Below are 144,179 nucleotides of genomic sequence, written 5' to 3'. Positions count from 1 at the left end.
GAAACGTCTGTCTCAGGTGTCCACAAGCTGTGTTGACACCAGGGAGAAGGAACCTGAATTAAGTAATTCTGAAACATTATCGGGCAGCACCGAAAATTTGGGAGAAAAAGTAGATGGTGAGACTAAAGATGATGGTGAGCTCATTAGTGAGCCGCCACCTTCACTACCTGCTGAGACCGAGCGGAATGGGAATGTCGCTCTTGTGGTGGCGGCTCCTCTTTACCAATGCAAGATCTAAATCATGACACTGGTTCGTCAACTGAGCCAATGAACATCTCCCCACAGGAGGGTGAAGCCGAGATTTCAGCTCCTGCTGAATGTCCTGGGTACCAGAGTGAAGATGACTCTACAATAGAACATTCCAGCAAATCTTCGGACTTGGCTGGAATCAAAATGGGGACTGCGCAGACTGATCCTGTCTACCTGTCTACGGAAACTCATCACGTGATTGACACGTTCATCCTTACAGCCCAAAGAGAGCATTATTAATGGGGACACACATTGACCATATTGCTGCAGCGCTGCAAGGATGGTATCGCTATCCAGGAATGGTGGTACATTCAAAATAACCACTTTCTGAGCAGGAGTATCCAAGGCATAAACCATAACAAAGTGTCCGGAGTCGAGGGACAAACCTTGTTGTACGACGAGAGCAACGTGCTCTACATCGGACACAAACACGATAACCCGTTTGTTCATACGCGATGCAGCACGTACCTTATCAAACCCGACCATGTTCCCGATCGCGAGAACAATAGCTTCTTCTGTAACACCCTCGGGTGGAGAACAAGCAATGCCATGCTCGCGTGATAATTGCTCAAACACTGCATATCGCTGCGAGTGAGCAGCCGCCATGTTTGGACACACGAGGCTCGACCTCGTCCTCCCAGCTCGGGAAGAGGAAGTTAGTAATGCACTCCCACTTTCCCAGCTTAGGGAAAGGGAGTGTTAAAAAAAAAACTAAGGAAATATAAGTGAGAAAAAAAGGTTTGAAGTGAAGAAAATAAGTCGGGGGAAAAAACAACAGGGAACCGCCCAAAAACGATGATTAACTTAACCTGCACGATAAGTGTGCTCTATGGCTCTCTCTCTCTCATCTCAACATAGAAGGGGAAACACAGGGAAGCTTTACAAATAGAAACAAGGACAAGAAGGAGCGAAATGTGGGGGATGGGGGTATGAGGGATGGGGGTTATGGCAAACAACCAAGACAGGGCACTCACGATATGAAGCGGGAAGCCGCCATGACACCACACCCAACTGACCAACAGCCAACATGTGGCGACAGAGAGAGAGAGAGAGAGAGAGAGAGAGAGAGAGACTGACTGACTGTTTCTTCCTTTTATTACAAGAGTACAAAAAATCAGTTATGTTCAGTCACAAAGAAACAAAACACAATAAAATGGTCTCAAGGAAAGGTTATTTTCAAGTCATCATCATCAAGTGTGCATATGACATCATTAAAAACCCACTTTTCTTTAAAACATGTTAAATTCTTGTTCATTTTAAAAAACCGGTACTCTAGCTTTAGTCTTGCATTTACAAGAGCCTTAAGGGTGAGCAGTACATCACATGACGAGTCAGAAGCGTTTCCCATTTTTTTCTTCCTGGATTTATAAATTGCAAACTTGGCCTGGCCAATTAAAAAATTCATTAAAACCACATTCCTAAGGGAAGACGGTCCTAAAACACCATAAATAAAAACATTGTGATTGAAGAGGGAACCAAGCTTCACAAAGCGTTCCTGAAGGAATGTAAAAAGAGGTTGCAATCGTTCACACTCCAGGTATATATGCGGTAGGGTTTCAATGGATGCACAGAAAGGGCATAGATTAGAGTTAGCAGTAGAAAACCGGTTCAGTAAAACATTATAAGGTAAAATCCAGTGTACAAGTTTCCATTGAATATCTCCAACATACTTTGGAGTAGGCAAGAGATAAAAACTTCGCCAATTGGGGCAATTGGGTGGTATTGGGGGTAAAACATCCCGCCATCGAAGCCTCGGGTGCTCAGAAAATGTTTTTGCGTATAAAATTTTAACGTACGCGTTGTACAGAGTTTTCTTTGGAAAGGCGGGAAGGGATAATGCAGTATCATCAGGGCTGTTCAGGCCAGGGGACAGATTAAGTGGCGGGCTGAAGACTAGGAGTTTGGGGAAGTCACCCGCTGTTTCCTCGGGGGAAGGGCCAAGTTCCTCGCAGGTATTACGATACGTTGTGGATATCCCTTGAAGGAACCGAGAGATGATCCTGACAGATTTTATTCCGATTTTTTGTGCCACAGCGGCAGCACTCAGCCGGCAGCTCCCAGACTCTGTCATGAGGTCTTTCACTCGCAGCAGCTTGGCATCAACAAAACGTTGAACGAGTCCCCTATTATTCAAGCTGTTTTCCAGGAAGGGGTTGTAGCATAGGGGCTCGTTCAACAACATTTCCATGTTGTATGTTGCCATTTCATGGGAAAAGGACAGGGCTTGCCAGGCGTTCATCACCCTTTGGTAAAAGGTGGGCAGCAAGGATGAATCGATTTGATGAGGGTTCATCAAGAAAAGTTCTCGGTCGTAACCCAGCTTGCATGTGAGCTGTAATATGCAGTTAGCCAGAGGCCTCCAGAGTAGGGCTTCATCTCCATATACAAGTTGGCGCACGATATGAAGCCGGAAGACCATAATCCGGCTGCGGATATCAATAAGACCTTGGCCACCTTCAGCGAGTGGCAAGTATGCCACGGGGGGTTGGAGCCAGTGTTTCCCGCTCCAGAAAAAGTCGACAATGCTCTTTTGCAGTGTAATACTTCCGGGTTCGGTTGCGAGAGGACGCTGGCGTTGCATATTCGCCGCTTCTCCGACTGGATGGATGTACAGGGTCTGCTTCTACCTTTCTGACCTGACATCTCACACCTGTCCTGCCTTTTCACACCCGCACGTGCCGCGTGTTCTCCGGCTGGATAACGGAATCTGCTTTTGATGGTACGGAATACGGAATTCGAAAGGCCCGCTCCCGTTGATTGTGGCCGTGGCCTTGTTTGCCGGTGGCCTTGTGGCCTTGTTTGCCGCTGTGGTCTTGATTAGCGGCTGCAGTCGTTTGCCGCTGCGTTTGCCGCTGCGTTTGCCGCTTTGCCTCCTCGACCTTGGCCTCGTACTCGTCCCTTCGCTCCTGCCTGGCATGGCTCTGAAGTACTCCGCCGCAAGGCTTCTTCTGCTCAATACCCGCTCCACCCCATCATGCATCTCTGCCATCAAATCAAATGGACTCCTCCGACGACCCAGGTACATTCACCGTGGCTCCGGTCGCAAGTTTGTTTATTTGCAATCAGGTCACTCCATCCCCGTCCTCTGGTCGGCTCAGCGCACTCTCACTCTTCATCCCAGCGCACCTGGTCACAGCAACCCACACGATCGCACCTCTTGCCTACGAACCCTGGCTAAATCACCTGAATTCATCCCTGCTGTTCAAAACAACATCAAGCTCACCCTGTTCAACACCCGGTCCCTCAACAATAAATGCCTCATCCTGAACGAATACATCCTGGATAACAAACTGGACTTTCTCTGTCTCACCGAAACCTGGCAACAACCTCTGGACTACTACACACTCAACCTCACCACACCCAATGGATATTCCTACGTCAATAAACCACGCTCGGAGGGCCGAGGTGGTGGAATTGCCGTTATCCACCGTCAAGACATCAAGACCAACCTCATCTCCATCTCATCTGCTCCATCATTTGAACACCTGGCTTTAAAACTCTCTGGTCACACGCAGTCAGTCATGGCTGTCGTCTACCGCCCTCCCAAACCACACCCATCATTCCTGTCTGACTTCTCCTACTTTCTGACCCAGCTATGTTCCCTCTCCCCCTCAATCCTCCTCCTTGGTGATTTCAATATCCACATGGACTCCACTGACTCCACAATAACCACTGACTTCACTGATTTACTCACCTGCTTTAACCTCACTCAACATGTCGACTTTCCTACCCATATCCGTGGTCACATTTTGGACCTTGTCTGCTCCACTGGATTAAATTTGCACCATCTCTATGGCTCCGACCTCACCCTCTCTGACCACTTAGCCATCACTCTGACCATCAACATCCCCGCCCCAACACCAAGGCATTATCGCACAATCAACTTCCGTAAGCTAAACGCTCTTTCACCTACCTCATTCTCATCCACCCTCTCTGAAAAAATGTCCACTTCTCCCTTCATTGACCTCCACACCCCTTCCGACCTCACTGACTACTACAACCACACTCTCTCCTCCTGCCTTGACCAGCTTGCGCCTGTAAAAACCAAAACAGTTTCTTTCACCCATTCTGCTCCCTGGTTTACCCCTGAACTCCACCTGATGAAAACTCGTGCTCGCCAACTTGAAAGACTCCGCAATAAAACGGGTCTCACAGTTCACTCCCAAGCCTACAAGGACCACATACAACACTACAAAGATGCCCTCTCCCGCGCCCGCTCTGCCTACTACTCTCAAATTATCCACTCTGGCTCCGGAAACCCAAAAGCACTCTTCTCGACAATAAACAAACTCCTCCGCCCCCTGAACACCACCACCCAGTCATTCACAGTAGACAACTGCATCTCCTTCCTCTCTTTCTTCCAACGCAAAATTGACAACATCTACAACAGCTTGACCACCGCCGCACCCGCTCCCCCTCCAACCACCTGCCCCCCCTTGTCCTGCCATCCCCTGTCTCGGTTCTCCCCAATCTCTCCTACTGACCTCTCTGAACTCCTCATAGGAATGAAAACTGCCACCTGCACTCTTGACCCCATCCCCTCCAGCTTTGTCAAAGCCTCCCTCCCTGCTCTCTCTCCACTTATCATTGCAACAATAAACTCCTCCCTGTCTACAGGCATCGTCCCACCTTCCCTCAAAATTGCTGCTGTTACCCCCATTCTAAAAAAACCTGGTCTAAACCCTGACACCCTAAACAACTTCAGACCCATCTCCAACCTACCCTTTCTGTCAAAAGTTTTGGAACGCGCTGTAGCCACTCAACTCAAACATCATCTCTCTGCCAATAACTTGTATGAAACATTCCAATCCGGATTCCGCTCCAACCACAGTACTGAAACTGCTCTCCTCAAAATCACCAACGACCTTCTCCTCTCCTCTGACGCTGGCAACCTCAACATTCTCGTCCTCCTCGACCTCAGCGCTGCCTTTGACACCATCGATCACACTATCCTCCTCACCCGACTTGAATCCACCTTTAACGTCACCGGCACTGCCCTCTCTTGGATTAAATCATACCTCTCTGACAGATGCCAGTTCATCTCCATCAATAACTGCAAATCCCCCACTGCTCCCCTCCCCCAAGGTGTCCCCCAAGGTTCAGTTCTTGGCCCCCTCCTCTTCATCCTTTACCTGTCCCCGCTCGGTCACTTAATCCGCCGTCATGGTCTCCAATTCCACTGCTTCGCCGATGACATCCAGCTTTTCATCTCCACCAAGTCCGTCTCCACCGACACCCACTCTATCCTGACAAACTGCATCACTGAAATAAAATCCTGGCTTCAAATCAACTTCCTCAAGCTTAACTGTGATAAATCTGAAATAATCATCATTGGCCCAAAAACGCTCACAAAATCCACCCATAACTTTGCCCTCAACATCGACGGTATCCCAGTATCCACCTCCCCTCACATCCGGAATCTTGGCGTCATCTTTGACCAAACCCTTTCCTTCGACAAATACACTAAACAGATCACAAAGTCAGCCTTCTTTCACCTGAAAAACTTTGCCCGTCTCCGCTCATCCCTCTCCTCCACGGCTGCAGAAACCCTCATCCACGCCTTCATCACCTCCCGTCTGGACTACTGCAATAGCCTCCTCTATGGTTCACCCTCAAAAATCACCAATAAACTCCAATACATTCAGAACTCCGCTGCCCGTCTACTCACTCATTCCCGGACCCGTGACCACATCACCCCCGTCCTTTACAAGCTTCACTGGCTCCCCATCCCCCAGAGAATCCAGTACAAAATCCTCCTCTTGACATACAAAGCCCTCCATAACCTGGCCCCATCCTACCTGGCTGACCTCCTCTCCAGACACACTCCCACCCGCAACCTCCGCTCTGCTGGTACCAACCTCCTGACCCCCTCCATCCGGACCAAATTCAGATCCTGGGGGGACAGGGCCTTCTCCATCGCTGCTCCCACCCTCTGGAACTCACTACCTCACACCATCAGAGACTCCTCCTCACTCACCACATTCAAAACATCACTAAAGACCCACCTGTTCAACGCTGCATTCAACATTCAACCCACAGCATTTAACCCCTGACTATCTCTTCTCCTTCTCCCTCCTTTTGCTTTAAATATTTCCCTATTGATTCTTGTCTTGTCTTTTTGATTCTTGTCTTATATATATGCCGTATATCGCTGCTGTTTGTTTTCTTGATTCTTGTCTTTTTGCAATTGTTGTTTTCATGTATTGTTATGCATTATGTTTTCCACTCTGTCAAAGCGCCTTTGGGCTTCTGGAAAAGCGCTATACAAAATAAATGAATTATTATTATTATTATTATTAATAAGAAGGCTCCCAGGCGGTTGTAGGCATATCATCTTATGCCATAGCATAGAGGCGACAAGATTGTTAATGACGAGAGTTCTTCCGCGGTACGAAAGTTGGAAAAGAAGTCCTTTCCAGCGGGCCAGTTTTGCCATTACCTTGTCTGGTAATCCCACCCAGTTCTGCTGCTCAAAGGTGTTGTCTCCGAGGAAAATACCGAGGTATTTAATGCCACTTTTCTGCCAGTTCACTCCTCCTGGTAGGACAATTGGCGGGCAATCTCCAGGTCCTATCCAAAGGGCTTCACTCTTCTTCCAGTTTACCTGGCCTGAACAAGCCTGACAATATGTTTTTAGTGCCTGAGCCACCGCAGTGACGTCAGTACTATTTTTTATATAAATACAGACATCATCTGCATAGGCAGAGACTTTTAGCGGTGTGGTAAGAATTGATCCAGTGAAGCCAGAAATGTGCGTACGTAATTGGAGCAGAAGAGGTTCGATGGCAAGAGAGTATAAAAGTCCAGATAGCGGGCAACCTTGCCGTACTCCCCGTTGTACAGCAATGGGGCTACACAATACTTGATTAATTTTAAGAACACTGGATATATTACAATACAAAAGTTTAACGTACGAGATAAAAATAGGTCCAAACCCAAAATTCTCTAAAACTCTAAAAAGGTACATGTGGTCAATACAGTCAAAGGCTTTTCCTTGGTCAATAAAAAACAGACCAACATTCATATTAAAATTGTTACAAAACCGAATGGTATCACGGATAAGAAAGATATTATTAAAAATAGTACGTCCAGGAATACAAAAGGATTGATGTTCTCCTATTAGTACATTCATAAAAGGTTTCATTCGATTAGACAAGGCTTTGGCTAAAATTTTATAATCCGTACATAAAACAGAAATAGGACGCCAGTTCTCTATAAGTTGAGTGTCCGCTTTCTTAGGAATTAAGGTGGTGACTGCTCTCCGGCAACTCCACGGCAGTTGTCCATCCTCTAAACATTCATTCAATACCCGCAGTAGGTGAGGTCCAATGGTGTCCCAAAAAAACTGGAAAAATTCACTTGTCAGCCCATCCAGTCCAGGGGCTTTATCAGGTTCCAAGGCCTTCAAGGCAGCGGTGAGCTCAGGTAACCTAAGAGGATCCTCCAACTGCTGCTTCTGATCCTCCGCCAATGTTGGAAGGTTAGAAACAAGTTCCGATATTGCATCCTGGTTAATGTCATGCCGCATAAACCGTTGTTTAAAATGTTTCCGGGCACATTCCCTGATTCTGCCATCTTCATAAAGGAGTTCCCCATCATGGAGGAAGCGTGTAATCATTGACGAAGAGGCCCCCCTTTTAAGGCTGAAGAAGAATTTGGTTGGAGCATCAAGGTCGTGTATGTACCTCATCTTCAGGCGCAATAAAGCATTTTGTGCTCGCCTTTCGGATATGGAATTCAGTAAGGCCGTTTTTCCATGGATTTGTTGCCTCATTCCCTGGTAGCTCACACTTGCGGTTCCCTGAAGCTGTTCCTGTAATTCCAGGATTTCATCTTCAAGTAAGGTTGTGGTTTTTCTTTCCTCTTGAACACCATACGCACGATATTGTTGGCAGAACAGTCTGATGTGCGTTTTGGCATTATCCCACCATTGTCTGAGGTTTGAGAAATTCCCTTGGGAGGCAACCAGAATATTCCAAATTTCCGGAAAAATGTCCTTAAAGGTACTATCATCAAGTAAGTTGTTATTAAATTTCCAAAAAGCACTCTTGTGTTTCGGGCAGGGGGCAGAAATTTTGAGAAATGTTGCGCTGTGGTCCGAGAATCCTGATGGGCAAATTTTGGATGACAGAACGAGGCGTTCAAGTGGAGGATTAATATAAAACTTGTCCAAGCGAGCAAGTACAATATTACCCTGAATACATCGACACCATGTGTATTGCCTGATTGATGGGTGCTGTACCCGCCATATATCTGTCAAATTCATTTGTTTTAAAAATTTGGTGAGAGGGATTGTGGAGGCAGGATGGGGCTCTGCACTGTTCCTGTCGAGTTGGGGTTGGAGGGTGCAGTTAAAATCTCCACCAATACAAACATGATTGTCTTGAGTTTTTTAGGGCGTTTTGACTGTCGAGGGACGTTAGGTGTGTCCCAAGGTCATTAAAAAAAACTCGCCGAGCTACAGGCGTACTTGGGGCATAGATATTAAAAATAGTATAGAATTTTCCATAGTAGTGGAATTCTAGGGATGCTAGGGATCCCTTGTGTATTTCGTCGAATTTAAGCGATGAAGGCGAAAAGGAGGGGCTAAGAATTATTGCGACACCGCCTTTGCGGGAGTCACCGTTACTAAAGAAGGACAGGCCGGGGAAGAGCCTACACCACTCTGCGACACAGCAGTCGTTGGCATGGGTCTCTTGTAAGAGGGCAATGTCAACTTTCTTCTGCAATAAAAAATCCCTTACTTGAACTTTACGGACAGAGCTACATCCTCCGTTAATATTCAGGCTACAAATGGAAAAACTCATTACAGCTATAAGGAGGAGTGACCACCACTCAATTTTTTGATAGCAGTTCATTCTTAGCTTTTTGCAACCACTTCTTTAAACGGTGACGTTGGGAGGAATTGAAATTAAAAACGTGGGGCCGTTTTACCATCAGTTTAGCGGAATGTATAAAATCAGGTAGCTCCGGAAAAAAGGTTTCTATTACAACATTCCTTTTTCGGAATGTGTCCTTAAGAAACCTTTTTATCTCGGAGGGAGGGATTGGAGGGATTTATTCTTCCTTAAGGCTACCACATTCACTAACAGAGTCATCTATATCAGATGGCTCAGATGGTGTGTCACACTGGTTTTCATCATTTATCTCCTCACCGTCATCACATCCCTCCACGTTATCGGATGGGGCATAGTCCATAGAGGGGGGGGGGGGACGGGGAGGGAGAGAAATGAGCCATCTTCAGGGGAAGGGGGGAGGGGGGGGTACTAATTTTTGTGGTTCAACCATATCAATTTCTAGGTCAGTAGACAAGGGTGAGGATTCATCCACATCTATGTCCTCCAATACCGAGAAACGATTTTCTGTGACGAGGGACAAATCTAGGCCAGAGAGGAGGGCCTGTCGGTTTCCAGTTGTAGGTTTTTTAAAGAGGTGACCGTTTTCATCTGTTGTTTGCAGATGTCTTTTTCCTTTTGGGCAGACTAATTGAAACTCGTCCTGGTTAGTGGGAAGAGATTGCAAGGGTTTGGGGGGAGGGGGGGGAGGGAGGACGTGATCATCGGGAGGGGGGTCCCATCGGCTACCACGGCGTGAGAGGTAGGATCAGTTATAGCAGGCAACAAGCTGTGATTGGACGATGTCGCCTGGGGGGTGAGATCTATAGTTAACAGGAGATGGCTGCAATTAGATCCTTCAGTAGAGGGAGGGGCCCCTGTTTCAAGGGGAGGGGAGGGGGGTACGGCGGGGGGGTTTGGATTGGTGGTAAGAGGGCTTGGGTCGGTGGTGGACAGATTGGGATCAGTGGTGGTAAGGCTTGGGTCGATGGTGGGAAGGTTCGGGTCGGTGGTGGGAGGGCTTGGTTCGGCGGCGGGAGGGCTTGGTTCGGTGGTGGGAAGGTTTGGTTCGGTGGTGGGAAGGCTTGGGTCGGTGGTGGGAGGGCTTGGGTCAGTGGTGGGAGGGTTTGGACCGGTGGTGGGAAGGTGGGGGGGTTGCTTATTCCCGGTTCGGAGGGGAGGTTGCACTTGTGGAGAATTCTCTTTTCGGGGGCAGTCATGCTTAACATGCCCAAATTGTCCGCAGCCAAAACATTTTAGAACGTTGGTGGACACGTACACTGTATATTCGTTCTGTTGATGTTTTAATTTTATTATAAGGTTTAAATCCTTCTGGGAATTTTTTAAAATCATAAACACTTGCCGCCGGAATGAAACCACGTGCCTTAAATCGTTGTTTCGTGACCCGAAGGGAATCATGGAGATACGAGACACGATGGTACCGTATCGGGACAACTCTTTAATTAGTACATCGTCGGATACAAATGGGGGGCAATTTGATATCACGACTTTTATCGCTGGGCTATCTAGTGGGGAAATCATTACAAATAAATCTGGATCGATTGTCAAACCCTGTTCGACAATTTGTGGGACACAATCCACGTCAGACAAAAAAATAACGATCCGCTTGTTCATCCGCGAAGCGGCAACAACCTTGTCGATCCCGACAACACGACCGGTTGCGAGGACAACGTCCTCGACACTAACCTCACGTTCCGGAGGTACACAAAAGAACCCGTGCTTACGGGTCAGGCTCTGAAAGGCCGTAAATCGAGATAGTGCAGCTGCCATGCTGGAACAGCTGCACTTACAACCCCTCCCCAACTCGGGGAGGGTGAATATATAATACAATCTTCCCTACCCGAACTCCGGGAATGGGAAGCAATCAGACCTCTCCGATTTCCCTAACTTCGGAAAAGGGAGGCAACAAAACAAACTGAAGGAAGGATAAACGAAAGGAAAAAAGGAAATAGAGGTTTAAGATGGAGGAGCAAACACCGATCGGGCGACGCCCAAAAACGGCGAACCCTTACCAGCGATCACCCTGTGCTCTCCGGCTCTCTCTCCCGTCTCAACGTATATGGGAATCACCAGGAAGACTCCACGAACAGGTACAAGGACACAGAGGGGGGAAAACGGGGGGGGGGGGAAACGGAGCAACAACACAGAGCACTCACAGGCCTCCACAAGCAGACGCCATGACAGTACAACCAGCATGCAAACGACCAGCAGGGGGCGAGAGAGAGAGAGAGAGAGAGAGACAGACACGCAGAGAGAGAGAGAGCGACAGAGACAGACAAACACAGAGAGAGAGACATACAAAGAGAGACAGACAGAGAGAGGAGAAACAGACAGAGAGAGAGAGAGACGGAGAGAGACAGACACAAAGAGACAGACACAGAGACAGAGAGACAGACACAGAAACAGAGAGACAGAGACAGAGAGAGAGACAGAGACAGACAGAGACAGAGACAGACAGAGACAGAGAGAGAGAGACAGACAGAGACAGAGACAGAGAGAGAGAGAGAGAGAGATTTTTTATTACAAAAATATAAAAATAAAAGCCAGTCAGTGAAGATACTATTCAATACAAGCACAATAATCGAAAACACAGAAGAAGAAAAAAAGATAATAACAGGAAAGGAATTCACGACAGTACAATGAACTAGAAAATAAAGACAACAACAGAAAAACCGACCACACACTGATTCAATCCAAACAAACCTACAAATATATCATTAATTCATTCTCCTGCACCATGCAGATCCCATCAAAACACCAAATGTTCATAAACTCATTAATACTTTCCTTTATTTCAGAAACACAAAATTCAAGTTTGAGTCTTGCAGATATCAAGGCATTAAAAAAGAACAAGACATCACATTGCCCAATCGGCTTTCCTTCCAGTTTTTCCTTCCTCGATAAATAAATTGCCATTTTCGCAGTGGCCACTAAAAACAAAAACAACATATGTACATGTTCTTTCATATTGTCGCATGGACCCTTCGGTTAAAACCAGGGCTCGCGGATGGACCAAACGGATTTAATTGGAGGCGACGACCAAACACGGATTTTACTATCAAACGTGGGAGGAAGAAGGAAAATGGGAGCTGCGATAAAAGCGCGTACCTGTGGAAGGCGAACGAACTCAAACGGACACAGGTTTAACAAGGAATGAAAAATAATACAAGGATAAAAGGATAAAGGTTTATTTAATCAAAAGTCGGGACAGGGGAACGTGACGATAAACCTAATTTCTAAATTGGGATCGCACACACCAGACTTCATAAACAAACAAGGGATGAATTAACGAAAAGAACACATCGTGTATTTGTGGGTGTGGTGCATCTTAACTCATCTGTCGTCTTGCGTCCGTCGACGTCCCACGCGGCCCCCTCCGTCCGCCTCCGAGCAACACCAGGCCTCGCTCCAAGCACCATGCATCCAACGCAGGCTGGCGAGCTCCACACACGGTCGATCTCCAACACGAGGCACAAACTCAGAACGAAGAAATTGCAGGAGGAGAGAACGCAAGTGCGACTGCACACTATCAGCCAAGTCCAAGTGAGCTCTCTCAAGAGTTGGACGTGCCAGAGAGACAAAGGGACGTGCAAGCGAGGGAGGGACGTGCCAGGGTCAGAGCCGGATGTGCAACTCGGACGTGCAACTCCAGAGAACTCCCAAGACAAGAGAACCAGGGGTCGAGCAAGAGCGCCACCACAAGAGCGCCACTACAATGACATAAATTCTGTCTAACCTGGCTAGAGTGTGTATCTGAGACGTACATCTCGACCAAGTAAACTGCCGTTGCATAGGGTGTTGAATACGCCAGACATCTATTAATCCCGTCGTCTTGATGATTTTCTCCAAGGGTTTGGCAGATCTAGGATGTGGCTCCACACTGTTTCTATCTAAAGCAGGGTCAAGAGTGCAGTTGAAGTCGCCACTCATTATAAAAGAGCAATTTAAGTCAATTGCACTCAGAAAATCCTCCAGCTTTAGAAAGAAGTTGTGCCTTTCAGCATTCTTACTGGGAGCATAAATGTTTACAAAAACAAAGATTTGATTATTGGCAGTGAATTGAAGACAAGCCAGATGTCTGGGAATTATTTCATTATATTGAACTTGTGAGTGTGTTAATGAGGAGGAGACAAAGAAAGCAATTCCAGCAGTGAGACAATTGATATCACTGAAGAACCACTGGCCCTTCATTAGCCTTCTCCACTGGGCTTGGCCATTCAGATTTCCATGCGTTTCTTGTAGTCAGGGGGTCAAATGCATATTTTGGCCTGACCTGAAAAGTGGTTCTAAAGTTTTTTTCTCAGTGTTTTCATGTTATATAGGTATTGTACTCTATGAAACTGCATGATGGCATTCTCCCATCATTGAGCATTTTCATATAACAGGCTTTATCCAATTGCGGTTATCGGGACGCAAAACACTGGCTTTAGAGGGGTGGGGAAAAAAGAAATACCCTTATATCTTTGCAAGCATTCAAGCTAGGGTCTTTGATTTTTTGCATATGGGTGTATCTTGACCATACCTATTCGTGGGTCAAAGGTAAAAGTCATAGGTCAAGGTCAAAGGTCAAATATCTGGGTCAAACGTGTACAACTCAGCATTGTTTATACACTGTGATATATTTCTCATTAATTATACTGAACCTGTATCCATTGTTATAACGTCTAATGTCTTGTTATAAGGTCTCATGAGCTCAATACTGAATGAAGAAATGCTAGACTACATAATATTTATTGAGTTCTTTATGATTTTATGTTCAAAGATTACATCAAATCTGGTTACATAAATGATCTGTATATGGTGTAACACAACTCCCACAACATGTTCTACAGCATTTCACCAAAGGGGACCACGTTGTGAGGCACATTGATGGCATATGGAATGGAATCTGGTCTGATATGCTCATCGAGACCACGTTCATGAGATATGGCAAAGGCAAGCACGGCATAATAGGCATCACACTTAACCCCAAAGCTTTGAAATCTTGGGCATTGAGCCTACATGTCTGCGGTCAGATAGCTACCGATGTAGCTGAAATGCGAGGTGATGAGAGTGCAACCAGGCAGGCAAGCGTGCACAAAGAAGAAAGCAAATCTAGGATAAAATCTGATGCAAAGGATTGACAGGACATAAGAGTGAAGATGGCCCAGTGCATACCACCACTTGACCACTAGCAGCACCCAGAGGGATCAATTGTGAACATAGTTACTGGAAGGGTACAATCATCTTCAACAGTTAATGTTCACAAATCAATTGAAATCAGGAGCAAACAATCCGGGGAATTTACAGAGGCTTTACCTCGAGGCTTTCATCACAAGATTGAAAGAAGGATAACTTCAATGGCAGACACGAAGAAGTCTGTAAATATCGGCACACAGAAGGTTTTTGATACAAACCTAATCTACAGTCGTGTCATATGTCTGCAGGCCAGTAATATGGATATAGACATTGACCATCTGATGTCCCATGAATTGGCTCCACTGCCAACGGCTCTTTTTGTACACTCTGGTGACATGCGGATATCCACATCTAAATCCATCTTGAAAACAGATATGAAATTTGAGGTGTCATCAAGAGTAGCCCATGAAGAAATAGAAGTCACTGTCGTTGATGGGTGTGCCCTTCTCTGGATACCTGGTTGGCCTGCTGTTGGAAATGTGCAGACTTACATTGATGCCTTCAAGCACAAAATAGCAGAGAAGCTCTCCAAATGTGATGTCTATCTAGTCTTTGATAGATACAATGAATTCAGCACCAAAGATTCAACACGATTAGCCAGGGGTACTGGCAGGGTGTATCAGTTGACACCCTCAACACCAATCCCCGCACAGAAAGCAGTATTGACTGTTACAGGCAATAAGAAGCAGCTCATCAAACTGATATGCGAGGACTTGCAAAGAGATGAAGACTTTGTTCAGAACCATACACAGGAGCACACACTTTTGATAACAGGACAGGAGGAAACTATCGAGATTAGCGAGGGCATTGTCATAGAAAGACGAGATCTGTATACCAGTCATGAGGAAGCTGACAATATTATAGTGCAGCAGGCATTTATGGCAGCTTCAGAAGGGGCATCTGGTGTAGTTGTGGTGGCTGACGATACAGATGTGTGGGCCCTTCTGTTGCACCACTATCTGGAGCAGAATCTTGACATCCCAATTATAATGCAATCTCCTATACATGGAAGAAGTGTCATAGACGCAACCGCTGCCCAATATGCAGACCTCATTCCAAACCTTCTTGCAGGACACGCCTTATCTGGATGTGACACTGTAGCAGGATGTTTTGGCATCGGGAAGAAGACGATGTTGAACACTATAAAACAGCACTCACTGAGTCTTCTTGGAAAAATTGATGCATCCTGGCCTGATATAGTGAAGCAGGCAACTCAATTCGCTGTTGCTACTTATGGTCAGAAAAACTGCCATACACTTTGTGAGGCTAGAGCAAAGGTATGGACGACCAGAATAGGCAAGGGGAGCAGCACAATGCCAAAACTCTGTTCACTGCCCCCAACTGATGCTGCTTTCCAGGAAAATCTGAAAAGAGCACACCTACAAACCTTTTTGTGGAAGAATGCTTTGAGGCTTGAGCTTCAGAAGTTAGACCCGTTAGAGTATGGATGGAACAAAGATGGGGATATGCTGTGCCCAACCACAGTTCCATCAGGATATAAACTGGTCCCTGAGTACATCCAAAAGATCATCAGTTGTGGTTGCTCCAGTGACACCCCATGTGAAAGTGTTCGATGTGGATGCAACAAAGCAGGAATGACTTGCTCAGTCTTCTGTGCCTGTCAGCAACAGGATGCAGTATTAGTATGTCACAACAGGCTGAATACTATATCACATGAGAGTGATGATGAAACAAGTGGTGAAGAAGAAGATGATGATTACAATAACTCTGATAATTGATGATGTTTATATGATCTAAGAAAGATTTAAAAACCATATACATAATATGTACAAGTTTCGTAACCTATGAATATGTATACCATATAAAAATCATTCATGTGGCCTGATTCGATGTGATTTTTGAACAAGAAATCATAAAGAACTCAATAAATATTATGTATTCTAGCATTTCTTTATTCAATATTGAGCTCAGAAGACATATTGAGCTAACAACACATCAGACATTATAACAATGGATACAGGTTCATTATAATGAGAAATATATCACATTGTAATACAATGCTGGATTGTACAAGTTTGACCCAGATATTTGACCTTTGACCTTGAACTATGACTTTGACCTTTGACCCACAAATAGGTATGGTCAAGATACACCCATATGCAAATATGCAAGACCCTAGCTTGAATATTTACGAAAATATAAAGGTATTTCTATTTTCCCCAACCCTGCTAAAACCAGTGTTTTGCGTCCTTATAGCCGTGATTTTATAAAACCTGTTATATGAAAATGCTCAATGATGGGAGAATGCCATCAGGCAGTTTCATACAGTACAATACCCATATAACATGAATACACTGAGAAAAAAACTTTAGAACCACTTTCCAGGTTCAGCTCCTGGCCCCCTGACTATTGCAGTAGCAAGACATCCAGGTGCAAACGCCGGGTCAGATCTTTTACCTGAACTTTGCGTTCTAACCTAGCACCACCATTAATGTTTAGACTGCCAAAACTAACACTCATTCTTTCGGAAAAGGAAAGAAGATAAATAACTAAATAGATCAAAAAACCCATATGGACCTCATTTACGAAGTTCCTGCCGAGCTTTCTGGATCATTTTTCTTAACCTGTGCTTCTGAGCATCAGTGAAATTTGGAGTGTCAGGGTTATGCACAATTTCCTTCAATTTAAAAATCAACACCTGAAGATCGGGGAAATGATCTTTCAGTTCAATGTTCCTTTTCCGATAGGAATCTTTCAAAAAGTCCCGAAGCTCGTCATCCGAAGGGTTCCGGGATTTACAGCCTTTAGAATCTGAGAGGACTCCTCTTGACCCTCACCATCAGATTCCTCATATGGGGAATCAATTGGTGTTTCAGCTTCCTGGCGCACATCACATGATTGCTCAGTTTCAATAAAAGAAACTTCTTCAGTAACGTTTTGTGCCGGCCTCACATTTGAAGCTTCTTCGGGATGCGAGGTGGGGGACTCCAAGCCTGTTTGTGACATGACCACGATGCTCGGTTCATGGATGTCACTCTCCTTCAGTGGATTTAAATTATCCTCTTTTATTCTCTCTGTGCCCTTATTTTCCTCATTTATTCCTTTTTTAGGGGGAGATTTTAGGTGCTTTTCCTCCTCTTGCGATTGACAGGAGGTAGCTACGCAATGAACATCCTCGTGTGAGATGACACTGTCTGATGGATCAGGAACACTCACTGGGATTGGAAAATTAGAACCACTTTTTCCTTGATAATGTTTGTACTATTGGAGGTATCCTTTTCCTCTAATAAGGCAAACCTGTTATCACATTGAGTTCCAGTGATGGAGTTTTCACTGATTTGCCTTTTCCCAGAAGGTGACGCACTTCTTACAGCCGATTTACGTATTTTTTACTTTGAAAACGGTAACAAACCCCTCATTTGCGCTGTCCATTGGTTCAACAGGAGGGGGCGTGCCCACTTCTTTACCTGGTTTATCCTGCACACTTGTCGAGCAGGAAACGTTAACATTACTCTGAGTCATTTGTCACCACAATGGGATCTTCTTCCATCTCCTCACTGCACGTAGCATCTGCGACAACAGGTGGGTTTTCCGGGATTATTTCATTATTTACCAAATCAGTGGTGGTGTCGTTTTCACCAACACGAACAGGAGTATTATCCCTACTCCTCGTGTTCGAGGGAGCGGCGGTAGGAACCGTTCGGGTATTTCGATTTACCTTGTTTTATCCGTTAGAGACCGGGGTGTTATCTCTTTTACAATCAGCGTCACTATGACCTGCTTCACCGCACCTTACACATGATACCTCCGGACAAAACCTTTTCACATGGCCAAAAGCTCCGCAATGAAAACATGTTAATGAGGCCGATGACGCATACATCTGGTAAACTGGTAAAAAAAAAAAACCATCTTGTAAAAAAAAACAAAAAACAAAAAACATCTGGTAGAAAAAAAAAATCATGGTTGTTCACCTTTACCTTGAACGTGATGTTTAACCCCGTGTCATCGCCTCGATCCGGAAGCACCATATACACCTGCCGTCGAAAGCTCATCACGTGTTTAACACGTTCATCGTGAGACCGGAGCGGAATCATTGTGATTTTCGACACCACTGTTCCATATCGGGACAAAACGGACATCAGCTGATCGCAGGTTATAAATGGAGGTACATTAGATATAACGACCCTCATTGACGGAGTGTCCATAGGTGACGCCAAAACAAAGAGACCTGTCTCTGTGGTTAAGCCCACACTAATAACATCATGAACGAATTTTTCCTCGGGCACAAATACAACAACTTCTTGATTCATTCTCGACGCTGCTCGTACATTCTCACAACCGATTATTTTCCCCACCGACAAAACAATGTCCTCGGTGGAAGTTCCTTCAGGTGGAACACACACAAATGCGTGCTTCCTTGTTAAGTTGTCGAACGCCTCTAACCGAGAGCGTGTATTCACCATCCCAGCGAATTAGCACCCCCCACTTGTCCGAACCGGACAAGAAGGTACCAAACCGAAATAAATCGCACTAAAATAAACAAGCATTCTGAGTATTGCGCTGCAATACATGTCCCCTACCGGCAGTCTGTCATCCGGAAAACTGTTGGGGAAATTACCAAAGTTCAAAGTGCCATAACTTTGTCAAAAATGATCGAAACGTCATGAAGTTCGAACTTGATCTGTAACTTATCATTAGGAAACCATGTACCAAGTTTGAAATCATTAGCATTAAGAGTTTAGAAAACAAAGTCCGGAAAACTGTTCTTTGTGTGATGGACTGACAGACGGACAGACTGACAGACGGACAGACTGACAGACTGACAGACAGAGGGACGGAGTGCAAACCTATAGTCCCCTCTGGTGTACACCGGTAGGGGACTAATAACAAATGTGCATTATAAGCACAAAAAGGCTTACAAAGCGTCGTCGAAGCCGGGAGGCCGCACCCAAAATGGGTCCGCCCTCAATCCTCTCTCTCTCGAAGACAAAGGTGTAGAACGGATGAAAACAAAACGCCAAAGCACACATGATGGAAAAGGAGAGGGAGGGGAGGGCAGGAGAGGAGAAAATCACACAAAGGACTCACCACAACACAGAGCAGTTGCTTACAGCCGCCATGACGCGACACCCAAAACGCAACAGCCGGCAGGGGGCGGCAGGGGGCGACAGAGAGAGACAGAGAGAGAGAGGGAGAGAGGGAGAGAGAGAGAGAGAGAGAGAGAGAGAGAGAGAGAGAGAGAGAGAGAGAAAGAGAGAGAAAGAGAGAGAGAGAGACTTGACTTTTGTGTGCTTTTATTATAAAAGTATCAAAGCACACACGGAAAAACACCACAAATTTCTACAAGAAAAGGAAGGTTGTACAAGCAAAAAGGATGCATATACATGTATATGTGGACAATGAGCATAAGTAAAATTTACAAAAACAAACTCAACACCTCATCTGTAAAAAAAATCGTCGTTCACACTGCCGAAAATTATCCGGGCCGACACTATTCCTTCAAAGAAAAAGAGCACATTTTCATCTCTGCCACCCAGTTTGATCTTCCTAGTTTTATAAATTGCAAGTTTAGCAATTCCACACAGAAAATTCAAGAAAGGGACCACTGTCTTGCTCTTGGTGCTCCTTTCAATGCCATACACAAAAATTGCAACAGAAAAAACAAACTTAAATTTATAAAATAACTGTTGGAGGAAACAAAAAAGGGGTACCAATCTCCTACATTTCACGAAAGCATGGGTCACATTTTCAGCCTCTTCACAAAAAGGACAAACATTCTGTACAGAGGGATCAAACTTATTAAGTAAGTATTTGGTGACCAGGGCCTGATGAACTAATCTCCAATTTAAGTCTCCAGTTCGACCTAAAGTTGGAGACCTATACATCTCTTTCCACACTGGAGATAGGAACGAATTAGCCGGAATGATCTCCCTCCACCGATTTTTTTAAAGGTTTTGTGAAACCCGGTATAAGCAACTCTTGGCATATCCCATAAATAACTTTTTTCCCCATCACATGAAACACACCACAATCATATGAATTTGAGAAGACACACTGTTGTTTTTTTGAGGTGATTTGGAGCTAGGGGAAATAGAGACGAGAGTCCACCACTTCATCTGCCCCAGTCCACCCGATATTTAATTCCGTGAAAGTTTTAATCACAACTCTCAAAACTTTGTCCACCATTCTAGATGACCGAACCCCCACTTTTGATGTGAGAGAACCAGCGGATAACCATCCATTTAGGGAAGGCTTCATCAGGTCTCACACTCTGTTTATTCCATTACTGGTGAAGCAATGCATAAATGACCTGGAGGTTGAAATTTCAGGGAATAAGGGATTCAAAACCAAATGGCTCATTCATATATTTTTTGGCATCGTAGGACACCTCTAATCGTTGTATTCCAAGGACTTGCCAGGCATTCAAAAGGCTCTGATGAAACTCGGGGACCAGAGTCGTGTTGACATGCTGCAGGTCCATGAGGAAGAGCTCTCGGTCATACTTCAACCCATCTGCTTCCTGCAGCCTGCAGCCAAGCATTTGTGAGAGACCGCCACGGGACACACTCACCATACAATAAACGCTTTATCGTCCACATGCGGAAAGCCATTATCCGACTCGGAACATGTATCAAGCTTTGGCCACCTGCATTTCGGGGTCTGCACACCGTGTCTGGTCCAAGCCAATGGTGGCCTCCCCAGAAAAACTGAGTTAGAACCCTCTGAATGCCTGTGACCAAGTATCTCGGAGGTTGGAGGGGGATAACTTTATGCCAAATAAAAGGAACCACCAGGTTATTTATTATTGTCACCCTTGCCTTAAGCGATAGAAGGTGGTGCAACCGTTTCCATCTAGCCAGTTTCTGCTTAATTCTTTCCATAAACCCTCCCAATTTTTTTGTTCATATGCTTGGACTCCGAGAAATAACCCTAAATATTTAAACCCCTCTTTGTTCCACTGCATTCCTCCTGGTAACACAGGCAGAGCTGAGGAAGGTGGACTGGGGCCCACCCATAAGGCAACACTTTTGTTCCAATTTACTTTTGCTGTGGAGGCGAGCTCAAACTGGGACAGACATCGAAAGACCTCACCCACATCATTTTGGCTGGAAACAGCAACACAAATGTCATCCGCATAAGCTGAAGTAACCATTTTGTGGTTTTTTGTTAAGGAGACTCCTTCCACTGAGTTTCGGAGCAAAGCTAGTAAAGGTTCGACCGAGAGACTGTATAGCATTCCTGAAAGCGGGCAGCCCTGACGGATGCCTCGCTGAAAGGGAAAAGGGCAACAAAAGCTGTTGTTTACCTTCAACAGACAGGATGCATTTTCATACAACAACTTAACATAGGAAACAAAATTTTGTCCAAAACCAGCTCTGTGTAGTACAGCAAACAAAAAAGAATGGTCAACACTGTCAAAAGCTTTTTCTTGATCTAAAAGAACCAAACCAAAACCATGAGATGTAGTACGACCGAGACTGATCAAGTCTCTCACCAAAAAAATGTTATCGTAAATAGAACGCTCAGGAACACAATAAGACTGATCAATATCAATCAAAAGGGGGATGACTTCCTTTAGACGTATCGCGAGCGCCTTCGACAATATTTTATAGTCCGTATTTAGGAGTGACACAGGCCGCCAATTTGTGGCGTCTTGCAAGTTCCCTTTTTTTGGAAGGAGACACAAAACTGACCTCCGGCAACTTAGTGGCAATTCACCTTGTTCAAGGCTATCATGAAAGATGTCAAGTAGAGTAGGGCCTAGAATGTCCCAAAAGGCCTTGTAAAATTCAACTGGGAGGCCGTCAAGTCCAGGGGCTTTCCCATCTTGAATTCCTTTAAGAGCAACAGTAAGTTCTCCGAGAGAGATGCCAGGCTCCAGTTGTTGTCGCTGGTCTTCAGACAAAGATGGGAGCAGTTCAAACATGTCGTTTCTGTTTTCCTGGTTCACAGTTCTCAAGGCAAACAGCTTTGAATAAAAGTTTCGTAATTCATCTTTGATGTCACTTTGAGAAGACAGAAGCGCACCGGCAGAAGAGCGCAAAGCGTGAATTTGTTGAGCGGTCTTGGCTGTCTTTTCCAGGTTGAAAAAGTCTTTGTTTGGTTTGTCAAGTTGGATATTGTCCATTCGCAGTCGGACGAAAGCACCAGATGCACGCTCTCTCACCATTTCAGCCAGTAGTGTTCTTTTCTCTGACAACTGCTGGACATTTTCGTTGGACATTCCAGATTTCTGCTCACAATAAAGTATATCGTTTTTTAAGGCAGTTATCACACCGAGTGTGTTACAGGTATTATAACGACAGTATTGCTGGCAAAAACACTTAATTTGGGATTTTGTGCAATCCCACCATTGCCTTAAATTTAGGTAGGAAAACTTTTGCATTTCACATTCCTTCCATACCATTCTGAATGCTTCTTTGAAATGCTCACTTTGTAAAAGTTTGACATTGAAAGTCCAATATGCACTTCTACACACGTGATGAGGTAGGCCACATACAACAACAACCATGTGATGATCAGAAAAACCAGATGGCCTTATATATGAATTATTGACAAGATTTACCTTATCATGGTTAACATAAATTCTATCCAAACGAGCCATTGTCAAAAGATTTATTGTGGCACAAACCCACGTGTACTGCCGGATATTAGGGTTCTGTACCCGCCACACATCCACAAGTTGAATTTTTTAATGAGCTGTGCCAAAGGCCTTGCACTCGGTGGATGAGGCTCAGGAGTGGTTCTATCAAGTTGTGGGTTGAGGGTACAGTTGTAGTCTCCCCCCAAGCAAACCAACATGGACAGGTCAATAGTGCTTAAAAAACCTGCTAACTTGTGAAGAAAAGCACTTCTTGCAGAGTTCGCACTAGGGCAGTATACATTAGTCGTGCAAATCTTTTGGTTACCGCTGACAAACTCCACAGATAGTAAATGGCCCTTGCAAATTTCTCTACATCTGATCTCCAACGGCTGGAGTCTCGGATGTAAGACTACTGCAACACCAGCCTTGGCATCAACAAAAGCACTGGAGAAAAAGTGACAACCTTTAAAGATATTACGCCACTCAACCTCAGAAGACTGATTTGCATGCGTCTCTTGTAACATCAGCACATCAATTTTTTCATTCTGAAACATTTGAAACACCTGGAGGCGACGCACACAACTGCGACCACCGTTGATGTTTAAGGATGCTACTTTTATCTCCACTCTGTTAACTATTCATAAAGTTCCTTGCCCGCTCGAGTTACACATTTTCTTAGCCTCTGGAATTGAGGTTCTGACATGTTAACCTGATACGGTTCACGAATCATGTTCTTTGCAGTCAAAATAAAATCATGCAGATTCGGAAAGTAGTCTTTGATTTTTACATGTCTTTTCCTGAACGTTTCTTCAAGGAACTTGATAACATTTTCTTGAGAAACCATGGTGATGGTATTGTCATCACACGCCTCACTCTCTTGAGCACTTGAAGCACTAAAGAGTGGAGTAGAAGAGGTTTCATCAGAATCAAGTGCTTCATCTTGATCTGCATCTTTTCCTCCTATTTGCTGAACACTTAGTTTTGGAAACAGCAATTCTACAGGGTCAAGGACCTCCGCACTCTTTGCAGACCCTTCCAAATTTACCATATCCTCTGTGGCTATAAGTATGTCCCCCACCTCATCATCCCTTTCATTTTTATCTGTCAGGGAAGGGTTAACGTTATCCTCACAGTCGCAAGGACTTTCCCCTTTATCTATTTTTTCCTCACTAGCAGATCCAGCTGCTAACTCGTCTGAGCGAGTTTAGTTATCAGAACAAGGACTTACCACATCCTGAGAGGATCGACTATTTTCCGGGTCATACTCAATCTCAGCAAGTGGTGCCAGCGAATCTTCCTCATGTACACACACTTCCTGTACCATCTCCATTACCGCCAAGGAGTTTCCGGTGTAGGCCTCACCCTGGAGGTCCTGCGAACCTGACACGATCTGAATCTTATTTTGTTTTTCTTCGGAATCACAGGATTCATCACTTGAACGCTTCTGACCTTTTTTCCTGGTGTCCACTACGGATACTTCCATGGTATCGTCCGCACTGTCGTGTACCGTGGACGAAATGAGAGAGGGTTCAACCACTTTTATTCCCACCTTAAGTGGAGGGGCAGGGTTAGTCACCTCACGTTCAAAGTCTATCACTCCCTCCCCCACCCCCCCGGTCGGGGGGGACGGGTCTGGCGCTTCACTCACCGCAGTCGGTGCGGTGGGTGGATTAACCACTCGATCCGCCTCCTCCCCTTCATGGTGCGGTGAAGAGGAGTCGCTCCTCACCAATCCTCCGCGTTCCTGCGGTTTAACCGCATTGGGACAGGCACTCCTCACATGCCCGTAAGCCCCACACCTGAAACACGTCATAGCCTCCGAGGAGGCATACATTTTGTATTCAAAGCCGTTGATTTTCACACTCAACACGACATTGAGCGTTTTTACATTTGCAGGCAGTATCATGTACACCACTCTCTTGAAGGACATGACATGTTTGAATCGATCGCAAACATTTCGCATCGGCACCATCGAAATCCTCGATACGACCTTACCGAACTTGTTTAATTGTTCACGTAACTCCTCATTTCTAATAAATGGCGGGATATTACTGATGTTAATCTTTACCGTCGGGGCTTGTAAAGCGAACACAGAGAGGAACGTGTTCGGTTCAATGAACAAGCCTTGTTCGACTACACTCGCTACCATGTGCTCCTCGGACAAAAATACGACGAATTTCTTATTCATACGAGAGGCAGCGCGAATACTGTGTGCACCAACGATGTTTCCAATGGCGGAAAGCACATCGTTAATTTCCACCTCGTTGGGAGGAACACAAGCTTGCCCGTGTTTACGAGTTAGCGATTCGTACGTATCAATGCGGAAACGTTCGCCCGCCATTCTAACTCGACCAAAGAAAAGTTCGTAGCCAAGAACCGAGAGAACCCAATGTTTGTCGAACACCAACAAACAGATCAAATTCCCCCCCCCCCCCCCCTTGTCCGGACCGGACAAGAAGGTATTAAACCTAAATAATCGAGCTAAAGTAAATAAAAAACGTGCGTTCTAAGCACAAAAATGGCTTACAAAGCGCCGTCAAAGCCAGTAGGCCGCACCCAACAAAGGCCCGCTCTCAATCCTCTCTCTCTCGAAGACAAGGGTGCAGAACGGATGAAAACACAATGCCGAAGCACACAGGATGGAGAAGGAGAGGGAGGGGGGGGGGCAGGGAAAACGCAACGGGCTCACCAAAGCACAGAGCAGTTGCTCACAGCCGCCATGACGCCACACCCAACGCACCCACAGCGATAGGTGGAGAGAGGGAGAGAGAGAGAGAGAGAGAGAGAGAGAGAGAGAGAGAAAAAAGAGGTGGAGAATTGAGTTGCAGTTGCATAATTTTCAAACAACACAAAATAAAGTGCAGTTCAAAAAAAAAGTGCATATCATTCTCATAACAAGGAAATTCTACAGTAAGGGAACAAAAAGGGGTCAATTTCACTTTTTTGTGAAAGCAAAAGAGCTGGCACAGAAAGCTGGAAGAGCCGAGGATTAATCCCAGCACTACAAAATTGTGATTTGTCTCCATTGAAACGTATCCTTTTATGGCTACATTTGTTCCACAGAATTGCAGGTACCAGCATGATTTCAAAGAAAAGAGCTTGTTTGGCGCATGTTGGATCCATTTCAATTTGGATGCCGACCAACCAAGTTCAATAACCCAAAAGTTATTCATGGCAGACACCGCGAGGGCACATTACCAAAAGCAAAATAGCCACGCACAATGGGGATAAAAGGCTCTTTGGCAGAACCGCAACTAAATGACATGGTGGAATACATCGACACTCGTGTATTTAATTGAAAAGTCATGTACAGCAATCTAAAACATTCACAAAGTGCTGCCTTCACCAGTGCAGTTAATCTCAATCTTTGTTTTCCAATCCGATGATGCACAGATTTCACCTCTCACCAGAAGATGTGAAAGGCAACAAGATGCTTTTGCTAATTAGACTAATTACCAAAATGCTATTATGACTGTTATTCGTTTACTTCTCGCATTCCTCCAGCATGCTCAGACTAGAGATGCAACCATCATTTCAAGAAGATGGTGTCAGGGATGGCAGCAGGGCCTCGCCGAAAGCCATTCGACATTTGTAATAGCTCTTGCTGACATCAGCAGTGATTATTTACTGTTGGCAATACCTATTTGAACTGGCCATACATCAAACTGCACCACTGCGGTATGTGATAAATATTCATGTCGCTTTCTGTGTGACACCAGAGTTTGCATGCCGTGAATCACTCATTCGAAGATTCTTGATGCCCCCCTTAATGGTGTAAAAGACAAAGGAAGATGGTTCTGACCTTAGAATGCTATTCGCAGAAGAAATGTGCGAAGGAAAGTATGTCCCTTTCCAGAGCCTGTATTGCTTTAGCATTGCCTTCACTGCTGGAGATACATGATTTTGAGGAGCAGCAACAGAGCTATCCTGAGCCATCCCATCCGCTTTCAAGGGCACTTTCATTGGCGGCACGATGGAGTCTTTCCATCACTGCGACCGCGCACAAGGCGCCTCTAAAGGACGAATAACTCACAGCAGCGGGAATGACCTGGGGTGCCTGATCACAGGCGTCAGACTCACAACGACAGCAGTTTGTTTGATTGTGTGCTGCACAGCTGGAAGATCTCAGGCTTCTGGGCCTCCTCACCTTTGAATGAAGCAAGGCTACTGGTACAACACAAGTGTATAACCTTTTTGCCAATAATGTAACATCTTGCTTTTTTCAATTATATTTAAAAATGAGAAAAGCTGCGAAAGCTGATATTGGATTTCACATATTAAACTAGATGGTATTCATAGAATACTTCCCCTGCACAGTCAAGTTGTTGCGAGCCAACTCTTCTGTTTTTGAACAATTTTTTTTCTTTGATCCAATATGGCTGCCAGACCACGTGAGCGATGACATCATAAATTTATATTCTCTAATATAATTGTTGCATAGATCACGCTCAATACATTTCAAACTGATCAGACTAAGCGTTGTCCCTGTCGAATTATGACGTCATAATTATGGCACCAATGACGTCATCGTTAACAACACCTATTCCCCATAAGGAGTTCTTTACAATGAGCCACGTTAAAAAATTTCCATGCAGCAGTTTTGAAGATATGGAGGTGCAACATTTTTCGGTTTTTCCAAGATGGTGCCTGTACCACATGACCTATGATGTCATGATTATCATTACAATATTCCACATGAGGAGGCGTTCCTATGGTGAAAATTTTGTGGCCATCAGAGCAACAGTTGCTGAGAAAAAAAATTCACAATGATCGGATAAGTGTTGTACTTGTCGAATTATGACGTCATAACGAAGGCACCGATGACATGATCATTAACATATCTTATTCCCCAAGGGGAGCACTTGACAATGAGCCATGTTTCAATTTTTTCCATGGAGCTGTTTCGGAGATATAGAGGTGCAACCTTTTTCGATTTTTTCCAAGATGACGTCTGTACCACGTGACCTATGACGTTATAATTATCATCAAACAATTCTACAGGAGCCGCACATATCCTGAAAATTTCGTGTCCATCGGTCTAACAGTTGCAGTGAAATTTTTGTTTTATTCATACTGATCAGATTAAGCGTTGTACTTGTCGAATTATGACGTCATAATTAAGGCACCAATGACATCACCATCAACATATCTTATTCCCCATAATGAGTACTTGACAATGAGCCATGTTGCAATTTTTACCATTCAGCGGTTTGGGAGATATAGAGGTGTAACGTTTTTCCAAGATGGCGTCCGTACCACGTGACCTATTACGTCATAATTATGAATAAAACTATTCTCCCGGCGGAGGCGCTTCTAAGGTAAACTTTCGTGTCAATCGGACCAATGGTTGCCGAGAAAATGATTTTTTTTAATGCAGACACGTAATGCACTCACAAGTACGGCACACACACATATGGCACACGGCACACGTACGCACCTGAATGCTTAACCCTGTTTTCGCTTTGCTGGCGCAGGGTAATGAGTCATAAAAATATTTTAAACTAGAACGGGCACTCGGTAGAGCGCATACCTTCGCCGCAGCTACTGTTCTGTACTTGGCATGGGAGTGTAGGGAACAGAACAGTGAACAGTTTGGTGCTGATTTCATGCAAATCGGATAAGAATTGACCGAGTTATGACAAAAAACGCACATTTTGCAAGGTCGTGACCCCCCTGACCTTTGACCCCCAACCGCTAACAAGGGTAATGTCTTCACTGGGTCATGTCGTATATCACAAGATCGGGCATTGAATTCTGAACATTTTGGCATTAGTTGCATGCCAATTGGATAAAAATTGACCGCGCTATGGTAAAAATACGATTTTGACCTTTTCGTGACCTTGACCTTGACCTTTGACCCGATTGCTCCCAAAATCTAATCAAATGTGTCCCGTATAATAACCAATCATCCCACCAAATTTCATGCAATTCGGTTGAATACTTTTTGAGTTATGCGAATAACATACACACACACACACACACAGACATACAAATAAATACACAGCGATCAAAACATAACCTTCCGCTTTTGCGAAGGTAACTAGCACGGCACTCGAATTGTGGAGAGCATACCTCTGCCAGGTGAACAGGTTATACAGTTTTGTATCCCACTGATCGGCTCGATCTGATTCCAGACCTGAACTGAAATCTCATCAGCTTGTTCTTGTCACCTACCCAAATCATCCACCAAGTTTTGTCATAACTCGTCCACAACTTATTAAAATATCGTGCTATATATCGTTTTTGGCCTCTCTCTCAAAGGTGAAGAATCTCTTTATAAATGAAAAAAAAAAAATTCTCGTATCCGGATCCGGATCTTCTCCAAAATTGAAGTAATTCATATTTGTCACACAACCAATCTGTCCAGGAAGTTTTGGCCGAATCTGTCCACAACTTTTTGAGATACCATGTTCACGGACAGACAAACAGATAGAGGCGAAAACACCAAAGGTGGCGGGTATAAAAATGCAAATGGGTGTAGGTTGACATAAAACCGTACGCATTTTGTGTATAAAAAGGCCAGGACTTTGAAAGTGCCCTTGAAAGTGTCTTAGAAAGTGGGTGGGACCACGCAGAATGGCTCTGTTGGTGCTTCTCAAAATTATATGTCCATAAAATACATACGTTTGAAATGTGATTTTACACAATAAAACCGAAAAGGTCTGTTTGTCCGCTGTATGAACATAAACCATCATCGTCAATGCATCGTCTACACGCCACACAAACACACTAGTATCCTGGCGAGTGTCCACAATGTCTGATTGCTCTTTCTAGTTAGTCTCGTCCCAAAGGTGATAATTGCAATGCCCCTGTCTGTCTGTCTTTGTGTCTCCGTCAATATAGTTTCGCTTTAAAAATTGTTTTCTCTCCAACTGCTTGTCCGATCGATGCAAAACTATAAGCATAGGAGGAACTGTCTATGGAGAATATTTTATTGCTAACTCTGACATCATAGGTCGCACGGTATGGCCGTATGGCAGCCATATTAGATTAAAGAAAACATTTGGACATCATTTTCTCCAAAACCGCTCATATCCTGGCATACCACACAAATCCACACAAAACAAATCCTGGCGAGTGTCCACAATGTCTGATTGCTCTTTCTAGTTAGTCTCGTCCCAAAGGTGATAATTGCAATGCCCCTGTCTGTCTGTCTTTGTGTCTCCGTCAATATAGTTTCGCTTTAAAAATTGTTTTCTCTCCAACTGCTTGTCCGATCGATGCAAAACTATAAGCATAGGAGGAACTGTCTATGGAGAATATTTTATTGCTAACTCTGACATCATAGGTCGCACGGTATGGCCGTATGGCAGCCATATTAGATTAAAGAAAACATTTGGACATCATTTTCTCCAAAACCGCTCATTGAAAAAAAATGAAACTGGGCAGATGTCATCAACTCCCGTTGGGGTATGTACGGTGATAAAGGTGACATCATTGGTGAAGTGGTATTCCAGACATAATTGGTTGCATTTATATCTTTATCCAAAAATATCTGTAACTTCATATTGTTACGGAACCCAACGTCGGCCTATGGTTCCCCTTTGAGGGGGGATTAGTCCCCTCGTTTGTTACTGACTGACGTGGTCCCTGAAGCTGCACCGCGACCTCTGGAAAGGCCGGTGCACAGCCCCGTTTGTGACCGCGGATAAGATGTTAATTTGCTGAGCGGATGGCAGCTGCGGCCCGAACTGTTAACAAAGACGAGACCCGAATCTCAAACGTTGGCCAAATCGTGCCACAGGTATTCAATGAGGAAAAGACAACAACGACGGATGTAGAGGAAAGAAAGGCAAAGGGTAAGAAATACAAATATGATTTATTACTATTTACACAATTGAAAGCAACCAAGGAGGAGGAAGAATAATAAAATAAAAACAGAAGAGGAAGAAGCGGACACAGTGAAAATGCTAGCTTATCTATTACAGTCTTAATTAACCCAGGGACAGCACAAACAAAGACAGACTCACATGGGGAATTGCAGAGTGGATTGGCTGGAAGGAGGAATGGGAAGGCCCAGGCCACTTTAGGCATCGAGGTCCGGCTCCAGGAGTCGACTCGCGTTATTGGCGGGAAAACTTGGTGTCCAGCGGCGCGTATCGTTCACCGCGAGCGGATGGGCGCTTCGTGCTGGACTCCGGGCTCCTCGGCTCCACTTCAGCGCCACTTCACGCCACACTCAACGTCCTCCCCCTACACAACTCAGCAACTCTCCAGCGCAACTTTCCTTCTTCAGCCACTCCTGAACCCTCTCACTCAACTCTTAGAACTCTCAAAAGGCTTGCTGTCTCTTCTTTCAGCCACCAACAACCAACTCCTCACCACCGACAACCACCGTTCTGATGCATGCACACGCGTTTTATAGCGTGCCTCGCCCTCTCCCCGCGAGCTCTCTCGGCACGCCTACCGGGTCGCTTACTGCCGTGCCGGTTGGCTCGCACGGCCTCCTTTGGCTCCGCCCTTGATGACGAGGGGCGGCCAACGCCCTGGATTCGGCGGCTCCTCCCCCCTCTTCTCTGAGCCCACCTCGTGGCTAATGGAGTCGCGGTGAAAACCACCCAGCATCTGCGGTGAAAACCGCCCAGCATCTGCGGCGAAAACCCAAGCCCGAAGAAACAGCGGACTGCAGCAAACCGCGCAGAGGAATTTGTAATGCCGCTGCCAAAAGGGGCTTCCCATGAAGGTTCTGAGGAAATTGAAAGGGGATACTACCTATTTGAATTCGGTGCAATGGAGTAATAATTAATGGAAGACAAAGCCTTAACCTAATACACAGAATAAGGAAATAACTACTGAACAGGGAGATCTATGATTTGGCTACGTGATTGCATATGACCTAACTAAGGGACGCCCTTTGACCTTTATACACAACAACTGGAGGAAGGAGGGTGATATTTTTTACAACAATAAAAAAACACGATTCTCATTTCCACAACAATATATCTGATATATATATCATATATATATATATATATTGTAACGATTTTGAGAAGTGTAACGGGTTTTGAGAAGTGTAACGGGTTTTGAGGAGTGTAACAATTTTGGAGGAAGGGTAACGGATGTGAAGAGTATGGTTTTGGTATGGTAACATCCTGGTAATGTAAATAATGGTCGCAGCCGTCCTCCTAATTAATTTCATAGAACATACACGCAGGTCACGATATATCTTTTAAATAGTGTATTTCCTTATTCCATGTAGGCTAAGTATGTGTTTTCCACTAGATTGACTTTGCATTGTATCAAACAAAATAAGCGTAGGCCCTTCCAATTTCCCCAAAACCTCCCTTCCATTTGCCTTCCGCATTTTGGTCGGTTTTTCTCTTCAACCACCATTGGCCACGAGGTAAGGTTGGAGAAGAAAGGCGTGTCTCCACCTCGTCAGAAGAGGGCAGGAGTGAACCGGCCCTAACAGCCAATCAACACCGCGGTGAGTGACCCAGTAGGCGTGCCCTCGGAGCCGGCGGCTTAATTCCGCCGGAGGTGATAAAAGCGAATGTAAGGGACTGCTTTGGGAGATGACTGGAGATGACTGGAGATGAGCTGGAGAGGAGCAACGAGGCTGCACCAAGAGAGGCCTTGAGAGATACGCTGGGGGATGACCTGGAAGAGGAGCGCAATCCACCGCAAGCCCTACCTACCTGCCTGCAATATCCCCTGTCGTTGGAGAGACGCGCTGAACGGAGGGAGACGGCTCCACCCCAGGAAGAGGAGCAGGTGTGCCGAGCCAGCGCGTGACGGCCGCGGATACGCGACGGAGGTTTTCCCGCCAAAACCGCGAGGGGTTGAAAGCTGCTGCCTCCGACCTTGCCTTCCTCTCAAGCAATCAACCTCGAGCCATTACCTGCCTGCAATATCCACCGTGTGAGTGTGAACGTCCTGTCCTACTCGTTTGTCTTGGGGATTAAGTAAATGAAATAGAATAAGTTAACAATGCACTGTGTGACTGCTCTTTTCCATCTATTGCTGTAAATAATATTGGTCGCTCTAAAATATTGCTTGTGTGTGTATAATAAATCTGTTCTTCCTCCAAACTCTGTCTTTCTTCTCTCTTCTTCTCTTTCGGTCGCTTTAGAGGTTTCCCAATTGAATATCTGTAGCGCGATTAGTCAACGTTCGGGTGGAATCGGGTTCTAATCGGGGAGTAACTGTTCGGACGCGGTTAAATACACCACCGCTCGGTAAAATAACATCCAAAAGCCGCGTCTGTAACATTTGGTGTCTGGGAGTGAGATTCGGGGCCCGAACCAAATTTTTAAAAAACATCTAGAAAAAATTTGGTCAAAATTTGGAGCGGCCGAAATTTGTTTTGTTTTATAAAACCCGAATTTTGAGATCGCGCCATGGACAATCAAGGCGATCGGATGTCGGTGGGGGAGATAGACGGGTTAGGGGTAACCCAGGAACCAGGGGAAATGTATGTGGAAGAAAGGGAGGAGGAGAGCAATGAGGAGGCGGTTGAGGGTGTATCAGGTGCACAAGATGGCGTCCTCGCGCACATGGTTGTTGCGGCACCAAATTTAGCCACGCCCATGGTCGCGGTAGCCGAACCCGAGATGCCAATGAATTGGAACCTGTTTATGAAACAGATGATGGCCTTTATGGTAAAAACAGACGATAATTTCAAAGGGATGGAAAACAGGATGGGAAACCAAATGGGGGTAATGGGAAACCAAATGGGGGTAATGATGAACACGGGTGGTGGTGAACAATGCCAGTTGTTGGATCAATGTTCGATTGAACCTTTCCACCATCCCGTCAGGATGACTGGGACGAACATCTCCCGTACCTGTTGATGGCCTACCGAACTAGCCAGCACGGGGCCACCGCATGCAGTCCAGCGTTGCTTATGTATGGGCGGGAGTTACGGGCTCCCGCCGACTTGCTATGCGGTCCCGTGCCAGACACCACGGATACACCGCCGAGGGAGGGGTACGCACGTCACCTGGAGGAAGGCATGGAGCGGGTCCATGCCTTCGCCCGCCGCCAGCTCCATCTGGCGGGGGCCAAGATGAAGCGCAGGTACGACGACCGGAGCCAGGGGAGTCAATACGCTCCGGGGATGAAGATTTGGTTCTTTAATCCCCGGAGGCGGAAGGGAAGGTGCCCAAAACTCACCTCCCCCTGGCAAGGCCCAGGAGTCGTCCTGTCGCAAATCTGTGACGTGGTCATTAAGATCAAAATGGGGCCACGGACCCCCCCTCGGATCGTCCATGCCGACCGGATAAGACCTTATGCCGGCAAGCAGGCGCCCTCATGGATCGCCTCGGCTCTAGATGCCGAGGCAGGACCCAGTACCTCTTGCGACGGGGGCTCGTAGCGTCAGAGGACTGGGGGGATGGTAGTAGGAGATGCCCCGCTGTGGGGGGGATGGCAACTCTGTCATCCCTCACCAGTGGGGCAAATGCGCTATAGATTATGGGGTTTATGGCAGTGAAAACGAGCCAGGGAGGGCTTGGATAATGATAGGGATCTAGCGAAGATGACCTTAGGTAACGATAAGGTTAGTTAGTGACTGATACCTGTAGTGGGGACGCAGGTAGGTTAGTGTGGTTGATAATGACGTGGGAGCGCAATAGTTTAAAGGGACGACTGGGAAGCGCAAGTTTCAGAGGGGAGGAGTTAGCTGAGATGATGCCGTGTGTGGGAGTGATTGAACAGGTGTGATTGCACAGGTGTGCAACTGAACAGGTGGATGGAGCAGTGTATGAGTGAGTGATGGTGATTGTGTATTGTGATGACCAAGTGGTCCAGGAAGAAAGGAGGGTGCAGGTGGCACCAGGTGAGATTGCACAGGTGTGCAACGACAGGTGAATGGAGGGCAGGTGTATGGAATAAATGGTATGGAGTATTGGAATGGATGGTCGTGGAGTGAGTATGGTGGAAATTGTGGAGTGGAGTGGATGGTGCGAAGGTGTGAATGGGGGAAGAGTGGACCCCCATCACGGATACCCGGGGCGGGTAGTGTAAGTGTTAGGTAGAGGGTATAGGTAAATTGTAGTTGGATATTGGCATCTGTGGTGCGGGTGACAGAATGGTATGTGGATGGGTGCGTTGGTGTTGTGGAAATGGCTGGGCGTGTAGCCTGTTAGTGTGTGTAGTTGGTTTGGGCACTCCACCACTGTAAGGATGTCGGCCAGGTGAGGCCGCAGGTGGGCTCTGGGAGCCGGTAGTAGTTGTGTGGATGGGGCCCGAGGATCCGGAGGACGGACCCGGGTAGCCCAGTGCCAGAGGGCACCAGTGGGGTGACAGATCCAAGAGGGGTCTTCCCCAGTTAGTTAGGTTAGGGTGAGGAGCAGGTAAGCTCGGGTGGCAACTACAGTGGTGGAGGTGTGCAGGTGGGTAGACCTGCTGGGAGAGCTACACGTCGCAGCCCAGAAATTGTGCGAGGGCACAGGGAGATGAATCGGGGGAGTGAGACCCCAAATTGAGAAGCACCACAGTTTGGTCAATGGGAATTGGTTTTTAAAACCACATAGAGTAAGATTGCCAATGGATTGGCAGGGAAAGACCCCGGGTAGTGTAAAGTGTGTTAAAATCATTTAGAGGATAGTTAGGATGAAGGATCTCCTCACACCATCTGCATCCACTCACCTGAGGTGACAGGTACTCCACACCATGCCATGTTTTGATTATTTTTTATGATGCAAATGTTTGGATTGTGAGACGCATCATGACGTGGGTGTGACATTGTGCTTTGATGTTCCATCTCTGCCTCCTTATGAGGATTGATGATGAATTTGGTGATGGCAAATTTTGAAGTAGAGGGATTGTGGTGACGAATTTGGTATAAGGGAAATATGGGGAAGACGTGACAGTAGTGACGAATTTGTAAATGGGTAGATTTTGTAAATATGGGGTAAGAGCAAGGGTAGTGTAGGTGACAGGGGGGTGACGTACGGTAGGGACGAGCTTTCTCACTTCGCCCTCCGTACGCATTTCACCTTGCATTGCCTTGTTTGACGTGTACCCTTGTGACCTTACCCCTCGCTCAATTGTCTTTCTTTTGTCTCCCACATGACCTGTGCGCCATTGGGTGCCGAGGGGAGCGTGCGTGAGGTGGCCATTGTGCGCCCGAGATTCCCAGAACCAGCACGCATTGCGTTGATGTACCACTTTATGGACCGCTGTTCGGCGGCCAAGTACCACTTGATGGACCCCAGGTTCTGGGGCAGAGCACCTCTGTTGGAGACCGGCCATAGTGGCCAGGGAATCTTGCTTGCGGACCTCGGTAAGGTGGCACCTATGCCAAACAGGTGGACCACCCTTAGTTGGCCCCTGAGGCCCTAAATAATAATAAAAAACGAACACAAGTTGTGCTTTTTATTATGTCCAAATAGGCCGCATGAAGCCAGAAGACGTCAGGAAGAACATCGGCCCAGCAGACAAGGAGAAGACCACCACCAGTTGTTTTGTTGTGTTTATTATGAACCATGGTGACTGCGCACCGAGTGGTGCTTTGTGGTGCTTGTGGTGCTTTTGGGTGCTTTTGGGTGCTTTGGTGGTATTGGTACTGGTGCATCGATGCAATGCGTGCTGTCTCCTCCCTCCCAACAGGAATTTCTTTCTCTTGTTCCCTAAAAAGAAAAGAAAAAAACACACAGGTCCTGGGTTGCGTTGTAAATAAGAAATCACGTCATTGTAAATAATGCTCCCCACCGTAAATGTATAGTTTCAGAATAATTCCATAATTCGGTTAGCTGTGGGCTTGAGTCTGTTAGACAGGATGCAATGCAATAGGGGGACATACTTATTTGTGTTTTAAAATTGTCACACTCAGGGTCAGGTTAATTGTAGAGGGAATTACACCTACATGTCACACTCAGTTAAGTCTAGTAGGCCCGAGGACGTGCCTGAAGAAAGGAGGGTGCAGTGTAACGATTTTGAGAAGTGTAACGGGTTTTGAGAAGTGTAACGGGTTTTGAGGAGTGTAACAATTTTGGAGGAAGGGTAACGGATGTGAAGAGTATGGTTTTGGTATGGTAACATCCTGGTAATGTAAATAATGGTCGCAGCCGTCCTCCTAATTAATTTCATAGAACATACACGCAGGTCACGATATATCTTTTAAATAGTGTATTTCCTTATTCCATGTAGGCTAAGTATGTGTTTTCCACTAGATTGACTTTGCATTGTATCAAACAAAATAAGCGTAGGCCCTTCCAATTTCCCCAAAACCTCCCTTCCATTTGCCTTCCGCATTTTGGTCGGTTTTTCTCTTCAACCACCATTGGCCACGAGGTAAGGTTGGAGAAGAAAGGCGTGTCTCCACCTCGTCAGAAGAGGGCAGGAGTGAACCGGCCCTAACAGCCAATCAACACCGCGGTGAGTGACCCAGTAGGCGTGCCCTCGGAGCCGGCGGCTTAATTCCGCCGGAGGTGATAAAAGCGAATGTAAGGGACTGCTTTGGGAGATGACTGGAGATGACTGGAGATGAGCTGGAGAGGAGCAACGAGGCTGCACCAAGAGAGGCCTTGAGAGATACGCTGGGGGATGACCTGGAAGAGGAGCGCAATCCACCGCAAGCCCTACCTACCTGCCTGCAATATCCCCTGTCGTTGGAGAGACGCGCTGAACGGAGGGAGACGGCTCCACCCCAGGAAGAGGAGCAGGTGTGCCGAGCCAGCGCGTGACGGCCGCGGATACGCGACGGAGGTTTTCCCGCCAAAACCGCGAGGGGTTGAAAGCTGCTGCCTCCGACCTTGCCTTCCTCTCAAGCAATCAACCTCGAGCCATTACCTGCCTGCAATATCCACCGTGTGAGTGTGAACGTCCTGTCCTACTCGTTTGTCTTGGGGATTAAGTAAATGAAATAGAATAAGTTAACAATGCACTGTGTGACTGCTCTTTTCCATCTATTGCTGTAAATAATATTGGTCGCTCTAAAATATTGCTTGTGTGTGTATAATAAATCTGTTCTTCCTCCAAACTCTGTCTTTCTTCTCTCTTCTTCTCTTTCGGTCGCTTTAGAGGTTTCCCAATTGAATATCTGTAGCGCGATTAGTCAACGTTCGGGTGGAATCGGGTTCTAATCGGGGAGTAACTGTTCGGACGCGGTTAAATACACCACCGCTCGGTAAAATAACATCCAAAAGCCGCGTCTGTAACAATATATATATATATATATATATATATATATATATATATATATATATATACATATATATATATATACATATACATATATATATATATACATATATATATATATACATATATATATATATACATATATATATATATACATATATATATATATACATATATATATATATACATATATATATATATACATATATATATATATACATATATATATATACATATATATATGTCGGATTCGTATTTAGGACTTGGGACTCAGAAGAACTCAGAAGAAAGGAGCAACGGATATATTTATTGGAACTCGAGTACTCAAGCTTGAGGACAGCAAAGTTGCATTGAAACTCACAAGGAATGACCAACAGTACAACAAGATGCTCTGAAATAATTCAATTAACATTGCTTTATATAAAGGAAAGTCAGGGGTGGAGTTAGCTCACAAGACACAGAGACAGAATGGGCTCATTGGGTCCCCCACCATAGTCCCATCCTGTTGTTCAGTTAATTAAAGGAAGTTCATCCAAGGCCAGTCATGGGTTAGCTTCTGATAAGGAGATGGTCAGCATTATGTGACAACATGTTTACAACTTTCTGTATAGCAGCTGGCTTGGGAAAGTACAAAGGGGAGTGGACACTCGTAAAACTGTCAACTTGCAAGATAATGGCAAAATCAGGAAAAAGGCAAAGAGAGATAAGAGTTGCCTCCAAGGCCTGGAAAGGGGAACTAGAGATTGTGCCCACGCAGGCCAGAGCACACAGGCAGAGGACTCCTTATTAGGATATTACACATCCTCAATGCAGTAGAAAGAACTCAGTATCATAAAAGAGTACAGTAGCAAGTCAAAACAAAACATATAATTGGTTATACTTGGTAATTGGTAAAGCAGCAAGGATATACAAAGGGGGAGGGGCATTACAGCTCCCTACATACCGCCCTTTTGGATCTAAGATACAAAGTTATCTACGAGCCAATCAAAGGCCTTTATTTCAAACAAAAACAGAAAAATCATTCAACATATCACGCGAAGGCAGCCCCGTAAGAATGTCCCGTACCAAAGCACCACACAAACTCAGTAGGATGATTCGCGTCTGTATGTGAGTATGCAATGTAAGGCCGTAAAAGCAGAGTGATCAAATGGCACACAAAATCCACCAAAAGAGGTGGGAGAGAGAGAGAGTGTAACTAAACGTAACGTACCACACGAATGCAGCCCAGTGAGCATGTCCCGTACCCAGTACCGCACAACGAACCCAGCAGGCTGATCCGCGGGTGTGTGGGTGCAAGTGGGTGTAAGTGGATGTATGATGTAAGTCGGGTGTAGATGGGTGTATGAGGTGAGACCGTAGAGACATGAAGATCGAATAGCGCGCCAAATCCACAACGAAGACCTCTGGTTCCACCGGGGTCCACACCCAGGAAGATCTCCGACCCACCCTTGGTCCACAGAGGTGCAGCCGGACTCCTCCCCAACTGGAGCTCGCCCAGGCTTCCCCAAGTGAAATCCTTGTCGATCTTCAGCGCTCAATCGATATTCATGTTCATGAGGTCTCTTACGTGCTGGTGATCTGGGGAAGACACAACATCGTCAGTATCAGGTGGCTCAAACCTATGGCCATGAAATAAAGCATAACGATCCAAAGGTGGGAGAGAAACTTCCTTTGGGTCAAAGTCGAGATCGTCCGAGGCGATGCTGCTTGCTTCGCTGTTATTCAAGGGCGAATCTCCAAAACAATCAGACTCGGAACTCAGAGTATTTTCACGATCGAGTTCCTCTCCATCCGGCCTTGGGTTCACAGCTGGGTCCAAATCCCGAACTGGGTCAGTGGCGTTTGACTCACTGTGGGCTTGTGAGACATAAAGGTGAGCTCGTGAAACATGGAGAGGCAGAGCCTGCATTGAAACATAAACATCAGCCGGGGACCCTCGCAAGTGGCCCACATCATCATTGGTAACATCATCAGTAACATTATTTTCAGGTGGCGTAGGCCTGCGGAGTGGACGGCCCATAGTCATAGCCACGGCATGGCATATCGTGAAGAAACGAGAGGAATCCTTCAGGAAATCGTCGATTTCTTCTTCCGACGTGTCGGGGCCCAGTTTAAACGGCCTTCTGGTAGCCTGAAATGCTTCGAGGTCCGCATAAGTGTACTCGACATCATTATCGGTAATATCAGCAATGGAAGAACAATCTTCGGAAGCGGAGATCTCATTGTCGCGGCCCAGGGACTCGTTCAGGTCGTCGTTCCAGGATCCGCGACTGGCAGTTGAGTTGACAGCTGGTGTGTCATCCGGACCCGCGATCCGCTGGTCGATCATCACCATGGCCTTTTCCGGTGTCGTCTTCAGTGTCCATCCTGTGGAAAACTTCCTCACACACGCAAGGACTAAAGCCTTGATTATCACACAACTAACCACGATTCCAAGGACTATTGCCAAAGCGGTTAGTACCCACTTTACAATTGTGCCTGTCCACCCTTTGAACCAGTCGGTAAGCCACTGGTGGGAGGCTTCCCGATCCAAGCGATCCCTTGTCAATATGTGAGCACTTTCTCTTAACCTTATAATAGCAGCACTGACCCCTTGTGAAGGGTCAGGAATAAAAGTACAACATTTACCCTTAATTATCCCACATACCCCTCCTCGTTCTGCCAGTAGCATATCTAACGCAACCCTATTTTGCATAACCATTGTACGCAGGTGGACAACCGTGTCCAACATTTCGTCGTGTGCTGTAGCGGTGTCGTTGGCCACCCTTTCTAAGATTAACGCAATTTTGTCAATGCGGTAACTGTTCATGACCGTCCCAGCCCATGGGAAGAAGAAGCTAACGGCTTTCTCCCAATCAGCGCCGTGTAAAGTAGTGGTGTCGTCGTCGTGCCAATAGGTGCTTCGTTGTGTCCTTATGAGTGCGGTGGTATTATGCAAGTGCTGTCGCATTTCCATCTCTGGGAAAACTGATCCTAAATAGCAAATTCCTCCCCAATTATCAGGTAAATACGGGTAAGCTTTATTCCCGCATACAAACATGGTCCCGTGCGGGGCCACTAAATGGGTGGTCATGCAAGTGAGAAGACCTGGGATAGTGTTTGTCCCGTTTTCCCCTTTCCATGCCAACTGGAGGTGTGTGAGGTTATGCAAGGGCGAGCTTGTAACGTTCACTAGGAGCGTGTGTTTCCCTTTTCTCGGGTCCGCGGGAAGGGTATCTCTACACACGGATTTGCCTACCATTACTTGGCCCTTTCCTTCTAAGCAGAGGGCCCCCCATGCCGGCTTGACCCAAACCGGCGCCGGACGTTCCTCAAAGTGTCGGGACAGGATGGGAGGGGAGTACTGGAAAACTCGTTTACACGCGGTTTCATCAGAACCTTGGCTTGTCAGAGTTGTACTAATGCATTTGGTATCTAGTGGCTTCGAGCACAAATCATTGAGTGATAGGGGTAACACTACCATTGGTATGCCTGCTGTGCTGGTGCGGGGAAGGTGCATACACATCCAACACTGTGTCCTATTCTGTACTGTGGCCATATGCCGTGCGACCTTCCAGTATGTGTTCTCCTCTGGCTTCCTTCTTACTTCCTGGGCAGGAGGGGGTTTAATGACGTAGGCGGCACAACTAGGCCGGAATTGGTGTTGGGTCTCTCCCCTCTTTTTGTTCCTTCTAATCAGCGTGCGCGGGGGCCATATTCCACATTCAAGTATTATCGTGGTGTGTGGGCCGACGAGGGCATGCGACAGTAGGAGAGTAGTATTGTCGATGCCCGTGCCCCATTGATATCCTGCGGCGGCGTGACTATTCACGGTCCCAGTAAACCTTCCATTTTCCACCTGTCTAACTTTAGTTAAGACTATGCGTGGGGTTGTCATGCGTGCCTGTGGTGTCCCATTGTGTACCACCATGGCTTCCATCCATCTTACAGATAACCACTTGAAATGTGTCTCCAACTCACAGCAATGTACTACTATCCCCTGTCCCCGGGGAGCCGTTATGTATTTGACGGAGTAAAGTTTAAATAACGTGTAGTTGTCGTGTCCTGGGTATTTGGGGAGATCCTCTCTCAGTGGGTTAAACTGCAGAAGCCTATCCTTGGCGGGGTTTGTTAGGCAGCTGCCCAGAATTCCCATCATCATGACCGTCATCGCCGCCCTTAGGAGACTGTGGTGCCCTAGACGGTGCATTGTCTTCAGCGGTGTGAGGTGTGGTGTCTGCAGCAATGTGAGGTGCGGTGTCTTGTGTGGCTTGTGGTGCGGGGAAGGACAACTTACAATGGGTGGCGTGGATCCACGAAGGTTTACCCTCGCAGAAGACTGCCGTCGGTGTGACCAGTAGCACCTGGAATGGTCCCTTCCACCGTGGCTCCAAAGCAGCCTTGCGGGTGAAGTGCTTCACGAGCACCCAGTCGCCGGCCTGAAAGTTGTGGATGGCGTGGCCTATTGGTTCAGGCAGCGCCTCTCGTACTCGAGCATGGATGCTGCGTGCCACATTCGACAAGCCTATGCAAAATCTCAAAAGCATGTCATCCATTACTGGCAAAGCAAGGGTGGACATGTCTGTTGGTGCTGAAACGGGCAAGCTCATAGGTCGTCCCATTAATATTTCGTGGGGGGAAAGGCCCGTAGTGCGACCCGGGGTGGAACGAATGCTCATCAATGCAAGCGGAAGAGCCTCTGGCCACCTCAAGCCTGTGTCTGCGCAAAGTTTCGCTAGTTTATTCTTTAAAGTCTTGTTCGTTCGTTCCACAAGTCCTGAGGACTGTGGGTGGTAGACGCAATGGAAGGATTGTTTAACGCCCAACGCCTTCAGGATGCCCTTAACCACCTGCGCCGTGAAATGGCCTCCTTGATCTGACGAAATTATCTGGGGAATGCCAAATCTGCACATAAAATCCCGCACGAGGCGCTTCACTACTGTCGGAGCATCGGATTTGACGCATGGGTATGCTTCGACCCATTTGGTGAACGTATCTACGATTACCAACACATAGCGAAACGACATGCTTGGTTCCAATTCTGTAAAATCGAACTCAATAGTTGCGAACGGCCCACTTGGCGGGGGCCGTCCCCCATCATGTGCATGTCTCGGCGGCGCCCCTCTATTGTGTTGCTGGCAGACCACACACGATCGGCACACTTCGGATACAATCCGTGACAGTCCTGGCGCTGCCCAAGTGTAGTCTATCTGTCCCATCACCCCCCTCTGGCACACATGACCATTCTGATGAGCCATGCGTGCCAGCCAAGGCAGTAAAGCCTGGGGTGCTATAGGTTTTTCATCAAGGGTCCACATTTCCCCTGGCCCAGGGCGTATCGCTCCTCGTTTGAGCCAGACCTCGTGTTCGGCCGTCGGTGCAGCATTTTGCAAATTTATGATATCGTCCTTAGTTGGTGTGGCGGGTGGTCCCGCAGTCGGTATGTCAGCAATCTGTGCGGCTGTCTTCTGTGCTCGTGTCACCATCGGCATGTTGCGTTCTATCTGTTGGTTGGCGGCCTTTCCTGCCGCCTCGTCCGCCCTTGCGTTGCCCCGGGCAACGTCAGTGTCCGCCCTTTGGTGGCCACGACACTTAATTACCGCGATAGCGCGGGGAAGTAAAATGCTTCGGAGGAGCCCTTCTACCAGCGCGCCGTTCTTTATCACTGAACCGGCAGATGTGAGAAAACCTCTCATCTTCCAGATGGCTCCTTTATCGTGGACTACGCCGTGAGCGTAGGCCGAATCTGTGTAAATGTTGACGGCAAGGCCTTCCGCCAAGCTGCACGCTCTGGTCAAGGCGCACAGCTCCGCCTGCTGTGCGGAAAATGTAGGTGGAAGACGCCCGCTCTCTACCGTTTCGCTATCCGAGCACACGGCGTACCCGGACAACAGAGACCCGTCCCATGCGCGCCTAGCTGATCCATCGACATAATATATACAGTCGGGGTATTCTAAGGGATTGTCCTTTAAATCCGATCGCACCGTGGAGACTAGCTGCACAACGTCGGAGCACACATGAGGTTCGCCCTCCTCAGGAGTGGGCATCAGTGAGGCTGGGTTGAGCGTCGTGCAACGTTCGATCGTGATGTTGGCTGCAGTGATCAGTGCGGATTCGTATTGCATTAATCTAGTGTTAGACAAATGCTGTGTGCTTCGCTGTAACAACAGCGAAGTGACGCAATGTGGTACCCGTAGCGTTACTGGGTGTCCCATAACAATGTCCGCTGTTCTTTCTACTGCGTACCTGGCCGCTGCCACGGCTTGCAAGCACACCGGAAACCCTTGTTCGACCGGGTCTAACTTTTTACTAAAGTAGGCCACCGGCCGCTCCTTATCCCCATGGGTCTGTGTCAAAACTGACTGGGCGAAACCTCCCACGGCGTGAGTGTAAAGGGTAAATGGTTTCGCATAATCCGGGAGTCCTAATGACGGTGCCGTAACCAGCGCCTGTTTCAGCCCGTCAAAACATCGCCTCAATTCATCCGTCCATATCAATAGGTCCGGGGCATTTGATTTGGTCGCCTCGTACAGTGGTTTAGCTAGCAGCGCAAAATCAAGTATCCAAGTGCGGCAGTATCCCGTCATACCTAGGAAGCGCAGCATTTGCCGTTGCGAGCGAGGGCGAGGCAGCTCCGTGATAGCGGTCACTCGTCCAGCATCCAATTCTCGTTTTCCGTGCGAAATGGCGTGTCCCAAGTAAGTTACAACCTGCCGCACAAACTGAAGTTTTGGTCTGCCTACTTTGTGGCCTTTGGCCGCCAAGGCCTTTAATAGGGCCAAAGAATCCATTTCGCACGCCTCCTTTGAAGGGGAGCAAATCAACAAATCGTCAACGTATTGCAGCAACACTGACCCTCCCTTCAATTCCACATCCGCCAGGTCGCGGTGCAGCGCCCGAGAAAACAGAGTGGGGCTATCTGAAAACCCCTGAGGTAGTACTGTCCAAGTATACTGGCGCCCCCTATGGGTGAAAGCGAACAAGTATTGTGACTCGGGCGCGATGGGCACAGAGAAAAACGCAGAACAAAGGTCGATGACCGTGAAGTATGTTGCGTCCGGCGGAATTGACATCATGAGGGTTTCTCCGTTTGGAACTAGTGGGTGTATGCCCTGTATCACCTTGTTCACCTCCCTTAAATCCTGTACAAATCTCCATTTGTCCTTTGACGGCTTTTTAACTGGCAAAATTGGTGTATTACATGGGCTGTTAGTTTCTACGATAATCTTCTGTTCCACTAGGGATTGAATCACTGGTGCTATGCCTACGTCGGCCTCAGGTCGTAACTTATACTGTTTTACATTTGGCAAGCGCATCCCCGGCTGCACTGCTATCACTAGAGGTTTGGCGTCTCGCATCCGTCCAACCTCACCGTCGCTTTTGGGCCATAAATTGTCCGGCACCTCCGCTAGGAGGTAATCCGACTCACCCGGGTCCGTCAGCACTGCCCTCATGGCATAGGTGCCTTTGGGGGGCAACTCTGCCTCTTCGAACTTTCCGTCCCTCCGTTCTGCCTTAATGTCAATTGAGAACCCTTCACCGTTTTCGAGCCGTTTCAAAGTCCAGCGGCCCCTCTTACACCGATAACCATGTAAGGGAACTTCTCGTAACCGCCCTACCATCCAACCTACACTTTCCGGCGGCCACCCTTTGGCAGTAGTGAGGGTAACATGGGCGACCGCTCCTTCGGGGTATTGGGTCAGCGCATGCTGACTCGGGGTTAGGACTACCTCAATTCCTATTCCCTCACGCCCGATCCATACCCGTGACAAGTGTAGAGGCATCCATTCGCCCAGCTTTTCCTTAACCCTTTCCCGGTAGTTCTCGTCCTCACCCGTTGCATCATAGTACGCAGTGCAATGGGGTGGATTATCCTTTAAGTCCTTTATCGAAATTTGGTGCTGTTGCATCCAATCTCGCAGCACTGAACTGTCCAAACACACATTATCTATGATATATGTCCAAGCAGACAAAGCCCCTGGATCCAAGCGCCACCAATACGCGGTGGGGCCGGGACGAGCCAGTGCCGTCATCAACAAGTCGCGTTTAGACTCCGCGACGTCTACGAAAACTCCCTCCTCGGTACATGAGATTTGACAGCCCAAACGGCACAATAAATCCCGTCCCAACAAATTCGTCGGGGCGGTAGTGGTCATCAAGAAAGCATGTTTAGCCTCCAGCGGGCCGCATGTTACTCGCACTTCCTCCGAAATAGGAAGCGCTTGGGGTAAACCCGAAACACCCAGTATTTGAACGTTCCTGGCCGTAGGGCGCAAAGAGGGCAATTGCCCCTTGTTAATTGTGCTGCGAGTCGCGCCCGTATCTACGAGAAATTCTAATTGTCTTCCCTCCACGTCCAACATCATGGTTGGTTCCTCTGCCGGTGTCATGGTCAAGAGAGGACACTCCTTGGGCGACTCGCCAGCGTCCCGTCAATAGGCCCCTCTATTGTATTGGGGCTGAAACCCCTTACGAGCCTTTGGGCAATCACGTATCCAGTGTCCCATCTGCTTGCAATAATGGCACGGTTCCTGCGGAACCGGTGGTGCGGAGGGCATGGGTCGTCCCTCTACAGCTCCCCTCCCGCCCTGCCGGCGTTCTGGCGGCCCCCAATGTGACTGGTTTACTGGTTGCCACTGCGGCGGGCCCCGGGGCGGGGCCCAGTTCCCCCTTGGTCCGTTCTGCATCCCACTATTGGGGGGTGGTCCAGGGGTTTGGAGAAGGGGTCTTGGTGGATACCAATTTTGGGGAGGGGGCCCTTGCACATTCCAAGTTTGAGGGTTTTGAGGAGGAGGGGGGAGAGGGGGTGGTATTGTCCATTGTTGTTTTATTTCGTCCATATTAATTAGTCCAAAATCTTCCTCAGTACAACCGTCGCGGTTTTCATTTTCGCTGTGGATCCACTCTCCGTTGGGGAATTGGCCCTTATAGAAAAAAGGATAACAACTCCTCCTATGTTCCCCTGGCTCTCGAACAGGTCCCCACTTCTGGCACTGTTCGTGTATGTAGTTCTGACTCTGATCCCCTTTTTTATTTTGGTTAAATTGAGCCCGTTTCTCCTGGACGAACATTTGCAATATTTCCTCCTTAATATCCTTCTTCTCCTCTAGGGAGGAGCCCGGGCATTGTTCCAGTTTGTCGCATAATTCGTTGGTTGTCATTCCCTTCCAGCCGAAGAGGACGGTCTGTACCTGTTTCTTTAATACCGGCCGAAGCCCCTCGATTAGATATTGATTTACCAATGGTTGGGGTAGCCCTCCCAGCTGCATCGGACCCAGTCCTCCCCAGCGCGCAATGGCCTTTTCCAACCTTTCTCGGTACTCTCCAATTGGTTCTCCTGCCTTTTGTTTTATGGCCCCGATCTTTCCCCAATCCGGACCTCCTGCTGGCAACAGCGCCTGCTCAATAGAATCTAGCAGCAGGACCTTTAGAGCATCCCATTGCGCTTGTGTTAACAGGGGGTTTGCACCAGCCCTTGGGTCTGCCACCGGCCAGTGTGCTCTTTGTCTAGCCCTTTCCCATACCTTGGGTGGGAGCACGGACACTCCCATATGGGTTATGTCTCGATAGTCGCACTCGCCATCCAAAACCCAATTCGACATGGTCGGCACTATCTGCCGTGGATCCTCAATAAGCAAATTTTGAATCCTTGCCCGCATTACAGTTAAAGAGGATTCTTTCCAAGGTACTCTTTCCCGAACCCCATGACCTGCTGCGTCAACTCCGATAACTTGTACGGGGCACAATGTTTTCCTTTCCTCTATTTCCTGACATTCCGATGGGGTAGTTTGTGAGGTCCTTTTCCCCTTACAACCTACCAGTGAGGGGTATAACCCATCCGGTCCTATCGGTGGCGGGAACCCTGCGATGTCGGTCCCGTCATCTATTCCGTTAGCCCCGAGTTGTGCAAACGGCCTTCCCTGGCTCGGGTGGTTCTGGGGTATCTGGGGCGCGATGGTAGCGGGGTTATAGGGAGGTGGTAGCGGGGGCGCAGAAAGGATAGGTGGTGCCTGAAACCCCGGGACAGAGCTTAGGACTGGGGCTGGGGAGGGTAGATTGGTCACTGCCTCCCCTCTCGCGGGGTCTGGGTTTTCAACGAGCAGCATCAGTCGCGCGTTGGCCTGTTTTTCTATTTCCTTAAGCGCTTCATCCTGCTCTTTATTCGCCTGTTTCCTCAGACCCTTGAGTTTTGTTACCTCACCAGCCAAGCTGGCCTGTTTCGACTTTGCGTGTCGCTTCATCGCTTCTTCCTTCCACCAGCCAAAGACTTTCCAATAGTCAGGCGGAAAGTGTTTCGTGGCCTGTTCGAACTTTTCTAATGTCTCATACAACACGTCCAATTTTTCCAGCGCAAAAGACCCTCCTTCGGGCCACGGTTCTCCTAAATCCTTCGTCAATGCAACCCATGACTTCCCTGGTCTCACAGCAGCATAGCCATACCTCTTAAACATAAAAAATGCTGGGGTATGTCTAAGCGGTTCACCTGCCTTTACTGTCTTATTACCCATACTGTTACCCATCCTAGGAAAATTTAGTTTACCGACGTAGCCTTGTACTCGTGAGGATCGCCCGCCTCGCGTTTACAGCCGTCTACCTAACTCTGAGAGGCTCGCAGTCTTGTACTCGTGAGGTTCGCCCGCCTCGCGTGGTACGGCCGCGCTACCTACTCTCCTGAGAGGCTCGTCCGCCTACACAGCCGTCTATCCTACCCTTACTGCACTTTCCTGGCGTCCTACGCCCGTGTAATAGTTCTGATCTTACTTAAAACTAAAATCCCGACGTCTCCCGGGTAGGCCTCGGATCGGGACGCCGCCCTTATCCTTACCCTCACAACCCAGAGATCTATTACCCCTTAACCTCAGACGCCCAACGTGGGGCACTTTCCCTTACGTAACGTTACCCTAACGAGTCCATAAACAATCAGTTGCTCCAGGACCCAAGCGGTCCGTAATTAAATTTAGGTTCGTGGAACAGGTATGAGCAGGGGACGGAACAAACGGCAACCGAGCAAGAGAGTGGTTTACAATTTGGACTGACCCCCGGGCTAAAAAGGAAAAAACAAAAGAAAACCACAGCTCACCTGACCCGGATCAATTGCCAGCTGGTCTCTCACCACTCCCTTGCCTGGGACCGCGTCCCGGACTGCCCAGACTGATCCCACCGCTGCCACCAGTTGTCGGATTCGTATTTAGGACTTGGGACTCAGAAGAACTCAGAAGAAAGGAGCAACGGATATATTTATTGGAACTCGAGTACTCAAGATTGAGGACAGCAAAGTTGCATTGAAACTCACAAGGAATGACCAACAGTACAACAAGATGCTCTGAAATAATTCAATTAACATTGCTTTATATAAAGGAAAGTCAGGGGTGGAGTTAGCTCACAAGACACAGAGACAGAATGGGCTCATTGGGTCCCCCACCATAGTCCCATCCTGTTGTTCAGTTAATTAAAGGAAGTTCATCCAAGGCCAGTCATGGGTTAGCTTCTGATAAGGAGATGGTCAGCATTATGTGACAACATGTTTACAACTTTCTGTATAGCAGCTGGCTTGGGAAAGTACAAAGGGGAGTGGACACTCGTAAAACTGTCAACTTGCAAGATAATGGCAAAATCAGGAAAAAGGCAAAGAGAGATAAGAGTTGCCTCCAAGGCCTGGAAAGGGGAACTAGAGATTGTGCCCACGCAGGCCAGAGCACACAGGCAGAGGACTCCTTATTAGGATATTACACATCCTCAATGCAGTAGAAAGAACTCAGTATCATAAAAGAGTACAGTAGCAAGTCAAAACAAAACATATAATTGGTTATACTTGGTAATTGGTAAAGCAGCAAGGATATACAAAGGGGGAGGGGCATTACAGCTCCCTACATATATATATACATATATATATATTGTTGTGGATATGAGAATGTTTTTTGTTTTTTTTGTTGTGGTAAAATGTTGTAGTAAAAGGTTGTTGTAAAATATCACCCCTCCTCCCTCCGTTGTGGTTGTATAAAGGTCAAAGGGCGTTTCCGTAGTTAGTCCATAAAACATACATGCAGGACACGATATATCCTTTCTTTTGACAGTTATATCCTTATTATGTGTATTAGCGTAAGGCTGTGTCTTCCATTAATTGAAATACTCCATTGCACCAGTGAAAGAGATAGATTCCCTTCCATTCCCCCCTTTCCGTCAATTGCAATTCGAAGCGCCTTCCGCATTTTGGTCGGTTTTTCCCTTCATCCGCCATTGACCACGAGGCTCGAGTCGGGGAAGAAAGGCGTGTCTCCACCTCGTCATAGAGGGGAGGAGTGAGCCCGCCCCACTCGACCAACCATGAGCCAGGGGTTCGGCTAGAGAGGGCGGAGGAAGAGCGATCGGGGAGGGTCGCAAAGGTTGAGGGGCGGGGGCCTATATAACCCAAGGCAGGGGCGTGTCCAAAAGGAGATGCGCCTGAACTACGGAGAGCAGAGGAAGCCACCGCCACCCCCAGCGCGACGATACCTCCCCGCATCTTTGGACCGGACCGGACCGTACTGGACCCTGCTGTGAGCCAAGAGTGCACCTTGAGCCATCGATACCCGCTGTCCTTTTCATCAACCCCCGTGTGAGTCAGCCTTGTCCCGTTTGTCTGTCGTCTGTCCGGGGTTAATATAAGAGTGTGTCTAAGTGCTTGTCTTTCTATGCTGTCCCTCTTGTAGTTGTAATCTAACCTTCCGCCTTAATATAACCTCCTCCGGAGGTCTTGAGAACTGAACCCCTGGTGTCGTATTGTGTTATTGTAATCCAGCCGGGTGTCTTCTTTTTCTTATTGAGCCAGCATCGCGCGACTTCGTCAACGTCGAGTATAGTCGGGTAATTTGTGCGGACACGACGGCCATTCCGCTCGGCCCACTTTAACATCAAAGTCGTGTCTGTAACAATATATATATATATATATATATATATATATATATATATATATATATATATATATATATATATATATATATATATATATATCTGTGAGAAATAGTAGAAACTCCACAGTACGAGCAGGGCGTCTCATTTGCATTGAATAAATAATCGGGAGATTGAATAAGACGCGGACGTAGCTTCAGGGCTTCGATCTTTAATTCGACAAGCTTTCGACCAACAAAGGTCTCTCCTTGAGTCTACAAAAACAGTATATATGTATATCAGGTAAGTATGTGTAGTGGAATGTGGGTAAGATGTGTGATATGTGTAGAAAATGCATACAGAAGGAAGAGCCACGCCAAAGCTCACTCACCGGCCCCAAGTTCAACGGAAGTGAAGCGCAGCTTACAGTTACGGTTTGCGTTACGTTTCCGGTGCACGTGCATATACAAATATAGGGATACCTACATACATAAACATACAAGCATATATTCATATGCCATTTATATTCATATAATATATTTATATATTTATATAAATGACATACAAAGGTAGAATGAATGAATGGGTGAATGAATGAATGAATGGGTTACGGTTAACAATTTGATTGGGTTGATGTAGGAACATGCTTTAATCATCAAAATTTATGCCATGAGGGATTTTTGTCCGAAGTTTATGTATCCAAAAGGACTCACGTTTCAGAATCGTGGTGTGTGATCGATTTGTGATTGATTCAATGGCAGAGATCTGAATGTCATTTATAGAGTGATCCGGTTGATTAAAGTGTATCGTGTAAGGTAGAGATTTGCCCTGACTGGTGTGGAAGTTATTGATTTCTGACCGGGTGTTATTAAATCGTGTGTAGAGTGTATTCTCAGTTTTTCCAACATATTGTTTGGTGCACTTTTGGCAAGTGATTAGGTATATGACCCATGTAGATTTGCAGTTCATATAGGAGGTGATGGGGAATTTTTGTCCAGTGCTAGAACTACAGAATTTGTTTCCTTCTAGTAAATGCTTGTGAATAATGCATTTGTTTGCTGTGCATTTATAGAAGCCAGGGATACTAGTTTCTTTGTTGTGGGGCTGTGGGTGCTTTGCTTTTACCAAGAGGTCCCTGAGTGTCCGACCACGTCGAAATGATGTCAGTGGAGGTTGAGGAAATGTGGTGCTGAGTGTTTCTGATTGATGGAGGAGAGGAAGGGCCTTATTCAGAATACTTGGCAATTGGGATGAGGTAGCAGAGTAGGTGGTTACCAGTGGGACACGGTTAGTTGCAGGTTTGGGTTTGTAAGTCAGAAGGTCTGCTCTCGGTATGCGTTTTGCTCGGGTTATTGCTTCTTTCACAGAGTGAGGGTCATAGTTTCTTGCAATGAAGTGTGTTTCTAATTGGCAGAGAGAAGTTTCTTCTGCCATTTTTGTTGAGCAAATGCGTCTTACTCTGAGTGCTTGACTGTATGGTATGCTTGCAATTGTATGTTTAGGATGAGATGAAGAAGGGAGAAGGTAAGAGTGAGTGTCTGTTGGTTTGGTGTATAGTTCTGTTTCGAGTCTGTTATTTTGAAGCGTGAGTGATGTGTCTAGAAAGTGAACTTCGGACTGTGAGCTGTCGAATGTGAACTTGATGGTCGGATGAATCAAATTTAATTCATTTTGGAATTGGGTGAGACTACGGGGGGATTTTGACCAGATGAACTGGATGTCATCAATATAACGTACCCAGGATTTTTCCAAGATGCCGTGATGAGGTTGTGCATTGATCTTGGCCTCTATCATTCCCATGAAGATGTTAGCGTATGACGGTGCAACAGGGGTACCCATAGCGGTACCTTGAGTTTGAATGTAATGTTGTCCGTTGAATTGGAAATTATTCAGTTTGAGTGTCAGTTCTAATAGGCGCATAAGGTCTTGAGTAGGTGGCATTGGGACTTGTCGTGTATCGAGGGCTTTGCGGCATGCAGAGAGGCCTTCTGAATGTGGAATATTAGTGTAGAGGGATGTAACATCTGCTGTGACTAAAATGGTTTGGGAGTTGAAAGGTGAGTATATTCTGTTCAATCCTTGGATGTGGGTCAGAAAACTGGTTGTGTCCTTGAGGTATGAGGAGAGATTCATCACGAGGGGACGTAAATGACAGTCAACAAATTTTGATATTAGAACAGTTGGACATGTGCAGCCAGATACGATTGGTCTACCTGGATTGTTTACCTTGTGTACTTTAGGAAGAAAATAAAGGTTAGGGCAATGAGGATCTTTCGGAACCAAGCGAGATTTGATGGTTTTATCCACCTGAGTAGAATCTACTACCTTTTTAACCTCTTCAAGATGTAAAAGGGTAGGGTCGGATGGGAGCCCTTTGTAAGTATCACTATGTAGTTGACGATTACCTTCTGCAACGTAATCGGTAGTCGACATAATGACAATGGCAGTACCTTTATCTGCTGGCTTTATGACTATCTTTTCATTATTTTGGAGATTGTGAAGTGCTTGTCGCTCTGCCTTTGTAAGATTGTCCTTATGTCTGGAAGAATTATATTTTTGTGTCACCTTTTCAATTTCATTGCTCACTTGTTCCATATAGACATGTAGATATGGATTGGAGATTGTAGATATGGATTGGAGAATCTCCAACTACTGGAGATTGTAATAACACAAGTAAAAATAAAATTAATCAAATTGAATGAGAACATCAGCCAAAAGAAGGAGAAGATGTGGAAGAATATGAATCCTGAACAATACCACCAAATAATGTGCTCATTCAATGATAAGCTAATGGCTGCTAAACACGACATTGTTAAAGTTAAGGAAGGGAAACTGAAACGTGATGAAATGTTATGCAAGCATATAAAACCATCTCAAGAGAATACACCCATTGCAAACAATAACCAGGTAACTCCAACCACCACTCCCAACCACTTCTCTCCAACCACTTCTGACCAACCACTACAACCACTTCCAACCACCTCTCCACCACTTCAACCACTCCATCTCCAACCACTCCAACCACTTCCAACCACTTCTCAAACCACTTCTGACCAACTTCAGCATAAACACAAAAATCGACATTATCGTGAAAAACAATACACAAACCGCAGACATCATTACATTCAGAACCGTTCCTCCATGGAAATGAACACAGCTGAGGTTGAAAATAGTCAAACCAACAACAATAGAACTTCTACTGCAACCAAACTTGTAGATCTACCTAAACTCGGGATCATCAATCTTTCCAATCATTCCCTCAGTGAGGCGGAAATAAACCTGCTCTCTAAGGGTTTAAAATTTTGCCCAATCGCTCCACAAATAGACCAATTACAATTGAAAGAGGATTTAAAGGATTTCTGTAGGCGAATGACATTAAAGGCACACTTTGCTAAAGTACACCCAGCACCATCAACGCCACAACAAACAACACCAACAACCACGCATACAATCACATACACCGATACTAATACACCACAACTCACTTTACCTAAACCAAAAAGCACCTGGACACCACGTGTTGACAATCCATATCTACATGTCTATATGGAACAAGTGAGCAATGAAATTGAAAAGGTGGCACAAAAATATAATTCTTCCAGACATAAGGACAATCTTACAAAGGCAGAGCGACAAGCACTTCACAATCTCCAAAATAATGAAAAGATAGTCATAAAGCCAGCAGATAAAGGTACTGCCATTGTCATTATGTCGGCTGCCGATTACGTTGCAGAAGGTAATCGTCAACTACATAGTGATACTTACAAAGAGCTCCCATCCGACCCTACCCTTTTACATCTTGAAGAGGTTAAAAAGGTAGTAGATTCTACTCAGGTGGATAAAACCATCAAATCTCACTTGGTTCCGAAAGATCCTCATTGCCCTAACCTTTATTTTCTTCCTAAAGTACACAAGGTAAACAATCCAGGTAGACCAATCGTATCTGGCTGCCCATGTCCAACTGTTCTAATATCAAAATTTGTTGACTGTCATTTACGTCCTCTCGTGATGAATCTCTCCTCATACCTCAAGGACACAACCAGTTTTCTGACCCACATCCAAGGATTGAACAGAATATACTCACCTTTCAACTCCCAAACCATTTTAGTCACAGCAGATGTTACATCCCTCTACACTAATATTCCACATTCAGAAGGCCTGTCTGCATGCCGCAAAGCCCTCGATACACGACAAGTCCCAATGCCACCTACTCAAGACCTTATGCGCCTATTAGAACTGACACTCAAACTGAATAATTTCCAATTCAACGGACAACATTACATTCAAACTCAAGGTACCGCTATGGGTACCCCTGTTGCACCGTCATACGCTAACATCTTCATGGGAATGATAGAGGCCAAGATCAATGCACAACCTCATCACGGAATCTTGGAAAAATCCTGGGTACGTTATATTGATGACATCCAGTTCATCTGGTCAAAATCCCCCCGTAGTCTCACCCAATTCCAAAATGAATTAAATTTGATTCATCCGACCATCAAGTTCACATTCGACAGCTCACAGTCCGAAGTTCACTTTCTAGACACATCACTCACGCTTCAAAATAACAGACTCGAAACAGAACTATACACCAAACCAACAGACACTCACTCTTACCTTCTCCCTTCTTCATCTCATCCTAAACATACAATTGCAAGCATACCATACAGTCAAGCACTCAGAGTAAGACGCATTTGCTCAACAAAAATGGCAGAAGAAACTTCTCTCTGCCAATTAGAAACACACTTCATTGCAAGAAACTATGACCCTCACTCTGTGAAAGAAGCAATAACCCGAGCAAAACGCATACCGAGAGCAGACCTTCTGACTTACAAACCCAAACCTGAAACTAACCGTGTCCCACTGGTAACCACCTACTCTGCTACCTCATCCCAATTGCCAAGTATTCTGAATAAGGCCCTTCCTCTCCTCCATCAATCAGAAACACTCGGCACCACATTTCCTCAACCTCCACTGACATCATTTCGACGTGGTCGGACACTCAGGGACCTCTTGGTAAAAACAAAGCACCCACAGCCCCACAACAAAGAAACTAGTATCCCTGGCTTCTATAAATGCACAGCAAAAAAATGTATTATTCACAAGCATTTACTAGAAGGAAACAAATTTTGTAGTTCTAGCACTGGACAAAAATTCCCCATCACCTCCTATATGAACTGCAAATCTACATGGGTCATATACCTAATCACTTGCCAAAAGTGCACCAAACAATATGTTGGAAAAACTGAGAATACACTCTACACACGATTTAATAACACCCGGTCAGAAATCAATAAATTCCACACCAGTCCGGGCAAATCTCTACCTTACACGATACACTTCAATCAACCGGATCACTCTATAAATGACATTCAGATCTCTGCCATTGAATCAATCACAAATCGATCACACACCACGATTCTGAAACGTGAGTCCTTTTGGATACATATACTTCGGACAAAAATCCCTCATGGCATAAATTTTGATGATTAAAGCATGTTCCAACATCAACCCAATCAAATTGTTAACCGTAACCCATTCATTCATTCATTCATTCATTCATTCATTCATTCATTCACCCATTCATTCATTCTACCTTTGTATGTCATTTATATAAACTAGGGCATGCCCGTACTATATATATATCTAAAACTATATCCCCCCCCCCTCTATTTACATGAAATGGTTTGGTCCATTCGCAAAGCCAAAGCGAACGGCTTGCGAGTACGGTGACAATCCCCCCCCTCTATTTACATGAAATGGTTTGGTCCAAAGCGAACGGCTTGCGAGTACGGTGACAATCCCCCCCCCCCCTCTATTTACATGAAATGGTTTGGTCCAAAGCGAACGGCTTGCGAGTACGGTGACAATCCCCCCCCCCTCTATTTACATGAAATGGTTTGGTCCAAAGCGAACGGCTTGCGGAGTTTGGTAAAGAAATCGCCATAGCTCGGTAACTACTTCTCCGATTAATATGAAACCTTGAAAAGGCACATCCTCGGGTCCCCAGCAATATACCTGGCAAGTTTCAAGTATATCGGACCCGTGGTTGTCGAGAAACAGCGGTCACAGACAAACATACAGACATACATACACACAGAGATTACTGGAATTATAGATAGACTAGGGCATGCCCGTACTATATCTATATCTAAAATTATATCCCCCCCCCTCAATTTACATGAAATGGTTTGGTCCAAAGCGAACGGCTTGCGAGTACGGTGACAATCCCCCCCCTCTATTTACATAAAATGGTTTGGTCCAAAGCGAACGGCTTGCGGAGTTTGGTAAAGAAATCGCCATAGCGTGCACAAACTCGCAGGAAAGCGAAAGAATCGCAAATTAGTTTTAATTAGTTTTAAAACATAGTTTAACGCCAACATAGCGGCAACATAGTTTGCCAACGTGAAATAAATGAATACGCTCTCAAATGTGCCGTCCGAGGCAGAGTCTGTTCGCCACGTTCGGCACACGTGATAACTCGCTGCTCTCTGATTGGTTGAATCGTTTTTTGGACATAGCTCGGTAACTACTTGTCCGATTAATATGAAACCTTGAAAAGGCACATCCTCGGGTCCCCAGCAATATACCTGGCAAGTTTCAAGTATATCGGACCCGTGGTTGTCGAGAAACAGCGGTCACAGACAAACATACAAACATACAAACATACACACAGAGATTACTGGAATTATAGATAGATATATAAATATATTATATGAATATAAATGGCATATGAATATATGCTTGTATGTTTATGTATGTAGGTATCCCTATATTTGTATATGCACCTGCACCGGAAACGTAACGCAAACCGTAACTGTAAGCTGCGCTTCACTTCCGTTGAACTTGGGGCGGTGAGTGGGCTTTGGCGTGGCTTCCTTCTGTATGCATTTTCTACACATATCACACATCTTACACTGATATCACAACACATACTTGACTGATATACATGCCTGCTGTTTTTGTAGACTCAGGAGCAGACCTTTGTTGGTCGAAAGCTTGTCGAATTAAAGATCGAAGCCCTGAAGCTACGTCTGCGTCTTATTCAATCTCCCGATTATATATATATATATATATATATATATATATATATATATATATATATATTGTGAGAAACCACCGGTGAAACCACCTGTTCTCACCCAGATTTGGTGCCCCGCCCACCGCGTGACGTGGCCTCCTTGGAGCCTCACGCGATCGGGAGGCGATTCGGCACGTGATTGGTGGAGAGTCCAGAGAGGCGGTCGCCATCTTGTGCAACGGACGCGGCTCGAAGGCTCCGAGTGGGAAATCTCAAAAGGGCTTTCCTTGAATCCTCACGACAGCCGAGTTGGGCTGGTCGATTACAGTTCGGTATTTTACGAGCGAGTAACTCCGGAAGAAAACGAGTGATTCCCGGATCTCGTAGATTGGAACCGCGAGTGATTGCCTGCTTCGTGTTGGAGCTGCTGGCCGACTGTTACTGCCGGCCTTGTGCGGTGAATTCCATCCTGTTACCCTCCGAGTCCCGGAGATCGTCGATTGGAGCCGCGAGTGATCTTACCTGCGTCCTGTTTGGAGCGTCTGTTGCCGACAGTTCCTGCAGGCTTTGTGCAGTTTATTCCATTCTGTTACCATTTATGGTTTTTGTGATCGAGCCAATAAAGCATCGTGCCTTACCCCTAGAAGGCCGATTAAAACACAATTGTGTTTATTGAGTTCTCTCTGTCCACTCCGTGGACTACTTGAAGCCCGGACATTAACGTCCGTATTCCGTGCTGGGAACCATTTCACAGCCGGGATCGCGACAAATGGGTTGCTCGTCCTAGGATCTTTCAAGTGAGAGACATTCGAATTGAGACGGGAATTCGGCATCTGCATCTTCTCTGCATCTTCTCACCAGCGGACGCCGTCTTGGAGGAACTTTCTCGCCGTAGGACGCTGTCTTGGGTGGTGCTTCACTGCAGAATAAGTGAGCCTCGGATCCCTCCAAACAACCGACAAAAAAAAAAAAACGTGAGTATTTGTACGTGGTATTTTTCTCATTGGCAATTTGATGTGCGGGTGATATTGTGTAGTTCGTGTCGTATTTCCCCAACAGAGCGTTGTGTTTGAGCGTTGTGTTTTGTGCCTTGTCTTATGATAACTCGTAGCCAAGCTATGTCGACCAGAGAAGTGAGAGTTCAACCTGATCATGTTGACAGTCACGTGGGTGGCGATGTGAGCGACGCAAGCAGCCTTGACCCGGTCACTCAACCCGAGATGTTAGGAAGCGATTCCATCATGACTAAATGCATGCGTTCGCCCTTCTGGACCGGGCTGACTCCGGTTCAACAACTTGACATGTATAACAGGGAGAATGACAGGGCAGAGGCAGAGCGTGCGGCAGCAGAGAGAGAGCGTGAGAGAGAGAGAGAGCGTGCGGCAGCAGCAGAGGCAGAGCGTGCTGCAGCAGCAGAGAGAGCGCATGCGGCAGCAGAGACAGCAGCAGAGGGAGAGCGTGCAGCAGCAGAGAGAGAGCATGCGGCAGCAGAGAGAGAGCGTGAGAGAGAGAGAGAGCGTGCGGCAGCAGCAGAGGCAGCAGCAGAAGCTGAACGCGTCAGAGAGCATGAGTTGCGAATGTTGACTGAACGACCGCGGGCAGAGGGGTCTGCTGCAAGAGTCCCGGAAACTGTTCATGTTCGTTTGCCGGACTGGACGGGAGACACGAAGCCAGAAGCGTATCTGGAGATGGCGGAGAAGTTGTTGGCTGCCGGTGGCATTGATGAGAGCTTGTGGGTCGGCCATCTTGTGAGCCATCTATCTGAGAGGGCGAGGGAGGTATATGCGAGGATGGCAACCGAGGACGCAAACAAATACAGGGCATTGAAGGCCGAGATTTTGAACGCCTATGCGGTGTCCGCATGTATTTATAGGAGAAATTTTTTCAGCTGGACTCGTGAGTCCAGTCAAACCTATGAGGAACATTCGCGGGCCTTGTTGGAACAGCTGCAGAGATGGTTCAAGGGGAGCAAGGTTGAGTTACCTCAAGCGGTTGCGGAACTCCTGGTGCGTTACCGTATCGATCAACAGCTGCCGCCTGACTTAGCATTGTTTCTTGTCGACAAAGACACTGTTTCCTTGGCAGACTGCGTCAACCTTATTGATAAACATGTTTTGGCATGCAAAATGCTGCAAGTCACGCAGTCGCGTCGTAAGACGGAGGAGTCTGCGATCAAGACCGCCCCCCGTCTGCCCGGCGGCTGGATCGAGGGGAGGGGTTCTCCGATGCCCTCCACTGGTGGCGGTCGCGAGCCGCAGACCAGGGCAGGGCCCTGGTGCGATTTCTGCAAACGCGTGGGGCACGGTGAAAACCGCTGCTTCTCTAATCCCGCTAGTCCGGCCTACCGAGGCAACCCTCCTGTTAAGTCGGAGGGAGATCAGTGGAGCTCATCCGCCGGGCCCTCGCACACGACGGTGGCATCGGTGACCGAGGTCACTGCCACCGAGGCTAATTCCATTCATCCACTGTACCAGGATTATTCAGGGACAGCCTTAGTGGGTGGCCCTGATTCGATGCTGAAGTTTGAGGCCCAATACCTTCGGGATACTGGGGCGACACGGTGTGTTCTCCGGGCGGGGGTAGTTCCGGCCTCTCAGATGCGTTATACCGGCGAGTATACCCTCCTTCGGGGCATTGACCGGGTTCTTGGCCGGTATCCCCTTGCCCTCCTCGAGGTCCGGAGTGACATTTTTAAGGGTCCAGTGACCTGTGTGGTGGTACCCTACTACCCGATACCCGGGGTCTCCTTGCTGATTGGCAATGATGCCATGGCCAGGGAGGAGTCATTGACTCTGACCTGTGGGGGGGTCACTAGATCCCAGAGTAAACAGGCGGAGAGAGTGGCGGAGTCAGACATATCTTCACTCTGGCCCGAGGAGCCTAGCGCCTCGACTCCAGTTCCCGACGGTGACGTTGCGTCAGCTGAAGTCCACCCGAGCCTCCCGTCAAGCCACCCTCAGGTGCCGTGCTCCTCAGGGACCGCTCCCGCCATGTCGCGATTCAGCAGGAACGCTAATGCTAAGGTATATGTGGGAAACCTGGGCAATGGAGCAGCGAAAGCCGAGCTAGGGAGGGTCTTCGAACATTACGGACCACTCCGCAACGTATGGGTTGCTCGAAACCCACCTGGATTTGCAGTTGTTGAGTTTGAAGAGCCACGAGATGCTGAAGATTCGGTCAGAGCCCTTGATGGAAGGTTAATTTGCGGATCGCGTGTGTGCGTCGAGATGTCGAATGGCATGTCGCGGCGGCCTCGTTTCAGACGCCCTTTGGTCCGCAGGCCTTTCGACCCGAACGATCGATGTTACCAGTGCGGTGAAAGGGGTCATTACGCATATGACTGTTGTTCTCGACACCGGAGGAGTACCCGCCGCTCTAGGTCTCGGCCCGTTTCCTTCCTGTCAACGCTTCCCCCAACTTGAGTTTGGCCCCCTTGCCTCTCTATTGTGCTTTGTGTGAAGTGTAACTCTTGTAGGGTAGATATTAATGTGGTGTATGGTGTTAAAATTTGTGTGTGAAAAAAAACAAAAAAACAAACTGGTTCATTGTTAACCTGTTAATGCCTGTTAATTGCCTGTGCGTTAATAATTGCGTTATTGTTGCGCTATTGCGTTGCGTTGTATTGTTGCGTTGTTGCGTTATTGTTGTTAATAAGTGTTAATAATTGTTAATTGCGTTAATTGCCTGTTAGCGATTACCGCCATCATCTTGCCATGTGATTTGCACCTACTACAAATACTGGTTTTAAAAACGCCGTCTATTCGACGGGGTTTTTACTTAGGGGGGGAGGACTGTGAGAAACCACCGGTGAAACCACCTGTTCTCACCCAGATTTGGTGCCCCGCCCACCGCGTGACGTGGCCTCCTTGGAGCCTCACGTGATCGGGAGGCGATTCGGCACGTGATTGGTGGAGAGTCCAGAGAGGCGGTCGCCATCTTGTGCAACGGACGCGGCTCGAAGGCTCCGAGTGGGAAATCTCAAAAGGGCTTTCCTTGAATCCTCACGACAGCCGAGTTGGGCTGGTCGATTACAGTTCGGTATTTTACGAGCGAGTAACTCCGGAAGAAAACGAGTGATTCCCGGATCTCGTAGATTGGAACCGCGAGTGATTGCCTGCTTCGTGTTGGAGCTGCTGGCCGACCGTTACTGCCGGCCTTGTGCGGTGAATTCCATCCTGTTACCCTCCGAGTCCCGGAGATCGTCGATTGGAGCCGCGAGTGATCTTACCTGCGTCCTGTTTGGAGCGTCTGTTGCCGACAGTTCCTGCAGGCTTTGTGCAGTTTATTCCATTCTGTTACCATTTATGGTTTTTGTGATCGAGCCAATAAAGCATCGTGCCTTACCCCTAGAAGGCCGATTAAAACACAATTGTGTTTATTGAGTTCTCTCTGTCCACTCCGTGGACTACTTGAAGCCCGGACATTAACGTCCGTATTCCGTGCTGGGAACCATTTCACAGCCGGGATCGCGACAAAAAAAAAAAAAAATATATATATATATATATATATATATATATTCATATATATATATATATATATTCATATATAAGAGACCGACTGGACAACCCTCCCATCCACTTTCTGAATAATCCTCTCCAAGAAGTTCTGTCACTCAAGCTTTTGGTCTCACTATCTGCCATGATCTTTCCTGGGAAAACCACATTTCAAATCTGGCCTCCAAAGCCAGTCGCCGACTGGGCATCCTCCGTCGTGCGAAGTCCTTCCTTGGCACACCTGAGCTCCTCACCACATACAAGGCTTTCATCCGCAGCTCAATGGAATACTGCTCTCCCCTCTGGGCTGGTGCTCCTGCCTCATACCTAGCTCGTCTTCATGCTGTTGAAACCAAAGCGTTCAGAATCATTGGAATCTCCCGCGATGAAGCTAACTCCAAGGGCCTTTCACTCACTCACCGCAGGCAGGTGGGTGGTCTTTTCGTCTTCTACCGACTCCTCTCTGGCCTTGCCCCCCCCCCCCAGCTCTCTCTGGGCTCTGTCCCCCAAATATTCCTACAGGTCGCACAGGATCTGCCTGCAACCCTCTTTTGGTTAAACTGCCAAAATCAAGACTCTCTGCTCACCTTCACTCCTTCATTCCTCTTTTCTCCCGCCTCTGGAACAAACTCCCTCACTCTCTTCAATCCCACTCCACCCTCCAGGTCTTTAAAACAGCTGTTCACCACCATCTCTTATCTTCCCCCATCCAAAACCTTGATCTTTTCTACCCCGCTAATTTCACCCCAAATCCACTTTTTTGAAATACCAACTTCTGTCCTGGAAGTCCTTGGTGTCCTTGTGTTTTATACTTCTCCCACCCCCCCCCCCCCCCCACCCCCCTTCCCACGCCTCCTCTCCCCAAGCCCTCTCCCTACCACACATCTCCCTGCTCTCAAATGTTATGTTTGTGTGCTTCCCTTTCTCTCCCCATCTTGTCTTCCGCTCCCTCTTTTTATATATTTTGTTTGTCTGGTTGATTTGTTTGTGAAATAAATGTTATCTCTTTCACGAGCCTCGATTCAGTATACAAAAAAAAAGAAAAACAAAAAGACCCGATGTGAGTGAGTAATTAAATTTATGATGTACATAACACAAGTCAAAAAACTATGTGACATAATAGGGTGCATGGATGATATGGGCAATAATATCAGTGGGCCATAATAGTAACATGTTCAGTTACCGATAGTATTGTTATGTTTGTGGGTGTAGGCAAGAAATACCATCGTGCAGTTAAGATAGTATAGGTTTTACCATGGACCATGGATGCGAAGAAGAAGAACCCTCAATGTAATAAGAAGGGAACCTGTCAGTTTAAGAGTGTTTGCATGTCACCACACGGAGTGTGGTTTTGTGTTAGTTAGATAGGGCTTAAGGATAATCCCCAGTATGGAATTGCCTCCTGTGATTTTCCTTTATGTTTTTACATTCACTCGGCCAGCAATGAACATGGTACCTTAAACCATAACAACCAACATTGCCATTAGAGACTAAATTCAATCCCCTGATGACTGGTAATGGAGAGACCACGCCCCGAGAGTCATTATTTGTCCAGAGGACATGGAGTGGTGTTGATGGAGCTCAGCGATTGGTCAGGGGTGATGTCAGAGGTCGAACATTCAAGAAGAAGAAGAAGAAGTCTCTCCCTTGCTCACTCTCTTTGTTCTTGGTCGCGTGAGGAACGGCTGCGTTTTCGTGCACAGGTGCGCTGTGGAGTGATTTCGGAGCCTTTGTGAACTGTTTGCACAATCAAGGAGGAGATTGTCTCAGCCATCGAAGAGGAGCCAGAAAACGATGCTTCACGGGGCTCATTGTGGTTCGAACGGAGTGGGGAGGGACCGAGGGCCGCCTGCCTGAGTTACCTCACATTTGTGGCACAGCGAAAGAGCGATTCGGCGCCATCTTGCTTCCGTCGACGATCGGGCTGTTGGCCGAACTGCGGGACCCATCCCACGGCCACCAGGCATCCAACAGCCCTTATTGAGGCCAGAGCAGAGTACTGGCTGACTAACAAACAGTTATTTCATTTTATCTCTCCCTTTATCTGTATTTGAGTCTGTGAGAGGGTCCCTCACCTCAGCCTTATAGTTACCTCAACTTTAATTTTTATTGCTTGACAATTATTTTCATTAAACCCATTATTTGTTGGATTTTCTTTGTCTTGTCGTTTCTGTGTTTATGGGTTCGAGGAAGCCCCGTGTGGTTCCGTCTGAGGGAAACCTTCACCCGCGCATGACAGACTGACCGTCAAGTTTCGGCTTATTCGCCTGGGAGTTAAAGCAAACTATTTGGCTATCTGCCACCACCCGTGAACTTAATAACCGGTGACACGACAGTATTTTATGTTCATCATGAACGTGCAAGGCAAGTCTATGTGCTCTTTGAGTGCCGTTCTAGTTATTACTTGTTTCTGTATGTTTTTAAAATGTACTTACATGGTGGAGAATTTTATTTTGATTGCACTATGAAATATCTTGTCGAATATGTGTTAAACAATTTTATGTTATGAAACCTTGTTAATTGTTCTTGTTAATTTAAATGTTAAAATTTATCTTTCCTGGGAAAACCACATTTCCAAGCTGGCCTCCAAAACCAGTAGCCGACTGGACACCCTCCGCCATGCAAAGTCCTTCCTTGGCACACCTGAGCTCCTCACCACATACAAGGCTTTCATCCACAGCTCAATGGATTACTGTTCTCCCCTCTGGGCTGGTGCTCCTGCCTCACACCTAGCTCGGCTTCACGCGGTTGAAACCAAAGCTTTCAGAATCATTGGAATCTCCTGCGATGAAGATAACTCTGAGGGCCTTTCACTCGCTCACCGCAGGCAGGTTAGTGGTCTTTCTGTCTTCTACCGACTCCTCTCCGGCCTTGCTCCCCCAGCTCTGTCTATGCTCTGTCCCCCAAATATTCCTACAGGTCGCACAAGATCTGCCTGCAACCCTCTTATGGTTAAACTGCCAAAATCAAAACTCTCTATGCATCTTCACTCTTTCATTCCTGTTTTCTCCCACCTCTGGAACAAACTCCCTCACTCTCTTCAATCTCACTTCTCCCTCCAGGTCTTTAAATCATCTGTTCAACACCATCTCTTATTTTCCCCCATCCAAAACCTTGATCTTTTCTTCCCCCGTTAATTCACCCAAGATCCACTTTTTGGAAATACCGACTTCTTTCCTGGAAGTCCTAGCAGTGTCCATGTGTTTTATACCTGTCCCACCCCCACCCACCCTTCCCATGCCTCCTCCCCCCAAGCCCTCTCCCTCCCACAGATCTCCCGATGTCCCTGCTCTCAAATTAATGTTGTACTTGTGTGCTTCCCTCTCTCTCCCCATCTTGTTTCCCGCTCCCCTTCATCATATGTTTTATGTGTCAGTTTGTCTTTTTGTGATCAATGTTAGCTCTTACACGAGCCTTGAGCTTGTATACAAAAAACATGAAAAATACATTGCATTAAATAGTCATAGTATTATATAATGTACAGCAATAATATTCCACTGTTGACCGCACCCATATCGGTGTGATTGGCCCTCAGCCAATTGTATCGCCACGGTCCTGCCCCCACCAGGCTGATTGAAAGGTGTAGTCCCACCCACCCTCTTGGTCTTTCATTGTCCTACATGTAGGTTGGCTTTGTTTAGGCCTACTTTGTGGAATCCATTCAAGTTATGAATATTTTGAGTAGTCATGGAGCTTCCCACTGTAAAATATAATACTGTCGTGTCGACCCTGTCGTGAAGACCTCAGGGCGACGGATGACCAAAACGAGTTTTAACTCCAAGGCGTATACTTAAAAATATGGCGGTTTTATCTATTTGGCAAACGCGGGGGAGGGATAACGAAGTCCTTACCTGAACGGATGGACGCGATGGGGGTATATTCCTCAAACCCACAACAAATAAACACACAGGACAAGGAAAATTCACAATTCAAGAATGAAATGCAAAAATAAAGTATTTAATGAACATAATTGTAAGACAATGAAAAGGAAAGGTGAGGTAAAAGCTAATATCCTAATTTGAGGATCCTCGGCTCAGACACAATTACAGACAAGGGAATGATAAAATAAAATAAATCAAAATGTTTTGGTGAGTCGGCCGATACTCAGCTTGCGCCGATGAGAATGACTGTGGAGGGGCCCCAAGTCTCTGCACGGGAAGCGCACAAGAAGGCGCGAATTTCCACATGGCCCCGTAGCTGCAAAGCGGTGGCAAAAGTGTCCGGGAGCACCACCTCTTCACCCCAGCCGCTCCACAAAGTTCCGATCAGTCTCCCCGGAGCACACGGCATGAACCGAGCCTTCCTCCAACCGGGCCAGAACAAGCGAGAGAGAGAATCCTAGCATGACCACTCACACCAGAAGCCAGGACCAAGAGAGCATGACCACTTGCTCCAAAAGCCAGAACCAAGAGAGCATGACCACTCGCACCAAAAGCCAGAACCAAGTGAGCGTGACCACACCCACCAAAAGCCAGGACCAAGAGAGAGGGAACAATGGCGGTCCCTTTGCTTTTTCCTCCCTCGCGTCCCGATGACATCATTCTTTGACCAATGGTGCAGCGCCGTAGCATCGCCCCATCGTTACCCAACCAATCCTCATTCGGGGCATGACCTCACGGCCATTCTTGATGCCCATCAAGAATGTTTGGGGGCGGGGTTTACTTTCTGATTGGCAAATGTTCGGGTCTTTGTCGGCATGACTGTGTTGTTGGTGAATGGAGCTTTTTGTCGTTCTTGTCATTCATAATGGCGGCCCTTTTTAGTTTGAATAAAACAGAAGGGAAAATCACAGGGGCAATGACACACTGGGGATTATTCTTAAGCCCTACCTAATTAGCATAGCTCCTTCTCTCATATGGAGACACATAGACGATCTTACCTGGACAGTCGGCCGAACGGATTCCCTACACATCGAGATGGACTTCTTCTTCTTTACATCATTCGGGGCACGCTAATCTATACAATTCTATCTCGACTAAGGTATTTCATTACCTACCCCCACACACATAACAATACTAATATATTCCTGTTTAAAACAAGAATTGAGGTTAAACCAATTTTGAGTTTGTCTCTCTGAAAATAACAATAATTACAAAATGTCTGTTTTGGGTTGGTTAGTTTTGTAGTTCAGCGATGCTGTCCAAGAGTTTCATGAATGTTGTTGAATACCAAATCCTCCACAGATGACTGGTAGGTATATTCTTCATAAGCTTGTATATTGGTAGATTTTTTTGGAGGATTTGTGTTGTATGAAAAACTAATCCTATGGGGTCTACGTGCCATTTCTACATAGGAGGTTTACAGAGTTCTTGATTATCTTTTATAAAAGGTGAACACACATCACAGGAAACATCTGAGCATTATATGTCATCAATTTGTTTTTATACAAATTAAGCAACCAAATGTTGTAACCTATGTAAATGTAATGTAAAATGTAACCAAAATTAAGCAACCAATGTGGAAACGGTGAATGCTCAACCATGGAAACAATAAATTCCACATTCCAATAAATTCCCTCCCCGCCCCTTCTTTTCCAGTTGTTGCTGCAATATACACAATTTTTGTGGGTTCCAGATTCGGGGAGGGATGGGGGGAGACTAGTATGTACAAGCCATTGTAATTTGTTCCCTCTCAAACAAACAAAATGCCTTTGTTCACATGTTGAGAAATTTATTTGCGTTTTGACAATTTTTGTTGACACTTGGCGGATTCTATGTTTGACCTTAAGTCTAAAGTTGGAGTCCATTTGTTTAATACAGCAGCTTTTCTCGCCACTTCCATGATACTGTGACCATGTGGATTAAAATACCATTTTGTGTGTTATGTCTCTTATTGACCTTGTTACTTGTATAAAAACAAGTAACCACTTGTTTGAAATGTAATAAAATTGTAACAGTTCAAAATAAAACAAACCAACAATTGCTAATTGAAACATTGGCATTTTATTGATGACATGTCAAGTTTTTGACCAAGATACACCATCTCATCAGTTTGTTCTACAGTACAGAACAGCACAGGGTGCAATGTCAGTCCCCTTTCAATAGCGTGTGTGGCCACCATTGTTTTGGATACAGGCAGTGCATCGTCGGCGTAAATTGTTACAATTTTATTACATTTCAAACAAGTGGTAAATTTCTTGCATGACTGCAATAGTCATGCAGTCGTCTTCGTGCAGTATCATTGGAGATCCATGGGTTTGCACGCCCCGGAGTTTCTGCCGTAGTGCGGGATGCTGGACGGAATCGATCCCGCAGGTGACTTCGGACCATCTGCCTGTCCTGCCTTGCAGTGGTGACTCTTGGCCTCCCTGATCGAGGTCTGTCATCTGCAGAGTTGTGGAGGGTGTCTCTGTCCACCAGGGCCGATATCGTCTGGTGTGAACAGCCAAGGCGACGTGCCACCTCACGGTAGCTCAGTCCGCCTTGCAGCATGCCCAGGGCACGCTGCCGTTGATCCCTTGACAATCGTGGCATGTTGATTGAAATGCCAATTTTGCACTGGCCTTTTTAAAGCCAATATCAAGACATCACGTGCAGCTCATTAAAATCATCCCGTACCCCTTGGCTAATCACTGACAGTCAAAATGGCTGTTCAACAGCTGTGCTATGAAGTGACCATTGAAGGTTCAAGTGACCATCCGTGACCGTTTTGTCTGACAGTGAGGACGCTATTGTCCACAAATAAGTTCACACATTTACTACACGCAGTGTTATTGTTGATATTTAAAGGTTTCAAAGGTGGTAAGTTTCTTTTGCGTTTCAGTATATATATATAATTTTGTATGCTCATTCCATGTCATTCTAAAGGGTTTGTACTATCGTATAAATAAATAATAAATGTTTCCGTTCAAACTGCTGTGTGAATAAATCATACATTAGTGCTTCTTCCTGTTCTTCAAACTTGCAAAGAGGCTTTTTGAATTGGCAAATCCGTGATTAAACAAACTTTTTTTTTTACGGCATAGATGTTTGGTTCCTGTGTTTACAGAGTTTGTCTCTTCGTATGTATGCAAGTATGTCCCTTACATATTTATCCTACATATTGGGTGAGTTTTATAATTTATAGCCAACAATTACGTTTCTGAAAGGTAGAATTTAATGCGATTTGGCTTTGCCAGTTATGTTCCTTTCAACACCCTTTAGGGAACGTTCATGTATTACGTCATATACCTGGTCGGGGCAAATTATCACACTTGGTGATTGGGGAGAACTGAAATTATGACAACAGGGTGATGATATATGACAGGGGGGTGCATGTCCCCCAGATCATATGTAATTAAAATTTTGATCAAGGGCTCTTCAAACATTGAAGCATTTATTATGACTGCCTCCAACCACCCTAAGCCTGGTGTTGGCTCAATGGTTTGGGTGGAGGGCTTGGAATCCGAGGGTCCTGAGTTTGAATCCCGGTCAGCTGTTGAATTAACACCAGGTGGGGTTGACTCAGCCTGTCTTCCCTTTGAGGTCGGCAAAATGAGAACCAACTCATTGGGTCTTCTGTCAAGAAGGTTGGTAGCAGGATTTGCACTCCAGCTGCTGTAAAACACCTTATTCTGTAACACACACAGTGGAGTGTCAGGATGGTGCTGAGGTCACCTTGATAGTGTTGACTAACTGACCAACATACGGAATAAAACCAGTGTCTCAATGCAATCTCTTCACTTCCATGGTGACAGACAGCTTCGAGACTTATAGCACTTCAAAATAGTTTAATACTTACATTATTTGCTAAGTGGTATCTCCACCCAGGTCACCATCCTCATCAACTAAAGTATCAAACTAGCTCGACTATGCCACTGTTAGACTTTCGGTCTTGTTCTCTCAAAAATATATTTGCACCTCATATTGCTCAGTGTTTACAGCTACAACAAGTGTATATAGTTTCACATCCTTTTATGCATCAACTCTGATTCAGTCTGGCCTTTGAAATAGTGACAGAATACTAATTAAGTAATAAGCTATGTAATAATATCAAATCCTTAGCTGGACTCTCACAACGATGTTGCCATCATCATGGAGATGAAAGGTGAAATGCAGTTTGGGTTATTTTCATCAACCATCAAATTTTGTGGGTTTGTTGCTCTCAAGTAGTTGTGTGTTGATTGCAAATAGACTTTGACTAATAACATTTTATCTTGTATGCCCAGAAAACTAATTTATTTGGCAGCTCTATTATGATGATAAATATGGCTGGCATTCTTATTGCAGACAACCATATCCATTCCAATGCAATTACTTTGTTTACTATTGGCTTGTTCTGCCCTGCATTGAAAACATACTTCACCAGATGTCTTATAGATGCGGAAGGAAAAGTGGTGAGAATTTTCTTTTTTTTTATGCATGGGCTCAGGCTTGTAATAGAGTTGAAACACACACACACACACACACACACACTGACGAGACAAACACTTAACACAGCCACTCAGCTTGGAGGAAGTGCCGTCACAAGCATCACTTCCTGGGATACTCTGGGTACCAGTGACGTCATAACAATGGCGCCGCTTTTCTCACCGTACTCAGCGGGGCATTTCCTCAAGAGGAATTTCCTCCTCCCCATGGATGCCAACCAATGGGGATTGTCTGTGCTCGATCCTTTTCAAGCAAAAAAGCAGCGCGTACCATTTTAAAAGTCATTGGTATGACTTGAACTGGTCCAAACCGGATCCACACCGGATTTATTTATTTATTTACACTTGTTCGCATTCTCATTAATTAATTACCTCCGCCACCAAAGGTGGATGGAAGTTATGTTTTCACCCCTGTCTGTCCGTGTGTCTGTCCATTTGTCTATGCGTTTGTGAACAAAATATCTCAAAAAGTTATCAACGGATTCGGATGAAATTTGGAAGAGATGTAGCGTATGTGACAAGGACGAAATGATTCGATTTTGGTGAAGATCCGGATTCGGATCCGGCTACTAGAAAATTTTAAGTCATTCTTCAGCATTGGGAGTTAGGGCCAAAAACGATACATAGCAGGATATCTCAAAAAGTTATGGATGGATTTGGACGAAACTTGCTGGACAGGTTGTGTGTGTGACAAGGAAGAATCGATTCAATTTTGGTGAAGATCCGGGTCCGGATCCGGATGCAGCTAGTATAATTTTTTAAGTGATTATTCACCATTGAGTGATATTTCCAACCAGGCGGAGGTATATGCTCTCCACTGAGTGCCGTTCTAGTTCATTTATTTATCATTACACCTTACATCTCATTTTTTAAATTCATTCATTTATTAATCATTTATTATTTATTTCTATATTATTAATTTATTATTCATATTTATTTATTTATTATTTATTCATTCTCATTTATTTATTTACACTGGATTTATTTACAAACCGGATTTATTTGTGGTTCTGGCTCAGGCAAAAATAATGTGTATATCAGCAGGTGTAAAAATAAAATAATCAGGACAGCATGGGAGGATGAGAAGCCAGAATATTTTTCTGAGGAGAAGCAAAGTCAGTGAAGGGTTTTAGGCAACTCCGCATCTAATTGAGACCACTGTGCCCAAATGTGTATCCCACTGTTCTTGAAAAATGTTCACACTCATACTTTCAGCTAGGTCTTTCGGAAGATCTCTACTGGATGAGAGTTTCATGAGAGTTGATGCAATTGTACTTGAATCCCAAATGTAAATGTTTGTAAGCCTGATGAGAGGGGAGAAAAACCTAAACTTTCTGAGCAATCCTGTGTTACATTACATGTAGAATCTCCACAACATGAGCTAGCCAACAGTGTACACGTATGAGTGAGCGCAGCCATCGCTAGTGTCGCTGTGCATGATTTACTGTGCCAGCTCAGTACACAGACAATAAATGTGTCATCAGATACTAGTGATGCCATCGTACGAGTACGTGCAGCGACTGTGACGATTCTGGAGCCAGATTGTTCAGAAACACCTGTCGGTCTGTCACTTTGTCCGTCGATCAAATCTGTCATATTTTCGTTGCAGAAATATTGTCCGCCATAGTAATTGGTATCACGACCGACATAAGCCAAAATATTGAGACTATGGAGCAAATGGCATCCTGAGAAGGTATGAATAGGGACTACGTGGGACAATGGTATAAAATGTGATGATCTCATAAAAGGGTCATTGGTCAGTAAGGGTGCGACTACCTCATCAGTGAATTAATCTGTCAAGCAAAGGCTTTTTGTTATCACATCATGGAAGAGGCCTGTCCTTTAATTATTTTATTCTTTCAATATGCTTGGCATTCTGCGATTTACAATAGCTCTGAATATTTATATGGTGGAGATGTGCACTGCATTTGTTTGATGTTGTAATTACACTTGCAAATTTAAAATGAAATTTGTATCAACTAGATATAAAACATATTTCATCTGAATACAAGTTCATACACAAACCGCCTTTGATGTGTGTGCCGAAACCTCAGGAACATGTTGGCCCTCTTTGTGTCTTGCCTCTCTTGATAGGAGACTTGTCTTGGCCGATATTAAATCATCTATTGCCTTGTATAATTATTCCTCTCCTAAGGGCTGGCATGGTAGGCTCGAGCTTTGTGCATTCTCTATGGAGCTGTCCAGCCTGGGCTCGAATGTCGACCCAGATATAAACTGTCACCTTGGTCACCACAATGTGTACGTCGTTTCGCAGATGGACGCCATGCTGGGTGACTCGTCTTTTAGCATTAGTGGGTGGATGTTAAATATCCCACGGTGTTCTTCACGAAGAGTAGGCGAGATATTGGTGGCACCCTGAATAAATAAAAAAACATTCCTGCCCTGACTACCAGGCAGTAGGCAAAGGAAAACCACCCAGTGTCATCCTTGCAGTAATGAACGTACCTTGGTGTAGAACACTAGAAGGAAATCTGAATATTCAGGCAGCTGATTGATCCAATTGTACTTGAATGCATCTTCCATTGTTGTTTTTCACTGACAACTAAAAGAAAACAATTGCAACAAGCAGAAATTCGAAGCATATAATAAGTATTCGGACACTTGGATGAATGATGCATTGATAAGACAATATATAAAGAAGAAGTGGCAAAGGAAAGGAATATATATTTTTATTGCATAGCACGTAGGGCAATGCCATCTATAACAGCATTTGTATGCATGCATGTATGTATGTAGGTATGTCCCCACAAACGTACACCAATCAGAGTTGAGGATCTGGTCACATGACAGGGGAACGTGTTTAGTTAAAAGGAAACAGAATAACCTTCTGCGGAACGTTTTGGAGTCCTAGAGTGTTGTGAGGTAAGTAGGAGGTTTTAGAAATTTCTCAATACAGTTATGATTTTGAAATGTGATCGACACGGGCATTGCTCCCGGATCCAGAAGTGAACAGATGATGACGGTTCGTTGGTTTGATAACCTCTCAATACAATTGTGATTTAACATTATATTTTGATATATTAAAACTATATTATTAATTTGTGTTTGGAATGAAAATAGAGATATTGAGTTGAAAACAGAATGAAGAAATGACGTAATATAAGGGTTTCCATCCGTGGCATTCGCGGATTCCCCGTTTGCAGTTTCGCCATTGACTGGATCTAGCAACATTCAGACTGGGGACGTTTTTTGTCCAAGTCTTTGACGAATTTGCTGTCAATGCCTGATGTTCGACTGAAGGTGGCACAGGAATGTGGAATTTATTGTTTCATAGTTTTCCACTCACCGTTTTATTATCCAAGTCATTTGCGAACCTGCTGTCCATGCCTGAAGTCAAAAAAATGTAATATTACATTATTTGCGAACAGGTATCCCCACCCAGGTCATGCTATCCTCTTCAACTAAAGTATCAAACAAGCCTGGCTTCGCTGCTGTTAGACTTTCGGTCTTGTTTTTAAACAAGATGCAATAAAATAAAGCTGTACATGTTAAAGGTGAACACGCTGAGGGACTTCCTTGAATGAGACTCACCATGTCCAAACCAGAAAATATATCATCTCACCTCAAGTAGAAATAAACTTGTGATACACGTTGTCAGCCTCCTCGGCACCAAATTAGGTGGAACGGGCAAACAATGGGACGAAGGCAGCTGGCTTTAGGCCACAGGCAGTGAAAATATCAAACTCTGGGAAGATCGATGGCAAAAAGGATAACCACAAAGTCTCCAAAAACCCAAGATAGACATTCCAAAAGCAGCACAATTTCAACAGTAAATCCACATTTATCCAAACACAGATGGTAGGACAGAAATATAATGGGCTGGCATGACAGCTGAGAGGTCTGTGCTCTGTCCTCTGAGTTGTTTAGCCTGGTTTGGAGTCTCGACCCACCTATAAACGGTCACCCTGGTAGTTTGGCATGCAGGGAGCTCTCGCAGGGACTTCACGGTTCTTGCACAGACATCATGGTCGTGCTGCTGTTGCAGCTCTTCCTTCCCGATGAGCGAAGGATGCGACTGCAACTGCTAAATTGTCGACGCATTTGGATCGACAAAACTTTTCAGTCTCGGCACGTTCCTTTCACTTCTCCTGTCTCCATCACGATCTGCATTCGCACGGCACACAAACGGTGCTTCGTACCAGGTATACTTCGCTCGAAACATTGCACCTTTTAAGAAAGTATATAAAAACATAAAATGCACTTACAGGGATCGTACGTATTGGATCAAATTCGGTTGTAAAACGTCTTCGAGTTTTTTGTTTTTTTTTGTATACAGAGTCGAGGCTCGTGAAAAAGCTAACATTTATCAAACAAACAAATCAAACAAACAAGCAAACAAAGTATATAAAAAGGGGAGCGGTCGACAAGATGGGGAGAGAAGGGGAGGAAGCACACAAACACAACATTTGAGAGCAGGGACATCGGGAGATGTTTTTGGAGGGAGAGGGCCTGGGGGGAGGCAGGATAGGTATAAAAACGCAAGGACACCAAGGACTTCCAGGAAAGAAGTCAAAAGTCACCTCAAAAAAGTGGATTTGGGGTGAAATTAGCGGGGGTAGAAAAGATCAAGGTTTTGGATTGGGGAAGATAAGAGATGGTGGTGAACAGCCGTTTTAAAGACCTGGAGGGAGGAGTGAGTTTGAAGAGAGTGAGGGAGTTTGTTCCAGAGGCAGGAGAAAAGAGGAATGAAGGAGTGAAGGTGAGCAGAGAGTCTTGATTTTGGCAGTTTAACCATAAGAGGGTTGCAGGCAGATCTTGTGCGACCTGCAGGAATATTTGGGGGACAGAGCCCAGAGAGAGCTGGGGGAGCAAGGCCGGAGAGGAGTCGGTAGAAGACGGAAAGACCACCAACCTGCCTGCGGTGATTAAGTGAAAGGCCCTCGGAGATAGCGTCATCGCGGGAGATTCCAATGATTCTGAACGCTTTGATTTCAACAGCGTGAAGACGAGCTAGGTGTGAGGCAGGAGCACCAGCCCAGAGGGGAGAGCAGTACTCCATTGAGCTGCGGATGAAAGCCTTGTATGTGGTGAGGAGCTCAGGTGTGCCAAGGAAGGACTTCGCATGATGGAGGATGCCCAGTTGGCGACTGGCTTTGGAGGCCAGCTTGGAAATGTGGTTTTCCCAGGAAAGATCATGGCAGATAGTGAGACCCAAAAGCTTGAGTGACAGAACCTATTGGAGAGGATTATTCAGAAAGTAGATGGGAGGGTTGTCCAGTCGGTCTTTTCGGAGAGACGTCGTAAGAGTGTGAGATTTGTCAGGATTGAAAGACATGTTCCACTTGTTTGCCCAGTCTGTGATTTTGTCCAGGTCTGCAGAGAGAGCCACAAAGAGTTGTCTCTTTCTTCGTTGAATTTCCATGAAAAAACAAAAATACAATGTCGATATCTATAGTCTCCTTTTGTAATTTCCCACTTTGTTTTGTTTTGCTTGCCCTTCACGTCCAAAGAAGGCCCTTCATATGAAACGTGAAGCACTCAGTGAATTTGTTTTTGAGCCATAGCTGCTGGTCAGACAGCAATCACACTCTGAGATTGCAAGCAGCGTAACTTCGTGTCACAGAATCTCCAACAAGACCAGGTCACCTGCTACCAGCAGTCCGGGCACGAATTTGTAATAACTAGTGAGGTACCCATGCTATGCACGGGTGGGAGGCCAGAAGCAAACAGACAATGCATAAATGGCGAATGCAAAAGCATGAAACCAATAAAATCCACATTCCTGTAGCACCTTCAGTCGCATGTCAGACATGGACAGCAAGTTCGTGCAGGACTTCCATGAAAAACGTACCCGTTCGCAAACAAACCGGTACATTCACATATAGAAACATCGATCGTGGGTCCGTGGCGAATCTGCATGTGGCGATCCGCGAATTTCACGTTTAAAAAGTATAAACTGTCACGGTATTTCGTCATTCACTTGAACTCGATATCTCTTTTTTTCATTCCAAACAGCATAACTCCAATCACAAATTAAATAGCATTAATATAAAAAACAAACTTTTAACAACATTCGTGACATAAACAAATATTTGAATCCTGATGTGAAGTTCCATAGGGTTGGGTGAACACAATTACGAATTCAAAATCGTAATTGTATTCACTCAATTCCAATCAACAATTGATACTTTAACAAAATACTGTTTTAAATGACGGTTGTATTGGGATTTTATCAAACCTGCTAATTGCCGTGATCTGTCCACTTCTGCATTCGCGGCAGGTTCATATTTCTCATCAAAATCTAAACAGTATTTGTAGAATTTCAACAAAAACCACATCACTGTTCATATCGGTAAATATTATTCCAACATGTTTGGAAAAACTGGAAAATTGGAAAACGTGGAAAATTGGAAAAACAATATAGCCTATTTTACTCCAGGTAATACCAGGATTACCCACCAAAAATATCGTTGCCATCGGTTCAGCCGTTTTTGCGGTACCTGGGAACGGACGGATGGACATTTGGTGAATTATAGTAAGCTGCTCAGTTGTTGCCAGTGATAACTCGCTATTCAAAAAAGTACAGCGTGGGACCTTCCCACTAACTAATGCTAGTAAACAGGACACCCAGGCTTAACATCCATCCAAGAGACAGCACACGCGTTGTTGATGGGGCACACGTTGACATGCCTATGCCTCTGCAGCGACGTGTGGTGAGGCGCACGTAGTGCACCAATCCACGCTAGTATGTATAATGATGTAATAATATGGGCGGTATAATACCACTCCACCTACATGGGGCTATCATGGCATCTAGAAATCTCTCAATTTGAGCATCACCAAATGCCTTGCTTGGATTCAATGTAACATTTACCCTTTTCATTGTGGTGGAGGCCCCATGTTCCTGCTCGAGTAGCGAGCTGTGAATGCAAGATCCCTGCGAATTAACGCGCAAACCTCACCCGGAGATCTTTTCAGTCTCTGCTTATTACTCTGGCTCTGTTTCCATTGCATTTGGGAAGAAATTATCTAGTTCTTTGCAAATGATCAAATTTAAGAAGTTACAATTGAAATTTGTGTTCCAGCCTGCCTCTATAAGCCAATGATAACTTATTCACTCAGGAAACAATATGAACTCTCTCCCAGTGTGTGCACTGTTTGCACAATCACAGTAATGAGTAGTGAATCTGTTATACATCCTCACTCATTACTGCTTGTCTTTTTTGTCTTCCTGCATCTCATCCTTTTGCCATTTTGTCCGCAGAACGCAGGTGCAGCCAAGCCACCCCTAGAACAACAATGGGTGCTGATTTGAAAGTCCATTACCGAGCTTCCTTAGTTATGTTTTAAGAGCTCCTAAAAATTTTAGAAAGCATTCTGCTGATTTAACACGTACCCGTGCACCTGTACGCAGCTACACGTGCCGGTGCATAATCAAAATCTGCACCCATTATTTCCCCTCCCAGAAACCCCAAGTGACCTTTGACACCCTCCCGTTTATCCCAGCTGGAGGTTACATGCTGTGAGACAAAAAGTCCCTTTGGAACTGCTCGGCTCAGACGAGATAAGCACGAGAAGGTGACACGAACCCTCATTCTTATCTGTCATTCTCTGCCCTTCTTGATCCCATTCATCATCCCACTATAACTGCGGAACCTGCCCCACGTACACAGCACCAAATGGCAATTCCGGTCAACTGTCATAGATGTTCGGCACTGCACTTCGTTTTAAACAGAGATGTAGCCGTAATTAATCTGATAAGAAGCAGACATGTATACAATGGTGCTAGTACAAACTGTGCGATTTATAACAAAATTAATTGCGTAAAGCTGCGCATCATTTTCTCATTTGCCAGTCGGATGCTCTTGGTGTCGTAGATCTCACAGTATATGTGAAGATCAGATTAGCAAAAACACATTAGCAACCGGAAATCCCATTCAACTTGGTTTCCACATCATGCTCGGTGTGGGCTATAACCATTACAATGGAATTGGGCTCGATATTAAGGTTTCGCTTTACACGGACTGATTCAGGATTTAAGACCCTGGTGGTGGATAAGACCGAAGGCTTCTAACAAAAGAAGTGAACGACCTCAGGTCATGAAATTGTCTGGGATACACAATTGGCATTGCCATGTCTGTAAGGGAACTGCAGCATTTTTGCAGGCTATTTAAAGCTGCTCGCACTCGTCTCAAAGCTGCCTAGACGGGGTTAGAATCTCGGCCCACTTGTATTAACCCATTATCCTAATATTGTGCATCCAGGAACTTCCATTCCATAATTCCATTATTTGCATTGCGCCTTCCCTCCTATGGACACTAAACTGGGTGTCCCATCTGCTGCCATTCATTGGTGGACGTTAGAGATTACACAGTGTCCTTCACGAAGAGGTCCTGAGCAAACAAGAAGAAAAAGTCATAAAATATCATAGCCCTTGTGGTTTTAGTAATTTTGCTGTACGGATTTAAGGCCGTCAGTCGGCCATCTTGGGTCGGATTACAAAACAAAATCTTCTGCATACGTATACTCTCATGTTTTGTTTTTGTGCAAAGCTTGAACAAAATTGGTCCATGCATGCTGAGAAATGGTTGGGGACACCTTTAAGTAACATAATGGCCGCCAGTCGGCCATCTTGGATGTGATCTCAAAACAAAATGACGTGCATATGTAAACCATCATTCCTTTTCTGTGTGCCAAGTTTGAACAAGATTGGTAAACGCACTTCCGAGAAATGGTTGAGGACGCGGTCAATATCAGGTTTTTTTACAGCAAAAGTGGCCGGCAGTCTACCAGTTGGCCATCTTTGATCAGATCGCAAAATAAAGTGAGGCACACGTATATGTTGTCATGTGTTTCGCTCGTGCCAAGTTGGAACAAAATTGGATCATGCATGTTCAAGAAATGTTTGGGGACAAGCTTAAGTAACAAAATGGCTGCCAGTCGGCCATCTTGGATCAGATCGCAAAATAAAGTGAGGCACACGTATATGTTGTCATGTGTTTAGCTCGTGCCAAGTTGGAACAAAATTGGATCATGCATGTTCAAGAAATGGTTGGGGACAAGTTTAAGTAACAAAATGGCTGCCAGTCGGCCATCTTGGATCTGATCTCGAAAACACATGACAGGCATATGTAAGCCATCATTCTTTATCTGTTAGCCAAGTTTGAACAAGATCAGTAAAAGCATGTCTGAGAAATGGTTGAGGACGTGTTCAATATCGGGTTTTTACAACAAAAATGGCCGGCAGTCGGCCATATTTGATCGTATCAAGAAACAAAATGATGTGCATATGTATACCATCATGTACTGTCTTTGTACCAATTATGAGCATAATCCGTCCATACATCTCCGAGATATATGGTTGGAGATGCACATACGCATGGATGGATGGACGAGACCCAATGTCCATAAGCCCTCGTGTTGGACTAAGTCCAACGGGGACTATAATAATCATTTCCTGCCCTAACCTATGTATATGGGGCACTGCATCAGCGGCACAGCCGAACTCCCAGCAATGATATGCCATGAATCGCCTTGTGTTGCATACGAAAGAATAAGGATAATACTAAACAAGTCAGGAGACGACGATGGTTCACGAGCGAGCGGTATTCAATGACAAAGGACGGACTATAACCGAAACAAGTACACATACATTCAAAGTACACCGCCCCCATGCCAAATACTTAAATATCCTACAGCGCGGCATTGCCGGGGCATGACATTGGCCTACCCAAATATCGAAACCCCTGTCAGATTCCACCAAACCCTTCGGAGAAGATGTAGCTTGGACTCGATTACCCCCTAAAAAGACATCTTTTTCGGGCGTGGCTCCGCCCACAATGGGCGCAATACGCCCACTCCAGGCAGGACACAACTAGATCATGATATCAACCTCCCACCCAAGTTTCATCAAGCTCGGATGATATCATCGGGTAGTTATGCTGCGAACAGACAGACACACATACAGACACACACACAGACAGACGCACACACATGACGAATATAGTGGTCACTTAATAAGTCGTGAACCAATAAGGAGCTGCTCGAACCTGACATGGCAGAGCAATGGAATTCACTTGTGATGTTCAGTTTTTTAGCAGGTCATGGTGATGTCGATGGTATACCTATCTGCATCGAGCTCAGGTGCTTTATATAACTGGAATACTAGATGGTATTCATAGAATACTTACCCTGCGCAGTCAACTTGTTGCGAGCCAACTCTTCTGTTTTTGAACATTTTTTTTTCTTTGATGCAATATGGTTGCCAGACCACGTGAGCGATGACATCATAAATTTATATTCTCTAATATAATTGTTGCATAGATCACGCTCAAAACATTTCAAACAGAATAGACGAAGCGTTGTCCCTGTCAAATTATGACGTCATAATTATGGCACTAATGACGTCATCGTTAACAATACCTATTCCCCATATGGAGTTCATTACAATGAGTCATGTTTCAATTTTTTCCATGCAGTGGTCTTGGAGATATAGAGGTGCAACATTTTTCGGGTTTTCCAAGATGGCGCCTGTACCACATGACCGATGACATCATGATTATCATTAAAATATTTTAAAGGAGGAGGCGCACCTATGGTGAAAAATTCCTGTCCATCAGACCAACAGTTGCTGAATTTTTTAAAATAATGATCGGATGGATGTGTTGTATTTGTAGAATTATGACGTCATAACGAAGGAACCGATGACATCATCATTAACAAATATTATTCCCCATGGGGAGTAGTTGACAATGAGCCAGATCTCAATTTTTCCCATGGAGTGGTTTCAGAGATATAGAGGTGCGAGGTTTTTCCAAGATGGACCTGTACCACGTGACCTATGACGTCACAATAATCATTAAATATTCTACAGGAGGAGAAGCCCTCCTATGGTGAAAATTTCATGTCAATCGGACCAACGGTTGCCGAGAAAATGAATTTTAAAAATGCAGACACGTACGGCACACGGCACACGGCACACGTACGCACACGAATGCTTAACCTTGCTTGTCGCTTCAAGAGCGCAGGGTAATAACAGTGAAGTATGCCTGCTGAAGCATAATTCACTCCTTTGTTTCAAGTTTGCCCCTAGTCTCAATCTACCTGAATGGCAAAGCACATGCAAGCTGCCAATGGAAATCAATCCACCTGCCTATTTCATTCGCGGCACGGTCTTCATTATTCCTTCATATGCTCCATTGCTCCAGTGTAGGCAAAATTCTTCCGAAAGATATACAAGCTTCTTTATCCAAACCTATGTCGAACGTTAAAGCTTTAATTCTTCATTTTCCAGAAAGGTACTCAAGCCCATGAAATTCGGATCAATGCAGATCAATAAGTTTGGTTAGATTGCAGAAAAATTAGTAAACATTGTATTTAACAATGCAACTGGATCATTAATAGGTAGGCATATTCTTGCACTTTTATCCATCGTTTATAATGGAGATTCAGGTGCATCTCATGAGTATTAAAAAAAAATGTTGGAACTCTTTTATCGGATACATAACAGATTATTCATTATCTACTACTTACTACTTACATACTGATATACCATATGTATATTTATATATATATTGTTATGTTTGTGGCAGAGCAATATGTAGAGCAGTTAGAGCTGAATAGGTAACCTGCTTCGAGATGTCACGGTAAGGAAAACTACCCTGTAATAAGTTCCTGTATAGGCGTTTTGTCGGGTTAAGATGTATACTTGTGAATCTACCAGGAGATTCGGGTGATAGGTAGTGTAGGGAATAATGAGTAGAGCCCTTGTATGTCTCATCTGGTTAGCCAAACCTTTGTCCCTTTTGGCACTGCAGACCACATAGACACTTAGTTAGGATCCCTTAGTACAACATTAATAACGCCCTTCCCCCCGACATGACCTCGGAAGAAAGCAGGCCAGGACACCGCCGATAATGGCCGCTGCCATTTACACCTCCGAGAGGCCTATCCACCTCGCATAGCACGTGCTATGACCACGGAGTAGGGGACGGGAGTGAGAGTGGCGCGGTGGGCGTGGCCTGAGCGAGTCGGTGGAGGAGACTGATTGGTTGGTGGCGCGCCAGGGCTGACGTCACCGGCCGAGGCTATAACGAGGGCCGAGCGCAAGTTTCGGAGAGAACGTGAGCGAGAGTTGATACGAGTGCAGTTCGTACGCGTTAGTTGCCGAATGCCATTGCGTAGTTGAGAAGGTCAGATCGAAGAACGCCAGGCAGTTTGTTTGAGGTGCGCATGGGCAGAGTTGGCAGTTGATCCCGAGCAGTTGGATTACTGGCAGTGCAGTGCAGAGCCCGAGTCCGTTTTGAGCAGTTGGGTTTGAGACGCGGCAGGACTTTGGTCCGAGTCGACCTCGTGTGGAGCCGCTAGCCTGCGTGGGACGCGTGGCGCTTGGAGCGAGGCCTTGTGGGACTTGGAGCGAAGGACCTCGTGGTGTGCTGTCGGGCCGGGCGGAGCGGTGTTGGACAGCAGCCAAGGAAGATGATGAGACAGATAAGCCCGAGCTCCGCATACATTTTGCACAAAAGACGTGTTTCTTTCCTAATTCATAATCCCTCGTTTTGTTTCTGAAGTCGGTGTGCGGGATCCCGAATTAGGATATTTATTACCGGCGCGTGCTTTTCCTGTCCTTGCTTTTCCCAATAAACCCTTATATTATTTTCTGTACATATTTCTGAACGCAGTTTTCCGGGTGGTTGATTTTCACAGTTAAGGCTGAAGGGCCCTCGTCGTTCCCCTCCATCCTGCGCGCTTGGGGCTTTTGGTTTTGGAATCCGCCATTGAGTTTTCGCCTCGGAAGTTAAAGCCTTCGTGATCGGCATCCGCAACTCTGGTGTTAATCGGAGTTGCGTGACATTTGGTGTCAGGAGTTAGGGATTCGAACCCGTCGAACAATTTTTTTTGGCCGCGGCGAGACATCGACACGGTCGGGCGTACATAGCGCCCAACGTTCGAACGCAAAAAAATTTTTATAGTCGAGGTGGAGAAATTTGAATAGTCAATTGGGCATACGGAGCGCGATATCGCGTCTTCGACAAATTTAAATTTTGTTTTTTTGGAAGTAAAATAATACACGCGCGGGAAACGGCCTTCCGGAAAGCGGATGTCAGAGGTCGACGAAATGGAGGTACGCAGCGAGGCCTCCGTCAGTGTAGGGAGTGAGCCGGAAATAGGGGAAATGGAGGTTAGTCTGGGAACCTCCCCCGTCCCGAGCACCAACTTATCCCCTTCCCCTACCGGGGAAGCGGGAGCAATTGGAGCGGTCCCGATACCCGAGCAGCCATGGGATCGAATCTTTAGTATTATGAAGGAACTGAGGGCTTATTACAGTGGACAAACCGATGCAGAAATTCGAGAAACGAACAATCAAATTGAGAGACTGATTAACAAAATGGATGCCTGTACGACGAAATTGAGGGAAGGACGAACGAATGGTGCCGCCGGGGCTCAGGAGCCAGGAATGGCAAAATTGGGAATTGCACCGGGAATGGCAATTGAAGTAAATGGGGAGACTGCAGGTGCAGAGGTGGATGGGGAATGTCCACAGGTGGATGGGGAATGTGTACAGGTAGATGGGGAATGCCTGCAGGTAAATGTGGAGTGCCCACAGGTGAATGGGGAATGCGCACAGGTGAGTGTGGAGTGTGCACAGGTAGATAGGAGACCGAATGTGAGAATTGTAATAGGGAGTGTTTCCCACCTGGCCTGGAGGTTTATCGGGACTGGGTGGATGCCACAACACCTCAACCGGGGGATGAATTTGAAATGGTGCAGCACCAGGGCGGTGGTGCGGAGCAAGAGGGGGTAGAGTTATTGGGGGTCCGTGCGATTGAGCCGGACCATGTATTTATTGATCAAAACCTGGTGGGGCCAGAAATGATTTGTGGTATTTATGATGAGGATGAGCTTGATGTGATTCAGCGGCTGGGGACCTGGGACAGTCCCATGGAGGTAGAGGTTGACCGGGCCCAAAGGGTTTGGGGGAGGATGTGAGTTGGGCCGAGGAGGTGGTTGGAATGACCAAGGGGACCCTCACCGTACACTATGGTTTGGTAACAGAGGCTCCGAAAGTGAACAACCAGTTGGGGGAGTGTTTTGACTCCGGGCTGGATTTGGACCTTGGAGGATCGGGGGATAGAGCCTCCGAAGATTTGGTCCCCATAGGGAATTTGGACCAGCTGCAGGGAGGGGCAGAACAACCGGTGGTAGAGGTTGTTACCTGCAGCTGCAGTTTGGGATGGGGAATGCAAATTGTAGAAAGGAAATTTAAAATAAAATTAAAATGGGAGTTTGATTTGGCGCAGCCATGGGGAGAGTTGGTCCCTGGGCTGCGGGATTTGGACATGGAGAGGTCATGGGGGATGGCCTCAGGCAAAAGTTGCCCCTTTCAAAATTTGGTGATGCCAGCCAGCTGGGGGGCTGTGCTGGCGAGATTAGGACGTGGGGTCCAGCCATGGGTGTCATGGTATGACCTGGGCCCCATGGGGGGTCTGGTGGAGTGTGGCGTCCCTTGTCCATCGGGGCGCTGGCCGGGCGTGTGGCTCAGGCCGACAGGGTCACCGGACCCTGACGGGGGTTAACACCTCCACGGGGGTCCGAGGTGGTTTCTCAAGCCTGGGATGGCATTTATTGAGGACCACTAGGGGGAGGTGTTGTGGGTCGCGCTTTGGTGGTGGCACCGCGGTTGGCCAGCTTGGGCCTGATGTAGTGACCACCCGGGCATGCGGCCTGACACCCTCTCCCTGAGACTTTGGGACAACCGGCATGTGATGACCTGCCATGCCGTGTTGGGCTATGGACGCGGGTCGAACCGAATGGATAGGAATGAGACAGCCTTCCGGACAACCATTGGGGCATCTGTGGAACGTGATGGTGCGAGAGTGACCTTCCACAGATGTTCCGTTATGATTTATGGACTCTCGGTTTGGGAAGAGAGCCATGGGAGTGTTGATTTTGGAATGTGTAACGAGCCGAGCATATGGGCCATGCTCGGCTGCCATGTGTATGGCAAAGCATCTTTCTTTGGTGAGTTAGTTAAATGTGAGAAATGTTTGGCATGGGTAATCTGTGGGTTAGATGCAAATTTAAGGGTGAATTTTGTGAAGAGAAATGGTGGACACTGTACAGTGACGCCATTATTGATCCAGGTGTGTTAGACCAAAGTGTTGGAGGCTGTGATAAAAATTGATAGGGGAGCAGGACCCAGCTTTCAACTGGTTGTGGGGGCGACTGTGCTGATATTTGGGACGTGGAGTCATGGGGATGTAGTTGTGTAGCCTGAGGGTCAACGTGGTGCTATGGGTGTCCGAGGTGTGTGAACCATGTCTTCTGGGTGGGTCTCCTGGTGGAGCATGGCTGTTGACTGGACCTTGGTGTGGTCAAGTGTGGGTGAGCACTGGGGGGCTGCGGTTCTGTGGACTGGGGGGACGAGGGGCGGCGTAGGTGACGTAAGGGGAATGCCATGCATTGCGACCGTCTCCCCCAAGGCCGTGGTTGTGTGTGCGGTAGTGTGTGTTGTGGCAGCAGGTGCTCATCACATTGGCCAGCTGAGGCTGGTGCAGCTGTGTTCCTCGCGGGGGGGCCGAAGGATGGATGGTGGGTCGCACCCTTCTGGGCACTCATGGGCCATGTTGGCGTTTTGACTGCTCACCTTGTCCCGATGACCCTTGCCCGGTAGAGGTGCAGAGCTGTCGTGGCCACTGGTAGTTGTGTAGCGATGATCACCGTTCGATGCGGATCCACATACCTGCCAGTGTAGTGGGGACAAAAGAGAAATTTGGAAGAATTTGGTAGGCTCAATGAGAAATTTGGGGATTTTGAGGGTGGATTGCACTTTGGACTTGACCAACCGGAAGTTACCTGTGCATCAAGGTAGAGGTAAAGCCTTGATGGTTACTGTCCCAGGCTTCAGGACTTGCTTGTTAAATTAGGGACATGTAATTTGGACTTGGGCGGCGGGTGAGAGTGATGACATGGCCGGTGAGAGGGATGGAATGGGGGCCACACAGTGTCTTGTGGGTGGCGTATGTTTTTGTGTAGTGGTTATGTGTTTTGATGTGGTCGTGAGAGTGGAACCTGAGGATGAGTGATGATTGTTGGGTTTTGAAATGTGGTTTTGGAAATGTAATGATTTGAACTGTGAATTGGATTTCACATGTGGCAGGCCATGGCAAAGCTTTGAAAAATCTCTTGTACCATCTATGGAATTGTGCCGTGTTGTGTTGAGAATTGGATGGCAGCAGGGGAGGAAGTGTGTTTTGGGGATCTTGTGGGTGGGGAAGATGTGTGTGTCCGCAGGTACGGATCAAGCTCTGAGGAGCGATGCCTGCGACCCCCATCTGCGGCAATTACCCCTGGCAGCCGGTGGTAACTGGAACTTGGAGCTCGTCGGTGGAGGGTCTGGTTGGGCACCGTGGGGTGAGGAAGTCCCCGGTGACCCGTGTTGCTGCGCTGGAGCAGGAGGCCGCGGAGGAGCCTGGTGTGTGTGGAGACCCTCACCGGCGAGGTAACGGCGGAAAGGGGCTGTTGGGCTGTCACGGGGCCAAGAGGTAAAGGGGGGGGGGGGGGGGGCAATGAACTTGTAAGTCGGTTGACTTGTGTTTGGGACTGCGGGCACAACAGCCTGAAGCGCCCCCACCATCCTTTTGTGCTGTACCTCCATGCTGCCTAGTTGAGGAGTGCACACATGTATACGACATCAATGCCATGGTTCTGCTGGGGGGTGTAGTGAAATAAGTGCTTTGAAATGATTTTATGCGACCTCAGTCACTATGCGACCTATATCTGTGCAGTGTCTGTGTTGTGTTGTCCTGTGTTGTCCTGTGTTGTCACTGAACTACTCCCTGAAACTTTTGTTTCCGTGGTTGTTAAGTGTTTTTAATAACGTGGTGGTGGTTTTGAATCACGTAGTGGTGAGGTATTTTGAATTATGTGATGGTGAGGTGTTTTGAATTACTTGGTGGTGAGGTGTTTTTAAATATGTGGTGGTGAGGTGTTTTGAATTAGTTGGTGATGAGGTGTTTTGAATTACTTGGTGGTGAGGTGTTTTAAATTACGTGGTGGTGAGGTGTTTTAAATTAGGTGGGGTGAGATGTTTTAAATTACATGGAGGTGAGGTGTTTTGAATTACGTGGTGGTGAGGTGTAATCGTCCCAAACCTCCAGTCTAACCCCTCCCGTATGTATGTGCTGAGGGGTTCTTTTTTTAATTTTATATATTTTTTCAACCTAAATCTTCAACCTAAATTGATTATAAAATGTAATATCACAAACACCACAAATAAATTGTGCAAAATAATTGTTTGTATTATGATTGGTGTAAATCATGACAACAGCAACTCAGGTACAGTCATTATCCTCATCTAAAATAAGCCCGCTCCTCAGTAAGGACGCGAGCGCAGCGAGCCGAGCCAATCTCGTATATATGTTGGAACCCATCTGTGGATCGGTCCCATCGGCCGATGGGTCTGACCCATCTGTGGATGCACGAGAAATGACAATGCAGACCCATCGGCCGATGGGTCTGCGCCATCTGCGGATGTGTTGTTCACCTTGAAGGAATGTGTATGCATCAATGGTGGATGAGTATGTTTATTTGAACCTAAAAATAAGCAATTGATGTCATAAATGTTTATAAAGCAGTCCGTGACATGTGGTTTGTCGATAACCGTTTTCAATCATTCCCATCATTGCATTCAACATGGATACAATACGACAACGTCAAGTTTGTGATGAACTTGTTGCAAAAGTTATCGGCAGTAAACGCTCACCGGTTATTACGGACGAAAAGTACGACAAAATTGCAGATGCAGATCCGCAGATGGCGCAGACCCATCGGCCGATGGGACCGATCCACAGATGGGTTCCAACATATATATATATATATATATATATATATATATATAGATATATATATATATATATATATATATATATATATATATATATATATATATATATATATATATATATATATATATATATATATATATATATACGTATATACATATATATATATATATATATATATATATATACATATACATATATATATATATATATATATATATACATATATATATATATACATATATATATACATATATATATATATATATATGTATATATATATATATATATATATGTATATATATGTATATATATATATACATATATATATATATATATATATATATATATATATATATATATATATATATATATATATATATATATATATATATATATATATATATATGTTGGAACCCATCTGTGGATCGGTCCCATCGGCCACATCGGCCTAATACAACAACACAACAACATGCATTTTAAAAGGCCATTTTCCCTGCTAGAGCGGGGGTTAGCCTTGCGGTCCCCATGACAATCTTCTCCATTTTGCCCTATTTTCTGCATCTCTCCTTGTTAACCCCCTTGCCCGCATTGCCCCCTTGCCCGCCCTTGCCCTTGCCCCCTTGCCCGCATACTGTGTATATATATATATATATATATATATATATATATATATATATATATATATATACATACATATATATATATATATATAATATATATATATATATATAATATATATTGTTACGGGTCGCGGACAAGATGTTACTTTGGGCCGAGCGGATGGTCAACCGCGACCGTTACAGGATCCCCGATTAGCCCGACTTCCTGAACGTTGGCCAAAGTCGCGCCACAGATATTCAATATGGAAACCTCAAAAGCGACCGAAAGAGAAGGAAGAGAGAAGAAGACAGAGTTCGGAGGAATAACAGGATTTATTATACACACAAGCAAAAAGAAGGAGCGATCAAGTTATTTACAAGCAATGGATGGAAGGAGCAGTCACACAGTGAATCGTTAGCTTATCTATGCAGTTTACTTATAAACCCCAGGACAACATTCAAGACAGACGACGTTCACACTTACACGGGGAAAATTGCAGGCAGGTGTGGCTTGAGGATGGATGGCTATTGAGAGGCAAGGGAGGTTCAGCTTCCACGTGTATTGCTGCCTGGCGCGCCCTTTTCGTGGCCTGCGTTCTCTTAACTGCAGCGCAGCTGGTTGCACGATGGCTCGCAGGTTCGGTCACACCTGCTGGTTCAGGCGTCTTCCTTCTCCCCAGCACCAAAGAGCGACAGCAAGCAAGAGGACGGGGTCAGAGCAAGAGGAGTAAGAGGACGGAGGGCGTCCCGCGGCGGTTTATATTGGTTTCTCACCGAACCTTCGCGCACTTTCTCGGGGGTTCCCGCTCCGCCCTCTCTTAGCCAAACCCCTTGTTCTGGGTTGGATGAGCGGGGCCGACTTACTCCTCCCCCCTATGACGAGGGGGGCGACCCGTCTTCTCTAGCCACTCCCCTTGTTCGTAATGGCCGCAAATGCCGAAAACCGGTCAGCAGCTGCAGGTAATGCGCCGTCACGTTGCACAGCAGTTCAGTACTGCAAAAAACGGTTGCTGTCAAAGCTCAAGTGGGGGATCCCTGGCACTTGAGCTGCCATGGATCATCGGAGGGGCCTACGCTTATTTCGTTTGATACAATGCAGAGTCAATCTAGTGGGAAACACATATTTAGCCGACATAGAATAAGGTAATAAGCTATTTAAAAAGATATATCGTGGCCTGTCTGTAGGTTCATGGAATTAACTAGGGGGACGTCTTTCGATCTTATTTACTCTACGAGGGCCAGTTAAAACACAGCAAACCAGTTCTCACATTCTTTACACTTTCCAAATTCGTTACAATATATATATATATATCTATATATATAATATATATAATATATATATATATATATATATATATATATATATATATATATATATATATATATATATATATATATATATATATATATATACTGTATATATATATATATATATATATATATATTGTTGCGGATATGGGATTTGCATCCATCCATATCCGCTTGTAAATATTCCCCTATTTCCTCAATACTTCCCAACTATCCCCAATCCCCCATTCCCTAGTCCCATTTTCTGTAAACAACACTCTGTAGACCCGACCTCCCCCTATTTCCCCCATTAAATGTCGCACCCAGGTTCACCGCATCTCATGTAAGACAACTATAGGACATCTTGCTAGTTATTCTTAGTCTATGTCAGTTAAGGACTCGTTTCCATTAATTCTGACCCTTCGTTGCACCAGAATGTGATTGTATGGCACCGTTAGGAAGTTTAGGACCTCCCAATACCCCCCCGCAGCTCTTCCTCACGGTTCAGCAACAACAACAACAACAGCAATGGCAGCGGCGTGCACAGGGAGTGCGCGTCCTCACTCCGGCTTGGTTGGTAGGGGGTGTTGGGAGGGCACGAGGCCTTCCCAACGAGCCGCCATCGAACATGTGCTCGACGGGGTTACCAAATAGGGGCTCCCTGTCAGCTCCTCGTCAAGGGCGGAGCCTGGTAACCCCCGCACCCAATGGAAGTGGCGGACCGGCCCCAGGGGGGCGGAGCCAACCAGCCGAGGGCGTGTCACTCCCCGCTGAGCATGCGCAGGAAGAGGGAGGTGACGTCAGATGCGCGCTGAGCTTGGAGCAAGCAAGACGTACCCTCCGAGCGCTGTGAGGCCTCCCCGCATCTCTGGACTGGACTGTGCTTTATCCTGTCCCCGAGCCAAGGTGCACCTTGTGCTATCGACTACCTGTCCCTTCCTGCCATCAATCCCTGTGTAAGTCAGCCTTGTTCCGTTTGTCTGTGGTCTGTCTGGGGTAAGATAAGATTGTATCTAAGTGCCTATCTCTTCTGTGTCTTTACCTCACTACCGTGTAATCTACCCCCTTTTCTCCACCACTGTAATTATACCCTCCTCCGGAGGTCTTGAGAACTGTACCCCTTGCGTCGTTTCATCTATCCCAGTCGTTGTGTCCTTTCCATCATTGATTTAGCATAGCGCGATTTGGTCAACGTCTGGGTGGAATCGGGGTCTAGTCGGGGAATAACTGTTCGGTCGCGGTCATACCAACTGCTCGGTCAAAAATAACATCCAAACCGCGTCCGTAACAATTGGTGTCAGGAGTGTCGGATTCGGACCTGGGACTAAATTTGTTCGGCCCAAATTTTGGAACACCAATTGTGTTATTACCGTAACAATTGGTGTCGAGGAGTGAGATTCGAGGCCCGAACCAAATTTTTTAAAAAACATCTAGAAAAAAAATTTGGTCAAAATTATAAAGTCACCGAAATTTGATTTTGTTTTACAAAAAAAACCCGAATTTTGAAAGTCGCGCTATGGCAGATCAAGACGGCTGGGTTCCGGTAGAGGAGAGTGGGGTAGAATCGACCCAGGACCCCAGGGAAGAAGTGGGGAAAATGGTGGAGGAGAGTAAAGAAGGTGTGGTTGAGGGGGTATCAGGTGCACAAAATGGCGCTCTCGCGCATGTGGTTACAGCAGCACCAAATTTTGCCGCACCCGTGACCGTAGCAGCGGGCTTTGATGTGGGGGACTTCATGGCGCAATTCACCGAGATGCTGAGAATAGAGGGGGAGAAATTGAGTAATAAAATGGAAGCAATAACGAACGGATTGGGAAACCAAATTGAAGCAATAACCAACAGAATGGGTGACCGCATGCAAAAATATGGGGAGACCATGGATCGCATGGTGGGCGAAAGGGTCCCAGGGGTGCACGAGGAGGTAACGCGGGTCGAGAAGCGCTGGTTGAGCGAAGTGGAGGAAAGCACGGGTAACCGGACCGGGGTAGAAATCGCGACACGGGGTTTGGAAAAGCCGGCGACCGATGAGGTAGAGGGAATTTTATTAAAGCCAACGGTCGTCGAGGTGAGTAAAGAAAAAGTGGAAGTGGGCATTGAAATTGAAGAGACCGGGGACTTAGAAAACCACTCGCGGCGGGAGGAAAAGATGGAATATGTGCAAAGTCCCTGCTCACATCACGATGCTGTGCTTAACCCGAATGGAAGTTTGCAGGTTTTGGTGCAGGGAGGAAGAAGAACCCCGAAGGTGAGACGTGCTGTGTATGGTGCTGGGAGATTTTGTAAAAGGATGTTTAGCGACAAAAGAATTGTCGCGCGATTGGGATCGATATGGCACCCGGGCGTTGGTGAAGGGTCCCGTGTGAGTAAAAATGGCACGCGTGTGAGGAAAAAGTGTGCGTCGGCGAGTGGGTGTGTTATAAAGTGTGGGAGTGAAACCGAGTGCGAGCGAGAATGCACGTCGGTGTGTACGGGGTGTGACACAGGGAGTGAGAGCAATACGGAGTGTACGTGCGAGGGTGAGTGTGACACGGAGAGTAAGGTGGTGGTGGTGGAACGTGTGCGAGAAAGCACACCTGAATTGGTGGTAGCGCGAGTGTGGGAGAGCCCATGTGAACGCGTTAGTGGGTGGATGCCAGAGTGCACGCCCATGGTGAGTGTTACGGAGGACGTAACGGAGGAGAGGTGTGGACCGAGGTGTGCGAGCGGCGAGTGTGCGCAAGAGTGTGCTCGAGAGGTGTGGTTTGTAACAGGGAGTGCGTTGGTGGAATGTACGGACGGCGTTGGAACGCCGGATTTGGTGAGGGTGAAAGGGGTAGCGTATGCGTGTGAGCATGCAGGTGAAGCATCGACGGTAACCGGGTTAGCGGTTAGGGCGACGGATAGCCGATGCGAGCACTCGGGGCGCGGCGTGCTTTGTTGGATGCAGGGCCCGGCGCGGATCGAAGCTGCGTCGTTTCTCTTCGAAGCGTCGTTGCCGATTCGGGCTTGGCCCCGCCCTGCACGGTCGAGTCCGGGCCTTGGCGGGCGAGGCGACCGGTCCGGTTCAAGGGCGAGTGGGAGGAAGCGGACCGGTGCCCCCTCGTGGGGACGGGGTTCCGACCGAGGGAGATTGAGCCATCGGGCCCGGGACCGCAAGGTGCCGCGCCGAGATGGTGCGTGGAACCTCGGCCCAACCAAACCACCTCCCTTGAACCGAAAGCCGGACGGATTCAACCTGCAGGCGACCAAACCACCCGAATTCATTGCTCGGCTTTACGAACCGAGTTTAATGATGTCATGACGCACCGAGGCTAGGATATAGCGGACTGTGATGATGATGGTAGCGATTTGATACGAAATTTATAATAGTGGGTAGAATTGGCAGTAAATGGAAAATTTTTGAATTGGTTGGAATTTGGACGAGCAAAATTGATAGTGGGACCTCCCCGATGTGGTGGGATGGGCAATCCACCATCCCTCACGGTGAGAGGGGGCAGATGCGCTATAGATTATGGGGTGTATGGCAGTGAAAACTAGCCCGGGTGGGTTAGGATATTGTGTGTAGGGATCTAGCGAAGATGACATTAGGTAACGTTAAGGTTAGTTAGTGACAAGGATACCTGCAGAGGGGACGCAGGTAGATTAGAGTGGATGATAATGACGAGGGAGCGCAATAGTTTAAAGGGACGACTGGGAAGCGCAAGTTTCAGAGGGGAGTAGTTAGATGAGATGATGCTGTGTGAGAACTGGACAGGTGTGTGGAGCAGTGTATGAGTAGTGAGTGTTGTGGATCAGCGCGAATGCGCTTGGGGGAGAGAAGGGTGCCGGTGGCACCAGGTGTGAGTGCACAGGTGTGCACCAACAGGTGAATGGAATAAATGGTTGTGTGGAAGACATGGAGTGTGGAATAAGTGGAGTATTGGAATGGATGTTCGTGGAGTGAGTATGGTGGAAACGATGGAGTGGAGTGGGTGGTGCGAAGGTGTGAATGGGGGAAGAGTGGACCCCCATCACGAATACCCGGGGTGGGTAGTGTAAGTGTTAGGTAGAGGGTATAGGTAAATTGTGGTTGGATATTGGCATCTGTGGTGCGGGTGACAGAATGGTATTTGGATGGGTGCATTAGTGTTGTGGAAATGGCTGGGCGTGTAGCCTGTTAGTGTGTGTAGTTGGTTTGGGCACTCCACCACTGTGAGGATGTCGGCCAGGTAAGGCCGCAGGTGGGCTCTGGGAGCCGGTAGTTGTGGATGGGGCCCGAGGATCCGGAGGACGGACCCGGGTAGCCCAGTGCCAGAGGGCACCAAGGGGTGACAGAGCCAGGAGGGGCCTTCCCCAGTAGATAGGTTAGGTTAAGGAGCAGGTAAGCTCGGGTGGCAACTACAGTGGTGGAGGTGTGCAGGTGGGTAGACCTGCTGGGAGAGCTACACGTCACAGCCCAGAAATTGTGCGAGGGCACCGGGAGATGAATCGGGGGAGTGAGACCCCAAATTGAGAAGCACCACAGTTTGGTCAATGGGAATTGGTTTTTAGAACCCATAGAGTAAGTTGGCCAATGGATTGGCAGGGAAAGACCCCGGGTAGTGTAAAGTGTGTTAATGTCATTTAGAGGATAGTTAGGATTGAAGTCTCCTCGCACCATCTACATGCACTCACCTGAGATGACGTACCTCCACACCATGCCATGTTTTGTTATTTTATTGTGCAGATGTTTGGAATGTGAGACGCATCATGACGTGGGTGTGACATTGTGCTTTGTTGTTCCATCTCTTCCTCCTTATGAGGATTGATGAAGAATTGGGTGATGGCAAATTTTGGATAGAGGGATTGTGGTGACGAATTTGGAAAAAGGGGAAATATGGGGAGAGCTGACAGTAGCGACGGATTGGTAATGTGTAGATTTTGTACATATGGGGTAAGGGCAAGGGTAGTGTAGGTGACAGGGGGGTGACGTACGGTAGGGACGAGCTTTCTCACTTCGCCCTCCGTACGCATTTCGCCTTGCATTGCCTTATTGATGTGTACGCTTGTGACCTTACCCCTCGCTCATTTGTCTCTTTTGTCTCCCACATGACCTGTGCGCCATTGGGCGCCGAGGGGAGCGTGCGTGAGTCGGCCATTGTGCGCCCGGCACTCTCAGAACCAGCTGTCTGCATCGATGCACCACATTATGGACCACATGTCTGTGGCCGAGCACCACTTATGGACCCCATGGTTTGGGGCATGGCCCCTCTGCTGGAACCGGCCATGAGGGCCCGAAATCTTGCTGGCGGGCCTTGGCCACAGGGCACCGATGCCCCACAGGTGAACCACACGTATTCGGCCCTGTGGGCCATAAATAAAGAAAATAAAATGGACACGTTGGGCACACTTTATTGCAAATAGGCCGCCAGTAAGAAAATGAAAGAAACACAACAACTGGAAGACAATAATAATAACCAGCAGAGTGAGCCGAAGAGCAAGAGACACCTGCAGGGTTAGGGGTTGTTGATTTATTTTTTATTGTTGAACATTGATGAACAGTGATGACTGCACCGATTGGTGCTTGGGTGTGTATTGGTGCGTTTTTGGGTGCTTTAATGGTGCATTGATGCAGAGCAGACTGTCTCCCCCCAGAAAGAACAATCACAGGTCCTGGGTTAGTTTTGTAAATAAAGTAAATAATGCTCCCCACCGTCAATGTATAGTTTGAAGACCATTCCGCGATTCGGTTATCCTGTGGGTGTGTTTCTGTTAGGAGAAGGGTGCAACGTCGCAGGGGGACATATTTACTCATTTGTGAATATCTGTAAAACTGTCGCACTCAGGGTTGAGTTAATAGTAGAGGGAACTACATCTGAGTGCCACACTAAAGTAGGTAAAAATTTATCGGGTCGGGCCGCCCCGAGGTAGAGAAGGGTGCAATGTTGCGGATATGGGATTTGCATCCATCCATATCCGCTTGTAAATATTCCCCTATTTCCTCAATACTTCCCAACTATCCCCAATCCCCCATTCCTAGTCCCATTTTCTGTAAACAACACTCTGTAGACCCGACCTCCCCCTATTTCCCCCATTAAATGTCGCACCCAGGTTCACCACATCTCATGTAAGACAACTATAGGACATCTTGCTTGTTATTCTTAGTCTATGTCAGTTAAGGACTCGTTTCCATTAATTTTGACCCTTCGTTGCACCAGAATGTGATTGTATGGCACCGTTAGGAAGTTTAGGACCTCCCAATACCCCCCCGCAGCTCTTCCTCACGGTTCAGCAACAACAACAACAACAACAGCAATGGCAGCGGCGTGCACAGGGAGTGCGCGTCCTCACTCCGGCTTGGTTGGTAGGGGGTGTTGGGAGGGCACGAGGCCTTCCCAACGAGCCGCCATCGAACATGTGCCCGCTGGGGTTACCAAATAGGGGCTCCCTGTCAGCTCCTCATCAAGGGCGGAGCCTGGTAACCCCCGCACCCAATGGAAGCGGCGGACCGGCCCCAGGGGGGCGGAGCCAACCAGCCGAGGGCGTTGTCACTCCCCGCTGAGCATGCGCAGGAAGAGGGAGGTGACGTCAGATGCGTGCTGAGCTTGGAGCAAGCAAGACGTACCCTCCGAGCGCTGTGAGGCCTCCCCGCATCTCTGGACTGGACTGTGCTTTATCCTGTCCCCGAGCCAAGGTACACCTTGTGCTATCGACTACCTGTCCCTTCCTGCCATCAATCCCTGTGTAAGTCAGCCTTGTTCCGTTTGTCTGTGGTCTGTCTGGGATAAGATAAGATTGTATCTAAGTGCCTATCTCTTCTGTGTCTTTACCTCACTACCGTGTAATCTACCCCCTTTTCTCCACCACTGTAATTATACCCTCCTCCGGAGGTCTTGAGAACTGTACCCCTTGCGTCGTTTCATCTATCCCAGTCGTTGTGTCCTTTCCATCATTGATTTAGCATAGCGCGATTTGGTCAGCGTCTGGGTGGAATCGGGGTCTAGTCGGGTAATAACTGTTCGGTCGCGGTCATACCAACCGCTCGGTCAAAAATAACATCCAAACCGCGTCCGTAACAATATATATATATATATATATATATATATATATATATATATAATATATATATATATATATATATATATATATATATACGTATATATATATATACATACAGGGGGCTGCAAAAGTAGGTATACAGTGATGAAAAACAAAACGTGCGCACAAAACGTATTTTATTGATTATACAAGCATATCAATATATTATACAAGCATAATTTTAATGAATTAAATGAATTCTAGGATTTTTTTTTTTGATTTTTTTTTTTTTTTTTGTATAATGAATCGAGGCTCGTGAAAGAGCTAACATTTATTTCACAAACAAATCAACCAGACAAACAAAATATACAAAAAGAGGGAGCGGAAGACAAGATGGGGAGAGAAGGGGAAGCACACAACCACAACATTTGAGAGCAGGGAGAAGTGTGGGAGGGAGAGGGCTTGGGGGCAGGAGGCGTGGGAAGGGGAGGGGGTGGGGGGGGGGGGGAGAGGTATAAAACACAAGGGGACCGAAATTAGCAGGGGTAGAAAAGATCAAGGTTTTGGATGGGGGAGGATAAGAGATGGTGGTGAACAGCTGTTTTAAAGACCTGGAGGGTGGAGTGGGATTGAAGAGAGTGAGGGAGTTTGTTCCAGAGGCGGGAGAAAAGAGGAATGAAGGAGTGAAGGTGAGCAGAAAGTCTTGATTTTGGCAGTTTAACCATAAGAGGGTTGCAGGCAGATCTTGTGCGACCTGTAGGAATATTTGGGGGACAGAGCCCAGAGAGGGCTGGGGGGGGGGGGGGGCAAGGCCAGAGAGGAGTCGGTAGAAAACGGAAAGACCACCAACCTGCCTGCGGTGAGTGAGAGAAAGGCCCTTGGAGTTAGCTTCATCGCGGGAGATTCCAATGATTCTGAACGCTTTGGTTTCAACAGCATGAAGACGGGCTAGGTGTGAGGCAGGAGCACCAGACCAGAGGGGAGAGCAGTATTCCATCGAGCTGCGGATGAAAGCCTTGTATGTGGTGAGGAGCTCAGGTGTGCCAAGGAAGGACTTCGCACGACGGAGGATGCCCAGTCGGCGACTGGCTTTGGAGGCCAGATTTGAAATGTGGTTTTCCCAGGAAAGATCATGGCAAATAGTGAGACCCAAAAGCTTGAGTGACAGAACTTCTTGGAGAGGATTATTCAGAAAGTGGATGGGAGGGTTTTCCAGTCAGTCTTTTCGGAGAGACATCATAAGAGTGTGAGATTTATCAGGATTGAAAGACATGTTCCATTTGTTTGCCCAGTCTGTGATTTTGTCCAGGTCTGCAGAGAGTGAGGAGGCTGCAGACTGCCGATCTGAGGGATGAGGAGTGGAGCGACAGAGAGTAGAGTCGTCAGCAAAGAGATAGAGAGGATTTTCAAGAGAGTCAGAGAGATCATTGATGAAGACCAGAAAATGCACAGGGCCCAGAACACTACCTTGGGGAACTCCAGCCTGAACAGGAAGAGGAGATGAGAGAAACCCATTCAGGGCCACACGTTGACTACGACCAGAGAGGAAGTCCGCCAGCCATGCGTGGATATTTCCATGGATACCAAAGGAGGAATGTTTGGTGAGCAGAGCAGGGTGCCAGACCGTATCGAAGGCACGTGAAATGTCAAGGGAGACAGCTCTAATTTCCTGTTTGGCATTGAGGACCTCCATCCATTGCTGAGAAAGCAGAAGCAGCATGTCCAGAGTAGAGTGACCAGGTCTGAAACCAAATCGATGATCAGAGATCAAGCCATTGGAGAAGAGGAAAGATTTCATATCTGAAGCAATGATGGATTCCATGACTTTGCTGATAATTGGGAGAAGGCTGATTGGTCTGTAGTTGCTGGGATCTGTTTTTGCACCTTTTTTGTGCAAAGCGGTGATGTTGGCTGATTTCCAAGCAGATGGCAGATGACCTTGAGCAAAAGAGAGGGTGAAGAGAACAGAAAGAGGGAGTGAAAGAGCGGAAGAACATGATTTTAGGACGTGTGGGCTGATGCCGTCAGGACCAGTTGCAGAATCAGAGTCGAGGGTTGACAGAAACTTTTCCACCTTGTCAGGAGGAAAGGACACAGAGTCCAGGAGCAGCTGGGTACGACTGGGTATGGCGGTATTCATTAGTATTAAATGAATCCTAGCACCACTATTATAATACTGGTAATACTGGTATAATCCTTACTGTATACCTACTTTTGCAGCCCCCTGTATGTATATATATATATATATATATATATATATATATATATATATATATATATATAGATATATATATATATATATATACACATACATACATACATATATATATATATATATATATATATATATATATATATATATATATAAATATTATATACAGACGGCATTTAATATGGAATATTTTTTTTGTGGGGGTGAACTTACTTTTCAAGATGACTTAGAACCAAAAGTTCATTGGAATTATGTTGAAATTATTCTAGATTTTGTTAATGTGACCTTTAAAAGAAACAAAAACCACATTTGACATTTCGAAGCAAATAAATTAATCCTTGAAAGTGATGTAAACTTATATCGAACTCAATTCACAGACAGTACTGTGTTAAACTTCTGTGCGTTTTCCAGAAGTATCTCTTGATTTTCCACATTAGCCAAAAATTTTTTTTCACAAAAACAAAAGTTAAATTACGACTGGGATTACGGACAGTAAAATTACAGTTCAGTACTTCGTGTAATCCCCACGAGCATTCAGGAGAGCACGTACACGTTGAGGCATGCTGTTCACGAGATTTGCCAAGGTTTGGACAGGAATTGCTTGCCATGCAGTTACAATAGCCTGCTGCAATTCACGCACAGAGGAAGGCTGCTGGTCCAAGTTGTCGATTTGACACGTTAATTCTGCCCACAAGTTCTCTATCGGATTCATATCCGGGGACATGCCAGGCCACTCCATATGCTCTACATCACGGTCAGCAAGAAAGTGTTGGATCATGCGAGCACGATGAGGCCATGCATTGTCATCTTGGAAGACGAAGTTTCCTCGAAAGGCTGAACGAACAAATGGAAGCAATGTTTCTTCCAGAATGGCCCTGTGCTTGAACTGGTTCAGGTTTCCATTCAGAACAACCAGGTCAGTTTTGCCCCCTGCATGAAAAGCAGCCCAAACGGTCACCCCACCACCTCCAGCTTGGACTCTTGGCAATATACAATCTTCGTTGTAGGCTTCATGCACTTGTCTGCGCACTCGGACGCGGCCATATTGACGATAGACCAGAAATCTAGACTTGGCGCTGAAAATCACGTGATTCCAGTGTCCTGGCTGCCATTGACGGTGCTCTCTGGCCCACTGCAATCGGCACTGGCGGTGTTGTCTGGTCAGACGTGGCTTTCTCAGGGGACGCCTGGAACGATAGCCTGCTTGAACCAGTCGTTAGTTGCCGACACGCCTTCTGGATACAGGCACATTTGTCAGTTGCTGCCACTCAGCCCTAAGCCAATTAGCTGACTTGGTTCGGCCATTGCGGACTAACCGGTGCAGCTGGCGATCATCCCTCCTTGTGGTTCTGCGGGGACGTCCTGACCTCGGTATTGGAGAAGGGACACCCCTCTGAGCATTTCGTTTCAGGATCTTTGACACCTGACCTTCAGTGATGCCATACTGCCGAGCAATAGCACGCTGTTTCATGCCGGAATTTCGTAAAGCCACCATTAAATGACAAACAGCATTGTCGAGTTGACGGACCATCTCCAGGGGAAGCGGCAATAACATTTTTGTAGACGTGCAGCAGTTGTTTTCCACTAATACAGAACGCAATAACCCTTATATACCCGATTGTGAAGCCAATCGTCAAATGTACCTGTCCGTGCATTTTGTCATACCACCTGTGATATAATCCTATTATTGACTTCTTGCTGCGACAGACAATCTGTGACATGGTTCTTTTAACAAAGAAATCACCGAAGCGTAAAAGAAACTCACTAGATTGATATACCGGGTTCAGAAAGCAAACCCAAGTCAAGAAAAAAAAAATATTCCATATTAAATGCCAAGTCTGTGTATATATATATTGTATATATATATATATATATATATATATATATATATATATATATATATATATATATATATATATATATATATATATATATATAATATATATTATATATACATACATGATATACCGTATGTATTTAAATATATTATATATACGAGGTGTGTTCAAAAAGTATGCGACCTTCATTTGTCGTGCGTAAACAAATGAAGCTAGGGAGGCGTTGATTGGTGTACGTATGTAGGCGATCCTAATGCGCACGTGTGAATTTATTCCCACCTGCAGAAGCTGTCATTCGACGGCAGACCGCCGATGAGTGAGGAAGTGTAAGTGAGCGCCGTCGGATTTTCGTTTTTGACAAAATGACGGAAAAACTTGAACAACGCTACTGCATCAAATTTTGTGTAAAGCTTGGCGATTCCCAAGTGGAAATGATCCGCAAGATTCAACAGGCCTTCGGGGACGAAGCAATGAGCACCACACAGATAAAGGAGTGGTACAACCGCTTCAAAGATGGCCGCACATCAGTGGAGAGTGAAGCACGTTCGGGTAGGCCCTCAATATCCCGAAATGAGATCGTCATTGACCAATTGAGGACCCTGGTGATGCGGATCGTCGAATCACGATCAGAGAACTTGCAGACGAGGTGGGCGTCAGCATTGGATCCGTTCATTCCATTATGAATGAGGATTTGGGCTTCAGGAGAATCTCAGCGAAGTTCGTACCAAAGCTGCTAACGATTGAGCAGAAGCAACTCCGTTTGGAGATCGCACAGGACATGCTGGAGACTGTGAACAGCGATCCCAGCTTCCTCAACACAGTGATCACTGGCGATGAGTCCTGGGTTTATGGGTGCGACCCAGAAACCAAGTTGCAGTCATCACAATGGAAGCATCCAACATCCCCGAGGCCAAAAAAAGCAAGGCAGGTCCGCAGCAATGTCAAAGTCATGCTGACCGTCTTCTTCGACTCCAGTGGCGTGGTTCATCACGAGTACGCACCACACGGCACAACCATCACCAAGGAGTATTACCAAGAGGTTCTGCGTCGCCTTCGTGACGCTGTGCGACGCAAACGGCCGGACCTGTGGGCAGCGGGCAATTGGCAGCTCCATCACGATAACGTACCCGCCCATTCTTCACATTTGATACAGAGTTTCTTGGCCAAACACAACACACCTGTGCTTCGTCAGGCTCCCTACTCTCCCGACATGGCTCCGTGTGACTTCTGGCTTTTCTCCAAGCTGAAAATGCCCCTGAAAGGGACCAGATTTCAGTCCAGAGAAGACATCATGCGGAATGCGACGGACCAGCTGCGCGCCATCCCAAAAGAGGCGTTCCAGCGCTGCTTCCGACAGTGGCAGAACCGTTGTGAGAAGTGTGTGGCAGCCCAAGGGGACTACTTTGAAGAAGATTAGTATAAGTTTGTTGTATCTGGATACGAGTATTTTTTATGAACAAAGGTCGGATACTTTTTGAACACACCTCGTACATACATGATATACCGTATGTATATACAGACTTGGCATTCAATATGGAATTATTTTTTTTCTTGACTTGGGTTTACTTTCTTCACTCAGTATATCAATCTGGTGAGTTTCTTTTACACTTTGGTGATTTCTTTGTTAAAAGAACCATGTCACTGATTGTCTGTCGCAGCAAGAAGTCAACAACAGGATTATATCACAGGTGGCATGGCAAAATGTACGGACATGTGCATTTGATGATTGGCTTCACAGTCGGGTATACAAGGGTTGTTGCGTTCTGTATTAGTGGAAAACAACTGCTGCACATCTCCAAAAGTTATTGCCGCTTCCTCTGGAGATGGTCTGTCAACTCGAAAATGCTGTTTGTCATGGAGTGGTGGCTTTACGAAATTACGGCATGAAACAGCGTGCTATTGCTCGGCAGTATGGCATCACTCAAGTTCAGGTGTCAAAGATCCTGAAACGAAATGCTCAGAGGGGTGTCCCTACTCCAATACTAAGGCCAGGACGTCCCCGCAGAACCACAAGGAGGGATGATCGCCAGCTGCATCAGTTAGTCCGCAATGGCCATACCAAGTCAGCTAATCGGCTTAGGGCTGAGTGGCAGCAACTGACAAATGTGCCTGTATCCAGAAGGCTAGTCAACCAATGACTGGTTCAAGCAGGCTATCGTGCCAGGCATCCCCTGAGAAAGCCACGCCTGACCAGACAACACCACCAGCGCTGATTGCAGTGGGCCAGAGAGCACCATCAATGGCAGCCAGGACACTGGAATCACGTGATCTTCAGTGATGAGTCTAGATTTCTGGTCTATCGTCAAGATGGCCGCGTCTGAGTGCGCAGACAAGTGCATGAAGCCGACAACAAAGATTGTATAGTTTTTTTTTTTTTTTTTGTTTACAAGATCGAGGCTCGTGAAAGAGCTAACATTAATCACACAAAAAGTCAAACCGACACACAAAACACAAAAATATAAGGGGAGCGCCAGACAAGATGGGGAGAGAGGGGGAAGGACACAAACACAACATTTGAGAGCAGGGACAACGGGAGAAATGTGGGAGGGGGAGGGCTTTGGGGGAGGTGGGAGAGGTGAACAGACTTAACTTTGAAAACGTGGAGACCGTGTGGAGATTCGAAAATCCCTGCCGTCGTCTCCCAAGGATGAACCACCTTTAGATGCCATTTTGCCCCGCAGCACAGGGGTTGGCCTTTTTTTGGCACCGTGGTCCCATTTTTGAAGCAATGTTGTACGGCCGGATGCCATTCCTGCCGCCAAACCTGTTAGTCGCCTCTTGCGACACACAGGGAATTACCAGATAGCAGGATATTTCAAAAAGTTGTGAATGGATTATGCCAAAACGTGATGGACAGGTTGCATGTGTGACAAGAGCGAACTAATTTGATTCTGGTGACGAACCGAATCTGGATCCAAATGTGAGAATTTTTTTTATTTTTAAGTGATTCTTCACCGTTGAGAGTTCGGGCCAAAAACGACGTATAGTGCCAAGAGTCCAAGCTGGAGGTGGTGGGGTGACCGTTTGGGCTGCTTTTCATGCAGGGGGCAAAACTGACCTGGTTGTTCTGAATGGAAACCTGAACCAGTTCAAGTACAGGGCCATTCTGGAAGAAACATTGCTTCCATTTGCTCATGCAGCCTTTCAAGGAAACTTTGTCTTCCAAGATGACAATGCATGGCCTCATCGTGCTCGCATGATCCAACACTTTCTTGCTGACCGTGGTGTAGAGCCTGCCATGTCCCCGGATATGAATCCGATAGAGAACTTGTGGGCAGAATTAACGCGTCAAATCAACCACTTGGACCAGCAGCCCACCTCTGTGCGTGAATTACAGCAGACTATTGTCACTGCATGGCAAGCGATTCCTGTCCAAACCTTGGCAAATCTCGTGAACAGCATGCCTCAACGTGTACATGCTCTCCGGAATGCTCGTGGGGGTTACACGAAGTACTGAACTGTAATTTTACTGTCCGTAATCCCAGTCGTAATTTAACTTTTGTTTTTGTTAAAAAAAATTTTGGCTAATGTGCAAAATAAAGAGATACTTCTGGAAAACGTACAGAAGTTTAACACAGTACTGTCCATGAATTGAGTTCGATATCAGTTTACATCACTTTCAAGGATCAATTTATTTGTTTCGAAATGTCAAATGTGGTTTTTGTTTCTTTTAAAGGTCACATTAACAAAATCTAGAATAATTTCAACATAATTCCAATGAACTTTTGGTTCTAAGACATCTTGAAAAGTAAGTTCACCCCCACAAAAAAATATTCCATATTAAATGCCAAGTCTGTATGTATATATATACACATACAGTGCAGATTGGATATATACTGGAGTTGGACATAATGTTGAAATGATAAATAAATAAGAAATAAATGGAGTTGGAAATGGAGTTGGACATACATACTGGAGTTGTTGCGATCGATTTAGTGTTTTATGATATTATATGTGCCGAGATTATTTCCTTCTTCCCAGTTACAATCGATTTAAATGGGATAAAACAATAACCCGATGAAGAATGAAAAGCCAAGTTTGTGACCCATCGTGATTCCGAGGACCTTTGATCGAACTTTATTGAAACACTTCATGCAGATTGACAGTCCATTCCTTTCAAGACTGTTATGATCCTTGCTCAATCCTTAAAAAGCTTTTAAATTGGCTAAATCGGTATCTCCTTCAATTTTGAATGTTTCCAATCCATCAAAATTCATCCATCAATTGTATTGTTTTGACTCACATATATCTGATTTATAGGCAATTCATTGAAAGCTTCAGGGTAACTCCACTAAAATAATTAAGGTTTATCGTTGATGTAGTTTCAGGGCAATATATTTGAAGATAATGTTACACAAAGGAAGACATAATCAGAACACTTTGCCAAAGCTTTCTATTTTGTTCTTCTGTACCAGCAACAGTTAAAACATCTCCAAACTCTTTCTAAAATACAATCATCATTCAATCATTGACCGAACCCATCTGCGGAAGGTTGAGGGTATGGAACGAGTTTATACAAGTGCAATCTGTTTAACCGGAGTTGGAATAGAATCATAAAATCGTAGTTAGCCATTTAATCCTGGAAAGAAAGAACAATTTCTGTTACATATAATCTGTACGACAATCAATGCAGTCCCATGGTAAAATCCTACTGAAGATATACAAATCGTTTAACCCATGATTCGGTCAACAAGCACTTGATTCCCAATCATTTGACCGTCCTCTGAGGTTCGAACCACGGGACTGTGCTACTGATGGAATGTCTATTTTCAACAGCAAGCTATTCTTCAATGTCTGCTCCCAATAGGCAGCTTGGTTTGGAGTTTGGAAAAAAGATTATTCTCCACAACAGACTCTAATTGTCTTATTCTTTACTGTAATGGGAATTGTGCTGATACGACTAGGGCCTTAAGGGTTGAGGTAAAAAGAGACGTTGAGCCATTGGTGTATTTTATAGATATTGAGAGCTCATTCTCAATGTCACTCCATAGCATAACAGCCCATGGAAATGAAAATATATACAGTATATTTTAATTGTCTTATTTAAGACTATATTTAAGACTCTAATTGTCTTATTCTTTACTGTAATGGGAATTGTGAAAAGTAAATCTTTGATTATTTACCTATTGATTTTTGTCTTTTTGCACTTGTTTTTTGTACTGTCAAAGCGCCTTTGGGCTTCTAGAAAAGCGCTATATAAAATAAATGTATTATTATTATTATATATATATATATATATATATACAATATCATATACTGTATATATACAGTCATATAATTATATACTGTATATACACGACGGGATTTGTGGGAGATATGTTGAAGGCAGCAGGAAGTTGGGGTGTGAAGAGAATGACAGAGATCTGCAATCTGGTGGTGAAAGAGGGCTGCATTCCAGTGGATTGGGAAATGAGTACCCTCGTCCCTCTATACAAGGGGAAAGGTGACCCTCTGGAGTGTGGCTCGTACAAAGCGATAAAGTTATTGGAGCATGGAATGAAGGTATTGGAAAGGGTGTTGGAGAAGAGGATAAGGAAGAAGGTGAAGATCGACGAAATGCAGTTTGGATTTATGCCAGGAAGAGGAACGACAGGCACGCTTTTCATTGTGAGGCAGTTGCAGGAGAAGTACATGGAGAAGAGGAAGAAGTTGTTTCTTGGGTTTGTTGATCTGGAGAAAGCATTCGATAGGGTTCCACGTGAAGTCGTGACATGGGCATTGAGGAAGTTAGGAGTGGAGGAATGGTTGATCAGAGTAGTGATGGCAATGTACAAAAGAGCGCGCACAGCTGTAAGGACGAAGGACGGGAACAGTGGTGAGTTTTAGGTGGAGGTGGGAGTGCATCAGGGGTCGGTACTAAGTCCACTACTATTTGCAGCTGTGATGGAGGTGCTGGCTCAGAACGTAAAGGAGGGTTTACCATGGGAGTTGTTGTATGCAGATGATCTGGTGTTCATTGCAGAAAGTATGGATGGACTGAAGGAAAAGATGAACAAGTAGAAGAAATGTATGGAGACAAAAGGTCTGAAGGTGAATATCGGAAAGACGAAGGTGATGGCAAGTGGTAAAGCATGTGGTGAGGTGGAAAGAACTGGGAAGTGGCCATGTGCTGTGTGCAGGAAGGGTGTCGGAGTGAACTCCATTCAATGTACAATGTGCGCTGAGTGGGTTCATCAAAAATGTAGTGGTCTACCACAAGAAATGAGTGGTCTACAAAACCACTGGGTCATTAAACAGTGTGGCAGCTACATTCAAATGTAAGGTGTGCACAGAGGGAGCTGCAGATGGAGGAAATGTTGAGTTGGATCTTGGAGACGGCGGGAAGCTGGAAGGTGTGAAAACAGTTTGCTACCTCGGAGACATGCTGAATGGAGAAGGTGGATCAGACTCGGCAACGGTTGCTAGAGTGAGATGTGCATGGAAGAAGGTTCGGGAACGGAGTGGCGTGCTGATGAGGAGGGGAGTGTCATTGAAGCTGAAGGGAAAGGTGTATGCTGCATGTGTGAGAAGTGTTATGATTTATGGGAGCGAGACATGGGTAATGAACGTAGAGCAGCAACGAAGGCTGGAAAGGGTGGAAATGTGAATGGTTCGGTGGATGTGCGGAGTATCGTTGAGAGAGAGGAAGACAAATGATGAATTGCGAAAGATGATGGGAATAGAGCCTGTGATTGATGCTGTGAAGAGGAACAGGTTGAGATGGTTTGGTCATGTGTTGAAGAAGGATGAAAGTGACTGGTTGAGAAGAGTGATGGAAATGAATGTAGAAGAAAGTAGAGGACGGGGAAGACCGAGAAAGACTTGGCTAAAGATGGTGGAAGAAGAAATGCGGGCAAGGGGGTTAACAAGGAGAGATGCAGAAAATAGGGCAAAATGGAGAGGATTGTCATGGGTACCGCAAGGCTAACCCCCGCTCTAGCAGGGAAAATGGCCTTAAAATGCATGTTGTTGTTGTTGTTGTTGTATATACACACTCGTGACTAAAAATATTGGCACCCTGGCACTTTTTTCATATAGCTCATAATTTTCCTTAAAAATAAGTTGAAATTGACAGAAATATTTGGTCCCCACAATTCTTTCTTTCACTGTTAATATTTCAGAACCTTTGTTTTTGATTCAGAACTTAATGCATTTCTCTTAAATCAAAAAATAAAAATAAATGGCATTGAAAAAATTATTGACACCCTGGACTTAATATTTGGTAGCACAACCTTTGGACAAAATAACTGCAGTCAAGCACTTCCTATAGCCATGAATGAGCTTCCTCCACCTCTCTACTGACAGTTTGGCCCACTCTTCTTGTGCAAACTGCTCCTGTTCTCCCAGATTTGAAGGATGCCTTCTCCCAACTGCTGTTTTCAGATCTCCCCACAGGTGTTCAATGGGATTTAGATCTGGACTTATTGCTGGCCACTTCCGAACAGTCTAGCGTTCTGTCTTGAACCATTCCTGGGTGCTTTTTGAAGTGTGTTTGAGGTCATTGTCCTGCTGCAAGAGCCATGACATTCGATGGAGACTCAGCTTTCTGACACTGGGTGAACATTACGCTCCAAAATGCCTTGGTAAACTCCTGATTTAATGATGCCATGCACACATTCAAGGTACCCAGTGCCAGAGGCAGCACAGCAACCCTAAAACACCACTGAACCTCCTCCATGTTTGACTGTGGGGAAGACGTTCTTTTCTTTGAAGGCTTCATTTTGTTTTCTGTAAACATAGAGATGATGTGCTTTACCAAAAAGATCTGATTTAGTCTCATCTGTCCACAGGACATTCTCCCAGAAAGATTTTGGCTTGTACAGGTGTGTTTTGGAAAACTCCAGCCAGGCTTTCTTTTGTCTCTCTCTCAGCAGCAGTGGGTCCTCATGGGTCTCCTTTCATTGAGTTGGCGATGAAACTGTCGTACCTTGTGTCTGAAGGTCAACTTGAATCTGTTTGGCAGTTGATCGAGGTGCTTTCTCCACCGCTCGAACAATCCTTTGCGGCAATCTTCGATCAAGTTTTCTCTTGTGGCCACGTCCAGGGAGGTTGGCTACAGTGCCATGGTCCTTAAACCTCCTGATAACATTGCGTACCATGGACACAGAACGTCAATGTCTCTGGAGATGGATTGGTTGCCTTGAGACTGCCCAGGCTTGGCTACAATCTTGTGTCTGACCTCCACAGACAATTCTCTGGTTTTCTTTCTCCATGCTCATTGCGGTACACACAGTGGCACAAAACAGCAGAATGACTGATTTTTATATTGCAGGCACCTACAACTCACCACAGGTGAGTTCAATTCCAAAGTAAAGAAGAATCACCTGCTTGAAATCTAATTATGTCAAACAACTTCTAAAAGGTGCCAATAATATTGTCCGGGCCATTCTATGATTTCTGTGTGGAATAAGCTAAGATTTAGTATTTTTTTTCAGGTTTTTTTGTTTTGTTCCACTGCAAACTAAAGAAATACATATGTGGATACCAAAATATTTTTTTATTTCAACAATTGTCTGGAAGAAATGGTGCAATATTTGAAAAAAGTGGCCACAACTGTATATGCACACACACATATATATATATATATATATATATATATGTATATATATATATATATATATATTATATATATATATATATATATATATATATATATATATATACAGTGGTACCTCGGCTTACGAGTGCCCCAACGTACGAGTTTTTCGGGATACGAGCCGTCGCTCGGGCGGTTTGTTGCTTTGGGATACGAGCCGAGATCCGATGTACGAGCTCAAAAAATTTATTTTTTTGAATTTTCCGGTTGTGGCTTCCGGTTCCGGTCACGCGGTTATCTTGCCGTGAAAGCATCTCTGCTTGGATATAAAACACGCAATCGTCGAAATACATGAGCGAGGAATCTCCTTGCTCCAGCCGGTGACGTCATCGGCGGGGATCCCCGCCTCCAGAGTGGCTGGTCACGTGACCGCCAAAGCGTGTCGCGCGTGCGGGTATAATGAGCTACACCTGTGGATCACGTGACCACGGAAGCACGCCTCGCTTGAGAGGCATGGCTTTCGGTTTGCGTTTTGCTTTATAAGGCGCGATAAATGGGCTTTTGAGTGTTAGCGGTTCATGGCGTTGACGGTTCATGGCGGTTCATGGCGGTTGACGGTTGACGGTTCATGACGGTTCATGACGGTTCATGGCGTTGACGGTCAAAAACCCATTACATCAATTTTACCAGGCACTGTACAGTAAGTACAGTGGACACCAAATGCACGGTGGAAGGCTAGAAGTAGAAGATCGTCCAAGACAAGTGAGAATAAGCCATACTTTGGAGGAGATGACGTCATTCGCTGGTCCGATAACCAAAGATGTGGTATAAAAAACCAGGTGAGCTAACAATGCAGCAATGAAGGAATTCGGCCAAGGCACCGGCACACAACGACCTACCTACATCGAAAGACTCAATGCCAATGGTGACAGAAGCCAAGACGGCCGGCTTAAACACCGCCGAAAGACCACGGTGTACCAACTTACGATGCAGAACATCTTGCACTTAATATGATGACAACAGGTGCCATCCTCTGACGTACCATTACAGGTACAGGTACAGTACACGTGAGCACAGAGCAAAAGTTCACTGAAACCGAGATTAAGAAAAAAGAAAAAACACCTCGTGGTCCGTGCTCGATATCCGAGTTTCAATCTTTTCAAACACATGATGCTCTCGGTCACGGTATCTCCTGCGAGCTGCTTCTCCTTCAACCACACAAACAACAACTTCTCCATATCTTCATGGATAGAGGTCCGGAGCTTTGAAATAATCGTAACGCCCTTGGCTGGCGTTATAGCCTTTATGGACTCCTTCTGCTTCAAAATCGTACATATCGTAGAAGGAGTACGATCGTACTGCCTCGCCAAGTCGACAACACGCACACCTCACCTGGCATGCTCTTCTCCTCTGCTTAATAAAACCAGTTTATTTCTTTACATTCTCTTGTATTATGTACAGTATATACGAGGTCGTGCTTGTTTATACATTATTTGTTATTTATAAAGTACATTTTTGTTATTTAAAAGCACCTAACAAAAAAAATTGGTGTTTTTTTTTTGAGGCTGGAACGGATTAATAGCATTTCAATGCATTTGAATGGGAAAATTTGCTTTGACTTACGAGCGATTTGGCTTACGAGCTCCGTCACGGAACGGATTAAACTCGTAAGCCGAGGTACCACTGTATATATATATTGTTATGGATATGAGGATTGTGTTTTTTTTATTGTGTTTTTTATTATTAGTGCTTTATTCTGGACCCTCCTTACTCCAGTTATGTATAAAGGTCAAAGGGCGTCCCATAATTAGGTCATAAACAATCACGTCAGCCAATCATAGATTTCCCCCTTGTTGATAGTTATATCTTTATTATGTGTATTAGGGTAGGGCCTTGTCTTCCATTAAGATGACACTCCATTGCACCAAGTGAAACAAGATAGATCCCCTTTCATTCCCATTCCCAAAATCTCCATTTCCAGCTACATCCCCTCCAAGTCTCCATTGCCAACCACACTGGGCAGTTTGCCAGGTTTGTTACAGCGGTGGGTTGCTGATTTCGCCTCAAAGCCGCCATTGAACATGTGCTCAGCTCGGGGAAGAAGGGCGTGCCCACCCATTGTCATCAAGGGCGGAGCCAGAGGGCCTATGCCCACCAATCAAGGCCGAAGCGAGCTCACCCAGGGGCGTGTCCTGAAGGCCGGCGGCTTGATCGCCTGAGGCACTATAAAAAGCGCGCGCGCAAGAGCCGAGTAGAAGCTGGACAGGGAGACGTGCGTGTTGTTGAGTTGTTGTTGTTGAGTTGAGTGGTTGGACCAGATGAGCTTTTACAGAAGTGGTTGGACCAGATGAGCTTTTACAGAAGCAGATGAGCTTTGACAAGACGAGAGAGACGAGTCCTGAAAAGAGCACGCGACGTCCACACAGCCGCAGCAGCAGCAGCCACAGCAGCAACAACAGCAGCTTGGGGCCTGGACGGCGGTTTTGAGCAGGGCCGCGAAGGAGCGGCGGCTGCTAGACGCGCCGATCGTGCTGCGGTATCCGTTGGACCTTCCTCTCCCTCCAGCCACCCACCTCCTGCCTTTCCATCCTTTTGTGTACGTGAGTTTGTTCTGTGTGTCTTGTCCCTGGGTTAATTAAGACTGTAGGTAAGCTAGCATTGCACTGTGTCTAATATCTTCTGTAAATTATTTTCTTATCTTTCCTTCTTCCTTGGTTACTTTGAACATGTAAATAATAGGAATAAATTTAGTAGTATTGCCAACTTTTTTTTGTCTTCTTCTTCTTCTTCTTCTTCACATCCGTGTCGCCTTTGTCTTTTCCTTATTGAATACCTGTGGCGCGATCTGGCCAACGTTCGGGAATCGGGTTAGTCGGGGTAACTGTTCGGCCGCGGTGCCATCCGCTCGGCAAACAACATCTTATCCGCGGTCCGTAACAATATATATATATATACACACATATATTGTTATGGTTTTGCAATAAAGAACACCCCCTCTAATTAATTACACGACAACATGTAGCCTGCAGTCGTCAGTTATTTCTTATTAAATGTAAAGATTAGCTCCCTTCCCATTGTGTAGTAATTAAAGCAGATATGCGTTGAGTTAGGCAGGATTTCAAACCTCCGTGTGGTTCAACAAGACGTTTTTATGTGCAGGGAGGCATGGCTAAAAGAACAGTCCACGTGATCAACCGTGACAGTGGTAGGCGTGGCATAAAACCTTCCAATGAGGGGTCGTGGAACGTTCCAGAGAGAGGCAGGGCTGAATAACCGCATGTGACCAACTTCGGCCAATGGGAGGCCATGGAGCCTTCTCGAAGAACATTACACCCAATAGAGGTCCGTGCCCATTGTAATTCAAGCTCTCTCTCCTCATTCGTCCTTCAAGCTGGCTGTCCTACATGCTGGTTCGTCCGTGCTGCACATCTCCTTCGTCCTCGAGCTGGTTCATCATCCGTGCTGACCTGACCTTCAAGTGGTGGATCATCCTCCGTGCTGCCTGCCGGATCGATCCGTACACCACGCCTGGGAACTGCTTGACCCTCGTGAGCTACCGCACGTCCCGGTACGAGTTTAATCGGTGTGATTCATTCTCTGTGTGTGTGCGAGTGTAACAGGCACCTGTGTCGGGATTAGATAGGTAAGAATTGTTAAGTCTGCTTGTCGTCCTTTATCTGTGCTTTTTGTAAATAAAACGTGTACATTTTGCTTCCTTTCAACCTCCTCATGTGTGTCCTTTAACCCATTGACCCAGCATCGTTCGAAATGATGCTGGCTTTCAACCCCCCCTTAGTACGTCGAAGGACCCGGGATCCGCAAAAATATATACATACATACATACATACAAATATATATATATATATTGTTGCGGTTTTAGAACCCACACTTTTGTAAATAAATAACTCTTGTAAATATGACATTAAAGGTTAAAGGTTGCACCCCTAGATAGTCCACAAGCAACACGTAGGCCACCATAGGAACTCAGTTATTTCATTATTATGTGTTTCAGATAAGGCCGTGTTTCCAATAGTTGAATCTGCGTTGCATCAATCAAATAAGGAGTAGGCCCTTTCGTCCATTTTGCCAACCTCTCTCTCCCAATTCTGTTACGCGCCTTGGTTAGCGTTCGCTCAGGTGCCGCCATTGACCATGCGGTCGGCTCGAGGAAGAAGGGGGCGGAACGCCAAGAACAAGGTGTGGCCTGTCAACTAGCCGTCAAAGGCGTGGCCGGTAAGCCCCCACCAGCCAACCAGGGCTGATGTAAGATCACCGACGGGCGTGGCCTTTGTGGAGCGCGGAGTGATCTTGGCACGTGTTATAAAAGCGCGAGCGCAAAGCCCTTTCGCAGGACTGCGCGGAGACGTCTGATCGTAAAGGACTTATTCAGCGGCACTCATGAAAAGGGACTATTGGGAAAGGCGCTTTATTGAAGGACTGCTTTCTATGGTACTGTGCAGAAGAACCCCCTGTAACGGGACTGATCCAGGAGCGCACATTGCGAAAGGACTCACTCGCTGACGCTGTAAGAGAACCTTGGAGCGGGTGCGTTTGGCACAGCCATACAATTATTACGTACGCTGAAGGACACCAGCCTCCCCCCGCCATATGTAAAGTCCGCTCGCATTCCACCATACGCGGAGCTGCCTGCCGGGTTTTGCCCGCGGGACCGGAGCCTGGACCCCATCGCCTGGACCATCTGCCTGGACCTTCCACCCTACCAGCTACAATCCCCGTGTGAGTGTGTATGTTTGTCTGGGGTCGTAGAATAAGACTGTAATAAGACTGCCCTGTGTCCTGCTTCTTCTTCTTCTTCCTGTACATTCTTTCCTTTCCTCTTCTTTTTGGTTTGTAAATAAATTACCTTGTTCTTTCTTGGTTTTCCCTAATCCAATCGCATCCATCCTTTCTTTCAATTGAGTACCTGTGGCACGATTAGGAACCGCTCAGAATCGGGTTAGTCATTGGTAATGGCCTGAGTCGCGGCGCGCTTCGCTCGGCATGTCCACTAACGCCGCGGCTCGGGCGGGGCTCATATCCTCGCTTCCCGGAAGGTGCTGGTAATTAGGTAATAGGAACAATTCGGCCTACCACCCTATTCAGCGCTGACCGGAAGTGACGTCATAGCTCCAGGACTCGGGACAGCCAGCTTAAAGGACAAGGGGATTAATCCCCTCTTGATAAGGGGAGTGCCGACTCCTGAGATCCGCAACAATTGGTGTCTGGGAGTGGGATTTGAAGCCCGAACCAAATGTTTTATCATCTGAACAAATTTGGTCAAAATTTCGAGTGGCCGAAATTTTTATTAAGATCTAAATTAAATCGTGCAATGGATAATCAAGGTGATCGGATGCCAGTGGGGGAAATAGAAGAGGAGCTAGAGGCAACCCAGGACCCCAGGGAAGAAGTGGGAGAGATGGAGGAGGAAAGCAATGAAGGTGCGGTAGTGGGGGTTTCAGGCACGCAAAATGGCGGCGCCGCGCACATGGCGGCGGAGGCCGAGCCCGCGGTAGCGGCCGGGGCCACTGTGCAAATGGGGTTTGACCTCAGATTATTCCTGACCCAACTGGGTGCCAAAATGGATAGAATGGGGGAGAAAATGGGCAACCAAATTGGGGGATTGAGGAAGGAGATGGGAGAAATGAGGGCCGATAGTGAGGGAATGGAAAATAGAATGGGGAAGCAATTGGGAAGCTAAATTGGGGGATTAGATAGCAAAATCAGGGGGTTAGAAAATAAATTGGGAGGATTAGAAAACAAATTGGAGGGATTAGAAGATAAAGTAGGGGACCAATTGGAGGACATAAATGGCCATGCCCGGGAAGTAAACGAGAGCTAGCGAGGGGGCAAGCCAGGTATGAGACAAAGGAATTTGAGAGGGAAATTGACCACAGGGCGAGCGAGGAGGTCGCATTTGTACGCTACAAGGTAACGCGGCTTGAGGAGCGCGGGTTGAGCGAGGCTGAGCAAGGCGCAGGTAACTGGACGGGTATAGAAATCATGACCCGGGGTATTATATGGGAAAGCCGGCGACGGCAGAAGTAGAGAATTTTATTTTATTAGCGCTAGCGGTCGTCGAGGGAAAAGACATTGAAATTAAAGAAAAAGAAATAACTGAAGCAATAGTGGAAATTGGAGAGACGGAGGAGTTAGAAAAGCACTTGCGGGGGAAAGAAATGGAGTATGCTCAAGGTCTGTATTCACATCGCCGACCCCCGCGATCCGCAACAATATATATATATATATATATTGTTGAGGTTTTGAGATTGTACATATAACATCATTAAAGGTTAAAGGTTTGCCCCCCATAGTTAGTCCACAAGCAACACGTAGGCCCATTAGAATTAGTTATGTCGTAGTATGTGTAAGAGTAGGCCACTGTCCCTAGTAATATCTGCGTTGTGTAAAGAATTAAGCTTAGGTCCCTCTCATTTTGCGGCCGCCCTTCAATTCCATGTATGGGCAAACTCGATCCCGCGCCCCATTTGGCATCCCTCAAGTTTGTTACGCTTTGGCCGCCAGCAGCGTTAGCTGCCCGTTGCTCGCTCAAACTAGTCGGGTAACCACGAGGTAGGCCTGAAAAGAGGGAGGAGCGCGAGGTCGGGGTGTGGCCGCGACAAGCAGCACGTCAGAAGGCGGTGACGGTAAGAGCAACAGCCAACCAGAGCTCGGTGGGCATGGCTTGATAGGGCGTGGCAAACAACGTCTGGTGAGTTCGAGAGGGTTCCAAGGGCGTGGCAATAAAACCCTTGGCGCGAGGCCCCCACCTCAGATGAGAAGGGAGAGGCGCTTACAGAGGACTTGCCAGGAGGACTTGTTGGAAGGACTTGTGGGGAAAGGGCGTGCTGAGAGGACTGGCTGTAAAAGGACTTACGAGAAGGACTTGTCGGCATGAGAGTTGAGAGATAAGAAGGGAGAGGCACGTACAAAGGACTCGAAGCACTGGTATTGAGAGAACTGATCCGGAGCACTTGTGTGAGAACTGCATTGGGAGGACCAGCATGCACACGACAGTTCAAGGCATTGATTGAGCAGTGCATTGAGAAGCGCGTATTGAACTGTCCGTTGATTACGTACAGCCCTACCGTACAGCCCTACCGCTGAAGCCAGCCCTACCGTTCGCCCTGTAATTATCCCATGCGTGCCAAACGACACATGGAGAGCTCCTGCCATCTGGTTCATCTGCTTCGCGGTGCAAGTTGGGAACCGGAGGGCGAGCTGCCTGGACGCCATCCCTGGACCATCAACCTGTTCATCTGCAACCCCGTGTGAGTGTGTCTGAGTGTGACGGGCCCGTTTGTCCAGGGATAGGTTAAGACTGTTTAAGGCTGCACTGTGTATTCTTCTTCTTATTGTACAAAGTGTAAATAAATCTGTTATTCCTTTCCTTCCCAAATTCGACCGTTTCAGTCATTTCCTCCATTGGGTAAGCGTGGCACGATTACAGACCGCTTGGATCGGGTTGTCCTTGATAACGGCTTGGGTCACGGGTTCGCTACCGCTCGGCGTTTCCACCTACACCCGTGATTCGGGCGGGGCTTATTTCCTCGTTTCTGGGCGGCGCGAGTACTTAGGTATTAGTGATTAGTCCTACGACCCTACTTCGCGCTGTCCATGAGTGATGTCATCGGTCCCGGGTCCCGTCGGCTAGTAAAAGACAAGGGGACTAATCGCCCCTTGTTAAGGGGAAAAGGCCGGCGCTGAGATCCGCAAGAATATATATATATATATATATATATATATATATATATATATATATATATATATATATATACATACATACATCTATACATACATATGAAGGTATTTGTATGTATGTATAGATGGTAGGAAGGTATTCGAACGAGGTACAAAGGTATTCTTGCGTGGCAGCCTCAAGTCCGGTAAGTTCGGGAGGGAACAGAGGCTAACCCCCTCATAGTCGACACAAAACCCGCGACCGTAACAATATATCCACATATATGTATGTGTATATGTATATATATATATATGCTGAATGGAACCAGTCGTGGTTCCATGTAACCAAACGCTAAGGGAGGGGGGAGTAAATGGGAGAAATACTTGTGCTCAGTTGGCTTGGAAATACTGGAAAGAAATAATACTGGAAAATACTGGAAAATTGGCCCCCAATTTGCTCAGTGCTCCTCCACCTGAAGGCTCCCAGCTCCAGTCACCAATGCAAGCAACACGCAGGCAAAGGGCAGGCACCAACATGAGCACGGGCAGACAAAGGTAGTCACCACCACGAGCACCACGCAGGCAAAGGCAGTCAGGCAGGCAGGTGGTCAGGTAGGCAGGCAAGAGAGAGAGCATGCAGTCATGAACACGGGCATGGGCAGGACCAGGCAGGCAGGCAGTCGTGGTGAGAGAGAGGCGGACCAAGCACCCGAGGGCTTTTAGTAAGGCCCTGGCGAGGGTGGGGGCCACTCTAGAAAGTTATTTGGGCTGCTGATTGGTAGGCCATCATCCAACGTGTCGCCCTGCCTCCACTATCCCTCTAGTAGATTCGCGAAAGTTCCTCAGGTCCTGATTGGTAGCCTGTCACCTCATCACCAGCCTTCTCGAAGTCCGTGGGCAGACTCTGGGCCCTGATTGGTGGCTGCCCTGCCCCCACCAGCCCTTTGTAGTCGGATGCCGTCGTTTGGTCCTTCGGCTGGCGTACCGAACGGTCCTCTCTTCAATCACTCATGGGACGTCCACCGTCCACATCACAAGCACGCAGTGGATCTCGCTGCCTCCCAACGGCTTTCAGGATGAACGGAGTGTCCAGAAAGGTCGCCAATGGCCAATTAGCGCCCGCAACAAAGGCCGTTGCTCTTGAACGAGCCAAACAACTGTGGAATCGATGACGTGTATCATGAAAATGCATGCTACTTCAACGTGCGAAAATAAAGCCATGTGTAAATACAAAGTGTATGAATTGAAGGTTGTATTCTAGCATTTACGGGTCGTGTAAGAAAATGATACTCGGGAATAAAGAAAATGCACGATGTTTTTGGTACGATGTTCATATTAGCTCGCGTACAGTATTTCCATGAAGCTCGTATGGACTGCACTTATCTCTTAACAAGTCTACTCGTCCCAATGCTGCTCATACAGACTTTTACCATTATGCTCTTTGTCTCCTATGGGACAAATAAAATCAAATTTTTCTATTTTTATGGGGACCCAAAACACTACTTTTCATTTCTAGTCAGGTCAGGGATCATTTAATATTACTTTTCACATCACTCTAAAGGTTTAGGCACTATAGAGCAATTAAAATAATCCCCAAAAATCTACCTTTCTTTCAATTATTTTTGCCTAAAACACTCCACCGCATTCACTGATGAACATCTGAAAGTTTGAAGATCTGTTTGGCTGTCTCTGAGAAAAATGGCGAAACACACACACACACACACACACACACACACACATACACACACACACACACACACATATTCACAGAACAATTAAACTAGTAAAACCGTTTTCCGAGGACATTAAAATGGGATTTGGACTGGACAAGTATGCCAAGTGCACATTTGTACAAGGTAAACCAACAAAAACAGACAACATAAAAATTGACCTTGAAACAACAATACAGTAGTGAGAAAACGAAGTATCATACAAATACCTCAGAGTAGAAGAGGGCCACCAAATATGTCACAAACAAATGCGCAAAAAAATCGGCAGTGAATACCTGCGGAGAATGAAGCTGATTCTGAAAACATACCTCTCCCCAAGAAAGAAAATCAAAGCCATAAACAAATTCGCAGTACCAGTATTCCAATATAGCTGTGGAATAATAAACTGTCCCCAATCAGAAATCAACAAGTTAGACATCAAAATAAGAAAACTCCTTCCCATCCACAAAATGTTTTTCAAAAACCAGCGTATCCCAAGAATGTACCTGCCGAGACGAGAGGGAGTGGCCTGCTGGAACTCAACCAGGTGCACAGAGCGACGAGTGTAGGACTCGGTGAGTATGTGAAATGCTCAACAGACTATCAGATGCAATTTGTAAACAAACATGAACACAACAAACCTGAAAAAGTATCCCAAACTCACCTTGCAAATAATTCCCAAAAACAGGTGTGAATAGAAGATGCCACACATAAAAATGAAACAGCAACAAATACAGCCCCAACAATTGCAAAAAAGACAAAAGAAATGTTTAAATATAAATATCAATAAATATTCACCAACAACTGGGAGAATGACAAAAGAGCAGGAAAATAGAAAAAAAGAATTGGACAAAGTGGGGATAGACAAAGAAGGCTTAATGGAATGGCTAATAAGAGGTCAGCTCAACTGGGACGGCGAATGAATCATAATAAATGCCCAAGATGAAGGATACTACACCAATGGATTAAAAAAGATGGTGGGACTGAGCCAGACGGACAAGTTTAGATTCTGCAAGACAGAAATAGAAAGTACTCATGCTCTCGGGATGCAAAAAACTATTATCAGAACAACTTTACACACAATGGCACAACAAAGTATGCAAAGTGATTCATTGGCAAATCTGCAAAAAATTAAACATCTCAGTACCAGAAAACCCATGGAAACACGAACTAAGGGCAATTATTGAAAACGAGGACGTCATGCTCACGTGCGACCTGATGATTCCATTGAGTGTGAACATAGAAAACAAAGCTTTGCGTCCGCACATTGTACTCAGGAATGAAAAGGAAAATTCAGCATTGCTGATTGAGATATCAGTACCCAGCGATTTTGGCCAAACAATGCAGAAATCAAGAAAATGACCAAATACCAGGACATCAAAAATGAGGCCAAGAGATCTTGGAAGCTGAAGAGCAGCGAAATTTTACCAGTGATAATTGGAGCAACAGGAATGATGAAGAGAAAGCTCACTGAGATTTTAAAAACCATCCCCGGGAATATTACGACAAATGAACTACAAATGGAGGCAATCCGGGGTTCGGTGATGATCCTGAAAAGATATCTTGGAACAAAACTTTGAAAAAGTTAAACAGTTTGGTCCATGAACTGTGATCCCTTACTGAAAAGGAGATGGTGTAGCGGCTACCGCTGGGTTTTCACAATCGCCTTGCACCTATCAAGGACGCGGAGCGATCACCATGCCGGGCTCGTCCAGGACGCCCGGGCAGGCCCGCGCTCAACTTGCCAGGCCTCGGTCGGGACGCCCGGGCATGCCCGGGCAGGCTCGCCCTCAACTTGCCAGGCCGCAGCCAGGACGCTCGGCCACGCCCCCTCTCGCCTTTCCTGGGCAAACGCTCCGGGATCATGTGTATATATATATATTGCTGCCCGATAAACGGGCTTTTCAGAGTACCTGAGTGTTTTGTTTGAATAAAGCAACTCGGACGAATTCCAGCTTTTTGTCGCGTCCATTCTTCCGATCGACGTGGGAGCCCGAGCTCCTTCAATGGATACTTTGGGTCCTGGGTCCTTTGGGTCCTGGTTCCACCTCTTGAAACCCACAAATAGAGCTAACGACACACACACACACACACACACACACACACACATCTCATAGATTACATATATTGTTTGTAAAGAAACATTTTTCTCATTAATTATTAGCGTGACTCGGCGCGCTCCGCACGCCTCACCACACATCGTTTCAGAGGGGTAGGCATCTTTGACCATTTCGGTGTCTTTTGGGTCTTCATAGTGTTTTGGGTCTTCAGGGCCATTTGGGTCTTCAGGGTCTTTTGGGTCCTCTGGGCCCTTAAGGGTATTTGGGGCCTTTAAGGTGTTTTGGGTCTTCAGGGTCTTTTGGGTCTTTGGTGTCTTCAGAGGCTTTGGGGTCTTAAGGGTATTCAGTGTCTTTTTGGTCTTCGGGGTCTTCAGGGGCTTTTGGGTCTTAAGGGTCTTTTGGTTCTTTTGGGTCTTCGGGGTATTTTTGATCTTCGGGGTCTTTTGGGTCTTTGTGGTATTTTTGGTTTTCAGGGTCTTTTGGGTCTTTTTGGTCTTCGGGGTGTTTTGGGTTTTCTGGGTGTTTTGTGTCTTTGGGGTGTTTTGGGTCTTCGGGGTGTTTTGGGTCTTTGGGGTGTTTTGGGTCTTTGTGGTGTTTTGGGTGTTCGGGGTATTTTGGGTCTTTTGGGTCTTCGGGGTGTTTTTGGTCTTTAGGGTGTTTTGGGTCTTTGGGGTGTTTTGGGTCTTTGGGGTGTTTTGGGTGTTCAGGGTGTTTTGGGACTTTGGGGTGTTTTGGGTCTTCGGTGTGTTTTGGGTCTTCGGGGTGTTTTGGGACTTTGGGGTGTTTTGGGTTTTCGGGGTGTTTTGGGTCTTCGGGGTGTTTTGGGTCTTCGGGGTGTTTTGGGTCTTCAGGGTGTTTTGGGTCTTCAGGGTGTTTTGGGTCTTCTGGGTGTTTTGGGTCTTCGGGGTGTTTTGGGTCTTCGGGTTGTTTTGGGTCTCGGGGTGTTTTGGGTCTTTAGGGTGTTTTGGGTCTTCGGGGTGTTTTTGGGTCTTCGGGTATTCAGGGCCTTTTTGAGCCTCAGGGCCTTGGAGGGTATTTTGGGTCTTTGGGGTGTTTTGGGTCTTTGGGGGTTTTCAGGGTATTTTGGGTCTTCTGGGGTCTTGGTGGTATGAAGGGTCTTGGGGGAATTAAAGGGTCGTCAAAGGTCTGAGGGGTCTCAGCAGTCTAAACGCAATTAAGAGGGTGGTAATTTATTTGAAGAAGAAGAAGACGTTTGCGTCGCATATAGACATTCATAGCGGTATACATAACCATATATGTTTGCTCTATTATAATAAGATACAGATTTATGTTATTGAAGAAAATTAAATGAAAGTTTCGAATGTCTTTGTGAGTTCTGAGTATCTCATTCAGAATGGAACATCATAAGTTACAACAAAGCACTTTGGTAAATTAAAGCTGTTAAACCGATAACAAAACTGACATATATTATTACATTTATCTATACTAGGGCATGCCCGTACTATATATAAGCTAGGACGTGCCCGTACGTGGGTGCCCGTTCCTTGCCAAAAAAAAAAAAAAAAAAAAATTTGTGTAGGGGTGTGTGTGTGTAAACATCCTAGGGCGTGCCCGTACGTGGGTGCAAAAAAACATGCGTGCAAACAACAACAACAAAAAAAAACTTTGAAACCACGTGGCAGTAACGACCACAGAACCCCCCCCCCTCTATTTACATGAATGGTTTGGTCCATTCGCAACGACCACAGAACCCCCCCCTCTATTTACATGAAATGGTTTGGTCCAAAGCGAACGGCTTGCGGTGTTTGGTAAAGAAATCGCCATAGCTCGGTAACTACTTGTCCGATTAATTTCAAACCTTGAAAAGGCACATCCTCGGGTCCCCAGCAATATACCTGGCAAGTTTCAAGTATATCGGACCGGTAGTTGTCGAGAAACAGCGGTCACAGACAAACATACACACATACACACATACACACATACAAACACACAGAGATTAATGGAATTATAGATAGATAATAAATGTAATAATAAATTGTATATAGCATAAACTTATATAGCATTTTATATTTCATTTTATATAGCACAATATACATATGCAGTATATGAAATTGATTTGACAAACTTTGATGAAATGAGCCCTGCGGTATATATGACCTGCCATTTTGTTTCTATATAAATATTCTTGGTGTTTAATAAGAAAGAGATCCGAAACGAATTAGGTTGCTCGTTGTAGCTTTATTTGTAAAGATTTATAGGACATGGCAGTGAGGAGAGAGGAGTGAGCATCATTGCCAAGCTGCATCAGGCTCAAGAAACACAGGAAAGGACTCTGGAGAAATACTTAATCTCTGCATCGAAAGTTTCCTTTCTGATTCAAGGTTCAGAAATGAATCGTTTGCGTATAACCAGCTGGACACACATCACCATTCTGTACAATCGTTACAAGGACAATATCCAGGGAATAATAAAAAAGAAGAAGATTAAATGTCTGTGCAACTGTCGAGAGGCATTTCACAGGGGGCGAGAACCGATCGGATCGGATCGGATATATTTAGAATAACACTGTTTACACGATTCACAGCACGAGGTGACTCTACACAATATGAATATAGCAACTAAAAAAAACAGTTTTTGTTTTCATATTTATGTATTTTTGTTTAAATGAATGTGGACGATGTTGAGAAATGTCAATTGGGAAAATCAGAATATTTACAATGTCTGATCATGATCAAAATTATCCCTTTTTCGCCATATTTCCTCGTGAATTGCAAATTGAATCCCAGAATGATTTTAGGCGTCAGCAAAACGAAAACGTGGCTAATTCTGCAGAATAGTGAAAAAATGAACGACGTTACATTTTAATTAGTTCGAGGCCCGTAGTCTTTACAAGGATCTGTTACACATCACAGCGAGTCGAGAAACGTTCCTTGGCTAGAACCAATCCGGGACACGTCGCCACTTCGACAAAGGATACCTAACTTGATTGATAAGGTGTTTTGGACAGGAATTTGTAATTTTCTGGGGGATTTTTAATTTAATTTTTAATTTTTTTTTAACTCACCTGCTCTTCACGAAACACAATGTGGGATCTTTGACGTCCACCACCAACAAGTGTTGGCCGATGGGTCCTCGGGCTTTTATCATTGTTCTCATGGATGGCACACACAATGATATATCACCTTGCATTCAGAACACCAGGGTGACAGGTTATTGCTGGGTCGGGATTCAAACGCAGGTTAGACAACTCAGAGGTGAGTGTGCGAACTCGAAACTATCATGCCAACCCTACATCTGTTGCTTCATAATGTATTTTTATGCCTCCGCCGACAAAGTCCCTGGAGGCATTATGTTTTGGCATTTTGGAGGCATTATGGTCAGGAAACTCCTGACCGCCTCCACCTTGGCCGGTAAAGGGATGGCCTCGTGCCTGGTGATGCGGTGCCCCAAGAAGTCGATGGTGGTGACGCCGAAACGGCACTTCACGGGGTTGATTATCAGGCCATGCAGGCCCAGGCATTCGAAGAGCGTGCGGAGATGGAGCAGGTGCTCCTCCCGCGACGCGCTCGCGACTAGGATGTCGTCCAGGTCGACGTAGATGAAGGACAAGTCGTGCAAGACGCTGTCCATGAGCCGCTGGAATGCCTGGGCCGCATTTTTCAACCCGAAAAGGCATCCGCAAGAACTCGAAGAGGCCGAAAGGTGTGATGACGGCCGTCTTCGGTACATCATCCGGTTGTACGGGGACCTGGTGGTAGCCCCGGATGAGGTCCACCTTGGAGAAAATGGTCGTTTTCGCCAACCGGGCGGAAAAGTCCTGAATATGCGGGACCGGGTAGCGGTCGGGGGTGGTGGCGTCGTTGAGCCGGCGGTAGTCACCGCACGGCCACCATCCGCCGCCGGGCTTGGGCACAATGTGCAGAGGAGAGGCCCATGCGCTGTTGGAGCGCCGTACGATGCCCAGCCGCTCCAGCGTGGCGAACTCCGATTTCGCCACGGCGAGCTTCGTGGGGTCGAGGCAGCGCGCCCAGGCGTAGGCCGGTGGTCCGATGGTGGGGATACGGTGCTCCAGCCCGTGTTTGACGGCCACCGCTGAAAAGGTGGGCTGCGTGAGTACCGGGAAACTGGCGAGGAGGCGGGTAAACTCATTCGCTGCCGGAAGCGTACAGACTAACTTCGCCGGGACGGAACCGCTCAGCAAGCCGCTTGGTAAGCCGCTTGGTGAGCCGCTCAGCAAACAAGCGAGCGAGCTGAAGGTTTCGGCCTGGACGAGGCGTCGACGCTTAACGTCCACCAACAGCCCATTCACACAAAGGAAGTCTGCACCGAGCAGGGCCATTGGCACGCTGGCGGTGACGAAAGACCATTTGAATCGCTGCCCTCCAAAACGCAGCGAGAGGCAACGCTTCCCGAATGTGCGGATGGGAGTTCCGTTGGCAGCGAGCAAGGCATGGCCCCGGCCCGCGGCTTGCTTGTCGGACGCGGAGGCAGGGAGGACGCTTACCTGCGCTCCCATGTCACACAGAAAACGGCGACCAGACGAGGTGTCTGTGATGAACAGGAGGCTGCCGGAATGGCCGACGCTCATGGCCGCAAGTGAGCGTGGCCCTGTCGTTTCCCGACCCGTCGAAAGAACACGGCGGGCAGAACGCTCTAGCCTTGCGGCCGAACCTGGCATGATAGTAGCACCAGGTTTGCAGTGGTGGCTGCCGCGGCGGCCATGCCGGCGGTGGTGGTGGCGGTGGCGGCGGTGGTGGGCGGGGCATAGCAGCGGCCACGAGGGAATCAGGGGGCGCTGTAGCCCCCGCACCGGGATCCACTACGGCAGCACCGTACACCGACCGCGTGTCGCAGGCCGCGAAAAATTTGTCCGCCTCTCCGGCCAGGGCGCGGGGTTCCGTTAAGTTCGAACCGGCCAGCGCGAGCCGCACCTGCGCAGGTAGCTGGCGGAGGAAAAGCATGTGGAAAAGGAAATCCGGGCGCTGGTCTTCAAGAAGGGACAACATAAAATCCATCCGAACGGACGGTCGTGTGTCGCCGAGGGCGGGAAGGTCCAGGAGGCGGTCGGCGCGTTCGGCCTCCGTGAGCCCGAACGTGGCGAGGAGAAAACGTTTGAGCACCGCATACTTGTGGGTACCTGGTGGACGCCGAAGGTTGGACATGACGCGGGCGGCAGTGCCGGGCCCGAGGGAGGCGACCTCGTGGTAGTACATGGTGTCGTCCGCTGTGATGCCCCGGAGCTGGAATTGAGCTTCGGCCTGCACAAACCAAACGTCGGCTTGTGCTTCCCAGAACTCCGGGAGTTTGACGGCGACAGCGTTGGTAGCCATGGCGCGTTCAGGGGTCAGCTACGGCTGAACCAGTCGGGGTCACCAGTGTGGTGCTGTGCAGACACAATTCGTTTGCCAAGAAGGTAGGCCACAACGCTTTGTACAAACTGAAACCCTTTATTAACAGCTCACACGTAAGCACTGGGCGGGCTCGACTCTCAAGCCCGCATATTTGTCCCGAGGCCACGCCTTGCCCCCGGGCGTGGCCGGTCGGCCGAAAGGCGGGGCATGTATCTCAGTTCCACCCTGCGCCTCGTGACGCCTTCGCTCCGGGCGTGGCCCGAGCTGCGCTTCCATGCCCGGACGCTCGCGCCACCCACTGGTGCGCGGAATTATTGCCCACTGACAATGTGTCCACCACAATATAAGCACACCTGACACTAGGCCCAGACTTCAGACTTTGGCATGCTCACGTGGCTGTACCTTCAAAAACTGTTCCAACCCATCATTTTTGATGGGCTTTATACTAGTCGCATTTATAATCAACATAATTTCATAATTATCTTAGATCACGAGATTTTTTAATAATAAAAAATCACACCATTCCTTACTTAGTATCTAATACTGGTGAATATATTGTGATGGTTTTCGGAGATCCCGTGGAAGTAAATAGGAAGACACATACATAAAGAAACCCAACTGTAGTTATTTCCGTAGTATATTGTGGAACTACAAATTGGCTCCCCACTCCCCCGTGTCAGTGGGAATGGAATATCCGTTGTTTGCAGGAGAATCTAACCTCAGAGTGACTCTTTTCTTGTCTATCTATCCCTCTCTATCTATCTCTCTCTCGATCTCTCCCTACACCTATACAGCACATCCACGCACACACTTTAAAACATGCTTTGCACCACACAACCACACAAATAAAACCACTCCACATCAAATCAAAACCACATCAAAACCTGAGCAGGCATGACCGGGGGGTGGGGGGGGAATGACTGAGTGGACTCCCCACAGGCCGGCATGAGGCAACGTCTCGCCCCACCATCCTGCCAGGTTTCGAGGAGCCAATGCGCATCACCGGGAGATGGAGTGGCCCAATGGGCAAGCAGGAGGATCATACAGCATCTGGCCACAGTGAAGGGCAAATTGTGGTTATAAAAGTTCAGGCGGAGCTCAGAACAGAGAGATATGTCTGGGAATATGTGGGAGCGAGCTGGTGGTTGGTATCAGCAGCATAAGTGGAGAGCTGGCGGACAAGCAGGAAGTGAGTGAGGTCCCATACCAGTCAGACAACCAGCCCAGTGGAGAATTCCTAGGCGCGTCATCCAAACACACTGATTCACACAATATTTCTCTTACTGTCGCTACTCCACTTCATTCATTCCCTTTGGATGCACTAGCGTCAACCCAAGTGCCAACTGCTCTTTTTTTTCTTTTCTTTTTGTATACAAGATCGAGGCTCGTGAAAGAGCTAACATTAATCACACAGAAAGACAAACCGACACATAAAACATATAACATGGGGAGCGGTAGACAAGATGGGGCGAGAGGGGGAGGAACACAAACACAACTTCTGAGAGCAGGTACATCGAGAGATCTGTGGGAGGGAGAGGGCTTTGCGGGGTGGAGGCATGGGAAGGGGGGGGGGGGTGGGAGAGGTATAAAACATATGGACACTGCCAGGACTTCCAGGAAAGAAGTTGGAATTTCAAACAAGGTGTATCTGGGGTGAATTAGTGGGGGTAGAAAAGATCAAGGTTTTGGATGGGGAAATATACGATAAGCTCTTTTCAGAGCTTTCTGACTGTTGCACCTAACGGCATTTCCCTCCAACGCCAAATGCATCCACCCTCTGCACCTCTCAGGACACATTGTATGACACCCCCTTCTTCTTACCCCCAGCCTCCATTTTCTTTGGACCCATGTGAGCTCACCAGCTTATGTACGATGAGCAAGAGTACTTATGTACAATGTACAATATGTACTTATGCAAGTTGTACTTATGTTCAACATGCCTAGTATTCTTGTCTCTCTCTGCACTTCTTTCTTTCCTCATTTCCTGGTATGACTGTGGCGCCCGTTTGGATTTTGTAACAAGTGACTGATTAAGAGTGGGCGTCTATGCTAGGGGTAAGAATCTCTTTTGTGGCACTGCCTTGTACATACGTGCCTTTTTGTTAAATCTCAACTCAAACACTTTTCCAAACTCTCCAGTTGTCAACTCCATTGGCTAAGTATAGTGTGTAGAACAGGGAGTTTGGCCCCACTGTTCCGACATGGATATCCATTAGCCGTTGTGTCCACCTTCAATTTGATTTGATCAAACCTACCATTTGTGTAACGCTCAGCCGTATTTGATCATGGTGGCACGTCAGGAAGCACAGTCCTTATCTGGGGTTATTAATTTACCAGGAAGGTAAGGCGGGATTGGACGCTGGACAATACCAAAATTAAGTGTCTCAAATGGCATCTGTGGTTGCTTAGCAACCCGTCACACTGCGGAATTATTAGCAACCCGTCAGTGGTTCGTCGGACGGGGATGGAATCCGAGAATTCCTACAGGAGGCGGCGGATCTGTAACAATATCTTAATCTCTAAGTACAAATTGACTTTAACTCAGTTGAATGGCAAATATGTTCCTGTAATCTGTGTTTTCCAGACTCGGTGGCGTAACGGTGAGAGCGTCAGCTCTGAGTCTGGGAGGTTGGTGGTTCATATTAAAGGCTTAAAAAAATTGTACGTGCTGCTTCCTTGCTTGACGCTTAGCATTTAAAAGGATAGAGCATGGACAAACAACACTGGGAAGGCAATGGAAAACCCAAAAAATTGTGATCTAGTTAAATCTGTATCGGTGAGGCAGAAGTCTGATTAACACAAAAAAAATCATTCAGATGTGGACATCGGGATATCCGCACAGGGAATGTGTACAATTCATACTCACCGATTAATCATGATAAAGGGTTTTTGGTACTTTTTCTCCCCTGATATTAGGAAAGATTTGTTCCGCAGCAACACTATCTCAGTATCGCTCAGTCAATGTGATATTATATCAATATATCCTCATGACCATAAATTAACTCACAGGTCATCATCACCAAATGCAGAGAGAGAGAGAGCACTATTCTAGAACATCCTGCTGGTGGAAGTTTATAAATTTTAACATCCCATTTAAATCCACACCTCCTCTTTTCATTCTCAACTCCTCCTCAAACACGGTTTACCTTTCCTTCTTCATTCCACGACGACAATCCTCCTTTGCAGAATCTTCTTACCCTTGCATCATCATGCAGAATCTTCTTACCCTTGCATCCTTGCATCATCGTGCAGAATCTTCTTACCCTTGCATCATCATGCAGAATCTTCTTACCCTTGCATCCTTGCATCATCATGCAGAATCTTCTTACCCTTGCATCCTTGCATCCTTGCATCATCATGCAGAATCTTCCCCTAAATCTGTTTAAATGTATTGATGAAGGGACCCAGTGAATTGGCAATTAGTAAATAGTGGATGTGATTATATGTTGATGCACACCAGGTTTATTTTATGTTGACATATTACTGACCCTGTTGTTCCTCATTGTTGGGATGAACGTTTCAGTTTATTAGCCCGTCATCCCCCGCTCAGCAGGAAATGGGGGTTTTGCCATCACTTCTGTGTCTGTGTGCCTGTCTGGATCATAACTCTTTTTACCACTTTAGCTTTGTCATCAAATTTTCAAAAAAGGATTATTATGAGAATATGGAGAAGTCAAATTAATAATTTTTTTCACAAGGTCAAAAGTCAGCATCACCTAAAATCATCAATTTTCATCTAATTGACCTGAAATTTTAATTTACCATTTGAGTTTTGTCATAAAATTTTCAACATATCTTTATTATGAGAATATGGAGAAGACAAATTAATAACTTTGCCAAAAGGTCAAAGGTCAGCATGACATAAAATCTTCAATTTTCATCAAATTGACCTGAAATTTTTAGAATTTCCATATTTAGTCACGGAATTGGCTGGGCGCCGATTTATTTATTTTTTAGATCAAAAGGTCAAGGTTGCATAAAATTGTAAATTTTCATCCGATTGACTTGAAATTTTATTAAGAATTTGTATATTGGGTCATTGAATTGGTTCACCAAACAAAAGCTAGAAGAGGATTTTTTTTTTTTTAAATGAGAAGGTCAAAGGTTGAGGTTGGATAAAATTGTACATTTTCACCTGATAGACTTGAAATTTGAGTAGGGTTTACATATTGGGTTACTGAAGCCTATTACTTTTGAGGTCAAAAGGTCAAGGTCGCTGCCTATTGCTTTTGAGGTGAAAAGGTCAAGGTCGCTCAAAACCGTCAATTATTTTGTATATTTTCTCGCTGTTTATATCATGTTTAGCAACACGTGCGCAAAATTTGGTGGACATCGGGCCAGCCCAATTTTTTCAAATGATTTTCAGATGTACGTTACACATACAGAGAATTGCCTTATTTAGCATAGTACGATTTATTAAGAGATATCAAGGCTATTGAGGATGACAGCGGAGTTGAGAGGCCAATTCATCAACAATGCAGCAGAAGGGAACTGGAACAAACAGACAAAAAGCTGGGACATTTCACTCTGACAAAAGATCAGAGGGTAGACAAATGACATGTAAGCAGACAGGAAAAACTGACAAATGGTAAATGTCTGAGGAGTGCAGCTGAGCTGGAGAGGAAAGTCAAAGAGGAAAGAACCAGGAATTGTAATTTGGGGTGTCATGAGATAGCGATGGTCCACTATCGTAAGGGAATACAGAAGAGAACGACTGGACATGCTCAGGGAGACAATTTCAGAGTTGTAAGAAGAGGGTGAGAGAGCGGTGGGGAAAAAAGAGTGGAGTGCAGCGGTTCGGCAAGATTTGGGGAGGCCAACAAGGTGTTGATTTATGTCTGAGCGAGTGCGACATGGTGGGGCTTGAGGGCTGGTGGGTTAAGTCTGGATGAGATATGAGGCAGGAAGAAATTTGCAATAAATTAGAAATTCTCTTGTATGGCTCGTGTGTAAAGTTGAGTAACATGCAGCGTTGGAGCTCTTTTTGGTTTTTAACAAACCATCAGCCCCCATTTGATGGTGGATCGCTAAAACATTTCAGCAAAGATTTCAAATGAATTTGGTTCGGGGCTAATCCAAGGATAAAATGCACTTCCTACCTTGTAAAAAGGACAACATAAAAGATAATGAAAAATGGCACCCTTGCCTGGAGATCCACCTCTTATTTCACTTCTGTTCAAAGTAAGTACAATGAAACCCATTTTCGAAAACCTTGTCCCCACAAAAATCGGCTGACGTCATGCTGCATTTCTTGCCTTATTTTCTCTTGCCATTGGACAGATCACCGGCAAGGAAGCAGATGTACGTCTGGGTAGACTTTATCGCCATGCGGTCTGCCCATTGGCCTTACCGCTAGTGGCTGAGAGCGCATGCGTTGTTTATTCAGCTGCTTATTATAGAGTGGAAAATTGGCCCAGGCTATGACAACTAACCCACACTCGCTGCCTGTGAGATATCAGCTTGACGGAATTGAAAAAAACCCAAGAAACAATGAAAACCGGATGGGGATGCTGGGTGGTGTTGGCGGGGTGGTGATAACCTTCTTTATAATTGTGGCAGTGCTCTTTCTCCTTGCAATGATGTCCGACCGATGACAAGGACAAGACAGACACTCTTGAATCAACCAATCGTCTGTTCCTAGAGATTGGGCAGCTGTTGGAGTTGTCCAGAAAACCTGATGTTTCCCAGTGCAGAGGTAATTTGCTGAGCTTGCACCTGTTGCAAGGAGACGTGCGATTTTTTCATAACACAGGAGAAGCTTGTCGGTGGGACATAAAATATTAACAGGTGATTTTGCATTTTTCAGCCCAAGATGCTCAGTGATGATCTGGTGGTGGTGACTCCCCAGTCTCACACACATGCATTCTCTAGTGGCATGTGCACAACATTGAAATTGCCACAATTCTTATCAGGAACTAATTTTATGGAACTCCGCAACATCACTTGACCTTGTCGGAAGGTCTTATATGGAGAGACTTGCTAAGGTCATGACCTCCATCACTGAGTGTGGGGGCAGGGAAGGGTAAGGGGGTGGGTGGGAGAATTTTCCTTTTCAGACTCAAATTTCCACCACCGTGATGTACTTTCCTCTGGCATGTCATGTCCAATTCGAGACCAATATAGCATCCCAGGTTTATTACAGGCTTGCCAAGTAAGGACTGGACCTCTTGGGATTAGCCAGCAGCATAAAGTAAACTTTCAAGTTTACCATGTGATCATAAGGCTCAGTGGGTCTTGTTCTAAATTAATATTTTTCTCATGTGGCGTAATTAGCAAGCAACTTGGCTGAAACCTTGGCTGATTAACCCTACCTGGAAATACAGGTGGAAATTAGAATTGGTTCAAGTTTTTGGCTACGAAGGTCTACCTTTAGTCAAACGCCCCCAAATAAATGAAGACATTTACTGGTACCATGATTCACTAGTAAGTAAGAGGAGAGAAATCTGCTTCACAACCCTCGAAAATGCCTCTGGTCTGTCACATCCTGCCTGCAAATCATCAGGACGGCAGTTTGCAACCAAATCCTATTCCCTAAAAGGTTGAAACCCTGACTCAACAAGAAGAATATAATTATTTATTTATTCAGAATATATTATTGTGTTGGGCAAATCTTGGCAAAATAAGTAAATAAATAAATTAACAAACAAACCAAGAATAAATAAATAAATAAATAAATGCCCTCCCATCAAGGAAGGTGATCCTGACAGGACTATTGTGGCAGACGTCCTGCTTCGGTCTACAGTGCTGGGCTCAATTGCTTTGGACAGCGGCACGAGAAAACATCTCGGAGTCTCGCGGGGAGCGAGGAACCTCAGGGATAATTCCATTTGGGACTTGTAATGAGGTTAGTGATTGTACCAGAGGCTGACTTGGGAGTAAACAGATACGATGCAGGCCATGCTCAGCTTTGTGGGAGACAGCTGCATGGCGTGTAGTTTCCAATATGGGGTCACTCATCATCGGTCTTAATTGCCACGTTGCTGGAACCCTTGAATGTCTGCACGACAGTGACCCGTTATTACATTCTGGGGCAATTTCATTTCCCTGAAGCGCATCGTTCATCTGTGACAACGCATGCAAGCGCTACCCAAAGGGAACGGAGAGATCTGGCCTACACCACTGGACAATTCATGGCCTTGAGTTGGTAGATATAGTATCACTGATTTAGTAATAGTTATATCCTATACAAATTATTTCAAAAGGCCTGCATGTGAGCTGACCAGGCCTCATTTTACTTCCCAATGGAATTTAGTTCGAGTATTATTGCCATCTATTGGGTGGTGCAGTGTCATCATCAAGCTCTTTACACCTCTTCAAAATGGATAATAATGTGACTGTACCAGTGTACCACCTGCAATCATTACCTCCGCCACCAAAGGTGGACGGAGGTTATGTTTTCACCCCTCTCTGTCTGTTTGTCTGTTTGTGAACAAGATATCTCAAAACGTTGTGGGCAGATTCGGACGCAATTTGGCGAACAGGTAACGTATGTGAGGAGGACGAAGTGATTAGATTTTGTGATCCGGATCCGGTAGTATAATTTTTAAGCGATTCATTACCATTGGGAGATTGGGCCAAAAACTATATATAGCAGGATATCTCAAAAAGTTGTGGACGAAACTTGGTGGACCGGTTGGGTGTGTGACAAGGACTAATCCGTTCGATTTTGGTGAAGATCTGAATATGGATTTGGACATGAGAATTATTTAATTATTAAGTGATTCTTCACCATTGGGAGATAGGGCCAAAACGATATATAGCAGGATATCTCAAAAAGTTGTGAATGGATTTGGACGAAACTTGGTGGACAGGTTGTGTGTGTGACGAAGAAGAATCGATTCAATTTTGGTGAAGCTCTGGATCCGGATCTGGCTCGTATAATTTTTCAGTGATTCTTCACCATTGGGTGATGGGGACAAAAACGATACATAGCAGGATATCTCAAAAAGTTGTGCAAGGATCATTTGATTAAATGTGATTCTGTGTTGTGATTTTCTGGTCCACTCTGGGAAACAAAACGTAAACCGTTCACCTGGCGGAGGTCTGCTCTCCACTGAGCACCGTTCTAGTTTTTACTGCAAGAATTATATAATAATAGCTGAATGCACCCGGCGTTGCCCGGGTTCTTTTTGAATGAATTTAATCTTCTGTACATTAGTCCATGGGCCCAGACCCAAAATTTCACGTATCGGTACCATCTGGGTGGGCAAATTCTAGTTGCCATTTTGTAATAGTTCAACATCCCTAGATTATATTTTGATATGATAACCTTGCCAGAGAGGTAGCTTATTAGTAATTATCATCTCTTGAATGGGCACACCCTCTGGCAGAACCAAAAATGCACTTTCACCGGGTATAAACTTTTACAGCTTTGCTACCTCCCCCAAAAGTATGATATTTCTGTCTCAAATGTGTTAGTCTGTTGTAGAATACATTTACATTGCATGAAATTCAAGAACAACATCAGACATTTCCACATTTTTACTCTTTGCCTTCAAAACACACACAAAATTAGGGTACATGTACATGGTAGTGGATTGCATTGGTGAAATTCTACTCCCAGGATATGCCAACTTCCATGTCATTGTTTCTACTGCAAGGCATCATGAAATAGAAGCATAGGTGCTGTGATATTTATAACTGTCTCTTATTTGCAGAATGAAATCATAGATTCAATCTCCATTGCATCACTCATCATCACCATCATCGACATCGATATCTGTTAGTTCTGCAACCAGTTCTTCCTCAATTGGTTGGTTTCCACAGGTTTTTAGTTTGCACATGTTTGTGCACTTCAAACCATTGCTGAGACATGGGCACTCAGGGTATTTGCAAGACTTCACACATTGACAGGATAAGAAGTGCAATACAGCTTCTGGTGCTGGTGATCCATGCATCCACACGATGGCCAGTTTGCCATCATCATCTATGGTCCATCCATTGTCCTTGGGACTGAGTGACTCTTGGAAATATTCTGTTAGCTGGAAATATTATTAACTTATTATGGATGGCTTTTAATGGAATATTTTCATGATATATGACTTTGCTTAATTACAAAAAAGCGCCAATTGGCCAAAATGTTAAGATGGAAAATAAATGGACTAAGCTACTCCGGTGGAAAGGTTATCATATATTAGTTTGTTCATACTGACCCCACAAACATTTTAATACCACTTAAGTTTTGCCCCAAATTTGGTACCGATTTTCTGTCTGCCCCATGGACTAATATGTCTGATTGTCCCCATGGACTAATTTTGAAAGCATGTGTTGCAATCAGTCAGATATTCCTATTAAGTGCATAAGTTGTACTTCAACAGAATTCTTAAAGAAGAAGAAGAAGATTTATTGCGAAATGGGCCCAGCCCGGCCGACGCGGCCTCGACTGGCCTCACCACCTCGCCTATAACCTTCCCGGGGCCAGTCCCGACATTTTTTGTTTCAGAGGTTTCCTCCTATCTTTCACCGTTCAGGAGATTAGCGCGTGCAGACAAACAAACAAACAAACAAAAACTTTCTTTTATATATATATAGATTATAAGCATGATGGGATTTCTTGTAATAAACATACCCAGCGCCGTTGAGCATTCCCGAACTGAATCAGAATTTTTTGTAATTGTTTTCGAGCTGTTGGAGAACAACCAGTAGGTGTCATCACATTTCCTGCAAAGACTATCACGTTTTACGTGGCACACCTGTTTTCAACCAGTTGCTTTATCTAAAAGGTAGACTCCAGGCAGGTGACTCCCTTTATGCTTACTCTCTCATCTTTATATACACAAAGAGGTCTCTGATGGCACCGTCCTCTCTCTGGAAGAGTTGGCTTGATCAGGAGAGTTCTTCAATTGCACAAGGCCATGTGATTCAACCGGCTCTCGTCTGACAAAGCCTTACATTCCGATGTGATTTAAAATTGTCCTTTCACATTGGCCTGCCGACTGGCAGGCATCCGGCAGTCTGACATTTTTCAGGAGTTTAATTTACGTTCCACTAAGAAACGTGCTGTGCTACAAATCCTCTCAGTCAATGCAAGCAGAAAGCGTGACTAGCTAGCTGATGGGAACGGTGGAAGTTATTGTAAAAATAATTATTATCAGATGTATTACGATTGTCTTGGTGACCAAAAGCTGCGCATACAACTCGATACCTATTCCATAGTTGAGATTTGACTGTGATCAGATGACTCGATGTCTTGGTGCAGAATCATAACTCAACTGAGGCAGCATTTTATAATCTGACCACTGGGTACTGGTATACAATAAGTTGCTTTTTTGTGGAAGATGCTGTAGGAGCTTGAATGTCCATTAGTAAATGTGAGTAGATGGAAAAGCAAGCTTAAGATTCTTCCAAAGAAGAGCTTGCTCAATGATGCAAAGTAATGCTTCAAGGCACAATCATGATTTTTTTTTGAAGTTATATTTGGGATCAAAGGCACATTAGACATCTCAAAGGCAACAAGCAGGGCACTTGGTAGAGCGCAAACCTACGCCAGGCTGAACGGTTTATGTTTTGTATCCCACTGATAGGCCGGATGTGGATTCAGACCTGAAGCAAAATCAAATCGGCTTGTTCTCGTCACCGAACCAACTCGTCCACCAAGTGTATTCATAACTCGTCCACAACTTTTTATAATATGTTTAAAATATATCGCTTTCGCCCGATCCCTCAATGGTGAAGAATCACTTCAAAAATTAAATAATTCTCACATCCGAATCAATATTCAGATATTCACCAAAATCTAATCGATTCGGTCTTGTCACACACCAAACCTGTCCACCAAATTTCATCCGAATCCGTCCACAACCTTTTGAGATATCTTATTCACAGACAAAAAAACAAACAAGAAATATGTCGTGCATAGCACGATAATTTCAAAATCCCTAAAAGAAGTTGCTGGCCGATGATGACCTCTAAAATAATTGGTGGTTGAATTCAGTGACATGGTATGCAAATCCTCTTAAAATTTCAAGTTAATCAGATAAAAATTGAGGATTTCAGAAATTTGGCCTATGTTGACCTTTAGGCCTATGTTGACCTTTTGGCCTATGTTGACCTCAAAAATACTTGGTGATTGAATTCAGTGACCAGATATGCAAATCCTCTTCCAATTTTAAGTTAAGTGGATGAAAATTGAGTATTTTAGAAACATGGCCTATGTTGTCCTTTTGGCCTAGGTTGACCTCAAAAATACTTGGTGGTTGAATTCAGTGACCAAATATGCAAGTCCTCTTCAAATTTCAAGTTAATCGGATAAAAATTGAGGATTTTAGATATTTCGCCTATGTTGACCTTTTGGCCAAAGTTGACCTCAAAACTACTTGGTGATTGACTTCAGTGACCAGATATGCAAGTCCTCTTCTAATTTCAAGTTAATGGGATAAAAATTTAGGATTTCAGAAATTTGGCCTATGTTGACCTTTTGGCCTATGTTGACCTCAAAAATAGTTGGGTGTTGAATTCATTGAGCATATATGCAAATCCTCTTAAAAATCCAAGTCAATCGGATGAAAATTGAGGATTTTATTGAGGAAAATTTGAGGAAATTTGACAAAGTTGGTGACCTTTGGCCGATGTTGACCTATTTACCTTTTGACCCCCAAAAACAATAGGCTTCTTGCTAATGACCAAATCTACCATTTGTCAGACAGAATAATGACATTACATACCCAGACACATACCCATACCTACGTACCCAGTACCCAGACATTACTACAGGCAAGTAGTAGAGTGGATAGGGGGAAGAATCGTGCACTTTTTGATAAAAGCATCAAACTTGGTACATATCATCAGTAGGCCATTACAAGAAAAAATAGATATAGTGCCATCCCAGTTTTGGCCTATGACGGCTGTAAAATACCAAAATACCATATAACTGAACAACCAAGAGGCCTAGGATCTTAATTCTGGTGCCTATAGGTTTTTGGGGTCATAGAATTAAAAGAAGGCAATAATGAGTATGTGTGATCACGTCTTGTACCACTTTTGGAACATAAGTGCCCTTTTCCAGTTTACAGACACACAACATTTGGCAGTATTTGTATTGCTTTATTTTGTATTGATGAAATATAAGATACCTGTCCCGTAAATGAAACTTATCGTGCTATAAAAAAAATAACAGTCAAAACGAATACAAAGCCGAGTTACGTATTATTGTAGATACCAATGTGCCATGAGTCAGTTAGGCTTACCATCAAATGTGAAATGCCAGATATCACATGAACTAATCATGGCAAGGACCCCCACATTCGCACAAAGCTGTACACGGCAGAGCTGCTTTTGTGCATTTGCAGTTTGTTCGACAGCCTTTGGTACAACCGCATCGAATAAGTTTTCTGCAAACTCTGCTGGCTTCAGGAAGACTGCTCCAAAGAACGTCCCAGTTTCCATCACTACTACGAGTCCATCCCCATCCGTCCGGTTGTGGAGGCGTAGCCTTTGCTTCAAGCACCTGACTCCAAATGTGACTGGCCTGGTATACTGCTCGTCTAGTGTGAGATGAAAATTGTTGAATTTACCCCACTTATTAGAAAAGCAAAGATAATACTAGTATTATACTAGTAAGCATATTATGAAATATGTAGTCTGTCAGTACAGTGGTCTTTTGTGTATTATGATTCCATATATTTCCATTTGGTAATTAATCAATACATTCGTGCTAAAAGACCATGAATGTGTCTTCATAAACAGTAAAATGGTACTTACGTTTAAAAGGTGGTACCGTAAGTGACCACACATACCTCGACATTGCCTTCTTTGATTTCTATGACCCCCAAAACCTATATATAGACACCAGAATTAAGATCCTAGGCCTCATGGTTGCTGAGTTATGTGGTATTTTAGTGTCCTGTGGTGGCCATTTTGAAATATGGCCGCCATAGCAATCACAGGCCAAAACTTGGATGGCACTATATCTAATTTTGTTTCTTATGGCCTTACTGAATATGTGTACCAAGTTTGATGCTTTTATCAAAAAGTGCACGATTCATCTCTATATTGCACCTATCCACTGGACTAGAGTGATCTTGCATCTTCTTGCCATTTGGTGATCTTAACTACCAAGTTTGATGAATTCCTACTTTTACGCGTTACCTCTCCAAACTCCGGTTACGGTGCCCCTCAGAGTCTCGAGAGGGAACGCTGCAGAAAGATTTGTTATTTTGAGTGTTCTAATAAACCATGGTAAAACCACACCAATGCAATTGTAGAACAAAACAAGTAATTGTATTAAGAACTCTCACATACACAATAATAACACTCTTAAAGAAAGTACAATGAAAATATCACTTGCATCAAATGACCAATACATATGATGGTACCATCATTCCCCAATTCTCTCAAAGCAATAAACTCACGATACGCCAAACGTGAGTGGAATGTAACATTCCCAAAGTCCGTGCACAAATCCCCACGCGGGGTGAAGGTTGAAGTCGTGCAGAACGACAAGAACAGGCAGTTATCGGCGCGGTTGCAGAAGCAGAGTTATGAGGTGGGAGGCAGCTGGCGGCACGGTAACAATCCCCCAAACGTGAGCGCAATCTACGCGCCCCCCACATCCCCGTCCCCCCCGTTCACCAACGATTAAGCTGATATGGAAAACCAACGGCAATCCACACAATTATGTCGATATGGGAATCCCAACGACAAAGCACAATGCACCAGGCAGACGGCCTCCTCGACGAAAAATGGCGGATCAGCTTGTAATGGAGGCTCTTGCTTTCCCGCCAACAATAACTCACGCTTGGTAATAAAACCTGAGATGCAGGTTTAATTGCAATCGCCATATAGGACGATGTCGCGGGCAATCCCTTTCACAGGAAGCTTCAACTCATTCGCGATCAGTATTAAAAAAAAAAGTCCGCTCGTAGCCTCAATGCGACTCATGGCTGTATCTCTCATGGCCGTCTCCTCTCCCTCCCGATCTCCCCTCTTCCGGTTTCTTTGCCGCGTTTTCCTTTTTCCTTCACAAACATTTCTTTTTACCTTTTACTAAAGTCATCTCCATTTCACACAAAAATCTTAACATCAATATTACCTGAAACTTTAAAATCCTACAAGTATATAATAACAACAAGGGTGGAAGTGACGAATCCGTAACACTACCCAACCGTTTAGGAAGGGATAGCGTGACGGATGGATAGACAGACTAACAGAGCCAATTACAATATCCCCCACCCCACGTTATTTTCTTCAAAAAGTATCAGGATAATAAAATCTTCATAATATATATTATCTCTGCACTACCGTTTAGGAAGGGATAGCGTGACGGATGGATAAATATTGCCTATTTATTAAATAAATTATTAATTATTATTATTTTAATTATTCAATTATTATTATTATTATTGTCTATTATTATTATTATTATTATTATTAAATATTTATGACTGACAGAGGCAATTACAATATCTCAATATCCACCCCTCTCCCCCAGTCATTTTCTTCAAAAAGTGTAAGGATAATAAAATCTTTATAATATATATTATCTCTGCACTAAACAACATTCTGTAATATTGTTTAGCCCTAAACAATAACAATGATGCATTTGATACTAGAACTGCACTCAGTAGAGAGCATACATACCTCCACCTGGTTGACCATATCACTCAATGGTAAAGAATAATTTTTAAAAAAACTACTGGCTGGATCTGGATCTTCACCAAAATTGAATAGATTCTTCCTTGTCACACACACAACCTGTCCAACAAGTTTCGTCCAAATCCATCCATAACTTTTTGAGATATTCTGCTATGTATAGTTTTTGGCCCCATCTCCCAATGGTGAAGAATCACTTAAAAAATTAAATAATCCTCATATCCGAATCCATTTTCAGATCTTCACCAAAATCGAATCAAATCGTCATTGTCAGACACCCAACCGTTCCACCTAGTTTCGTCCAAATCCGTCCACAGCTTTTTGAGATATCCTGCTATGTATCGTTTTTGGCACAATCTCCCAATGGTGAAGAATCACCAAAAAAATTCTGCTAGCCGGATCCGAATCCGGATCTTCACCAAAATCTAATCATTTCGTTCTCGTCACGTACGCTACACGCTACATCTCTGTCAAATTTCGTCCGAGTCCGTCCACAACTTTTTTGAGATATTTCGTTCACAAACGGACAGACAGATAAACGGACAAACAGGGGTGAAAACACAACATCCATCCACCTATGGTGGCGGAGGTAAAGATACATCTTAGCTCACCTACTGCAATCATTTAGACGTATTAGGCAGTGACGTTAGCTTAAACCAAGCCGACCCATGACCCTGGACTGTGCAGGCTTTCAGCCATAAAAAAAAAAAAGTCCTACCTGCTTCTGCTGCGCAAAAGCTCAAGTTCTATTCTTGTGAAAACATGCTCACGTAAATGCTCTTTTCATTAATACAAGGGCCAAACACAAGCTCCTCTGTTACGTTGCTCGGAACCACGTGCCCGGCCAGCTATCGGCGCATGGATCATGACCGAAAAGGAGTGGTGAGATCTCCTTGGTTGTGCATAGCTGGAGGTTCATTCTTCTTCGTTTAATATAAGTGCAGGAATATTTAGATCTCTTTATTTTCTTTAAAACTTTCTCTAAAATCACTGGAAATTAGCATCAATGATCACATTGTTTGCCAGAAAATGAACAATTTTTTTCAGCCCAGAATGAACTGCAATATTTATCTTTGATTGATTAAAATTCCCTTTTTGGAATCTCAAGATATATTTTTTATTATTTCACAACGCCATTGGCTAAATGTAATTTCAAGACCCCGTTCCGTCTTGACAAGGTCGCTTTGCCCTTGTCAAACTAGTGCGACTGTTTCCGTCATTTGAGAAACAACAATGGAAAGGTCGCCACTCTGTTGTAAGGTGCTGCAGGCATTTGAAATTTGAAAAATAAATAAATAATAATTTGTGCAAAATTGAAAAAATTCCAAATTCAAAAAAAAAACAATAATTAAAAATTCAGCCAGGAATTTAAAATTGACGCAAGGTACCAAGGTATACAATGGCATACGTTTTTGGAGTGGCAGCAGGGATTTTTAACGTCCACCAGGGAATAGTAGCACAAGGAACACCCGGCTTAATGTTGATCGTTTTGCACCTGGAAGCAAAATGTAAGAGTGATGCATCACCCTACCTATGAAACACCAATATGACAGCTTACAGTTGGGTCAATAATCAAACCCAGACTAGACAGCTCAAAGTAGACGATGTCACCTCTGAGTTATCATGTCAGCCAAAGTTTTGTGAATCGGGTGTTCAAAAATGCATTTGCTAGACCCCTGCAGCAAAGCCTTCTAATTTAATTGCAACAATACAATAGAGTAGTGAACTGTCTAGGGTATACTATCAGCTGCACAAGGCGTACCCATTCCCATGGGTTGCCTGAAGTCCCAGAATGAATGACTCCAATTATTACCTCCGCCTCCGAAGGTGGACGGAGCATATGTTTTCACCCCTGTCTGTCTGTCTCTTTGTGCAAAGGATATCTCAAAAAGTTGTGGACGGATTCGGACGAAATTTGGTGGAGAGGTTGGGTGTGTGACAAGGAAGAATCCATTCGATTTTTGGGGAGATCCGAATCCGGATCCGAGAGTGTCTTTTAATTTCTATAAGTGATTGTTCCCCATTGAGAAATGGGGTCATAAACTCCATATATACACAAAGAATTAAGTTAAGCACCCCCCCCCCGTTTTTTTACAACCTCGCACATTACAAGTTTGTTGTCGTCAAAACAGTGTAATATACCCATGATATTGCTATATTTTCTGGAGAAGTGATATTATGGTCACATAAAAACATAACAATCATGCCGTTTTCAATATTTTATTCTGAATAATTTAAGGTGAAATTTTTTGGGAATTTTAGGCATATTTTCACCTCAATTTAAGTATGGAGCTATAGGTCCATCACGGACAGTGTGGATGACGTTTATGTTTTCTAACGTACAGTCATTGTTCTGAGAAGACCTCTAGCGATCTTTGCGTCAATAACGTGTGTAGGACCCACGTGATCGGATCACTGACTCAACCAATCACATTTTTTCACTTTGATCACTCAATTGCATCAATGGATAATTGCTAATGTCATACCAATCATTATTTGATCTCACATACCTTAGAATATATGCCAATGTATACATATACACAAAGAATATATATTAGGGGGTGCTTACCTTAATTCGTTGTGTAGGGGTGCTTAACTTAATTCTTTGTGTATAGATATCTCAAAAATTTGTGGATGGATTATGACAAAACTTTGTGGATAAATGTTAGATTTTTTTTTTTTTTGTATACAAGATCGAGGCTCGTGTAAGAGCTAACATTGATCACAAAAAGACAAACTGACATAAAATATAAAACATATGATAAAGGGAGCGGGAGAACAAGATGGAGAGCAGGGACATCGGGAGATCTGTGGGAGGGAGAGGGCTTGGGCGGAGGAGGCATGGAAGGGGGTGAGAAGAACATAGATGACAAGAACAAGCCTATTAGATTATGTTTAAGGCCAAAATCCGGTCTATCAGTGGGATATAAAACGTAAAATGTTCAGCCTGGCGGAGGCATGTGCTCAACTGAGTGCCG

General features: G+C 45.7%; 1 long non-coding RNA gene across 1 annotated transcript; it reads right to left on the bottom strand.

Annotated features, from left to right (window-relative positions):
- Positions 1-68,198: 68,198 nt before the first annotated feature.
- On the bottom strand, positions 68,199-131,969 carry LOC137417347 (uncharacterized). Its single transcript, XR_013623719.1, has 5 exons — positions 131,868-131,969; positions 74,533-74,746; positions 74,205-74,327; positions 73,088-73,184; positions 68,199-69,826 (listed from the first exon to the last, which is right to left on the bottom strand). It is a non-coding gene; the product is annotated as an uncharacterized LOC137417347 (long non-coding RNA).
- Positions 131,970-144,179: the final 12,210 nt, after the last annotated feature.

This window comes from Myxine glutinosa, chromosome 6 (assembly GCF_964187855.1).
Source record: "Myxine glutinosa chromosome 6, kmMyxGlut1.1, whole genome shotgun sequence".
In the NCBI taxonomy this organism is placed as follows: domain Eukaryota; kingdom Metazoa; phylum Chordata; class Myxini; order Myxiniformes; family Myxinidae; genus Myxine; species Myxine glutinosa.
Note: the sequence above shows the minus strand (reverse complement) of the source record. Positions and strands in the feature narration are given on the sequence as shown.